This window comes from Zonotrichia leucophrys, chromosome 1A (assembly GCF_028769735.1).
Source record: "Zonotrichia leucophrys gambelii isolate GWCS_2022_RI chromosome 1A, RI_Zleu_2.0, whole genome shotgun sequence".
In the NCBI taxonomy this organism is placed as follows: Eukaryota; Metazoa; Chordata; class Aves; order Passeriformes; family Passerellidae; genus Zonotrichia; species Zonotrichia leucophrys.
Window position 1 is genome coordinate 27818457 of NC_088170.1, and position 115437 is coordinate 27933893.

At 37.0% G+C, this 115437-nt stretch overlaps 2 protein-coding genes across 2 annotated transcripts; both read left to right on the top strand.

Annotated features, from left to right (window-relative positions):
* The first annotated feature begins 6883 nt into the window (after window positions 1-6883).
* On the top strand, window positions 6884-10695 carry RPS16 (ribosomal protein S16). The gene is made up of 6 exons (XM_064731452.1): window positions 6884-6991; window positions 7072-7127; window positions 7833-7934; window positions 8650-8746; window positions 10323-10370; window positions 10499-10695. Exons 2-6 carry the CDS (start codon window positions 7080-7082, stop codon window positions 10642-10644), a joined length of 441 nt encoding a protein of 146 aa, XP_064587522.1. The 5' UTR covers window positions 6884-6991; window positions 7072-7079; the 3' UTR covers window positions 10645-10695.
* Window positions 10696-15922: 5227 nt separating this feature from the next.
* Window positions 15923-106640, top strand: OTOGL (otogelin like). The gene is made up of 57 exons (XM_064701999.1): window positions 15923-16025; window positions 16987-17026; window positions 18117-18165; window positions 20251-20308; window positions 22005-22103; window positions 22740-22894; window positions 25573-25694; window positions 26854-27059; window positions 29775-29905; window positions 30541-30647; window positions 32827-32933; window positions 33631-33756; window positions 34463-34571; window positions 34796-34842; window positions 36194-36339; window positions 37944-38067; window positions 39689-39866; window positions 40612-40736; window positions 42493-42702; window positions 43523-43688; window positions 44770-44844; window positions 45383-45435; window positions 46118-46280; window positions 49366-49473; window positions 50509-50647; window positions 64321-64455; window positions 64911-65054; window positions 66711-66830; window positions 69023-69139; window positions 71888-72044; window positions 72575-72601; window positions 74052-74219; window positions 75814-76092; window positions 76769-76886; window positions 78107-78186; window positions 79065-79334; window positions 81012-81877; window positions 82561-82738; window positions 83616-83758; window positions 84567-84659; window positions 85275-85464; window positions 87747-87961; window positions 89049-89190; window positions 89560-89745; window positions 90234-90446; window positions 91292-91396; window positions 91716-91823; window positions 92181-92282; window positions 93538-93642; window positions 93731-93771; window positions 94730-94793; window positions 95689-95867; window positions 96235-96339; window positions 97158-97277; window positions 98874-98919; window positions 103093-103172; window positions 105600-106640. Exons 1-57 carry the CDS (start codon window positions 15947-15949, stop codon window positions 105798-105800), a joined length of 8019 nt encoding a protein of 2672 aa, XP_064558069.1. The 5' UTR covers window positions 15923-15946; the 3' UTR covers window positions 105801-106640.
* The last annotated feature ends 8797 nt before the right edge of the window (window positions 106641-115437 follow it).

Consider the following 115437-nt stretch of genomic DNA (forward strand, 5'->3'; position numbering starts at 1 on the left):
CCATAAAATCACAGAATCATCTGTGTCAGAGAGGACTTTTAGGATCATCAAGTCCAACTATAAACCCAATACTGCCAAACCCAACACTAAAACATTTCTCAAGTACCACATCTACACCTCTTCTAAACACCTCCAGGGATAGCGACTCTGCCACTTCCCTGGGCAGCCTGTTCCAGTGTCCAACCACCCTCTGGGTGAAAAACCTTCTAATATCCAACCTAAACCTCCCCTGACACAACTTCAGGTCATTCCTTCAGGTACTGTAAGAACAATGGACTACTGGATGAGACTTTATTTGTATGAATGTTCCAGTCAATCATCATAGGACACAGATATAATTATTTTACTTTGTGTGTGAAACCTTCTGTAGAAGAACAAAGTACCTTACAACATGTGAACTTTGTCTTCATAAATAAAAGCATCTGGTTTGCTGTCTAACCATCTGGCTTGTCTAAAGTTTATAGTCTCCTGAGTGTTATTCACAGGCCCACATATGAGCAAGCCTCCACAGACATTTTTATTCAGTAAAAGCTTTCCCAAGCCCCTCATTTTTTCTATCTGTTTTTGATCTTGTAAAAAAATGTCACTTTAATACGTGTGTTGTAATACCGCATGTGTTTGTGTTTCTGTGAACTGTGCAGATCTCCTAGTGTGTAGATATTACGGGCTAGATTCTCTTGGGAACAGTGGAGGAATGAACTACAGAAGAATCATTTGGAGATATCAGACTCTACGACTTCTCTGTGGTCTCTGAACAAAAGCTAGGTGAGGATGGGTAGATTACTTTAAAACGTATCAACTATTAACATGTAACAAGGCATTGAGAATTGTTTCAGTTCAAGAGCTACAGCTGCTAATTGGTAACAACCACTTTGTCAATCCTACACCAGACAGGTATTCTGCTGTGTTTGACAATGCCATGATTCCTGACAGCAGGCAGCATCCAGATAAGCTAGCTGTGTTCGTTTCTGTGTGAATAAAATGTGTTATTATTTTCCCTTAATTCTACAAGCTGAACAGTCACTATGTTTCTGCCTGCTCTCTCTGTTTCATAAACACAAGATTTTCCATCCAGAGCCCTTAGAAAGCCTTGCCAAAAGGGTTCATTCTCCTTTAGAGTTCAACTGCTCCAGTTCTGAAGCAAATGTCTCAGTTCTCTGGTAGGTCAGTAAGTACACAACAGTTCACGAGCTCAGATACTTCTGCCTAATCTGCTCTCTTACCACAGGCAATGGAAAATGTTTCACTTGAAACAACAAACATCCAAAATCAGAAATAGAAATTACCTCAGTAGATATTAATATAACTTCACAGAAGCCTATCTCTTTCTGCTCTAAACTATGACTGATGTTTCAGCAAAGTAAATGTGTGCATATTTAAGGCTTTTTCTGTAGTCAATAACAACGATTGCACCTCTTTATCTATTAGAAGTCAGCAACTTTCTGCATATATTACGTCAAATGTGTGATTTAAAGAGAAGTACAGACCTATGGATGATGGAGTGCAGTACTGTATTTGCAATCTGAATATAATCAAGCCAACTGGAGCAAAAATCTTGTATTTTAAGTGTGAAATAGGAATCTATTTCTACAGTCACTCTTCCTCATATTTCTTTAATATAAGAAAGTAGAAAGGATCCAAATACCCTGCAGAAGTTAAGACCCAGGACTTCTCTTTCTGCAGAAGAGTTGAGAGAGGGCAGCTGGATCCCACTGGACCCTGCTGTGCTTAGTTTCTAAAAATGGGAACTAAACTGAGAAGCAGCCTCCAGGGGCAGCAAAATACAGCAGGAAGCTTGGAGATGCCGTTCTGTTCTAAAAAAATAAATTGTTTCATGTACGTGATTCTATTTACTTCTTTGCTTGTTAGTGTAGCTTGGGGGTACTGGGCTGTTGCCAGGGCAGCTTCTTGCAGCTTTGATTCCTGTTGACATCCAAAAGTGTGAGTGTGTGAGCTCACGCACACATACTTAAAAGCAGCTTCTGTGAGTGCAGAGGAGAAGAGTTTTAATTCTAATTTGCTGTCATAGATTTCACTGAAGCCTTGTATGCTGCAAGAGAGATCCACCGTATATTCCAAGTCTAAACTCTAGATCATTCAATTTAAGTCTCTATCATATAGACAAGATTCTAAAATGAGCCGTAGCTTTCCATCTGGAAAGTTAGTGTGTTAACTGATTATACAAAGTTCCAGCCACTGTAAATAGGATTCTGTTGCAAATTTAAGTCACAACTTTTTTCAGATTTCAGCAACCCCTCAGGTAACAGAACTAAAACAATGAGCCTTAATCTTTGTATGTTCAGATACAAGATGGGCTTTGTACTTCTATTGTTTATTGTACTGAAAGACCTAGCCTATTCATTCAAAATGAAAGTCAAGACAATCATGAATTGTGATTTTTCCCAAGCAGCAATGCTAAGCCTGGTCCTAAGTAAACTATTGTATAGCTAATTATTTACATACATTGAATTTCAGTGTGAATGAGCCTATCACCGTGTCAATTTCTACATTACAAATCATCTCATGTTCTCAATCTCAATGCAACATTAACATTTTTAACCTGCAAATGGGAGACAATATTCACACCAATCAGGATAACTCACATCCTTATGTTCCAGAGCTTATGCTACAGAGATTCATTTGAGGAGGATAATTAAACCAAAATTTTTGCTTTAGATTTTAAATATATTTTTAAGAAAAAAATATTTATTGCTATGAAAATCTTGTGTGATCTATATCTGTTTTCAGAACATATTTCCAAGAGCTGGGAAGATTTGTTTTCTGGCATGCATCAAACATTTTTCCATTGGCCACAGCATTCTTGCACTAATTGAGTTTAGAAAACTCTTCAGCTGCTGCCTGGATGAATACAATCCGTGAAAAGCAAGCCTCAGAAATAATGGGATCCATTAGCTAATTACACTTTATCATCAAACATGCATCAGTTGCAAACTGTAATATGAGAACTATATTGTGCTATCCCAGACCTTTCAGATTATAAAATCTGCCATCAAAAAGGGATGTCAATATTTCCTTCCCTGAAATACTTCATACTTCATAGTGACGGAATCCACTGATTCTCAAAAGATACAAAGCTGTACAAGACCAACACTGCCTTCTGAAGAGATGATTTTGCTGTCTGAAGTAAAAACTTCAGAGAATTTGCTTTGTTTATCATGCATGAAATCTGAACAAATCTGTTCCCTAGTTAAAATTATCCACTCTGCTAAAAAACCACACAAAATCCTACAAAGTACAATCAACTGCAAATTGGGACATTTTGGTAGAAGGCATGGATATTTTGAAATGTGATTATGGACTATGTAGAAGAGTGTTTCTTTGTATTTCCCCCAAATGTTTTTTTACTTTCACGATAATTTTATATCCCATGACAATATATATAGAAGTAACTGTATTTTGCCATAGCTCTTACCTTTCTATTAATGTTTTAGATAATACATGAGGAAGAGAATCTCACTATTTCTCCCATTATTTTTCCACTGAGAGCATTTTCTCTCCTTTTTAAACAGGAGGAAATTTAGAGGCACATTACAGCTGGCCTTGTTAACATATTGACCTTGACTCTTTGTTGCCTTGCACTCTTGGCAGCCACATAATTCCATGCTAAGCGGAAGCTAAAACGCCGCCGTCCTCTGAATGTTTACCTTCTGAACTTACATGTGAATTTCATTTCAAACAGCTCAAGATCTGAGCAGAGAACCATCATCACGATTTCACATGGAAGTCCAGTCACTTGCTGTTTTAAATTCCAAACTACATAAAATCCCAGAAAAAACAAACCCCACGCAAGCACCTAAGTCACAAAAATCTTCAATATATTTGACTCCTGTGTTGCCAAATAAAGTGTGAGCATTCAAGTAACAAATATGTTCAAATTTAAAATTCATGGGGTGCACTGCATCAGCCTGACAGTGTTGGTGGGCAGTGGACTGACACAGGTTTCGGACTGCAGTGTGGTATTATGCTCCACACTGGCAAATTTCCAAAGAAAGATTCATTGCTGCTCTTCTCAGCCCAGCTCACTGGCTCTGCTAGCTCACCTCTGTCCACCTCCTGCCATGCCCTTCCAGCCCTCCTCCCTGTGGAGCCATGTTATATACACAAGGTTTGTGCTCCTGTCACAAAGTGAATAAACAAGCGGAGATGCTGTCAGGGACATTCCTTACAGTGCTACATCCTGCTGCCCTACCCTCACTGTTCCCAGAAAACTGAGAAAGAGCTTCACTGCATGTGGCTGGTCTGTGGGAGATGAGCAGGCCACAGCATAGCCTGCAATGAGGTCAAAGCAGCCCCAGGAGAAGGTCAGCTAGTGAGACTCTCAGTCCCTTAAAGCCTCACTAAATGCCCACATAAAAGATTTAGTAGTTGTAAGAATCTTGTTGCTACAAAGATACACAACACATCATCTGTGTATAATTAGTTGAATGAATGTGAAATAAAGTACTTAGATTTCTGTAAAATCCAAATAGTTTTCTTTCTATTAGGAAACAATAAAATACCCTATATATAGATGAGTACAACACTGCCAGCTTTCTCTGAGATGCTCTTTCTGCTAAGAGCGGTTTACCAGCAAACATGCCTTAATTTCTCTGGGTCAGATTATTCCCTATAGGAGTCCTCACACTGGTGCAAAATTAGGTTAACAAAAGGAAAAAAAAAAAGGCCACCAAACAAATGCCTTACATTCCACAGGTGCAATTATTTCACAAATAAAAAAGGAAGTGAACACAACATTTTGTAGGTGGTGCTTGCAGATTCTTACCATGTATTCCTTTAAAAATCTGAGATACTTTAACATTTTAAAGTACTCTGCTCTCAGTAAAACTAAACAGGGATATTGTTGGTGCTGGGACATTTTGTAGAAATATAGTGTCTTACCTGAGGGGTTTATTTTCCATTATGGTGTCTTTTTTTTTTTTTCCCTTGTTTTGTGCTATTCATGTTCCAGTTGGCTCTTACAATGTTACACAGCCTACAACTTCTTAGCTCTTATTCCTTTTTTGTGCTAGAAAGCAAAGGGAGCAAGCAGCACAAAGCCTTTAACCTTATTTTCCAGGCCAACTTATCACTATATGTTGGTTATTGTCTTCTTTTGCTGATAGAAGGCAGAAAGATAAATGTATGTAGGCATATCCCCGGCTTTCACACAGGCTCCTCTAGGATGATTGTTTTCGGTTCCAGGAAGAGCATGCAGCAGATGAACATTCAAATGAGGATGAATTTTAAAGGACCTAAGAAAGCATGCTCCCAAAATGGAAGTTTTATACATGTTAAAATCACCTATTTAATGGTATACTTCATATTAAAACACAGGTTTTCAGTAGCAGACCTTAGATAATGCCCACACAGGAAATAGATTTAGAGTTGCTTTCTTTTTCTTTAGAAGTTCCCTGGACACCCAGCAAAACTGAATTACTAATGGCTCACCTTTGGGTTGATCATAAGTATTAGCTGAACCCTTTGGTCTAACTGGGTTAATTAGGTATTATGTTTTCTCTTTTTCACCTAAATAAAGGTTTTATAATGTCTTAATATTCCAGCTCCTGCAGCTGCTTTCATTGCGCAAGTTTTAAAGATCTCTGGTGCCCAGCCACCTGTTTTCAGCAAACAAGTAAAACCTGTCTTGGCTCTGAAATGTCCACTCATCCTTAAGAACTAACTGAAACTGGCCATTCCCCTTCCTCCCATGATAGGAAAAGGCCGGATGATAGACACGTGTGACTGCATAAACACTGTTCCTTAGGAAACAGCCTTGAAGAAATAAATCACTGTTTGGATCACATGTTAAAGCTTTGTACAATTGAGGGTTTGAGATGTGCTAAATCTTACACGTTCTGCACAGTCCTATTCACTTGAACAGAACTAATCACTCCAATTGCATAAAGCTAAGTGCTTGTTTAAATCCTCACATGACTGATGACTAATGTTCAGTATTTAAAATCCTGTCCAAAGACAAAGCAACTGATTGTTTTATTTGAGCAGTCAACTTTCTAATCATCATAGTAATTCAAATCTCTATCATTTAAAATGTCTAAGAAGCATGACCTCGCTTCATCAACAGATTCTCCTTTCGTCCTTCTAGACAATTTTGCATACTATATACCACTGCATTAGAAGTAAAATATTTTCAGTCTGAAAGTGACTTAAACTTCATGCTTTATGACAGGTATTAAAAAGAAATAGATGGAGACAGAAGATAAATTTGATGGGGCTCCCTGAGTGCACTAAATCTGAAGAAAACTCTGAGTTGATTTTAAATGTACCCATCACTGAGTATTTAAGCGGGCATGAGGCAGTTTCTGAATTTGTGTCAGTGTGCAGTGCTAGACGCGAATACAGGGCTTACTGCTTCATCCTCTCCAGCTTACCAGAGTTCAAAATTATAAAAGCCATGGAGTTTGTATTGTTGCATCTCTAGGAGGTTCAAAGAGCGACTGTGAGCCTTTCGGGCACGGCAGCATTTTGCTCCCCTTACATTAGAAGCCCACCTGGGTTCTGCTTTGTGACCGGGGCCCAGCACAGTGCCCCGCGGTGTCAGCAGCGGAGCGGGCCCCGGGCGGCTGCCCGGGCTCTCTGTGCCCCGGCTCTCCGTGCCAGGCTTTCTGTACCCGGGATCTCTCTCCGTGCCCGGGCTCCCTCTTCGTGCCCGGGCTCTCTGTACTCGGGCTCCCTCTCCGTGCCCGGCTCTCCATGCCCAGGCTTTCTGTACCCGGGCTCCCTCTCCGTGCCCGGCTCTCCGTGCCCGGGCTCCCTCTCCGTGCCCGGTTCCCGCTGCGCCTCCCGCGGCCGCGCCGAGCTCGGGCGGGGCCTGCCCGCCACGGGGCCGCAAAGCGCGCCAGCCGGGGCGGAGCCGGCCGCGCTCTCTGTCGCGCTGCCGGAAGCGATGGCGTTGCGCTTTGCGGCACGGCGCCCCTGAAGCGAGGCCCGGAAGCCCCGTACGGCCTTTCCGCGGAGCCGCCGCCGAGGACGGGTGAGTGCCGGCGCGCTCCGGCCGCGCCCCCGCCCGCGCCCCCGCCTGCCCGCGCTCACGCCGCTCCCTCTCTCTTGCAGGAACAGCCATGCCGGCCAAGGGTCCCCTGCAGAGCGTCCAGGTCTTCGGACGAAAGGTGAGGCTTGGGGCGGCGGCCTGCACCATCAGCTCCTCGCTGCCGGGCTGGCCCGCGCCTTTGGGCCGTTCGGGGGTCGGGGCCGCAGCTCGTCACCGGGGCCGTGCGGCGGGGCTCGGCCGCGGGAGGGCCGGCGGGCGGGCGGGGGGTGGGAGTCCCGCCGCGCAGCCCACGTGTCCGGCGCCGGGGCCGCCGCAGCGCGCCGTGTCCCTGTGGGGAGGGCTTTGCTCACCTCGCGGGTGCGGCTGCGCGGGCTCTCATCGGAGTGTAACGGGGTAGCCGCCCCTGTCGCCCCGATCCACAGCGGTCTGGCTCACCATTGCCGGTGTCCGAGGAGCACGTTGTGACGGGGTGGCGGGAAGGTAAAGTTCGCCCTGTTGGATGGAATGCAGCGTCTCGAATAATTCACGGTAACAATCTCTTGAGAAAACACGAGCCACAAAACTACGGTGTTGTCGAACGGAAGGGTTTTGCCTTCGTGTACCACTAAGTCTTGTAACTATAAATCTGAAACACTGAAACTTTCATTAAGATTCTGTTTTAACACTGTGACAATACCTGGAGGTGTAGGGAGAGATACTGTTTAGTGCATAATGTTAGTCTGGGGCATAAGACTAGGACTGCTCGATTGTTAAAATGAAATTGAAATTCCTGCTGCATGTGCAAAAATGAAACGCTGTGCTAATACACCTTTGGATTTTTTAGAAAACTGCAACGGCTGTTGCCCACTGCAAGAGAGGGAATGGCCTCATTAAAGTTAATGGAAGACCTCTGGAAATGATTGAGCCCAGAACTCTGCAGTATAAAGTAAGCATCCACCCAGCCTCTGCTCTGCATCCCTTTTTATACATGTAGTTGCTTCACAATGGAGACAAGTGCCTTGTCCTACTGAAAGTACCAAAATTTTTGGTTGCTTACCTAAAATACAAATGCTGTTAGGAAAATTCAGTAAACTGCACTTCTGTGATGGGGTGGGGGTGGGGGGTTGCTTAACAGGTTTCACTTAATATGAAGTACTTTTTGCACTTCCTATCTGCTTTCTGAACTAAAATGGGTGACTTAAAAGCTCTCATTTTAAAAAGGTTATTTAGAACTTTATACAGTAGCTGCTGAACAATGCTAACAGAATCTGGAACTATCTAGATAACAATAAAGTATAACAAATTGTGAAGAAAACTACCTGCAGGCTACTTCAGGTCTTCAGTTTTAATGAACTTGACTTACTTTTTGTATGTAGTTATGGCATTTTAGCTAGACTGTTCTCTTGTTCTTAATTCTCATGTACGTGTGCTTTGCTACTAAGATATTTGAAACTTAAATAAACCAAAGACTTCAGTGAATATGTCTTATGACAGCACTAGTAGATGCCAGAGAACTCTGTAGGAGGTGTACTTGACCTGGGTGTGTACTTTTAAAATCAAGGCTCCATTTTTCAGAAGATTCAATGATATCACATTTTGTAAAGCTACTACAAGCTCTGATCCTCATTACAAGTGAATTTTCTTTGTGCTTTGTTTCCCAGCTGCTGGAACCTGTCCTCCTCCTGGGGAAGGAACGGTTTGCTGGTGTTGACATCCGAGTCCGTGTGAAGGGTGGTGGCCACGTAGCACAGATATACGGTAAGGTTTTAGATGGGATTGCTGGGATGGGCTGGAGTGGGTAAAGCCACTGTGGTTTGTTGACACTGGCTGGATGCCTGGTGCCCACCGAGCTGCTCTGTCTCTCCTCTCCTTATCTTGATGAGGAGAGGGGAGAAGATAAAATTGAAAAACCTTTTGGGTCAACACGAATGAAGATTAATAAAGTAAAAGTAAAGGCTGTGCACTGAAGCAAGGGAAAACTAAAGGCTTCCATCAGCAGGCAATATTCAGCCACTTCCCGGGAAGTGGGGCATCAAAACCTGTAGCAGTTGCTCTTCCTTTGGTTTTACTGCTGAGCTGAGATCCTCTGGTATGGAATATCCCTTCTGGTCAGTTTGGGTGTCAGCTGTCCTGGCTATGTTACCTCAAGATCTTGCCCACTCCTAGCCCAGTGGAGATGGAGATATCTTGTAGGCACAGCCTTGATGCAGTGCAAGCACTGCTTGGCTGCAGCCAGAACACAAACCAGATTAGAGCTGTCACAGGAAAATCATCTCAGCCAGACCCAATGCGGCCATGTATTTAAGAAGAGGCTTAAGTTTGCAACAGTGACTTGCCAAACTGTTCTTTCTCCGCTGTGCAAATGTAGTTGTTTATATTTTTATGTGCAAAGCTGCAACAGAATAAGCTGAGTGAAGCAAAATGAAGTTTTGATGAAATGCATGGGAGCTACCTGTACATTGTGACAGGCTTATTTAAAGGCAGCTGAGCACAAGGATTTTAGGAGGGGTTTACCATTAGAAATTATATTCTTAGTTGTATATTTCCATGTTGCTCAGAAGCATCTTTCCAGTATGAGCAAAGCTAGGCAGTTTTCTCCTTGCAGGGAAGGCTGGGAATATATTTACATTAGCTGTTCTTAAGAGTTCATCTTTACAAAAGATAGATTTGTTCTGCTCTTAATTTGAATGTAGTTAGTGAAGTGGAGCTGAGGCTGCGTAAAAAACAGGCGAATTTCAGGCCTAAACTTGATACCATGTGTTTTTCAGAACATTCATATTTTCATCAAAATCCTGGTGTTAATATTTTCACAGATAAGTGTAACGACATCCTGACAGTTTCTCCCATTCTCCTGGTTTGAGTTCTGATTACTGTTACGGAGCTAGTTTGTTTGTATTGCCATGTTCTAGCACTCAAGACCATCCTCTTGTCCCTTTTGCATCCTTAGTCATCCAACACACAGTTTTGTCTTTGGTGAAAAATATAGACATGTCAGAGAACTGTATTCCTAAGATTTTGAAAGTTGACTGCTTGTAGACAGAAGATGAACTTACATTAGTACTCGAGAGAGAAGGTGATCTGACAGCCCTTGTGCAATATCTTGGCTAGCTGGCAGCTGTCAAATCGACAAATGAACTGTGGGTGGCCTCCTGGCACAGATTTCTTAAGATTTGCCAAAGTAAGGGTCACGTGGACTATGTGGGACGGGATATTAAGGAGAGAAAGGACAATTTGGCAGTGAACAAAATAGCACATTTCTCAGATAACTGGCACTTTGGGTTTGGATTTTAAATAGATTAGCAATTGTTACTGATCTTTTATTTTTGGTTTACAGCTATCCGTCAAGCTATTTCCAAAGCTTTGGTGGCTTACTATCAAAAATGTAAGTAACTTTGATTGTTTTATTAGCTTTAAGTGGAAGTGTATGGCTTTTGGTGGTTTTATTGCAAAAACAATTTGTTCCATGTGAAACTGCTTAAACTAAAGATTTTTTTTTTCTCTTTTGAACAGATGTTGATGAAGCTTCCAAGAAAGAGATCAAGGATATTCTAATCCAGTATGATAGGACTCTGCTTGTTGCAGATCCTCGCCGTTGTGAATCCAAGAAATTTGGAGGACCTGGTGCTCGTGCGCGCTACCAGAAGTCTTACCGTTAAAATTGGTCTCTAGTCATATGGCAGTCAATAAACAGAAAAAATTTGATAATTTTCATGTTTCTGAATTGCCTTTTCTTGGGTGGGTAAATAGATTTTTTCACTGTGTGTTAAGATTGATACACAAAGGGATTTGTGTTACAGTAGTATCAGAGGGTCGATGGCAGTTCTTTTTTTATCCTTTCATAGTAATTCTGATAGATAGGGTTTTAGGAGAAAAGAAAATCTTTCTTCTGTTGAGGAATGTGTGGTTATTCAAACATAAAGAAGGCTCACATCCTGGATTCTGCAGGCACATGGAACAACACAGTGGTTCATGGACCATTTCAGTCTTTACCCTTCTGGTAGTTAATGTCGAAACAAAAATAATTACGGGGGCAGGGGAGGGAGGTGTCTTGTGCTCTTGCATTACCAGATAATGCAGAGATTGAATAGTTCTGGACTAGTGCATCTAAATGTAGGAAACTTAGAATACTTGCAGTGTTTTGTAAATATAGATCAAGGATTTTGTGTTTTAAGATTAGGTCTCAGTGGTTAGTCCTTCAACCATATGTTCACACAGTACAAGCCGAGAGGGCTAACTCCTAATATTACGAGCTAGGTGAGGCAGTTTGAAAGCCTTGGAGGAAGAAAGGGTGAAAAAAGTGAGTTGGAAAGTAATTTGCAAAAATTTGGCTACAGGATGTGCCTATCAAGTGTAGAAGTTTCAGATCCTGTCCTTTTACCCAAGGACAAAAAGTAAACTCTGAGTAAATGTGGCAGGGGCCAACAGGAGTCTTACAAAGACTCATTCTGTCCTTTGGAAGAGATGCAAGTAATGGAATGAGGCTGTGGGTACAAACTGATCCAACCAGTGTGAGTACAGCCCTGAGCTGCTGTTTCATGTGTTTGTAAACCAGTTTGGAGTGGAGCTGGAAGAAATGCTGGAGATTAGGACACTTGAGAGCCCAGCTACTGCTGTATTGCTCTCCAAGCCTGCTATTTTAATGTCTGCTTGTGTGGCATTACTGGAATTTTCATAGGAGCACCTTGGCTTGAGATTTTTAAATGTTGGGCTTTTCTCTTAACATGTTATTCTAATTTGCTTAATGGGAAATGTTTTTTCAGTGTACTCAGTCAATATAAACCAGCTTCCCCTGTGTGTTGGAAAATTGGAATGAATAGTAAAATCCACCCTTTTGCTCTAGTTTAATATTAAGAGATGGTTACATCTTTCTATTAATGTTAAGCATTCTTCATGAGCTCTGTTTTTTTGGTAGAAGAGTATTAAAGGTATCCTCACAGTTACTGAAGAGTTAAATGTGTGGCAAAAAAAATTCCTTCTAAAAAAATTCTGCATCAATCTCCCGATTTTAGCTGTCAGTTTCTGCCACAAAGTAACTGCATTCCATGATAGAAATAGAAATGCAATGCTTGCATTCAAACCTCTCATGCTCCTGTTGAAGCGGAGGAGACTGTTGTATGTTCTATCACCAATTTACATACCAGAACTATTTGGTTTTACACAAACCAAATGGGACACTCCATCCCAGACTCCTGTCTGGCAAGATGCATGGTCTGCTTTCCTCAGGCTCCTTTTCTTGGGCTGCTGAAAACTGCCATGCTCAGCCTCCTGGCTTGGTTTTCCAAAGAAAAGATGCTATGCAGAGTGAACTTTGAGTTTGATATCTTGAATTCCTATGAGTTTTGTGAAAACTTGTGTCTTCATGTTAATTAGCTTCAGCTGAGGGAAAATAAAGGCTCTAGTTTGGCTGTGTGACTGAAAAGCAATGGCTTGCTCATTGCTTAGGAGATGCTTCCTGGCCTGCCAGTTGGCACATACATACCCTATGCTGTGGCTTGTCCAAAACTGATTCTTGTCTGGCTGTTAGAGCTGTGGGATGGAGGGGAAAAGAGATGAAGCGAAGTTGTGGTGGTGGGAAACCTAATGAGGCAGGGGGAGATGGCATACCTGATGACAGTAACCTTAGGGGTGGATTTCACAGTTATGAGGAAGCCTGATGAACATTTTCTGCTCACAGAACAGCTTGTAACAATTGGGGATTATTGTTTTGCTGGTCTTTTGTGGAAAGGCTGAAAATAAAACTTGCATTGCTACTAATATATTCAGAGATGATATCTGCATGCCGTTTCTTCAACCAGAAGACTCTTAACATAAGAAAAATGCTTTCTGAACGGAACTCTGATCCTATAAAAATTCCCCATTAATCCTGCAGAGTGATGTCATTCCCACACGCTTTCTAAATGAGAAATGTTTGTAGAGCTGGACAGTCTGCCTGGATGGCTGAAGATTTTTATTCTGAGAGGTTGCTTACTGACCACCCACTAGAGGGCTTAACTTCCTTGGGAAACTGTAACCACTGTTAAGTTTGAAGGTGTTTGTAAAAATGTCTCCTTTCCTCCTGTCCTGATTCTTCAGGGATGGTAATCAAGCACTTGTCATTGAGCATCCACTCTGGCCAGAGAAACACATCCCGGGAGAAATTGTAAGAGTTTGATCTTCAAACCATTAGGAAGGTCCTTGAGCAGCTGGGGAGGTGGTTCTCAGAAAAGAGGAAATGCCCCTCACCTCGTATCATCTGGCTTTTTCATTAGTTTCACCAATGCTAATCCTTAGGAAGATCATCTGTGCACAACAAAATTGAATTAACAACAAAATTGAATTCTTCATTGCAAATATCATATTTTGTTAACAATGACAGTGGACCTCCTTTCAAATCAGGGTAAGCTTGCCAGCCCATGGCACAGAAGGCAGTTATTTCCTTATCCATTGTTTATAATCCTGATGAACCTTGTGATCTGTATATGAATTTAAGCCCTCTTAAACCATTATGTTGGAAAATGTGGAGCAAATTTATTTTGACTTCAATGTACAAATATATTACCGCATAAATGTTTAAATTTTATTTTTGAAGAAAAAATCTGTAATTTAAAAATTTAACACTGGCATTTTTAAAGTGGGAGAAGTGTGTTCTGTATTGTGCTTTTTTTCTTACAAAAGCAATTATTTTCTAGTGCATTTTTTTCAAGTTTTGCAGAAGTGCCAGTCAGTTAGTATTCTAATATTTGTGTAGATATTAAGTGTTGTTGACTTGATATAATTTGGTTTGATTTTTTAATCTCTTTCTTAATATAGTCCTCTGAGTTACAGTTCAGAGTACTTGGTTGAATAATTCTTTTTCCTTAGCTGACATCCTTAATGTGCTTGGGACTTTGCTGTTTCCTGCCTTGCCTTGGGCTGAGATGTCTAAACTTTATGAAGCCTATTGCTTTAACTCTTACAAAGTTCCTTTGCAGATAATAAGGCTTGGCCTATCTTTAAATATTAAAAAAAGTTAAACAACTGTGAAATACTACATATACCAACTTTGCTATAGAAAAATCGTTAAAAGAAATCCCAAAACCAAACAAAACTCACATAAATGCTATTTTTGATAGCTTTTTTTTCCTATTAAACCAAAAGAGTTAATTTCTATTAATATTACAATAATTTAGTTGTGAAACTGCATATGAAGCATTGTGAGAAATACACTCTTGAGAAAGTGAGGAATCCCAGATGAGATTTCTCAAAGGAGCTTGAGTTTCCAAGAGTTTCTAAACCAGACTTAGCTTGACAGTAAGATAACTATCAGCAAGAGAGACTGGTAATGGAATTTGGAAGATGTAATGCTTGGTTTCATGTCATATTGACAGCAGTCTTGAGAATAGATTTATGAGATGGTGAAAGTCTATTTCCTATAAGTTCTCACATAAGAGTGAAAAGTCTGTGGGTGACTATATCAATGTTTCCATATGGCCTAGGAATTTACTTTTTTTGCTTCTGTTTGTGGTGTGGAGTGGTTTTGGATCACATACTGCAGGTGCAACTGAGCTGAGAGATGCAGTCCAGCTGCAGACAAACAGCCAATCCACAGGAACAGACCATAGCTACTCCCATAGAGGTACAAACAAAGCAAAAACTCTCTTGAAATGCAACTACGGGAATGTCAGCTTCTCAAATCCAACAGTTCTTAAAAACAAACTAGTTCTTAAATACTCCAGACAGGGCAAAGTGTTACGCATCAGTTTCCAATAAGTACCCTTGTGCCATCGGTGATCCCAAACCTTCACCAGTGCTGTTGGCTGCTGTGTGGACCCAGGGTTTTGTTTTTGTCCATGCTTGGAGAGGCTGAGTTTTCATTTGCTTTCATTTGCGTGTCCATCTGGGGAGCAGGAAAGAGAAAGGGCTAGAAGGAAGGATGGGAGAACTTTTTACTCCAAAGAAGTCATCAACTTCTAAAATTCTTTTGGGTCTAACCACCCCTTCTGTAGCATGCTCAGGAGGTCTCACAAAGCACCTCCTAGGAAAAAAGGAGGGTAGACAAAAGATAGGCTTTGCAAAATAAAAGTATGAGCAACAATTTCGAATAGCATTGTAAGTGTCTTTAAAGCTGTGCTTTCTGATGATTCGGTTTACATTATGGTAAAGCAGGTAAGATATTTTTATTTTAAAACATGGTACCTTTTAATTTTGGTAAAATTATGATTTTATTTTAATGAAAATTAGAAATTAAACCCTTTGGCCCTGTTGACTTCTTTCTCCTTTTTCCTAATGTGAAGTGTTCATAACATGATTTATTAAGACCAAAATATAATTATCCTCTGAGAAGCCTTCTTTTGTGCTATAAGCAAACAATACCCAGAAAGGCATCCAGAATATTCTTAAAAAGCTGGATGTATTATTTAATAGAAGTTCATCTCTCTCCTTTCAGGACAGAGAAAAAACATTACTATGTTAATATGTAAAGCCATGTAGTTATAATTATACGGTGGTATTATTTCAGGGTCTTGCAAAAAAATGTTGCTGTACTGAGGAGTAGAGAATAGCCCTCAGCTCAAGCCTCAATGCACACAAAGGTGTGTGACGACAGAAGGATCTCTCGAACCACCATGACATGGCAGCGTTTCTGTCATTGTCTGCTGTGTTATAAAGGGCCAATTCAACTCAACAGGGGAGTAATACTCGCAGGTCTGGTGGAAGTGTAACTAATACAGACTGTGCTGAGGAGCTACCATGCATTGCTAATGAGAGACATGCAGCCAGGAAGTTGTACGCAACACTCGCAAGGCTCCTGAAGCTGTATGCAGCTACCAAGCTTGATGTCTCCTGCTCTTTTCCTATTTTACATTGCATTATTTTAAGTAATGAGTCCAATTATCTAACCTCTAAAGGATTTAAACACACTGTAGAAATACACAGTTGTAAGATGCCCCGTAATCAAAGCCATTAATTTGGATAAATTCCCTTTTTCCATCTTATACTGAAATGAACATTGTAGGAAAGCTCAGTTTAATGATACCGTGGAGTATATTCTTGCTTCATTCACTGCTGTCCACTTTGCAAGGTAAGAATTTTATTCTATTATTTTGTGGTAATCCTAATTTCTACAAATATTTTTCTAAATATTTTAATATTACTGGTTATTTTTTCTATCTTCTTTTTTTGACCTTGCTGGAATTTGTAAATGCAATTTAAACAAGTATTTATCATCATTCTCTCTCACAGGTGCAGAAACCAAAATATAAATTCTTTTTAAGAGCCATTTTTTACATCTGAATTTGTTAGAAAACAATTATTTATGAACAAAGTCTAACTTTCTTGCCTTTCTTGCTGTTATTGTCAGACGAGTAGCATTTCATGGTTTTCAGTAAGGTAAGATTTTATTTGAACAGACTGCACCTGAAGTTTGTTTAAACGTTTTTAGACTGCTAGGGTAAATAATTGCTCTTCTAGTTATAGAAATTATCTTACTTTCTATATAATGCAACTGGATCTTATACATAGTTTCCTTGCTACAATTACAAATATTTCTAATATGATAAGAAAAAGTTTTTTGTGGTTTTGTTTGGTTTTGTTTATTTGCTGGCTTGTTTTAAGCACAGGCTGGTTAAAATTATTTACAATTCAGTCTTACAAGCAAGAGTTAGTGAAGTATTATAACCCTGGAGGTTTGATTCTGGAAAGCTCTGTGTACCTGTTCTATTTCACCTGTTTACCTCTTCTATATTTTTGTTCTGTGCCTCTAAAGAACTAGGAGCTCTTTTTACTTCTTCATGGTAGCAGGTACTGGAACGACAACCATGAAACCTGCAGGCAAAGACTGTGTGAGAGGATCAAATTCTTAGGAAGGAGTGAATATAGTCCTACATTCCTTGGATACAGAGTTTCTACAAAAGTGCCCTGGAAAACTCAGGATTCTTAAACCCCAAAATTCAATAATGTTGTTTTAAACTTGACATTGCTTGCCAAGGGGAGAGTAATGCTGTAAAAAAAAAAGTTTAACTTTGTGATTTTTTAATCTACAGGATCTTATTGCAAGCTTCCTCTTTTGAGAAGAACTTTGAGGTAAGTTTTTATTCCTTATTTGTCAAGTCCTACAAAAAGAACAAGAATGAGCAAACGCAATGCAGTGAAAGTTAGAAAGCAAAATATAGCCTTGAATTCAATGTGTAAAATGTCATCTACATGTAGATTGGATGTAGAACACGCTTTCAGAATGTTTACAACTCTTTCCCAAGTATTTATTCCCAAGTAATGGGCATGGGTGCTCTGCTTGAAAAATGGAGGTCCTTATGAAAAATGATACTTCTATGGTCTAGAGAAAGCTTAGAAGAATAATGGAATGAAAGCAGCATGAGATCATGATTTCATGACTGGAAAAATACATTAAATGAGTATCCATCTACAGTTTTAACTGCATGATAAAATCCTAGCTGCTATTTGAAGCACAGAAAAGTAAGTGCTATACAGCCTTAAAATAAACATTTTCAATACTAATTTTCACATAGAAGCTGAAATCCAAACAAAACCCAAACTAGGCAATGTTCCTGATCCCATTGAATTAAATGGGATCTATGCCATCATTTTCAATGGAGGCATCAAGTTGGACGTATCTTTGTGTATCTTATGACTTTCTAATACATCTAGTGGACACACAGGCATGTCAAATGATATGCCATCATGAAGTGTTGATAGAACTAAGTGTGTTTTATAGTTTGATGCTCTTGTTTCTAAACTTAATCACAAATTAAAGTCGGCTCCAGCTGGAGAGTCAACTCTTGCTATCAAAAGTACCATCAGAGTATATTCAAGCAACACTCCGGGGAACTTGTAGCCACTGACATGCAGCATGAAGTAAATATGAAGCTGGTTTACAATTTTGTATCCTGTTGTGTAAGTCTGCTTTGCCTATTTATGTCTCCCCAAAGCTCCAGGTATCTCCCTGTCCAAGCAGAGATTGGAGTGCCGCCCAATTCTGTAAAATGAGACACTGTCAAAACAAAAAAAAAGAATCACCTTTTTAAATGTTAACCCAAGAAAGACCTCTTTGATAAAGTGATGGTAATCAGAGAGAAACACTTCTCTCTGGGGACTTGCTTATTCAGGTTGCTCCAGGGACCTTTGATAATACAAGATCCTTTTTGTTTTCTTCTAGAACTGAGTCTAATGCAACTAGACAGAAAAGAGATCTTGTAACAGCCGAGGTAGGTTATACCTCCAAAAGAAGGAGGGTGGGGAAACCCTCCTCCCTTTTCTGCTCTGGGCCTTTGCCATCCTTACAAATGACCCTTTGTGGGGAGATGGGCTGTGGTAACAGGAGGACAGTGAGGAGGAGCAGCTACTCCCCACCTGCTCACCCCACCTGAGCTGTGACCTAATGCCTTCATTCTCCCTCAGCAAAGCACTCAGCAGGGACCTACCCTGCCAAGCTGACTGACATACAGCATGGGAAATAAACCCAGGCCGTTCTCTGTGTTTTGTGGGGGTGAACAGGACCTGGAAAGCTGTTTGTGTTTGTGAGAGGCACAATGGCCGTGCCACTGGCAAGGCTCCCTCCTGGACATGGTGCCCTCGGCGGCTCCGGCCTAGCCCTGGTTCCCATTGCCCTGGCCCCGTGCTGCCTCAGTGCTGCATCCTAGCAATGTTGTGCTGAAATTCAATCCTAAATGGAGGAATCTTGTTCCCCCACTTGTACACACTTGGGCTATGGAGCCCAGCCAGAGGTTACAACCCCTTTGAAGGGGATAGGCAGGAAGCCAGAGGCCGTCCCGCCTCAGGGTGTCCCGGGGAGCCTGCAGGCCGAACCAGGGTGATTTTCTCCAAGGCCCTTTGAGATGTGAGTGCTGCTAGGGAGTCAAAGGCTGCTGTGAAACACTGCCCTGAGGTAACCGAGCCCCTGGGAGAAGCAGGGCTGGAGGTGTCCTCGGAGGGCCCTCAGCAGGGAAGAGCTGTCACACCAAGGACGCTCTGCAAAATGGCGCAAAGGCCAAAAGCAGCTTTTGTGAGGTGGGCAGCTTGGAGTTGCTATCAGAAAAAATGGGAATGGGCCTTGTTGTGCAGGGAGGGAAGGGACACTACACCTAGCACTGGACCATGGGCACCAGGGATTTTCGTGCAGGGGGCCTTCCAGGTGGTGATTCAATGAAATCTATTTCAGTTTGATTTTAAACAGATTGTACTACTTGGAAGCATCCCACAACATATTTCCATTTGAAAAAGCGAGCTGTAAAAGGCCTTGGCAAGACCTAAAATGTTCCTTGCACATTGTTGTTAACTGGAGATCCATCAGTTCAAACTTGAGATGTGGAGAATGAGTGGAGTCAGGAGGGAAGAAAGAAATTAGTTTACAAGCAAAGACTAAAAACATTTCTTAGTTGCACAGCTGAAGGCTGGCACTTAAGTCTGTGGGAACTGCAGAAAGGTAACTGTTTTTTCACAGAACATCAGATAAGAAATAAATAACAAACAGAGGAAAGAAGAGCTATTTAAGCAAAAAGGACCAGATTTATAAAGAAAGATACTTAAACTGGCCATGGATAAACATAAGTGGGAAACATTAAAGCGCTCAGCACTTCAATCTTGGTAAACTGTCCAGTCAGTCTAGTGGGGGCAGAAGCCCTAGAGTACTTGCAGTCTGGAATGGGATCATTGGAAGGGAAAATGTGATGTGACAAGCTGCAATATCAGGGTGCTGGGCCAGATGCAGGGCTTCCTCTTAGTTTGAGGCTCCCTGCTTCTAAACAGGAGGCAGATCAGGTAGATCTGCTTTCTCTTTTGTTCGGGATGAACCAAAATGCAATTCTGAAGGATGTCAAGGAGAACATCCTTGCAACTGGACTGGCCATAATGGGATGATCTGGGTGCAGCATGGAGTATGAGTCAGGGGAGTGGAAGCAATAGAGGGAGCCCTTCAACAATGGGAATTTGAGTGACATGAAAAAGGGAGATTGCACTCTCTCCCCTTCTTTTCCTTCTAAACGTAAATGCAAAACTTCCCATGTGGAACCCTGCTGATTCACTGGAACTGGAGGCTATGGATGAGAAGCCAGTAGTGATCTCACGTAGCAGCTGTATCTTTCCCCAATCTCCTCAAAAGACACTGTGCTTCTTCTTCCCAGGCTGCTAATCCCTCCAGCAGCACCATTAACTGTGCCATGCACTGGCTGAGATGCAAATTACTCTTCTGTTTTTAAAGTTCCAACCCAGTGTTTGAGTGCAAGGCCTCAGGTTTTATCAATTAATTTTTAAACCACAAACACCCTGATTTGGCTTTTATGTTTCTCTGACAGGTTCAATCTGCCTCTCGGTTGCACCATCATGGGACTCTGATGCGGAGTCCACCAGGAGGTCAGTGCTGTGCCTCTCATCTGCAGGAGGAGAGAACCTTGAAAATGTTGCCTTCCTCCTCTGTGTTACCATGGGCTGTGGAAGCCCTCTTCTGCATGCCACTACAAAATTCTCTCCTGTCTCATTTTCTCATTTTATCCATGTTAAATATTAAAAGAAAAAAAATCTGTTAAAATGGTACTTTCAAAATAGGGCCTTATGACCAAATCTGGACAGCTAAGGAAGACAGTCTTTTGAGATTTTGTGGGGTTTTTTTAAAGTTTAGTTTTATTACAATTTTTAATTTCTGCCACTTTTTTTCTGGCCTTGTCAGGGGATGTAGGTGTATCAGAGAGTCTTATAACTGGTTGTGCAAAGGGAAATGAATACTCAGGAAATGAGCATGAAGCTGCTCCTGTATGGATTTAAGCATTGGACAAATTTGTAAAGCAGGTTTAAGTTACAGAAATTTTTACAGAAGAGTTCACTGTAGGCAACTTCAATTGGAATTTTGGTATCCTTCTTGGAAAATGCCCAGGCAGGTGCCTTCTTTTGCATTTTTCTATGTAAATGAATATATGCAATTTTACAACTAAAAATTCTAAAAACAGCAAAAGATTTCCCCATTAGGGCTGTTATAGAAACAATGGTTTTTGCTTTGTTGGTATTTTCAGAGTATCTATGTATATTTGGAAAGCAGTTCTTAACTGGAAAAAATTCAAAGCTAAGCATGGAAAGGAATTTTCACAATGACGGATGATATTCCTAACCACTGGTAGCTTCTTTGTCCCTTTACTGTAAAGGTCCCATTTTTTTTCCCCATTTAAAGTCACTAGCAGCTTTGCTGTGCCTCACTGGAAGGACCTGTTTATTTCGATTACTTCCTGCATTGTGCAACGCTTTTTTAATCCCCATCAGCAACATTGGAAGTTTTATATGTATGTAGAGTCTTAATCCTACTCCAAGAAGGCAAGCAACTCTCTGCAAAAAACTGGTGAAGTTTTGCTTTGGGACTAACTTTCTTCTCCAGTTTTGGCGAATGATGATTTAAACCCAACTCAATGAATGATTAGTAAATGACAAGGAGTTCATAGCTTTCAAAGAGACTATAAAACCATTTAATGCTTTTGGAAAAAATTACTAATTTTAACATAAAACAAGCCATTCCCATGGAATCTAAAGTCTCTAACTCCAGTCACCTCTGAAGCAGAAATAACCTTTTAGCTGACTATTTTTTTTTAAATGTGGGGAAGGTTGTTTAGGACTGATTTTGACTCTAAAATATATATTCTGGCCTGTTCATAAACTGAATGTACCCTTTGCAGTAAGGTTTAGGAGGGAGAAGCTGGATATATGTATAAATGATGCTGAATTTAGGGAATTAGAATGATCTGTGTCCTGTATATTTTGAGATCAGCAGGACTGGGATTTGATTTCTTTACATGGGAACTTGACCTTTTGTTTGCTTGGAGGAGGTTGACCTTTTGCTCCTTTGTTAGTTTATAAGTCTCAAACCAAATGAGAACCTTACTTCTCTTTTAACTAAGGAACACGAAGGATTAAATTAAGCATATGTTAAAAAATGGAGATAGTGGTTGGTTAATTTTTTCAGCTAATATGGCGGCTCATGATTTAACAATAAAAAAATTGGGCTAGGATCTCTCAACCTCTTTGAAAAATACTGTGTCTACTAAAAGGCTGGAATGCTTCCTTGCAGGTTCATGTCCTCAGGAGTGCCTTAATGGAGCAGCCTGCACAGAGGGAGGTGACTGTGACTGTCAGTTATTTCAGGCTCAAGGAAGCAGGTGCCAAATTGGTAAGTTTTTGGGCCAAAATAGTTTAGTATCAGCTTTCAAGAAGATTTAGGATGCAGATTTTGAAAAACTACTGTTACCAGCATATTTGTGATTATTCTGTAGCAGGACTCCAATTTGGCCAGTAGCTAGGAGGATTAAAATTATATGCATTATTAGGGACATATAGAAAACAACATCAGAAATGTCTGCATTTTGCACTTGGGCTGTAATGATATATAGATACCATAATAGATAGACCATTGTCTAGTATTGTCTGGTAGCCAGACAGCCTTTTTTTTTTTTTAAAGTTATCTGAATAACCAAAAACCACTGCATTTCTTTTAATAAGCAGTGGTTTATTGCAAATTAAATCACCTACTATTTAAATACACTACTTTCTGGAATCTGCTGTGTGTAGGGATCAACAAGAATTGTCTTCCAGGATGTGCAGAATATCTAACTCCCTTGCTTCTACTTGTAATTAAAATGTCTCCACTGAAGCAAATAAAGATTTAACTATGATTGCACATGGCTAAAACTGCAGACTTAGGACTAAAAAAGAGTACACACTTTAAAGTTGAAGGAGTAAGCTGATCTTTTGCATTTGCTAGTTTTTGATGACCATACTTCTTGTAAACTCAGTGTGTTCTCTCCAGTACCTAACACTGGCAAGGACCGAGATGGGATTTGCAAATCATGGGGACAGTATCATTTTGAAACATTTGATGGCATCTACTACTACTTCCCAGGGAATTGCTCCTATATATTTGCAAAAGACTGCAGTACTCTGGAGCCTCAATACACTGTTTGGGTAAGTATGTAAACATACATTAGAAGGAAGTATGTAAGTAAACATAAAAATAAATAAGTAAAAAAAGTAGACAGACAGTAAATGTACCAAATTGAGCATTAATTGCTTAAATATAAAACTGTGGAAATGTGAGAAACTTCTGGAAAAGCCTAAACTTACATGCAGTAACTCAAAATACTAATGTAATTATAATCAAAAGAGTCAGTATATTAAAAATAGTATTTTTTTCTCCTTCGATCCTTAATGGGATATCTGCTCTCTCCCTTCTGGGTGCTAAAGTGGGTCTTAAATAAGACCCCAGAAACTTTAATAAACTTCAGCTACCAGGCTGTAAAAAACTATGGAGTTGCTGAGTAAGTAAGATAGCAAACAGCTATCACTTGCCTTATAGCGAGGAACATGAACGTGCTAGGCCCTCATTTACAGCTATTGGCATGCTATGAGAATCTGTTTCCCTGGCCTATGGGATTTGCTCTCCATCTTGTCCCCTCTAGGGATTTGCATTCTAATTTTGGATTACCTCTACGTCATGCAGAGAAGATTAACTGCTCAAAAGCTTTCAACTTGACCTATGTATGGAAGGCACTCTTTTTAGTCATTTCTTCAAATTGCTGAGTATCCATGGTTAATGACTGTGGGTCAGGGAGAGTTCAAACCTATACCCTCTTTGAAGAGAGATGCCCTATTTGTCAGGCTGGTGGTTACTGTGGGGAGGGGATACAAGATCATTCTGTTACCTTATCACAGTGGTTGGGATTTGGTGCTGATGGGGCAGGGAAGAGACGACAAGAGGGGTCCTCATTTTGAGCCCGTGTGTTCAGTGGTCGTAGGCATGAGGGCAGATCTAGATGCTGATTTCTGCTCTGAGGACTGTTTTTCATTTATAAACAGATGACCTCTTCTTCCCTCAGATAACAGCACTTAGTGAAGATGAATCTACCATTAAAACTGCCATTTCTACCTACTCAAGTTACGGAGAGACACTGTTACACCTGCCTTTCACAATTTCATTTTAATTATTTGGATTCTATACGCAGCTGTGACCTGTTAAAGGTTTTCAGAAAGTGCTGTAGCAAAGTCCAAGACTATATTAAAATCTGGAATCAATATGTCAGTGGATTCCAGTGGCTCTGGAAAGAGAGAAGGTTCTATTTGACTGCTGGAAAAAATGTCATGTTTTACTAAAACTGAAAATGTTTACTCAGCAAAGTCATTAGTAATGTGAGACTGTAGACAGACTGGGCAATGGAGAGACAAAAACCTTGCCAAATCCTAACATTATGGTCCTTCTGGCTTTAATAATCAACCCCACAAGAGGAGAAGAAAACATAAGGATTATTTTGATTTTCCTTTATTGTGTTTCTGTCTTGGGATGGGTTTACATAGAAGCCATTTGCCAGGTCTAATAACTTTTATGTTGTCTTTAATTATGATTATCTTTATACATGTAAAAGCTCCGAATGCTTTTCCTGATCTAGCTTATTTCAGCCAGAGAAACAGTAACTGATTTTTACTTCCAGATTTAGTGTCAGTCAAGGAAGATTTATTCAAGTATTCATGAGCACTGTATGTGTTTACTCACAGATGTTTTCTTCAAAACAGTTACATTTACAGCCTCCATCACTATGTTGGTAAAATGTTCCCAATTACAAGTTTATTTAGCTTAACAGCACTGTCAAGTAAATGGGTAATGAAATTCCCATCCTTCTCAGAGAATGATGACACACAAAGTAACATAAGTCATATTTGAGCAATTTAATCTCTGTCTATATTTTAATCTGGGAAATGATAGGCATCTAAGATGTAAAACACATTTCTCTCTCCGTTCAGTGGTGTCTAAAATAAGCTCACGGGCTTTTGAAGCACGCTAGGACATCCTACAGGCTTGGGTGGCTCATTCCCCCTGAGATCAATGAAAACTGTGTAAGCTTTGCTCAAGCACAAACCCACAGTTTTCAAGTCCTGAGAGTACTGTATTTGATCAAGATAAATTGGTATATGACTAAGCCAATCCCCTGGCTCATATGTATAATGGAGAAAAGCACACTTCAGAAAAGTCTACCTTTCTTCATTAACAGGGCTCGAAAGGCAATGCAAAATGGATTTTAACAGGTCCATGTAACTTAGATGGCTGCTGTAATCTGTGGGAGCCCTTCAAAATCTCAAGAAATCCTGAGTGGTTTAGGAGGGCATGCTGTAGTTCAGCTTGTACCAGTCTCAGCTGGCAGGGAGAGTGCTGCTATTACACTGAGGTTCTGTATGGTTTGTATTCCTGTTTTATAGATCAGATCTCTAGACACAGAGAAGTAGGGGTGTTTCTTCAGTGCAAGTAGCAAGCTCCACCTTTGGCCTCTATAAGCTAGCTCACTACAGTGTCTCTGAAGTTTGTCAGTGTAAAATGCCTGACTCCTTTATCCAGTATTTAGACCACTGGCCTGTGATGATACGCACTATTAAACAGTTGCTGTATTTCTCAGCAGTACTCTGTAGTGTGAACTTTGAGTTTTGCATACCTGTGTAATTGTGACTTTGCAATATTCTAGGTATTTATTTTTAAAGCTCTTTCATTAATTGGAGCATAAAAATGTGAAATATCATACATGAATTTAATAAAAATGGTGCAAAATTATTGAAGACAAGCATTTACTCTTATTGTGTGTCTATTTTTTCCCTCAAAGGTTCATAACAGTCCTCACTGTTATGGTTCAGTATATACTTGTCATAGGTCTATCAGCTTATTTTTTTCAAACCAAGAAGAAATAACGATTTCAGGACATGAAGTAAGAAAAAATGGAATCAGGTAAGTGTTCTAATGGTGAGTTTTAATATTTTATTGGGAAAAAGATAAAGTGGAGTTTGGGAAACTGAGGATTCTTACACAATCCAGATAAAATAATTTGATCTGTACCTTTACTGATCCCTTGCTGCTCTGTATTGGGGCTGACAGTGCTCTAGTGTGAGCAGCTGTGACAGTACTGATGTCATACACGAGTGAGGATAGAATACACTGTATTGACTGTGTTCAGCTTCTCAGCTGTAACCTAACAATTATTCATTCCTTCTTTTTACAGACAAATTCTGTGTCAGGCAGTCCCAGCTAATCCCTGGTGCATCCAGATAGCATTTTGAACAAGTCAATCATTATTTATTCTTGGTAGCTATGGCTAACATACGACATGATCGTCTTCTAGATGAGTCTGAATTGGTTAAAAAAAAAAATCTTAAGCCCCTTTGGGGGAAAAAAACTCCACAAAATATATCTGAGGTACATCAAACCTCCAAATTTACCTTTCTTTTTGTAAGAGAAAGATGTGTCTAAGGCATCCTTTATGCAAAATAAGTATATTTTACTGATTGATAAAGTACAGAAATTTCAAGAAAGTTGTTGAGGTGCTTTTGCCATCCCCTTTGTAATGCCTTTAGTATCTGAGAATGGTACCTCTGGTGATATGTTTGACCCAACAGTAGCAACTTTGGAAGACTAGGATTAGACCTGTGCTTATTATTGTCCAGTGGTCTTTCCCCAAAGGAGGAAGAGGTGCAACTTTTTTGTCAGTGGTGTTTTCTGTACTGCAAGCTCCTCCTTTTGCAGATGTCTAACCCAGTGATGACCCAGTGCCCAGAAGGGCTGGTGGTGGTTTCTTGCCCAATGCAGCATGCTCATGAACTCAAGTATTCCTCAATGCGGTGTGCCAGGCTTTGAAAGCAAAGATGCATTATTCTTTTATACCTATAATTGGTACAACTGATAGGTGTATACAGCAGAAAGCACTCATTCTTGATGGTTGACATAGAGAAGTAAATATAAGATAGTAAAAACATGATGAAGAATTGAATGGAGTGACTGTGCACACCCAGGAAGAAGTGCTTGTTGAGTTAGAGGTGATGTTTTATGTGGTATTTTTCTAGCATGAACCTCATCTCATCTGAGATCTTTCATGTACACTATATTTTTCCAGATTAATATTGCCTCAGACAGTTGGAAATGCTTTCATTGAGAGACTGGCTGACTATATTCTTGTGAAGACTACCTTTGGTTTTTCTCTTGCTTGGGATGGCAACTCTGGTATTTATATTAAGCTGACAGAAGATCATAAGGGAAAACCTTGTGGCCTTTGTGGAAATTTTAATGGCAATAAATATGATGACCTGATACTTCAAAACAGTAAGTAAATAGCTTATCCTTACTTTGTGTGAACAGTTTCCATGTTCACTTTAAATACAATGCTGTATAAATAGAATGTTGTAAAAAGTCAGTCCTGTTTCAGTTATTTCAGTAAAATAGTATAGCTGCTCTATTTTTACTTCTCCTCATCATTAAAGATGCAAAGGGAAAAGGTCCTAGTTCAGGAAAGTACTTGTATGTGCATTTAAACCTCTTGCTCAGCAAAGCACTTTGGGTATCTTTATCCTATTGCCTTTAAACAATAAATACATAAACAAATACTTATGTTTTTTTCTGTGTTTAAAGATGGAGAGGAAGAGCACCATCTTGGGTCATTCTCTTAAAGCAACATCTTAAAAATCCTAGTTGAAATAAGAAAATTTCTAGGGTGTTTCCTGGGAGTTCTTGTATCCCCTTCTTGGTATGGTGGACTAAGGGCCTTGGACTACACTCTAGAATGAGGAGCTGCTTTGTGCTGTGCCTGAGGCAGAGATGACTTTTTAAACTTGTATTCTGTAGCCTAGATAGGGAATACTCCACAGGGACTTTTGTCTTACTTGCAACTAATGTGGAAAAAAATCTAACAAGAACGGGCTTGAAAATATGAGGATTTTTCTCACTCTCTTATACAAACAAAATAAGATTGTCTTACTGTTATCATTAACTGCGGAGAGAATCTAGTCCCATGACTCTGCGTGTGTTTAAGTCACAAAAGGTATCCCACAGTAACTTTTCCCCCTTTTTTTAATGGTTGGTAGTGGAGCTTTAAAACTTCCTTAAGGAAAGAATGCTCGCTCTACGTATCTTTGCAAATTCTTTAAAAATCTACCTGAGTATACATTTTTCATAGCTTTTCTGCCATGAGAGCAGTAAGTTTTGTGCAGTAACTTCTGTTCACCAAGTACAGTATGTTTAATAACTGATTTAGTCTGCTGATGTGTAATAATAAAGAAAAACAATATTTGGAGGAAATAATGAATTCATGTGATCTCTAAAATTTAATAATTTCAGTATCTTTAGATGTATTATCTGTTATAAAAGATTTCCAGCTCATACTTGACTTCATTTTTGGAACTGAATTTTTTCACCATGATCATTTAATCTAGCATTTTTCTTTATTGCACATGGTAGCATTATTACAGTGAACAACTGAGAGCCAAATGAATTTAATCTTGAATCACTTGTATAACATGGCGCCTTGACTCTGCAAATACAAAGCATGACGTTCTGAGATCTTCAAAAGAATAGACTGCTAATTCAGATCCCTTCCAAGCTGCAACATTTTTCTAAGAATTTCTAAATCTTATCAATCATTTGATATAATGATTTCTCTCTTCCAGCTAAACTACTTCCCTGAGTAGTGTAAAGGTAGCTCTTACATCTATCCTGAGTCTTCCAGAGTCCAAATGCTCATTATTTGTCATGTGTAAATAAATAAACTGCTGAGAGGCATATAATACTCCATTTCTAAATACAGTTTAAAAACAAACTCATTTTTTGTTTCCTTATCTTCACGTTTAATAGCATCTTTGTGTTGCTTTAATATGAAGGATTGTATCTGTGTATAGAACTGTTTCAAGGACAATGATTTTATTATGTGGTATTTTTTTAAGACTTAGAAGTTTTTTTCAAGCCATGTCAAAATGTACATAAAGTATTTTTAATGTTCTTGTAGAATCAGAGTTATAACAACAGGTTCTAGATTAAACTAGATTTTAAACTAAACTAGATTAAACCCCAGCCTTTTGTGTTTGGAAAGGTTTTCTGCATAAAGAACTCTGTCAGAGAGGAAGAAATATTTTAAGTCTCTCTCACTCATAAGCAAAACAGACTGATGGTTAGGATATTATAGTAATTTATTTGTGGAGATCCAAGTATATGTATCTCATTAGTGTGCTTTGTGGCTTTCCACATTTTAGTATCCAACTTTGTACCTCTTGTGCTAGATGTTAGATTAAGTTTTCCATAGTACAGCTCTGTGAAAAAAACCCCTCTAGCTGATTTCATTTCAATATCTTTCTCCTAGCCATGCGTGGATATAGATAACCATAGCACAGACAATTACTCTCAGGTTCTTCATAGTGGAGGCAATATACCATTTTTAACCTAATAAGAATGTAGAGAAAATGCAATATAGTTCTTGCTGCAAGTATATGGGAATTTTGTGTCTGTTTTTTTACTGCCAACTTTCTTGTATGTTCCTGTATCTAAGCCTGTTGCCATGACTTCCAGTTATGCATCTTGTTCATTAATTCTCCTGTGCTCGTGCTGTGAGGAGAGCCGGGCATCTTGTGCCTGTGTGCTGTAGGGCTTTTCTGCAATAAGGGAAAAGGAGGGACATAATAGCACTAACTGACCTTTGTGAAACGTGATGAAAGACTTAAATTGCTTCAAAGAAATGTATTTTTCTTAAGTATTCAATGCCTTCCACTTGTCAGTATTTGTATATTTGCTATGAAATTATCAGTGATTGTGCTTAAAATAATCCAAGCCGACACCTTGTCATGTATTTTTTCAATATTTTTAATTAAATGTAGTATAAAATGCAACCTGAAATAAAAAAAGAAATATATTACTTTTCTTTATGACTTGTACTCAGAAATCATCTGTAATTGAGGTAATGAACACATTGAAAAATTACTAAAATTTTCAAAGCTGTCTTATGTGTTTGTGTTGACAATTATTTATTGTTGTTCTCCCAATGTTTTTATTCAGTAGGTGAATATACAGAAGACATTGCTGAATTTGCAAATAGTTGGGCTGTGGAAGCCTCAGATGATATAGCTTGTGTCCCTACTGCCTCAGATTTTTCCAGTCCTTGCTCAGCCAATGCAGAATCCGCTGAGGTAAATTAATTATATTTTATGTATATACATCGATACATGCATATGTATACATGCATTTTCTTAATCTTCACTGCCTACTGATGGTACAAGAATCTAACAATATACACAATGTTGAAAAAGCCTTAAATGCATTGAGGCTTTGGGAAAGATTCAGATCAGGGCTGTTGCTAGGGAGTGCCTGAAATTCTTCATGCGTTTAGCTTAAAAGTACAAAGACTCAGACTGGATGTGCCAAGTGGCACCAGTCTGCTGGCAGAGCTCTTCATTACTGCATCAAACTTGGGTTCAGTTTCCAGTTCTGACATCTTGCACCTCATTATTTTAGAGATTGTGGAATACTGCAGAAATAGTTGCAGGTCAGCTACTGCCTTGACACAAAATACTTTTCTTTGTCATTTCACACTTTTTCATCCCAGGTGGTTTAGGACCAGCGTGCAGTCAAGAAGGCTTAGGCACAGAGGAAAAATTTTAGGAAGAATAATGAAAGAGATATAATAGTAAATTGAGACACCACCATGCTCAAATTTTAATGGGGACATAAAGGACCTTAGACTAGGGAAACAAAGCTAAAGAGAATGATGCCTATTCAGAAAGTATTGGCTAACTTCCATTTACTGATTCTCCTTAATGCACAGGACATATTCTTCAAGTGCCAAATATTCCTACAGTTTCCTTTTCTCAGCTGTCATGAAAGTATAGATCCGTATTCTTATATTTCAAGTTGTATGAATGATCTTTGCAGGTAAGTACTTGAATTCTTGTGTATTTAATCTTGACACATGAAATGAATGCTCAGTCTTTTGTATGGGACCAGAATGAAAGAACATTGTGGGAAGCTGGGAAGAACCAAGTTCAAAATGAGAGACAGGGTTTCTCAGAGGGTGATTTGTGTGGGGACAAAGGGCACAAAACCAGCCTGACAAGGGATATTTTGATTGCTAAGGGCTTACATAGATTCAGGGAAACACTAAACAAGTAAGTGCAAGGTGAATTCTTGGAGTATCACTCATGACAAAAATGGGTTCCTAATGACAAAAAACCCAAGAAACTTTTATCTGGAGTCCCAGAAACAGAACTATGTGGAGGTAATACTAGGAAGAAATATCAACAATACTGGAGGAGTTGGGCCATTTGTCAGACACAGCTGGACTGGTTTTTATGAGTAACCACTATCATTCAAATGAGTAGAATTTTTACAAAATGGTGCCATTTACTTAAATTCAGAGCTGTCAAAAGAAATTGAATTCGTTTGCTTTGATGGGAGTCACACCCCCTCAGCTGCTGGCATAGTAGGCAACCTGGTATCCTAATTAATTCTAGTCATTCAAGTTAAAATTGTACTCTGGTAATTGAAGAGATAGTTGGGCAATGTACCACTTTCTTTTTGGTAAGGTTTTCAAATGAAGAAGTAATTGTCAGAAATAGGAGGATTTTTTCCAGTGTATATAATACTCAGAGTTTCACCAGTTTAATCAAAAGCACGCAGAAAGGATCACAAGACTAAACATAAGGATTCCTCAGTATAATCCATTACAACTTATTAGTTCAATTTTTGATGAATGATTAGCTTTCTGATTTACCATAGAGTCAAGATAGAAGAATTTGTGTTTGTAGGAAAACACTGGTGTTGCTCAGAAAAGAGATGAGTTGCCTCTGTATGGTCTCTGTGTAACTCAGGAATTTACTGTGACTTTTGAAGAATAATGAAAGCCATTTTTTTTTCAAGTAGGATATTGAATCACTGCTGTGGTGTTAAGGAGGGTTGGATTTTTTGTGAACAATCTGATGCATGTTGCTGTGAATTTTGTGAATGTTAAAAACCTTGAAGTTTCTATGTCTCAGAAATTCATTAATTTAGGCTTATTTTGTATATAAAGAGACCTCTTTTCTTGTGGCTTAGTGTCAGTTTATGAAGGTTTTTTGTGTGGCCATAGTATAGTCCAAGTATTCTTTCTATTAAGACCCATTTAATTGGATTAGATGAAGAGAGTTGGAGAGACTCTGATCACTGCAACAAAGAGTGTAGTGGTGTTTGATTTGATAATAGATGTGTTGAAAGCAGAATACAAACACAATACAACATATTCTTAAGACGATTAATTTTGGAAGCATGATCTGGTGTGCTAAGGGACAAACTCAGCTGATCTGTCATAAACATGCTTATAATAGAAATGTCATGCTATGACTAGTTGATTTTGGCACCAGATCTTCCACAGCGAATGTTGTGAATTGTTCGACTTTCACAGTAACAAAAGTTTGGTGGTATTTCACCGTATGTGACTTACATCTGAATAAAATTTGAACTTGCCTACATATTAATGAATGCCTTTTTATTTGATTCTGGTAAAAATGCACTGTACAGCTTCTTCTATATAGACTAAGGCAGAAATCTTGTCTTTGCCCAAGGCTGTGCTGTCCTGAGCCTGTCCACAGTATTTAGTGGATAATAATTCTGCCTCTGAGAACTTCAGCACAAGGTCAGGAGTCCATAATAGGGTTCTTCTCATCTAAGTTCAAGCAATTGGAGACTTGAAGTTCTCTCTTGAACCAGAATGCCCTTTTTAAGTGTAGGTCAGAGTTTCTATGCCATGCAGGATGGAGAAGCCTGAGATGGGGATCTTGAGACTGTTGAGTTGTCCATTGTCTTCAAAGGTCCTGCTTCTCTTTCACTTCAAGTAGCTCTTTTTAAAAATAATACATTAGTGGTTTCATTCATTGTTGGAATATTAAAATGAAATAACTTTTAGTGAGATCAAATGATAAAACCACAATGTTAGTTCATTCCTTTTTATATTTTCCCTGTGTGCCTTTATGACTGAGTGGTGTCAGCTATGCGTGAAATATCCTGTACCATGTCACATGGCAGAAATTTTTAGATGGGATTCGTTTTCCTTGATTATTCTCTTATTTTATCATTTCAGAGTGGATGATGATGAAACATACTGCAGGGCAGTGACAGAGTACGCTAGAGCATGTTCTCACGCTGGGTCCCCAGTGCGGGACTGGAGGGATGACTTTCCTGCCTGTAGTAAGACTCTTCAATAAAGCATGAACCTTTGAGATATCCCATGTATTCAGTTCAAATATTTCATCTTGACAACATTTTTCCTTGTAGAACTCAAACCTGATACTCAAGTTGATCAGCCAGTTTCGCTCTTGCTGGCAAACAATGAAGTCAATGACTTGCTCGAGGAATATTTTAATTCCATTGTGCTATGATTTAGATCCATACAAAATTCATGTTTCTGTGGATTTCTTGAAAAATCATGTGTGCTGACCATATTCTAGGACAAAGAGCAAACATCTGTGGAGATTTGCTGTTGCTCTTTGTCCCAGAAGACCTCTCAGCCTCTCTTGGCCCTATAACAGAATTAACGTAGTTAATCCAGCTCCTTCTTGTTATCACTACCACCCATCAGTTGCAGCTCATCCTCATGCACAAGGCTTAGAACTACCTGAGATATGAAAACATTCACAGAATGTCACAGAAGCTATAACTTATTTTGGAGAGATGATAAAAGGATTTGCTAAAGAGAGACTTAAATATTGACAAGAGCTTCCCCATAGTTCCTCAGTTAAAACTCTTTCAAAACACCCATTTTACTTGATCTGATTACCTATCTATACCAGAAGAGCTGCACAATGTTTATTTGACAGAAATGGAGTTTCTAGAATGGAAAAAGAAATTGCACTGATGTTCAGTATACCATGGGTTTTTTTTGTAGCTGAGAAGTGTGAAGACACCTTTGTTCACCGTGACTGTATCAGTTGTTGTCCACCAACTTGCACATTTGAAAAGGATTGTCTTGGCAGCAATCTGCACTGTTTAGATGGCTGTTACTGTCCAGATGGTAAATATTGTCAATGTTATTTCAAAAAATATGTGTAAAGCTACTATACAACACCATAATGATGTCTAAATAGACTGTGGTTAAATTTAGTGCCTGGAAATTATGAATATTGTAAATTCTGCCCTAGATGTTGTTATTGTCACTCTGATTCTTCCCTTTGTTGTGTGATAAACATTTATCTAGATTACAAAGGTGTCTCAGCATGCAATATCAGTTAAAATCTGGAGATGTTACTAGTGCTTCCTACAACAGGATATTGCACAGATTTAGTCCACTTTATTTGAATTATTCAAAAATGTATAGAAATTTTCCTTAAACAGAATGTGTCATGCTCTGTACAAGAAACCAAAGTTTCTGAGACCTGTATGGGACAAAAATTATTGATGGGACTATGAACCATCCTAGTTCTAGACAGACTAAAGATAGTGAGATTTCAGAATCTTTTAATTTTTGAGTCTGTACAGTTTTACATGCTTAAGGCAGACATTTTTCATAAAGCAACAATACAGAGTGGCAACTTCTTATTAGGGAGCTGTGCTCTGAGCTCTCTGCACTCACTTGGCAAATGTTTTTGCTGGTCCTTGTTTAAGACTGATAACATCACCTCCTGGGAGATTGGAAAGTTTGAGTCAGATGGGGGAAGAGCAGTGATCTGGGGTTGGCTAATTTTTTTTTATATCTCATTAATTAACTTCTTTCCCAACAGGTCTCATTATGGAAAATGGAACTTGTATCTCTTTGTCGAATTGTCCTTGTATTTATCATGGAACTGCTTTCCCTGTAGGCTCAAAAATTGAACAAGAATGTAGCAACTGGTATGTGAAAGCCCGTGTGTTTCATCTCCCAAGGACTACTGTCTATAGTTAGTTTAACACAGTCACACAAATTTTAAACAATAGTTACTGTTTATGTTTTACAGTCTGAGGCCTGTGTATCACTAAAATATACAGGCTATTCTGTAGGCGTATTAATTAACTCAAAACTACTTATTTTGCTAAAAATCGGAACACTATTACTGTTGTGTGATTTTCCTTTTTAGTATTTGCGCTGGTGGCATTTGGAACTGCACTGATCATGATTGTCCAGGTATTTGTCTTTCATTACTCTTTTCTCATTTCATAACAAAAATGATAAACTTTTCTGAAGACATCAGAACCATATATGATCCCAGGCTTTTGGCCGCCAGTTTAGGAAGAAAGATTAAGCAGGTGGATATTGACAGTAGCTGTGGGCCAGCTGGAATGAAGCTGTTATTTGCCTGATCATACTCATTCTGCCTTTTCCCACATGCTTCCCTTACCTCTGTGCTATCCACCTCTTGTTTTCTATCTCTTGTTTATGCTCAGTGTTATTTGCCACAAATGGTGTGTTTTTATTGCCTGTGCAGTACCTAGGCCAGGTATAAGGATCTCTTCACTTTCAGGTGCAACTTTATTGTAAGTAATAGGAAAACCATCATTCTGATGCTGTAGACTGCATTTTGTCTCTTGTAATAGCAGTTCATGTTTGAATAATCATCCTTATCTTTAAAGATATCGTGTCTCTGTAATGAGTTACACAGAGGAGCGTGCAGCAGGCAGGTGGTGAAGCTCCCTTGATAGTTCTGTACCTCAGACAAGGTTATATTATGAAGTTTGTGAAAGTTTTTTTTTTTTACAAATTAGGGAGCCCTCTTTGAATGAGGTAATAAGGCTTAGCAGTTGCTAAGCAAGGCTTGACAGTGTGGATCTGTAATGTGAAACAATTGCCACTGAGAAGCACTCCCTATGTCTTGTGTGTGTTGTGTATACTCATGAGGGGTTTATTACAATTACTTTGGCCTGGTCCTAGGGACAGAGCTGCTGTGAGTAATGGGAGCAGGTTAGATGTGCTCCAACAGAGAACCTCCTGCAGGCAAAGTGGATCTAGTTTGTGAGCTCTGATGTTATCCCATGGTGTGAATGAAAGTGCGGTAAGTGCGGATGAACTGGAGATTTGAACTTCCTGATTTGAACTGGAAAAAACTCCCAAAATGTGTGCCCTGATGACACCTGCATCCCCTGCATACCTGTGGCAGTTCAATAATACCTAGAAGGATGGAGAAGAGGTCCTCTTTCATACTGAGTCATCGGAAAAAAAAAGACAAAAGATTCTAGGATACTTCCGAATTGTAGTAAAGAGAAAAGTCTTTTGTATTTTAGTCACAGGCATCTCACCTAGTTAGAACCAAAAGGTGCTGCCCATGGATGTGTTCTTTATGAGATGGCATCTGTTGGAAAAAGATGTCTCTAGTGTAATTTGTTTCTAAATGTCGTTATTATTGGATAAATTAAAGTCAGCCTGGGTTTTATACTTAGAAATGGTGAGAAAGTTTCTTATTTTCTCCTCTCTTACATGATTTGCAGAATAATGATACATTCTTATGTAAGAGAACATTCTTTATACTTTTTCTCTCAAGCGGAGTGCTCCATCACAGGCAGCTCTCATTTCACAACATTTGATGGACGCCATTTTACCTTTCTTGGGATTTGCCAGTACATTTTGGTAAAAGGCACTGGAAAAAACAAATTCACAATCACTTTACAAAAAGCACCTTGTGGACAGGTAAGATACATTTTTTTTTTTAAATGTTGAAACAATCAGGTCTGTCCATATTTCAGGCAATCTTCTATAAATTCTACTGTAAACTACTTGGTAATGTTACGTAGAAAATATAAACTGAAATCATCTTACAGCTTTTTTTTTGTTATTGTTTGTGCTGCTACATGTTATACTGCCCTTTGTAAAAGCTATAGCAACTTTAGAGGGATCAAGCCTAAAGACTTACTCATTTATGCATATCAAAGTTGTATAAACACCTTTAGTTATGGCGCCAACAGATGTCAGGCTTTGGAAACGTGACTGTTGGCAGAACTGTAGGTTTAATACATCACTGTTTAGGCAAGAATTTTTTTTTTTTGCTAGCTTTAGATTTTATTTGATATGTTATAACATATTTTATTTGTTCGAGCAATGTCTTTTAGAAAACCATCTATGAGACTAGGCACCACACATACTTGTTTGAAAATATTTTGGCAGACAGAAATAAAGGTGCTTATAAACAACAGACTAGGAATAAAGGTGCTTATAAAGAGTACTTACCTTTGAGAGTGGATTTAATGGTGCTGTTAGACTCTCAGGAGAAGGGGCCTTGAGACTGTGACTCACAGCTGACCATGTGCTGAGGACGGGGATGTCTGGACACCTCAGCAGGGGGCAGTGCCCTACTCTGGGACTGTCTCTCATGTCCTCCTTTCAAAAGCTTGATTATGATCTGGTGCCTCTCTACCTTTCTTGCAAGCACCTCCTTCTCCTGCACAGGTATTGTTTTTATTATTTTTTAGGGGCTACCTAACCAACCTTTTCATGCTTGAGGCATTTCAGGTAGCCTCAAGCATGAAAGGGTTGGTTAGGTATCCACTGAAAAATAAGGTTGCCACTGGTAATAACCTTTTGTAGAGCTCTAGGCACCTTGAAAAGTTTCTGGATGAAAACAGAGGGGACCCTGGGGAGCATAAGATGCTTGGTTTTGGCTAATTCAGTGTTGGCTTTTGTCCTGTATTGAGGTTCATAAATTCTGCCTGGATTGCACACTAAAATGATGCATATGACACGGTTTATAGGTCACAATTTTTCAATTGTCAGATATTTATAAATTATTGTAATGTAATACTGGAGAATTTATGTCCTTTTTATCTGCAATCAGAGATCATCACTACATTTTATGTGTGCCAAAGTTACTTTCTCCTGTGTTGCTGCATTTGTGCTCTGGTTGCAGCAGCTTGATTTAGATCGGGTCAGACCCTTGCTCTACCAGTGGTTAACCCATCAATGAGCAGTACCCAAAGTGGCCGTGCAAGAATGGAATTTTCAACCCAGTATCAGTACCTGGGGACCTCTGTCCACTTTCTATAATACTGACATAATACCTAAAATGCATTCTTCTAGCATATGAAGATTATGCATAAGCAATGTTATATGATGCTGTACATACAATTTTGAGTGCCTTGTTTAATGCTTTGAGTGATAGTTTACAACTGATTTACCTGATGACAGTTCTGATCTTTCCTTTCTATATGCTTTTTCCCCCCCTGTTTGTTTGCTTCTCTTTTCCATGGTAATATTAATGTCATTGTCTGTTTCTGATGGTGAAACTTGTTTCTCCTTAGAACTTTGACCATGCCTGCATCGAGTCTATAACACTGGTTCTTGAAGATGACGTGAGGAAACAAGTAACTCTCACAAGATATGGTCAGATCCAAGCTGTCCCTAACCAAGTTTTTAACCTCAATGGTAAGGAGTGCATGAAGAAGAATATTACCAGAGTTCACATTCTGTCTCTTAAATGCTCCAAAACTTTTTAATAATATCAGTCTTTGAAAAAGGAATTCCTTGAAACATAACTCATTAAAGCATACAATCACTTACTTCTTAGAACATTAGTAATAATTATAGAAATTTACTTGTATCATCTGTAAAACAATTCTTCATTATGCCCTCATTTCTTTGCATTTCTTATCTTATAGAGTACTTAGAAATTCCACTCATTTTGTTTATGTTTAGGGGGAGAGAGGTAAGAAAAAGAAAGGAAGTGAAGAGATCTTGATGCTAAGGTCTAGCTTGTTTAAAGCTTTTTAGACTAAATAGAATGGAAAAGAATCCATGTGCTCCATGGGATTTATATTGATTTCACCACTGACTTATGTTGTGATTTCAGACAGGTTACTTCATCGTTTTGGAAAGGATAGTAAAATAAACCAGCCTTAAAAGCATGTTATAAAATTAAGCACTGAAGGTAGAAATGATACTGCTAAATTTTGAAATTCACAGTGACCAGTTAGTGGAATTTTAGTCTCTTTCTAAAAGAGTTAAGTGAGAGTAAAGTTCTTACCCAGCCTTCTGCAAAACAGATTTTAGGGAGTCCTGTGGTGGTGATTGCAGTTATGTCTTTTCTTCATTGAATTTGTCCAGTCACAGTACTGCTTTTGGCATTCACAGTTTTCTACGGCAATGAGCTTCATAGCTCAGTTATGCTCTATGTTGACAGTTCTGCTTCATAATTTGATTGGTAACTTCATTTTATTCCTTTTGAATTAGTCCCTACTCACGTTCTTGTCTCTTTCCACAGTCTGCAACAAATATAATTTATGAAAAGTATTTTGGTGTCACATTCTTGATAATTGTGTGTATCTAGTAAGTCTGATTCCCTAAGGACATCCTTAAGGATTTTGTTTTCCTCTCTTCAATCTGTGTGTGTGTGCATGTGTAGAGGCTGCTTATGAAGGTAGATCTACTTTAGGCCTTCAGCTGCAAGTAGCCCAACAATGTGTAGCAAATGAATGCTGTGACTGTGAAATTTCCATTTCCTCACATAACGGATTTGCTGGGAAGGAAAGCTGGGAATTTGATAGGGGCTCAGTTCACATACAGTCCAAGGAAGGAGCTATACTGATGTCACATCAATAGTGGTAAGAGAGAACCTGCTATCTAAAGATTCAATATACTTTACAGAAATCTGTTACTTACTATTGTAATATCACTGGAGACTAAGAAAAAAGGGGTTTCTTGTCTTGCCTTCTCATTGCCAGGGGCTTGCAGTTGCTTTGATTTCTTCTGAAATAGAAAAAAAAAAAACAAAGAGAGGTGCAAGCATGGTTTCTAGATAACTCACAGGTGCAGAAAGCTGTGACATTTTAAAAATGTCAACAGTAGGTGGAATTCCTGATTTGTGTTGTTACTGGAAATAAGCTCAGATAGAGAATGGGAGAGGATATTTGGCCGATGGTGAGGCTGTGCATAGTTTTTCATTTTATGTCTGAATTTTCAAATTTTTTTTTGCTTAATGGGTAAACCAGTACAACCTGGAAGCTGGGTTTCAGTGACTTTGTTTTTCTTCTTCTTTTGCTATGTTCAGGGGCTATTGAAATTCAGAATATATCTTCTCTCTTTGTTCAACTGAAAACTAGTTTTGGTTTGAAGATACTGTTTGCTAAAGATGGAGAGAGGATCTATGTTCAAGTTGATGTCAGATGGAAGAGAAGAACATTAGGACTATGTGGAACTTACAATGGAAATTTAAGAGATGATTTTCTGTAAGTTTCATGTTGTGCATTTATATTGTGTTTAACAACAAGTGAAAAGTTTTGTTGAACATAATCATATGATAATTTAATTTCATTAACATGCTCAAACTTTATTAAAATAACCAATATAAAATGTCCTAATTAAAATGGTAGTCACTTTTATAAATATGAAAGTCAAAAACTTATGGATTTTAAGGTGTTTTTTTAAGTAGCTATAGAAAGCTACCGTATTATTTGTAGAAGTTTCTGGATGATGATATTATTTGAATGCACTTTCCCTTTTCTTGTTGCTCCCTTATCTTCAGAGCAAATATATGAGCACTGAGAAAAAGAGTGGGTGATAATACTTGTATCATCCTCACATGGCTGACATTTAATACTGTTTGATTTTCCTCCCCACATCAAGTTTTAATGTAAAAAAATGTAATTCTGCATCACAGGAATATTTTAATTAGAAGGGCATAATTTTCTTACTTTTTAACCTTATTTCCTCCAAATTTCCTCAAGCTATAATGTCACAAAATTTGTCTGCACAGCAGACTTAGAATGTAGGGACATTTTCACAGGAATAAAATATTGAGGAAAAAGTTTCACATGCCCTCTCTTCTTTTATACCTCAAAGATGGAAATTCTTCTGGCACATTGACTATTCAATGTAACTATAAACCTAAGCCTCTTTATTGAACTTGCATCCCCACCCATGTACACCCTGAGGTCAACAGGATGCTTGCAGTGTTGATATTTTCCTTTTCAGATCTCCAGCAGGGATGATAGAAGGGACCCCACAACTTCATGCCAATGCATGGAAGGTTTCCTCAGCTTGCTCCATGCCTATCAATATTCCTGTGGTTGATCCCTGCAATGTGAATCAGCAAAATGGTACATTTTCACAGGGGAGTCTGGACTTAGCAGTATCTTATTATTATGGGACAGTTTTTCTTTTCTCTGTGAAAAAGTTGCACATACATGTATTTCAGCTTCAGGTTTAGATGTGCACTTTTTTTTTTTTTGGCATCAGCAAAGATCATTTTCCCATACATTTTGTATGTAAAATGAAGTTAGTACTTGATAAATAAAAGCTAGTTGGTAATTTAGTGCTGGGTGTACCGACTATGAGCACTAAATTCTGCTGATTACTATACATGCAGCTTTTTAGCTGTTTATGATCCTGTAAATTATGCTAGTTGAGAGGAAAGATTGATGCATGATTCTTAAAGAAAGTACAGGAGACAGTGTTGAGATCAAAAGTCCTGTCTCTGGCTTCTCCATGATTATTGCACTAAAAATTTCTTTATCCTCCATCTCTGACAAAAACTGTTGCAGACAATCTGAGAGCCTTGAATTTGTTCAAATTCCTGGGCAAGGATTTAGTTTTGGCTGGTTGGCATGCCTATGGTTTGTGTTGAACTTTCACTGTCTCCTTTATGCATTGCTGCTCTTTTCAATTAATGAAGACAATGGGTAGACTGTAGTTGCCAATTCTGACAGAATGTAGTCTAATATTTTTAACATTTCAGACATCAGATCTCACTAGGGATGTGGGATTTATCCATATTTAAAGCCTGTAGAAGCAAGGCTAGAATAACAGTAAATCTCTAACAATGTGGGGAATCCTAGGAGTTTTTATACACTCCTTGCTGTCTGTCTTCTCAAGACAGCCAGATCAGCTCAGAGCCTTCATGCCTCACCCTCAGTTCTGTGCTAGCTCAGTGAAGGTGGAGTTTGACATAAATGTGTGTTGCTTAGAGCAGGAGAGTGGACTGCATGACTTTCTGAGGGTCCTTTCCAGCCTGAATTTCACCACGATCCTCTAAGAATCACTGTGAAAAAGTAGCAGAGAGTGAAGTGATCCACACCATGCTACAAGCACAGGCATCTTTTTCAGGTCAAAGATGATAGTGACCTGATCAACAAAGGAAAAAAAAAAAAGTTTGTTTGGTTACTTATTTTGTCAGGTTAATTTTCGACTGAGTTAAGTTGTTAAGTTCAGTCCTTGAATCTAGTTTACTGAGAGAGTCCAAAAAATGTGAAATTCTTCTGTCAATGTGTGTCTGTGGAAATGAACATGGAGTTTGAAGGAGAGGTGCATTCTTTTAGCAGCAAAAGTGGCTTAAATATAATCCACATCACAGAGCTCCTTAGCTATTCCACCACTTGTGGTGGCAGTCTGCTTCAGTGGCTGGAGGGCAGGAGAAGGGTTTGTTGCTGCTAGAAGGTGTATGGCCAGTTTGGGATTTGCATGCCCTCAAGCTCTGCTTTGTAATGCTTCCTGAGACCACATGCCAGGAAGTACATGGCCATTGTTAAAGCTAAATGAATGTCAAGTAGGAAAACCATACTCCAGGCTTTGGGGGACTCTTTAACTATTCTTTTGAAGTATATTATTTTGCCATTTAAATTTCCTGTGTTATAAGAGGAAGGCATAACAGTATTGAGTTTTAGTACAGTTATTTTTATCTTAAGTAGAGTTCTCTATTGAGGGAGTTGTTTGTAATATCAATTTTAAACTGTAGAATTGTATGCAAGTGTATATATTGCACACCTGGCTATGTTTAATTTTAATATTCCGTGCTATTGATTTGACTAACTGTTGTATTAAAATGGACCTGGCTAAAACAATGTCACCTTCTCTTAGCTGGGTATGCATCTCAGTGTGATATCATCAACCAAGAGGTGTTTGCTCCCTGCCATGCCTACATCAGTCCAGGGCTGTACTACCAGCTCTGCCGCTTTGACGCATGCAAATGTGGAAGCAGCTGCCTGTGCAACGCTTTGGCACACTATGCTTATGTCTGTGGCAAGCACGGCATCGTCATTGACTTCAGATCTCATGTTTCTTACTGTGGTGAGTAACATTTCCATGATGGAATGTCTTTTAGAAATGCATAAAACTATACAAATTTCAATCACGCCACAAAATATAAGGGTTGGCTTCTTTTTCCTGGAAACTAGAGTTGTGCCATGGTGTAATGATGTACGAGGGGAGAATGGTAACAGCCTTTACATTAGGTATCTGAGTCGGTACCCCTGCACTGCCTCATAGGAATGTCTGCCCTTTCTATTGCTCACAGAGGGAAATGGAATTCTTTCTTTGAAGCCCTAAGTCATATGGGAGCCCCTATTAGGATAAAGGAGTCAGGGAGTGGCAGGAGTGGAGCCATTCCCTAAGGGGGGGTTGGCAGGGTCTCCCTAGACTGGGCAGGATAGGATGTGTGATACAGTAATGATTTAAAACAAAGCATTTCACAGAATCTTAGAGTATTGTGAGTTGGAAGGGACCCACAAGGGTTATTGAAATCCAACAGCTGTATTTCTGTTTCTAAGCCATATAACAATGCCTCACCCTTAGCTAGACCTCTTGGAAGCCTGAATAACTAGATAGATGCCAAATCTGACATACAGAAAGGACAGAAAGCTACTGTTTACAAAACAGATGATTCCAGTCAAAAATTATTTTAACAAAAACCCACCTTCATCTTAATATATCTAACTTCAGAAATTGGTAACATGGCATATTTTTCTCATGCTTTTCAACTAAACCCAGTGCCACAAGAGACCACTTTGCTTCGATTTTCTTGAACTTCCACGATACAATACTTTGTTTTCCATTTTTCACATTTTAACAGTATGCTGTTCTCCCTTCATTCTCCCTCTCTTTCCTCCAGCTGTGATGTGTCATAGTGGTATGCTTTATCATCAGTGCTCTTCTTTTTGCAAACATTCCTGTGCTTCACTTTCCATGGCAAATATCTGTGCTGATGACTGTGCAGAAGGATGTAATTGTCCTGATGGGAAGTATTTTGAAGAGTCAGTCAACTTTTGTGTATCAATGTAAGTAATGAAAAAGTAGAATATATGTATGGACACAATTTCCTCTTTCCAGCAAGATTTAAAGTAGCTTTTCTGCTGTTTCCCTCAAGGTGCAGACTGCCTAGAGAAGATAACAAAAAATATTGACAATTGTGTAACAAACAATATGTAAAGATTTAATATTCTGTTTTACCAGTCAATACTCCTCTGTTACTGTGTGCACATGTATGTGCTTCACTTTAGAGCAGATTTGTCAAACTGCTTTAGAGAAGGATAGTGAAACTTTTAATTCATGAGATAGCATATTCACATGAAAACCTTGTTTGTAGCACTTGAAAAAAACGTGAGAAGCAATCTATAAAGCAACAATCCACAAAGAAAGGGATGGTAGGGGAAGAGTGGCTAGAAGTGTCTTTTTTCTGTGTCACAATGCAAAGCTCTTCAGTTAAATGGGAGGAAATAATCAGTGAGAGGAAAAAGTTTTTGTATATTGCGTACCCAAAATTTTAAAGCCTACCCCCATGGGTAGTTACAGAATTATTTCTGTTCATTGCAACATATATTTTGGGAAGATCAGTGAAGTTCATAATGTAGGGATAAAAACTGTTTTAAACTATTCAAGAGTGTGAATTGTCTTCTTATTCACACATTTTTTCATAGTTTCTAGATAATTTTATTGCTACTTCTAACCTGTCTGGCTCTTATCACACAGTTAATGGATTTTGCTATGATAATTGCTCTACCTCATGATATTAAGAATACTTTGAATGGGAAATGCATGTTTTCATTCTACTCCCATGACTGAAAAGGAAAAGTCCTTTCTATTAGAAAAATGCATGGAAACAGCAAAAAAAAACATGTACAGAAATAGAAGAAAATCCTGGCTTTGCTGAAGATGATATGAATTTTGCCACTGACTTCAATACAGCCTGAGTATCATTAAATTTTTGTCTTTCAAAGAATATTGTACATATAAGGATTGAGCTAATGAATTAAGTTAATGTTATGATGAGACCTGCATATCATAACAACTTGATAGAGGGCCCTTAAATCCCATTTCATTCTGCTTTTCTACCTAAATGCATGAATATCCTTTTAACAGATCTGGCTGTCATTGTCATTACAAAGGCAAAGCACTGCAGCCTGGAGAAATCCTTCCTACGCCAACAGGCTCCTGGTAGGTTGGACTGCAAGAGTTTTATCTTTCTTGTATCACAGTTTGGACACAAAGTAGTTTGAGAATTTTTCTCATGTAGATTGAAAGTTTATTGTAACAAGATTTTTTTTTTTTTTGCATACTTAGTAATAAGAGAGCCTAGTATAAATTGGGTTATGTATATTCCAGGTATTATTTTAACAAAATGCCTGGAAAATTCTTTAAGCTGTGGTGGATAAGGTTTTGTGTTATACTGCCTGCATCCTAAATCACCTGGCCCTCCATACTCACAGGGGTTGACATACTCAGCTTTTTTTTTCTTTCAGTGGAAGTTAGGAAATTATGTAGTACATAAACTATGAATTTAGGCCCTCTTTACAGATCAGGAATTAGAAACTACCAAGACAGTATTGGGCAGAGCTCAAGCTTTTGGATTTTAATCCTCTTTCTCCTCCTAATTTCTGCTGCTTAAATAAGATTGAATTGTATAATATTTTTTAACATGGTGACTACAAAGCATATTTCCTTGAATAAACATGGGTTTCCTTTTTTTTTCTAGTCAATGTTTGAATGGAACAGTGAAATGTATTGAAGCCACTACAGAAGACATAGGTAATTTATAATCTTATTCCGTATAAAAGTTGCACAAATAGAGAATTTGATATTGGATATTAATATGGTTTTCTCCTCATATGTGTTTAAATGATGAGATGCTTTATATCACAAAATATTTAAAATTGGAGGTTAGGAGCACAAATAGTCTTGGGGGAATTTCTCTCTTTTTCTGTAGCAAATTCTGCTACTCAGTCACTTGGAAAATTAAAAGAAATAAATAATTTAATGTGCCATCTAGGTCAATGTGTTCTCATGGGAATACCTATAATTAGGCTCACTGTCCCTGTTTAGGAAGCTTTAAGACTTTGATGTCTAACAAGTAAATTTTTAATGCTTTTCTAATGTATTTAGAAGTACTTTGAAAATTGTTGCACTTCTAAGGGTTTTTTCTGCCTAAGGTGTAATGATTCTGTCATTAAGAATGGACTATGTGTGAGATCCTGGACACATACATCCAGATGCATAATATTATTGTTTCTTTTACATTAGTACCCATATTAATTTTATGTGTCTGTAATATAGATGATGTCATCGACTGTTATTCCAATTGCGGTCTTATATGAACTGTAATGTAACCTCCCTTTGTATCCCAATAAATAGATTGTGAACAAATACAAATAGAAAACCTTCAGTGCAAAAGAGCAGTTGATCTTATTTCACCTTCATTTTGCATTTGAAGTTCACATATGCCCTGAAGGAAAAATCTACTATGACTGCAGATCTCCTGTGCCTGGGTTACCAGCAGCCGGTGTGAACTGTGGGATCTCTTGTGCGAACCTTGCCATGAACTTCTCCTGTGTCCCCTCACCACCCTGTGCAAGTGGCTGCATTTGCCCCCCTGGGTAAGCTTTGATGGACCAACCTGAAGCACGAGCCAAATGCATATTTTCCACAATTCAACTCTGCACATTTTTTTGCTTGTTAAATTCCAGTGGTATCACACTTCTAATTTTGAAGCTATTGTTCTATAAATTGTCACAGACACACAGTAACAGCTAAAAGGCCATCAGATATCCAGCTTGCTGCTATTCCAATTGGCTGGTATTTGGAACTATCTGTACAGGAGATGACTTCCACCATTTGCACAGTTAGTTTATTTGAATGTAAAAGCAAACATGACAAAATATTTTGATGGAAACCATTTGTGCTCCTGCTTACTGCTGCCTAAGTCTTTGTCTCACCTCAATTTCTACTCAGGCTTACATTGCTGGTGCCCAGTCAGGGGCAGGGAGGGCAGGTGTATGGACTGGTTTCTGCCCAATTTCCCTTCATTCCCTCTGTCCTTTTCTTGTTTTCTCAGCTTCTGTGTTTGGATTTGGTGCCCAGAAAGAGTCAGCTGAGCTTGGCAGGAGTCAAATCCAAGTATAAAATCTAAAAACTTCTATTTGTGTCAGGATCAATCACGACTTGTTCCATTCATTTCCATTTCCTCCTCCTGTGTTCATTTTCAGATTGAGGAGTCAAATATACTGTGCAAATTGCTGTAATTACTTCTCATCTCAGGTGGAATGCTCCCTTTTTTCTCTCTCAACTTTCCATTTTGTTTCACTGTGTGTGTAGCCAGGTGGTCTCCTGACATTGTATCAGTTGTGCACAGATCAGAGTATAAAAGAGACTGTCATGATTCCCCTTCCTGCAACTTGTGATGTTCACAGATGACTAAGCACTGGTGAAGGTAGATTTCAGACAGAGCTATTTAAGATTTCACTAGCTCTTACGTGGTGTTCTGCAGTCCTCTAAAACCTCTGCCTCAATGGAGAACTTAGCTTCCAGGACCATTAGTGTTATGGGAATAAACAATTATTTTAGCACAAAAAGTGTATGGATCTGTAAAAGTAGAAAACTAGTAACAAACTGAAGCATCACTGTGATATTTACATGAAATTAAACTAACAGTATTGACTTGAAAGTTCATTTGAAAATTTGAAGAAACTAAAATAGAAGTTTAAAAAACAGCTAAAGCCTTGTTTTCACAGTCATACCATTTCAAATTGAGTATTACTTGATTATTTTCTGAGATATAACAGGAGTACAGACAAGCAAAATCCTGGTTTTCTATCAAATAATAGAGTAAAACACATGAATTATTTTTATTACATAAGAGAATAAGCAGTCTTTTTGCTATGAGGTTGAAAAGTAAGTGTATAACACAGTGCATTTAGTAATGTCCTCATTGTTAAATGCACTTAATTAATGACTTTCAGCCTCATGGGTCCAAAAATGGCTTTTAACTTGGAAGGGGACAGCTGTATTATCTTAAAAATTATTTTCAAAAGGTCTCTTTTTTATATAGGAAAATGTTGAACATATATCTCATGCTATTAAATCTAAGTGGACAAGTCATTAAAAACTTGATGTGAGACATTGTACTGTAGTGCAGTCTTAAAATTTCTCTTAAGTTGCGTTTCTTCTCCTTGGTTCTCCTTTCCCACCTTATTTCTACTACTACCCATTGTTTGACTGAATGACCTAAGCTTTTGGGGTGGAATCCTGAATTCCCCTGGAGACTGGTACCTTATTCTAGCACTCTAGGTATTTATGGTGCTTGTGAAGTAAAGTGCTTGTGTGTGGTATTGAAACCCTTTCCCTTGGGAAACCATGATATGATGGGCTCTAGTATGCAAAAGAATGGTCTCCCTAAAGTAAAAATGGTTTACATTTTCTATTGTTAAAGCTCTTGCACAACAGTTTGTTGTTATTTTAGTTAGTAGCTGAAGAGGTGACAAACAATTAGAAACACTGGAAGTCTCTGATATACTTTAGAAGTTGAATAATATAACAGCCCAAATTTTCATGAGGAAATGAGGTGAGGATGACAGTAAATTCAAAGATACCAAATATAGACTGAAGGTCAGCCTCACACTGAGTTGGAGATATGGTGCTAAACTGAGTTGCAGATGCAAAGAGTAGTGTGGAAAGGAACTTCTAGGGCTACATTAATCTTCTGCCTTTGGGCAGCACCAGCAATACCGATGTCTTGGGAGACATTTAGATTCTATTGACAGAGACTAAGTACCTTCCCAAGCCATCTCTTCTGGTATTTTCCTATCCTTGAGAAATTTTCTGAACACTTGACTCTTTTACTTAGAGCTGATTACTGTTTAATGAACTAGTAATGGTGTGAAGAAAACAAAACTGTGTATTCCTTTCAACTTCCAGTGAAACAATCTCTAGGCTGTACTTTGAGCCATGTGTTGCGTGACAACTCCAGGAATTGCTCTCCTAAAGAACAGCACTAGGAATGTCAGTAACGTTTTTGTTAAGAAAGTTAAAATTGCTAAATAGGTGGAATTGAGATAGCAAGTGTGTCATAACCATATATCTGGGTGGCTTACTGATCTAATTAGATTTGACACTTTTTGGATTAAATGCCTGTTTTGTCTCAACCTGGTTAGTTGTTTCAGCTTCCCTTGTGTAGGCAGGCAGCCTCCACCATTGCTCTTCACAAACTGTGTAGCAGGTGCCATAGCCCAGCTCCCTGTTGTGTGCTCAGAACAGGACAGGTGCTGTCTGTGCAGAGGAGCAGGCACTCCAGTCCAGTTGCTTCCTGGCACAGCAGGACAAGAGAGCAGCAGAGAGGGAAGGGCAATCTGGCTGCAGCCTCAGCAGCTCACATGATACCCAGATGCTCCGGAGTTTTCAGAGAGGAATACCTGTACTACTGACACTCCTGCATGGGAGCTGCATCCCACACTAACATATCCCTTTCTAGATAGAGAGAGAGCAGCAGCTGTGGGCTCGGCCAGGTCCCCAGCTGTGCACAGTGGAGATCATTTGATTTGGACAACTTTTGCTGATGAAACAATTTTCCTTAGTTGGGTGGAAGACTGGTTGCTCTTGATGGGGTTTCAACAATACACTACACATTCAGTTACATTGATCTTTTGGATTTACTCTTTCATCTTAATAACTTTTTTTTTTTTGAAGGATGGCTGAGCACAGAGGGAAATGTTATATTCCTGACAGTTGTCCATGCACCTGGAAAGACAGAGAATTTCTGTCAGGAGAAGTGATAGCTACTCCATGTTACACCTGGTGAGTTCATTCTGCATACTTTCAAATCAAATGGATCTAAACCCAAAGTGAAGCTGATACAGAAAATGCATTGCGTACTTTGAAAATCAAAAATATATATTCTTGTTTATAGATAGTTAGAGGATATATCTTTTATTAGGCCTACTGATAGGCTTGGATAAGTAGGAAGACTTTGGTTGAGTGTCTTTTCAGATCTGAAAAGGAAGCTGAAGATATCCAAATTAAAAAGCAGTCAAGAACAAACGCTTAATTCCACACATATTTGTTAGTCTCTGAAATGAAGACATGGCATTTTGCAGAATAGAATATAATGAAAGACAACCAAGGAGAAAAAGAGAGATATGCTTATTTCCTAGCCAAAATATCTATAATCAGTTAAGTGTATATTTAATAATGGGAAAAAAATTGGCATGGCAACTTTTAATCAGTTTAATACCACACTGGCAAATCAACTGAGGATTTACACTTACACAAGCAAAAACAGAGTATGCCAGTACTACTTTCATATAAATTTGTGTAAGCCACTGAATGTAACTGACAGGAAAAGTAATCTTGCAAAATATCAGCATTAATTTCCTAAACTCATTCCTTATTTGTCTGATATCCTGAAATTTTACAGGTAGCAACTGGAGGTATTTTCCTTTGAAAATTTGCAGACCTTTATCAAAATTCAGAAAAAATAGACTAATGATGTCTTATGAATGAGCATGTTGTGGCATTGTGCCTTATCTATACTGGAGGCAGTGATGTAAATATTTGCATAAGCCCTGCAAACTTTGAGATTTTGCATTTATTTTTAATGCATTTTTATTGCACAGATGGGCTAATGGCAAAATGTTCAGTACTTGCCATGCATCCCCAGTATCTTCTGAAGCAATTCACAGTATAGCTCTCTGTTTCAAGGTCTGAGAATTTTATTCCATTCCTGAATTTCTGTATGATTTGAAATAAAGAACATAAGAAAGCATTTTCTTTAAAATATCCAGCAGAAGACTGCCTTTATGAGGAGACACTGACTGTTGGTTTTCCTTTCAGTGTTTGTCGGAGAGGCGTCTTTAACTGCACCAGTTACCCCTGCCCTGCTGTGTGCACCATTTATGGAGACCGACACTATTACACCTTCGATGGGCTGGAGTATGATTATGTCAGTGACTGCCAAACTTACCTGCTAAAGGTAAGAGGATTGGTCGTATGTTTTCTTGTGTCCTCGAGAAAACAAGTATTTTGAACATCAGGAGTTGATCTATAGAAACAAACATTAAGAAAACAATTGTAGAACAGATGTGAAAGAAGAACCTGTACGAGACATTTTGTGCCCATCTGTTTGAAAATGCTATGTGGGTGTGTTCTTGCATATCTCTATGGTTTAGAGAAAAAGAAATAATCAATGTTTTCTGTTCTACCTTAACCACGCTTTTGTCACAATGACCAAAGAATAACACTATAGAAACTGTAAAAACTAGGTATAATCCATAGATTTATTTAATTATTATCTATAAGCCCTTCTTGGCCTAGGGTTAGTGATGAGCTCAAGCTGCTTGGAATTCTTCTTGAACATGATCTGCTGCAGATCTGGATTGTATGTGTATAATAATATCAAACACAATGGTTTCATAATTCAACAGTGAAATCATTCATTGAGATTGTCTGGCAGCTATATGCTTATGTTCCTCATAGCATACATTTAGAGTACATTGCTAGCATTTTATTTAAAAATACCATTACTGACCTTTAAAAATATAGTCTATTACTAAAACCACTATTGTTTATTATAATTGTTGCTATTTTAAGATTGTCTGTGTTCTCAGTTACAGTGATATGTTTAGAAGAATACTCATTTTACTGACTGTCTAAGCTTAAGAATAAAGCATAATTTCTCAACAAAGACTACTGCAAATCGTTTATTTCAAGTATGTTTTAGTAGAGTATTCACAGCTGTGAAATAAAATACATTGGTTCCAGATTTTTTGTGTTTGTTTAAAAAGAAAAAAGAGATTTGAAAAGAATAATACCTCACAGCAAATTCCTGTCATGTATCATATATGATCAAAGAGCTCTTGCTCTTAGAGATATATGAACCTTTGTACAAGCCTTCCTCTTTTTGTACAAGCCTTCCTCCTTTAAGATCCAAAAAATAGGGGTTACCTTACCTATAAAATCATCTTGCCTGTATGATGATGTGGAAAGGTAGGTCATAATTTCTTAAGTCTTCTGCCATTCATTCAAAGATGTTTGTAAGACAAATCTATGCTCCTTTTTCAAACTTTAGTATGATACTGGAATGTTTGGCTTTTACAATCAAATATCACCTGTCCCTCTACTGTGTAAGAAAGAACCTGTCTGGAAAAAAACCATGGGGAGCATTTGGCATCCAAGAATAAAGTTGGCAGCCAGATCATTAAGGCACGTGGCAAACTGCCAATGGGCCATTCTTCAGGTGAACCTGACACAAATGATGAAAATGCTGCCTACACAGATCTGCTTTTCAGACTTCTCAGACTTTTTTTCAGCTTTTCAAACTTCTTTTTTTTCCCAAGCTCAGCTAAGGTGAGAAAGTATAATCTAATTTGTCCAAAATTTTTCTTTCTTTAGTATATGGAAAGCTTTCATGACCTATATTGAAGGATTCCTTAGTACATATTAGGCATTGCATAATTGTGACTGGAACAGAACATGTGTCTGTGGGCTGATTTTTGACTGGGAAATGTTTAGAGAATTTTTAAGGGGGAAAAAAAAAGAAAAAGAAACAAAGGATGTGATTTTATGGCAGATGCTCCAGAATTTTGAGGGAACTAAAACACACAACTGATGAACTGTGGGATATGCAACCATGGAATCAGAGGAATGGAAGATGACAGGATGACCAAATATTTTAAAAGGAATTAATGGCTGAATTTGACAGGAACAGAGCAGTAGAGTAATACATCTGATCTATATATGAAGGAACTTAATAGAAATTTTAATAAAGAGAAATTCCAATGGGGGAAGTGTTGAACTACCCTTTTTTTTAATAGAAAAAATTCATGCATGATGAGTCCTCTGAATTATTCTGTGAGGGTAATATATGGATAAGGGTAATCAAGTTAATATGTGTGTATTTTAGCTCAATCTTTTGGACAAAGATTTCAAGAAGTATTTTTTGAAACTACTCTCATATAAGATGAGAATTAATATTCTTTGAGACACAAATTCGCAAAATCACAGAATGGGTCAGGTTGCAAGAGATCTCAGAGGTTCATCTGGTCCAACCTCTCTGCTCAGGCAGGGTCATCCTAGAGCATGTGGCACAGGATTGTGTTCAGACACTTCATTATCTCCACACCCTCTCTGCACAATCTGTTCCAGTGCTCAGTCATATGCACAGTAAAGAAGTTCTTCCTTATATTAAGCAGAACTTGCTGTGCATCTCTCTCTTCCCATTGCCTCTTGTCTTGTTCCTTGGCTGAGAAGAGCCTAGTTCCATCCCTTGCCACCCTCACTTAGACTTTTATAAGGTTTGATGACAGACCCTTCTCAGTCATCTCTTCTGGAGGCTGAACATGCCAGCCTCCCCATCCTTTCCTTGTAAGAGATATGCTCCAGTCCTTTCATCATCTGTCTTACCTTCTGCTGAACTAATTACAAGTCAGAGGTTAAAACACAAGAGTAATTGGCCTTTAAAAAAAAAAAAAAATAAAAAGGGAGAAATCCCGGTGAAATCCCACAGGGATCCATGCTGAGACCTGCACTCAGCAGCAAAAACAATTTTGAAAAGATGATGTGAGGATTGAGGTAGAGTAGTCTGATGATAAAAATTCAGTCTGAACAGCTAAAACAAAAGCTTCAGGAGATCTTATGGCAGAAAACACTACATAATAAAATAAAAAAGGAAATTCAACAGCAAGCAAATGCAAACGATTAAACAGAAAAAAACCCTGTAACTACACTACCATGAAGTTAGGCACTAAATTAGCTACTATTATGTAGGAATGGAATTTTATGTGAGGAAAAGAAATGAAACACATGTAATGGACATCTTCATAGTGGCAGCCTGAAGCGGTAATCACCTTTGCTTTTGTTTGTAGATACACAGTTACACTACAATTGTACCACATCCTGATCTGGTTTAGCGGCATTATATATAAAGACATGATAGCATGATGAGGTTGCTCTTGTTTGAAGTACTCTTTTTTGTTCCTAGAGCAGGGGTTTCCATGTCTCTCTCTCTGTATAATCCTCTTCCCATATATTGTGACATTTGAAATAGTAGTATCCAAGTAATATGAGTCTACCTTGAGCTACTACATGTTGAGAAGGTATGTAAGAGAGCCTTGTCTCTTTTAGCCTGTTAACCAAATAGAGAAGCCAAATGAAAGGTGGAAAAATATATATACAACTGTAAAATTTTAATTCCTTGCCTAACATCTTGGCAGGCACAACTATCTAAGGAAGTAGCATCTAAACTGTTCTGCCTGTTCTACAAACCAATTTATTTGTTTTTAGCACAATCACAGAATGATTTGGGTTGGAAGGGGAGTTTAAAGGTCTTCCAGTCCAAACCCCCTGCCATCAGAGAGTGTACTGTGTGCTTCAAGTTTCCTGCCTGTAAGGTATGACAGATCATAGATTTCACAGCTACTAATACACATCCCATTGATTTAATGCTAGTTTGCAGAGCTGTTGGGAGGCTGATTTTTATGGGTAACATGAAATTCTCACCAGACTCCTGAAAGTGAAGCAGCTAAAGTGGTTGTAGTATTATATACACAAAATTGTAATAAATTTGTCCTTTTATCTTTTATCCTTTATCCTGTAAGCAGTGGACTGCTTTTTTTCTACTAACAGAAGTAACACCTAAAGGTGTTGTAGCAGGGCAATAAGGAAAGTTATAGCTACAATTAGTTTGTTGCCATAAGAGCGCTTCCCAGATATAGAACTGAGTGCAAGAATTATAATCTGAATCCATCATCCCCAGAGGCATGATAATGTGCTGTTCCCATCCATGTTACCAGCCCTCACTCTTTTATTTGGCTGTTGGCCTTCCTAAATCTGATCTGTTTGAACAACTCTTTAATTTGTCATCATATCCCACTGTACCAAACAAAGAGCTCATCTTTACCTTTATTATGTTTTTAATAAGGAGCCCTTGTGCTCCGGTGGGAGAAAAATCAAGTATAAGCTTTCAGCCAATTATGAAACTTGCTTGTTTTCAACATCATTGTCTCCTCTCAGGCCTTTTTGTTTAAGGTGGCTGTAAGTGTATGAAAAAAACCCTTTATACCTAGTTCAACAGATTTGTCCATTGGGCAGAAAATGTCAGAAAATATTTAGATCAGCAATTAAGAATATTAGGGCAGTAAGGTCTCATGAAAAGATAAATTCACTTTTATAAAGGAATTAGGAGTTACATTATACACTGAGATGTAAAGTCCCTGTATAGACATTCACAGACAAGACATCAATATTTTTTTAAACATTTTAAAATCTCGGTTATTTCAAAGGTTAAAAAAATCTTAGAAGACAAGCTCGTTTATCAGTGTTGGTCATGTGAACATTTCATTTTGTTAATCTAAATATGAATTATAAAATTAAAGTCAAACAGTTTCTTACTTGAAAATATTTAAATATCTTTTTTCATCCATTTTCTTGCTTATTGTCTTATTTTACTGTCTTTCATGATGCTACATTCCTTCCTCCAAAAAATGGGGTTATTTTTCTGGCAAAATTTTTACTAGCTGCTGTCTGTTTCTTCCATTTACCTGTTTCATAGACTTCTGTTCTTATGATAAAATTAGTGTCTTTCTATGTTCTATGACAAACATTGGCCTTTTTTATTTCTGTAGTGGTTTTCAGTCCTGCAGCTAAGCATTTTTATTAGGGCTTGTAGGGTCAGTGCACTTGGAGCCCCTCAGACATATTCTCTTCTGTGAAACAAGAAAATTTTTTCTCAGAAAAAATATTCCCCCCAAAATTATTTGCATTTCTCAGAAAAAAAATTATTTTCTCTGCTCTGGGACAGATTTCAAGCACTAGTTCAAAGGGATAAGCTACCCATCAGAATGTGCTCAAATGAGAGGTCACTCTGTTGCAATGCTCATCTGTCTTTTAAAAAACACCCTAAAATCCCCATTAAAATATATGCACTAACCTTTGGTTTCCACTAAACTTACATTGTCAGGAAGATCCTAAAGCACAGAAAGGGATGGACTGTTTTGTTCCTATATCCTGAAAGATGAAAGTCAGTTTAACTAAGGCCTCATCCTCAAGTATTCCTATTTAATAGATGAGTCTTAAATTCAAAGTATGCAGTAAAATATTTTCACTTTTCACCTGCCATTGGGGCTTTGAGCATTTTGAACTGACCTTTTTAAGCTTTTTTGATGCAATCATGAAAACTCTTTTGAAGCCAAAATTGGAGGATTATGAAAGCAACAACCATTTTGAGCCAGTGGATAAAATAATCAAACCACTATGCCAATTAGAAGTGCAGATGTAACTCTTATGGGTCAGCAGACATTAAAGAAGAGCTCACTTTTAAAGTTCATTTAACAAAACATACATCAACTCAGGAACCACCACTATCATTTCCCAAGTGATTCTCCTATGCTGAGCACTCCCCAGAACTAGATACCTGGACTGCTCTGGGGAATACAGCCAGGGAACTCTTCTCTTGCATTCCCCTTCTTTTGTAACTTGAAGCAAGTTCAAAGTTCTTACTAAATTATACTTTTATTAGAGTGCTTAATACAGAGGTTGTTTGACGTACTGATAATCTTTTATCCATTATTTGCTGATATATTTATCTTGAATGGTAAATTTTTCAGATGGTGACTGGGCATAAGCTGGAGCAATCACACAAAAAATAACAATTTTTCAATTACTCGTTTGATACATCTGAGGAGTCAGAAATAGGATTTATCCTATGATCCGTTATTGAATATCTGTAATTTTTTGTGCAGCTAGTTTTCAACATCATTTGTACGAGGTAGCCAGACTGTAGATCCATGAAATTGGCAAAGCTGTAGAATGAAATATTTGGCATGGTCTCTCTCATAGCCTATTTTCAAAATAAATACATTCTTCTTACTGTCAGTCACCTTAAAGAGAATTAAAGCTGCAGGTTCATGGTTAATCAACATTGTCAAACTGACTATTCAGAGTTAAGACAAATAGTTTCTTTTAATAGATTATGGAGATTTTAATGGGAAAGTAAATAATGTTGAATTTGAAATTACAAAAGTTTAAAATTCGACACCAGACTCTAAAAGTGATTTTCATTTTTTCAGGGAATAAAACTGTACATGGGGTTTCAATCAGAGTGCCTTTAATTAACATATCTAATCCTCAAGCCATATTCCTATGTGTAGTTTCATGAGTAAATGATGTACCAAAATATTTCCACCTAAAACACTTGTCAAATAATTTATAGCAGCACTAACTGTGTAGAAATAATGATGTGTTGTGTGAAAATGTGTGCCCAAGAAAGAAAGAGACTACATTTCAGTGAAAAAACTGTTTACTGTGAATACTTTGCCCTGCTTTTGTTGCAAAGAATACCAACAGTTTGCTTTTCATTAGCCCCATGATTTCAGAGGAAACCTTTCTGGATGCATTCTTTTTTTTTCTGGGTCTCTGGAAGTCCTGTAAGGGTCAATAGCAAGCTCCCTCTGGGAGACATCCCTTTCCATTTTGTCTTCAGCTGTACCTGTTTTTCTATTTGTTCCATTCCTTCTGTGAGCAAAAGATCTGATTTCAGTTGGCAATGGATTTATGCTCTGGTTCCGTTTTCTTCAGATCAATGATTTCAGACTCAATTACCTCTACATGCCTTTCTGCCTCCACCACCTGATTCTCCAGACCATTAAATTATGCAGTGAATGAATCACTTTTATTCTCCAACAAAGGAAAGATTTCTTTCAATTTGTGCAGATTAGCATGGAGGGCTTCCTGGAAAGGCTTGGGGAAAATTTTCTTACCATGAGAATGGCAATTTGGAGGTGGTGTGTGCATAGTGTGATTCAGAAGCTGGATTCCCTTACTGAGGACTTTGCTATTTAGTGACCTTTTGCCTTGAATTTCTGATTTTGGGTTAATGTTCATTATCCAAATGCTCTGTGGCTATACTGACTCCAGAATGTTTTACTCTTATGGTTGCCTGAAAAGGTAGTTCACAGAATGGCCGCCTGAGTTTGAGGGCCTCTGGTGGGTTCAGCTTTGTGGACTGTTGATGATGCAGCACAGTAAAAGATGAGCAAAGCCAGGAATGATGTGCTGCTGTTTCAGAGCTGTGTGTGCAGCAGTAGCACCCAGCTCTTCTCTGTGTTTGGAGGGGTGGGATGCTTGGGCCAGTCACCTGCAGCTGCTGCTTACTTTATGGCCTCTGACTCTACTCTGGGTGTTGGTGAAATATGAGAATTTTGAATTCAATTTATTCTGGTTAAGGTCAGGATATGAGGTTTGTTTTTTCTGAATATATAAAAACTAAACTTCAGCAGTGTAAATGAACACACTTAACTTTTTTTTTATACTGAAAAACACGAAATCTTTGTGCAAGTTTCATCTTTCTAGCTTCTGCAATCATTTGCTGGAGCTCTTGTCCTTTGTTTTCCTTTTGCACTTTATCATTACAACCAATGACAAAATATTAATATTTATCATGCACTTATTAATAAAACAACACTAAGAGGTCTCATGTAAATACATGTAAATACATGCTTAGATATTAGAACTAACACCATGAACTGTGCTGCTGATTTGTAGTCCAGAATAGTTCATATTACAGAATGTGTCACTTGGAAACAAATACTCAAATGTTTCCAAATCTTCAGTCTTCAGAAGGTCTCATTTTTAATTAGAAAGGGATTGCAGTAATATGACCTGTGCAAAAGCTAAATCTGGTACACAAGCAGGCAAAGTTAAGTAAATGAAACAAAAGGAAATCTGCTTTAAATGATTTTTTCTCAAACATTTTAATATAGTTCTTTTAAAATACAAAAAAAAGAAAATCAAAACTTTTTCAGCGATCTCGCTGTAGCGTTTTCAAAATTAAGAAACATGGAGTTAGAACAAGGCTCTGTTTTAAGTAGATAAAGTATGTACTGTAATGTATTGTCATTATTATTCAATTTTTTAAAAAAATTGGATTTTATTGTTGACAAACCTTCAGAACACCCAACAGCTCTATATTGCAGTAAAGTCTACTAGAAGAAAAATGATGTTTTCCTGTTGCTTGTATATGTACATACATACACATAAACATAGTCATAGATATTTTGCAGATTTTGAGAGTTTGTTCTGCATGAGATATATCCTTTTCAGAAGTCACTTTTAAAGAAATAGGCAAGAGTTATCATGGATACACTAGCAAATACCTGGAAATTGTTTGAGGATAAGTCAGTAGCTGAAATAATCTCACTCCTCTTGAACTTTCATCAGTGAATCTACTCAGTCATGTTTCTCTCCTTTTGTACTCGACTGTGCTGCAAAGCTAGAAATATCTCATATCTTACATGTGTACTGCAGGCTTCTTTGCCATAATTTGAGTGAAAATAATCTGCAGCCATGTAAAAGATGTAAAGGAAAATTAATGTGCATTTGCATAAGCAATTTGGCTCTCAGGTTATTAGTTCCTAAATGTTTTTTTTTTTAATTTTTAATAGTTGTACAAAAATTCATAACATTGGTTGGAAAAAAAAGTGCTATTACAATTCCTTTCCTCTCTGTTCTCTCTCATGTAAGAGGATCATCCACTATCTTTCCCATAATATTTTTTCCCAACTTTCATGTGGATTTCTTCCCAAAGTGAGACAGTGTGTTTCAGTGCCATCTGTTGACTCCAAGCAACATTGCTCCATTGTTTTAATAGCTGTGGGGAAGAATATTTGCTGATACAAATTAGTACAGTATGTAAAACCAGGGATCAAATAAATTTACATGGACTGTATATATAAATTCTGCCAAGATGCAGAAGAAATTAGGTGCAGCAGCAAAACAAGGAAAGCTTTTCAACAAGAGATGCTTCTTAGTGTAAATTAAAATGAGTTTTGTATAATTAACTCATTTTAACTGATTATCTGGAGCTCAAGTCCATAGAAAAAGGGCACAGGAAACTAATAGAGCAAGAACTAGTTAGACGCCAAGGCATTTGTCTGCTCCCCAAAATAACTTCTATATTTATGCCCAAATGCTCACTAAATCTGGGCTGTTTTATTTCTCCCAGATCAAGCTCCCTAGAAGTAATAGTTTCAAATGCTAAGTTCCTTCATAAGAAAGAAGCCAATAAACCATGACCAAGCTGATTCTGACTTTCCATAAAATCTCCTGAAATATTAAATCTGAACAGAGCTATGGAATCTCTCTGAAAATATGTAGGAAGGAGGAAGCAATTTCTACTTTTTAAACTACTTTATATTTTTTCAATATTTTAGAGCTTTTTGCAGTTCTTTTTATGGCTCTTTATGAAAACACCTAAAATATCATTAAAGCAAAAGGAATCCCACTCCCAGGGTGCCCTTGTATGCCTTTATGGCCACCCTAGTTTGCAGTTTTGTAGGGAATAAGCCAAAAGTAATGGGTAAATCAGGTAAATGTGTATTGAGAAAAAAATGAGTCTTTACATGGAAGAGTTAGAGAGATTTTAATGAAATTTTCAAAGATATGAATACAGCCAATTAAATTGTCATTTCCCAGGCTGCATTTTGACGATATAAGCACACTGCACAGAGCTGTTATTGGTTAAAAGGGACAGAAAATTTCTAACAGGATATTGAAATAGAAAGTTTCTAACAAAAATAAACTCTAGCATTCCCAAGCACTGCTAAAAAAAAAACCCAAAAACAACACCAAACCAGAAAAAGGAAAGCAGTGCTTTGCTTTTTTGACTAGGAAGAAATATGGAAAAAAAGTTCAGCGGAGTCTAGAAAAAGAATGTCCTGAGAAGTGGGACTGACAATGAGCTTTTGACTGACTGCCCAGAGCTGTGACTCTGTCTTTTCTGTTGCTTGGCAACTCCATGTTATCACAAAGAAACTGATATTAAGTTGGAACAGGCTGGATATGGTAATTTACGTGGGAAGATACTCTTGCAGTGGGAAAACCATTTTATTTCTAGTTTCTGTCAGCATAAGTAGGTTCCACATGATGAACTGGAGTACATCCCCTGCTGGGTGCATTTTACCTAAAAAGGTAAAGAGTGATTCTGCCTTGGAAAGAGGCTGTGCAGAAAAAAACAAAACCAAAAAATCCCCCACCTTGTTATTCATTAGACCTGCTCCTAGTGTCTACTCAGACATTTCTTCTAGTGCTAGTGACAAAAGCTTGTTTTCATATTTGTGTGGATTTAGTGCAGATTAGAGAGATGGAACTCATTATCATTTATACCATCACATTCCCTAAGAACTCTTGAGATTTGCTTAAGACCTCCCTGTCTTATATAAACATCAGAAGATGATCCTCACTTTAGCTGAATAGTCTTTTCTTTTGCACTGGTAATAGTTAGGTGCTAAGTTTCAACTGCACTTTATTTCTTCCTTATTGAAAGAAGACACTGCATGTGCAGCAGCTGCAGAATAATTTGAAGACTGTGATAGAAACTGTCATTCAAATTTGAATTTGTATAATATTGTATGGCTTGGAAAGGTGTCTATTGAGTTATATGGAGAGAACAGCAAGCAAATAATTTTGTAAACATATATAAAGCAAATTATTTTGTGAAAGCTTAGAGCCATAAGAAACATGTAATCCATAATGATATTTTTATGTATGGGTTTAGGTCTAAGATTTAATTAGAAAAAGAGAAAGCACAGAAGATTCAGGATTTAATACAAAGCCCTTTTTTGTTAAATGTCTGATTTACTCATAACTCTATTGAACTACTAGCACAGTCTCTTTGCATATCTGTCCTGCATAATTCCTAGTAGTTTAATACCATCATGCTGTCCTACAAGTAAGGAAGTACTTCACATTTCTTCAGGACTCCCTGTTCTGGCTTTGGTCAGCAAAACACTTCCTGGCTCCAGGCTTCTCTGTACTGCAAAGTTAACTTGAAATATAACTCAGTTTGTGCTCTTGGCTCGAATCCCAACCATATACAAAAACTTCTGACTTGAGTATGTTGATGCTGTTCAGCTGAAGGGATTGGTCTGGACTGTCAGAAGGCACAGGCAGCAGTTTCAGTTAGCATAGCTAATATAGCTACCCGCTGCTGCCTCAAGGACTTGTCTTCATTGCCAAAAAAGGTGTATTTTTACTATGGGGCAATTAGCCTGATTTGACTACCCTAATTTAAAATCAAGCTCCTAATTTCTTTTCTTACAGGGAAGACATTGCTTCCCTATTAACTCAAAGTGTCCCCTTTTGCTGAGACTAAGGTAACTGAAGAGGAGTGACCTGTGCAATAAAAGAGCCCACAATGTCCTAGGCATCAAATAGACCCAGAGACTGCAAGCAAAATCCTTCTTTGCACTGAGCCGTGGTGGGGAGTAACTCCTTTTCTCACTTTTCAGTTGCACAGGACAGAGTGTATCAGCTTGCATCCTATCTATCAAACTAATGAGATTGTCTCCTTTTTAATTTACCACATCGCATCCAATAAATCAAAAAATGCTCTGGGCTGTTATCTGACTTGGAGGGTAATAACTGGTACTCACTCCAGCAGCAGGCCTGGTTTAATTAAAACATAGTGGATTTCCCAATAAGGTAGTGACCAATTTTATTTTGAGTGCAACCTAACACAACTTTACAACAGAATGGAACAGATGAACTTTACCTTGAAGCTTCTGGTGGTTTTAAACTGTGTTCCCTTGCTAAATCACAGAGATCTGATTTCCTACACCCCCTTACCACTAAGCAGTTAATGAATAACTTTACCCACTGTAGCTGTTGCCTTCCAAGCCAACTGCTGGCAAGCACCATCTGTTTCCTAAGCCCTGGCATTAGGGTAGCATAGAGCTTGCAGGCAGTCTCCCACAACTCGTGCTCATCACATTCACAAGCACTCGCTTGCTGTAGAGTGTTTTCTATGCCAGGTAGCAGCATCCTCTGGCTTTTGGGCCGTGCTAGACTAGGGGTAGCAAAACTGTAGTACCTCCTCTGTGTGGCAAAAAATACCTCTATGCTTTCCATCATCTGGGGTTGGGTTTGTTTTTGATTTTAGAATGAAAGTGTTTTTTAAAGAGTTTGGTCGCTATGACTTTTATTAAGAAAAAATACACAAACTGCTTCCTACAGCGCACATGCAGTATTTCTCACTGATGAGGAAAAATTAATGATTTTTTTTTAAATTCTTGAATTCTGATCAGCACAGAATAAATAAGGGGACAAATGTGAGACAGTCAAGAAACAGGAGTAAGTAGCCAGCAACTCCTGGGGGTACACTGGGCAAGGTAGTGATACATTGACCACAGGAGGGAGCAAAGCCCTGGGGGAGATGCTGTGGGCAGACACCAAGGTGTGGCATGCCTCTTGTTGTGGCCAAGTAGGGCTCTTCAAGAGCATTGCTGGGAGCCATGAGTAATTCCCAGGACTGGGAGATGCTGAGAGCCACCATTCCATCTTGCACACCATGCCCATGAGCACCTCCAGTTAGTGATTTCACCTAATCACAGTCTCAGAGAATATGTTCAAAAGAGGGTGGGAGCCAGAAGAGTTTTAACAAGAAGAGAACCTTTTTTTTTCCCAGCACTACCCAAGTGTCCCATATAAGAATGGATTAGTCAGTGGGTGCTACTTGCCACTTCCAAGATTATTTCATGTCTGTCTCATGTATCTGATGACTGTAGGACTGATTTTACTCAAAAATTGAACTAGATTCAGAAACAGTGTCTCAATATTAACAGTGTCTCATATTAATGTTATGAAGTTAACTTTCTCAAGTAATTTCTATAGTTATGGCTGCTTGTTGATTTGTAAGGATTGCTACAGAAAAGAATAGGGAAGTAAATTAAAATAGGAAATAATAGGAATAGCTCAACTTCATTTTTTTGGTGGTAGTGTTAGCAACTGAAAAGACAGCTCATCTCCTTTGTTCAGGTAAAATCTTAGCATGGGGAATTACAAGGTGCACATGTGTTTCCCTCAGGATACAGAGGAACCACAGAAGCTGTAGGTGAATAAACTGATGTGGTGAGCCAAGGTGCAAAGGTGATTTTTTTTGTGCCTAATATGCAAAAGTAATGAATGGGCTGTAGAGCCAAAAGGTGTGGGACTGGGGAGGCAGTACATTTGAGTTCGAAGTACTAAAACACCAGTAAATCAGGACAACAAAATATTCAAATCTTCTAAATGTTAAAATAACCCCACCCTACAAACAAAAATATTGGCAGAAACCTTTACCCCCTCCAATAACATTAAGTATGACTCATGGTTTTGTGAATTTTGATGTGTGGTGGCACAGAAACTGTCCTCTCTATTACTGACAGATGGAAGGTTTCTTGGTTTTAAAAACATGAAAACAGCTTGATCTCATGTACCTTGGTTTAAAAATAAAGCTCTTTTTATAGCATGTCTCAATTTCGACAACCGCACTGTGCCGTAAATATTAGCTTCCAAGTAAAAGCATATTTGAAAAGCCTAAACCAGACTCTTATTTTAGGGGTAGCCTGATCCTCTGAGTTTGTGAAATCTTCAGCAAGAATAGTCACAGCTGAATATAATAGCTCCTGGTGCTTAACTCCAAAGTTTGTGTGTTCAGTTTTGAATTTAAAAAGGCATTTCCTGATTTGGTAACTTGCTTAAATTTAATTTCAAATGTGTGTAAATTCTTAAGTATATATATATTTTTTTCTTTTGTGATGATAAGCATAGAATAAATCTGCAGGAGTGAAATGCAATTGAATATATCAGTAAAATGATTTCTTCTTAATGTTGCAGAGCACAGATAACTCAAATATATCTATAATTGCTCAGAACAAAAAGTGCTTTGACAATGATATTGTTTGCTCAAAGAATGTTTTCATCACTGTTGGAGACACTGAGATTTATTTTAGCGAACCTTCTGAGAAGCAGGTTAGTTATTTTCTTTCCTTTTTTGGTTGCCCTTTAAGATAAGCACTGCAAATTTACAGCTCTGAAGAAGCATGTTTTTGGAAAGCATCTCTAGTCTGAGTTAATGTAGTACCAGTGTTTAGGCCTGGATAAAGCAGCAGGTCCCAGGACACACTTTTTTTCACCAATTGTTTTTTTTTCAAGTTCTATTTGTCATGCAAAGAATATTGCCAAAAGTCTCAAGGAGATGAAATATACTGGCATTTATGAGTTTCTTTACAGTGGGTTTAGAAAGAGAAACCAAAGTACGAAGCAAACTTGAACGACTGAAAAGATAAAATATCAAAGTATTAAACAACACTTCTACAAATATTACTGATTCAGCTAGATGCTAAAATATTCTTCAATATGTACTCTGCTGTTATCTGGTAGCATTACTTTAGTAGATCTTAATTAATATTCATTTGTGTCAGAAGACCCTAGGGGCGCAAGAAAACAAATCTAACTATCAGCTGTGGAAGGCTGGATATTATACTGTGATACACTTTCCAGAACAGGACATTACAATTCTGTGGGATAAGAAGACAATGATGCATGTAAAAGTTGGACCTCGATGGAAGGTGAGCCAAAATATAAACCTGAGATTTTGTGTAGATTCTCTATCTTCCTAATGTCATCTTTTATTGAATAACTGTGAGTCTTTTCTTCAAGACTAGCTTTCCCAGTGATACAGCTTGTTCAGCTGCTAGTATTTCCCAGGTAAGAAGAGATGGAGAAAGCAACTTCTGAAGAGGAGTGGTTTCTACACCTACGCTCACTCTGTTTGATTCACTGTAGCTTTGGAGATATGCAATGATTCAGCTCTGACTCAAAGATAACTTTGGGGGCTGGAAGTGAGGGGTAGTTTTTGAGTTATCCAGTTCGCTGCATGTTTTCATTGGCTAGCACCAATGTAAAAGAAGCTTCTGTGCCCAGTGACATGGAGGATGGCAAGTTTGTAGCACAGATTGCATTGGACTGACCTTGGAACTGCAACCTGGGATGTAGTAGAGGCTTCTGAGATGAACAGATGGAGTCACATGTTGGCTTTAATCAAAAAACACAAAATACAGAAAAAGATCTAGAAAAAACCTTACATTTAAACCTAATGGATATATCGTGACAGGATTCAGTCATGATGTGAAGAGGGATTCAAAGCTCCTTTTTTGCCCAGTTGCTCTTCTCTTTTCTATTCCTATATCATCTAACTTTGTGTCTATGCAACTCAGTCATTAGGTGCAGGCAGAGTAACCCTATCAGTGCAATTCAGAATTACATTATTCTTTGTTTCAAACATGAACACGTGTGTGAAGATGGAGCTTATTCAGCAAAAGAAAAAAAGCATGATAGGCTAGAAGGCAATATCAGATTTTTTTAAGTGTAAGTCAAAGCTATAATGACCATCTAATGCAGGTTTAGAGCAAAATTATTATAGGCTTCTGTCCAAATAGCCATAAAATACTTAATTCACCAACAAGTTGATTTGTCAGCCGTCAATACATATAGAGAAAAAAAAGGTCTTCAGTTTTTGAGTAAGCTAGCTGGGAGCTGAGTTCTACAGGTTGCATTTAGGAACACAAATTCTTCCAGTTCTTTCTGCTTCCAATGACTGTTTCTTCCAGAGGCTACAGTTCGGGAAGATGTCTGCAGCAGACCTTAAGAAAAAAAACTCATTAGTGTGAGCCACAACACCCTAAAAGTCCAGCTCTACTTTTTATTGTTGTGCAGGAATGTCTATTTTCCTATATATTTATATATGTATGTATGTATACATAGTTTATCCATCAGCAGCATATGCCCAAGAAAAGAAAGTTGCAGCTGTCTCTTTTATAATTGCTATTACAATGGTTCCAGCTATTGTGAACTAAAATTAGAGGCAGCAAGTTTTAATGACAACAACTAGTCAGGCTTCACAATCATGATGTAATTCACCTAAACTTTTGACTTTTGGACTGGAATCACTACTGAGCTTTCAGAAAAAAAATATTACTAGATTCCAGTCTGTTTTCACAGGCAGGCAGTTAGGAGAAGTTCTGGAAAAAGGGAAGAAAACCACTGATTTCTGTTAAAAGATATTTGCAATATGGAACTACAGGCATAGCAGAGTGTCAGATATTTTCAAAGGATAAGTCAGATTTACATTCACCCTTTTTATGTAAAAATTTATATATTCCATGTGTGTAATTTGTGCCAATTATTGACTGTAAGTTTATGAAAAAAATTCTTTTCTCTTTCAGGGAAAACTGGCAGGCTTGTGTGGAAATTTTGACAAATATACTTCAAATGATCTGACTACATCAAACAACATGGAGGTGAGAAATGCACAGGTGTTTGGAGACAGCTGGGTATTAGGACAGGTAAGTCCCATGTCCAACAAAAATGTAGAGGAAAAAAAAAATTTAATTTGTAAAAGAGCACATTATATGCACATGATGTATTTTCTAAAATTATGGTCACTGTATAAGAGGATATTTTAATTTTTGTGTCTGTAGATATGAAATGTGTTAAAAATACCGTATGTCATAGCAAACAGATGCAGAATTTAAATGATACCAAACGATCTCTTTAGGGAAGGATATACTTTCCTCTGTGAAAGACAATTATAGCTGTCTGCATTTCAGTGTTCTACAAAGTTGGGTACAATGCTTCTGGTATTTTTGATTCATCCCAATTTGAAAACAATTATAATTTCTCTGGGTTGGAAGGCATCAGGATACTGAAAGTAAACAGAATCTGAATGCTGGAAAAAAGAGGCCTGGAAGCGTTTATTTCTAAACACTGACAATAAAATGAAGATTTATTTTAGTGGCACTTTGTAAACAGAGTAAACTAACAAAGCAGAGGTGAATAAGGGATGGGCAGAAAAGGCTCAGAACAGCAACAGGCACAACCTAGTATGGAAACTTGGTTTCTGAGGGGAAGGTAGGAGGATGCTGTAGGGAATGAATAGTTTATAACACCATTTGGTGTTATAAATGGTTTATAACACACATTTATGGTCCAACTCTGGTTTATAACATAGGAGAATAGGTATTTCATGAATTTGTGCTGAGAAGATGTAAAGTTTTATAACCTTATGGAGCTCCTGAAAAATCATTATTTGTAACGCGCTCCTTTTGCATGACTGTCAGGGCCAGGTTTTAATCTATTCTCTCCTTGACACAGCAGGAAATGGACCAAATATCTCTCACCTCATGGAAGAATGCTTTGGAATAAAGATTTTGAGGCTTTTCTGCCTCAATATCTCCCTTTGGATATATTTTATTCTACATAAAATGTTTAAATTTCGTAAGCAGGCAAGGCAAATGTGTAGAGTCCTAGAAGGTCCTACATAAACAAATGTGTGAATACTTGATATTAAGTTCATTAACTTTTCTTTTTCAATGTATTGATTTGGTGGCTCCCTTAAAAAGATGTATAGTGTTAGCACAGCATATTAACTTGTAGGATGTTAAGACTTGCACCTTACTTTTTGGTGGAGATACATATCTGTAAAATCTCATGTAATCTCCTGATCTCTATGTCTGCCAGAGTGCTCAGGATCTAAGTTCAGCTTTGGTCTTGCTGGTTGGCTGTGCTCACACAGACTTGGCACTTCATCTGCCCCTGCAGTAGGCCTTCAGGATTTCTTCAGAAAGGGCCTTTAGCCTATGGTAAAGATGCATCCTGGTCACCATTTCTGAAAAATCAAAATACTTGAAAGGGATATTTGATAGCTGGAGGCCTAGAATCCATCTCTGCTATTGGGAAATGTGCTTTTATTAGCACTGTGAATGGCTCCTTCTTGCCGGGAGTGGCAGCACATATCCTCACAGCAGTGTCTGAGCACCTGCACAGGAGGGCAGCATATGTGGGTGACTGCACTGCAGCTGAGGCTGCTGTGGGACACCCCAACAATGCCTGTGCATTCATTGTCACACCCTCCTCGTGCATTACACCCACCTTGCCTGCTGCACCAGTGCAGCATGGTTTCAGATGAACTCATGTTCTCCAAGCTGAGTGTCCCTTTCCTATATTTTTCTGTTCTTTTTTTTTTCTTTTTGAAGAGATCCTAGAAGTGATGCAGTTGTATCTCACCCATTTTTTGAGTTATCATGATGATCTTTGACTCTATATTTTAATGAGTTGTTCCCTTCCTACCACTGCTTCTTTATTTGAACTTATAGAGCTAAAGCCATCTGTAGTATGACTCCATTTAAAGTCAGTGAAAACCACCCAGGATGGATTTGGACCACGTATTTGTTTGTGAAGTTACAGTTGGTTGCTCTGGTAATGATTATAATGTGTCACAAAGAAAACATTTTGTCTTTATGCACTGAGCAGACAGCAGGAACATTTTAGTGCTTAAGAAAAAAACAAAAAGTTTTTTTTAGAGCAAATGTTTTCAATTATAAAAACAAATCAAGGAAAGAAGACGAAGAAGATAGAATTGAAATTTTTTATTTTCTGATTATGAAAGTATTGAATTATATGTTACTATGATGTACCTGAGTCTGTGATAAACACACCTACCTATAAAATATTTGTGGGTTTTGTGCTTGTTTTTAAGTGTAAGAGCCCAAATGAAACACTGAGACCATGTGAAGTACATCAGAGCAAGTTCCCTTATGCAAAAAAGGAATGCTCAATTTTATACAGTGATCTTTTTGCACCTTGTCGCAATGTGGTAAGTTTATTAAATATCCAAGATTGCTCTCATGAAAATAATCAAATTCCAGTAATGAATTTCTTCTTGCCAATACCCTCAGTCTGAATGAGAGGATACAGAGTAAAGCCCTGCAAGTATCTCTGTGTGGGTGGGCTATATTTGTGCGGAGCTCCTTGTTCCTCTCAAGACTGGAATCTAAACATAAAAGTGGTAACAGAGTTGAGGTAGTCTACTGAATAATCAAGGTTCTAGCCTGTTTAGTTTTTATTTATACCTTTTATCTATATAGGAAGCTAAGTTTTACAAATTGTAAATTTGTATAAATTGAGGGATTCTAAAGTAAGTATATGTGTAATGCACCTACAGCTTACTTCAAATGGTTTTATTTTGTTGTTTCCTGCTTTATATAGAAAGAAATATGACAAAGCAAGATTTCTGCTTTCGAGCTTTTTAATTGTTTGGTGGCTTATCATTTGGTTTTATCAAAACTCTGAGGTTTGGTATCCTTGTTTTCCCAATATCTGGCTAAGTATGAGTTAAAAGTTACAAGAATGTCCTTCAGTTCAGTCTAGATGAGATGGGTACGACACTATTTTGTGTGGTAATCTTTTATTCCATTTTAATCCACCCATTATCAATGCAAGATGTGCTTTATACATTTTTCTCTATTTCTAATTTTAGCCTCCCAATGGTATTTAGGTGCTTCTTTACACCTGAACAAGCAAGAACCACTATGACATTTCATCTCATTCTTTAATTTCTTCATGATTATTAATACTAAGTGAGATCATTAGCTGTCTCAGCTGAACCTCCTGACTTTCAGGACTGAAGCTGAATATCAACATGGTTAGGAATTTGCCTGTGAAGGAGGTTGCAGTAGCTTAACCCAAGGGATTTATTAATGTTGACTTAAGTTACTATGTAAAGAATTTTTTGAGCATGTGCCTGAGAACATAGTGATGAGCATATTTTCAAAGTGGCAAATAATAAATAAAAATGGAACTTTTGAGAGTCTTTTTGAGAAACTGTATTATTATAACAACTTGGAAAGATTTTTTTCCCTTGAATGTTCATTTTCTATATCTTATCCATGTTATGATTAGAATTTGCAAATATTATGCCAGAAATTTTGCATAATTATCTAAAAAAAATCTATGCCAGGTGCAAAATGTGTGATATAATTAGTAGTCAAGTATTTCTGCATGTGTGCATCTATCTTGTACGGGAGAGTCTGTAAAACAAACATCTTTCATGTGTTTTTAGAACCCATTAATCAGCATGTGAAAGTACAGCTCCTGCAAATGTAATGTAGAATGACCTCCTATCAAGGGCATGTGCAGCTGACTGCTGGGTGGGGAACAGGGTGCCAAGAAAAAAGCCTGAGCAGAGACTGACACTGAGGGCAGGGAAAGAACAGAAAACAAAGATGGGGGTTTCCAACGTGCTTATTGTTGCTCCTGCTGTGTGGGTGGGAGATCCTGCAGTGCATGCAGGCAAGCTCCTGTCTGAGGGACCAGCGGCCTTGCAGCTCAACTCAGGCTGCAACACCACTTTGCAGGGAGACAAAATCTTGCATCTCTGCCCAGCAGCAACTGATGGATTGCAGTTGCCCAAATAAGCACTGAATTCAGCAGGATCTGAGGAGCCTGACCATGGAGAAAAAAAGGGTCTTCCTCTTCCTCCTAAATCCTGAAACAGCAGGATTTTGGCCCAAGGATCCCAGTTTGTCACAAGAGCAGGAAATTGGTGAGCCATGGAGAGATGCTGTTCTGCAGGCATGAGAGACAGATTGAGATATTTGGAGCCAGTCTGCCGTTAGGTGATTTCTACAAAGGTACTACTGTCACTTTCAGTGGAGCTAGTTCTCATGTGTGTCCCCCACATCCCCAGTGGTATCCCTGCTTTCAAAACAAGAAAAAGAATGAAAGCACAATAACATCTCTCTGCCCTTGATCCAGTCCCTGCCAGCTTCTAGCTACTGCCAGCTGAGAAGCTGTCTTCATGTTAGATAAGTAATGCTTTGTTACTGTGGTGGTATTTCTGTAATCTGACGTGTGCCATTTGAGTCTTTACAGCTGAGCTAGACCAGACACTAAACTGAAGAGAAGCATTGCTTTAAACAGTCCATGTGTTGAGTAAGAACACTGTTTTGGAAATGTTGCTGAACATTACAAAAAAAATGATTTAAACCCAAGAAACAGTGTATCATGTAAAATCATATTGTGATAGGATTTTAGAGAATGTGGATTTCTGATCTAATGAAGTTTTCTGGGCAAATTATATTAAGATCTTGATAAGTGCAGAAATATTATTTTTTTTGTGTGCAATGTCACCAGTGGTCCCAAGCTTTCTTCCCCTGGGAAATCTCCCCTCTATAAATTATTACTTTAATAACTTGGTAATCAGAGTCACAGCTCTGATTTTGTTGTTGTTCATGCAAAACTGGCAGGATGACTACAGATGGCAGTATTTGCCTTATAAAAGCGGAACTGCCAGCTTCAACAGTTCTTTAAAATTGATGAACAGCGAGTGTGTGGACAAGCATGTTTGTTAGTAATCGCTGTTTCAATTTTTCTTTTGACGTTTAACTTAGATATAAGCTGATCATTTGAAGTGTGCATTTTGTGTAGGAATATGCCCAAACTTTGGAAAATACCTTATTGTGTTTAGTGCTTTCAGTCAGTCCAGAAGTAGAACTCCTGCTGCAACTGAAATATGTACAGCTCATGCAATTAAGTCAGCTGTTTTTGTTTTTTCCCCTCCCAGATTGATGTGACTTCTTTTATCAAAAATTGTCACACAGACACATGCAACTGCAATCTTGGTGGGGACTGTGAGTGTCTGTGTACCAGTATTGCAGCTTATGCCCACAAGTGCTGCCAGCAAGGAGCAGCGATTCACTGGCGATCTCCTCTGCTCTGTGGTATGTACCTGGGCTGGCCACGCTCCAGAGCTCATCTCACAGGCATTTCTGACTTTTTCCTGCCCAGTTATACAAATATGACAGAGTAGGTGGATAGTAAACATAGCTCACATCTCTCAAGCTGTCTCTGTGTTAGCTGTGTCATCCTTACACACCCAAATTCACTGTCTTGCTGAAAAGGGCTGGCTGTGCTTAGGGTGTGTTAGTGCAGAGACTGTGGGAAAGTCTGGATGTCCATTTTCCTGTGTAGGGCTCCAAAGAGACCCAGTCTGTTCTTTTCTTTGACAGCAAGAAGGGTTCTTAGCTGTAAAATAATTCCTGCTTCAGGTCTGCTGTCACTGGATGAAAGTCTAAGAAAATAAAATCACTGACTGAAATGTCTTATGGGACATGAAACTTCCTCTCTGGAAAGTAAGCTTTACATTTTAGGGATGCAGAAATACATGGATTCTCTTGTTACTACTAATAATAATTGTAACAGTAATAATAATAACAAGAACAATAATATGCTTGTTTTCTTTTTCTTTTAGCTTATGACTGTGAATATTACAACCAAGGTATGTACTATTTGATATTCTTGTTTAAAAACCTCAATAAATTTACAGGCTTTTTCTTTGACTTGGTGCATGCAGTTTTAACATTACTTTTATTTTGAATGAGTGAATTTGGTGGCCCAGCTGTGTTGAATGATCCTAGCAATCCCTAATGCCTCCATTAATAAGTTCATAATGTTCAGCGGGGAGGTGGATTGATCCATGATCCTTCAATATATGGTAGCAGTCAGGAAGAGCTCTAGAAGGACATTTCCTTGTGTTTGTACTGTACATTTCAGAGCTGGGACCTACAATATTTGGACATTGATGGGCTATGGGATTTTGTGCACGTCTCAGAATACTGTACTGTAAAAAGAACAGTGCCTTAGGATGATAGTGGTATTAATTTCACAGAAGTAATTCCTGTGTCATTCCCTCTAATATTTGAATACTGTGCACATACTTTATAGGTAGCAATAGGTATTGAAAAGGGAAAGTTGACTAATTGCAATGAATGAATGAACCTGAATTTTAATGTGTCTGTTTGATGACTAGGATGACTTGCGTCTCATAATGAGGATCATTATACAGATTATATTTTTATCCTCCAGTCTGGCCTACTACAGTAGTAGCATGAACATCTTGCTAGGTATAGCTTACTTCCCAATTACTTTTTAATAGGGAATTTTATCTTACTCAGAAAGGTTTGAGGACATGGCTCTAATGGCGAACATTATGGCAGTGCTCTTAAAGGTCTTTTCTGGCCTTAATTATTCTATGACTCTCTGAAAAAAGTAGAAAGGAGTACTGGTTTTGGCTAATTTTCTTCATATAGTTAACATGAATTTAATAATATATTTTGTACTTGTGATGACAGTGGTGTTGTAGCTACTGCTTACATAGATCAAGGTTTTCCCAGTTCTCACCAGTAGGCAAGCTGGGGCTGCACAGGAGGTTAGAGGGGGCAGAGTTGGGAGAACTGACCCCAGCTGACAAGAGAGATGTTGCAGAACACATGATGTTGAGTTCAGCAACAGAAATTGGAAGGGAAGTTTTCTGGGACTGCTTATGCTTATGGTTATGCTTATGAACCATTGCTAATGGTTCATCTAGATGTTGGTCAGCTGATGGTGAAGAATTTTGGCTTTTTCATCCCTTTGCTTTGTAGTCTTTGTTTTCTTTTTGCAATTATTTTCTTTGGTTTCCTTTTCTTTTTCATTGTTTCTCTGTAAACAAAACTCAAACCAAACCATGATTCAAATGTCTTTATCTTCACCCATTATTTTTTTTCAGTTCTTCCCCTCTGACTCTTTCGTGATGTGTGTGGTGAGTGACCAGGTGTGTGGTGCTTAGCTGCCTGTCAGGGTTAAAGTCAAGGACAGAGTTATGCATGTTTCCACTACAAAGTGGAACCAAGTGGAAAATTAAGACTTAAGTTTTGTATATTATGTGATGAAAATTTTTCTTCCCATAGGTCTTGGTGAAGGACCCTATATTTTGGCAAGTTTTGGAGTGAATGACACAATTATAGGGGCTAATGTATCCAGCAGAAGGATATTTCCCTTGCCTAGAACTGGAGCACACGGAAATGTAATTTTCAGTTTCATGATAACTCCAGGTCTTTTCAAAGATAAAGATTTATGTAAGTGTTCTCAGCAGTTTTGCTAATGGTGAGATATGTATGTCAAACTATATGAATTATTTTTGCTGCATCTTCTAAATGTCCTAAAGTAGTCTAGATATTTTTAGTTTTTGGAATAAGTGGCCAATTTCAAAATGAAGGAGGGATTTAAATTTTAATTTTTTTAGTATTAGAAAACCTCACTTCCAGCTTTAAAGTTGAATTTTCAAAAATTATTTTAGAAGTATTTCAAAATACAAGTGAATACAGTAACTTTGTGAAAAAATCCAATTAGTTTGTATAACTGGAAACTGGTGAATTTTTCACAAGTGTATAGCAAATATCAACACTGAAGGTCAATGCAGGATATTTTTGTCTCCAGTAAAATTGGTTCTACCTTGTGTTTCCACCTTATTTGTTACTTTTCCTGACCTAGAAAATGTGCAACTCAGAATGATCTATCTATTTCTGCATTGTTAACAAGCAACATCTCTGTGCAACATAGAAGGTAGTTTCTTAGGTGAACAGGTAATCCTAAGCTCTATGTTTTACTTATCAGACTTACCCAAACTATACAACAAAAATAAACTTGTTTAAATATTTTTCCTTCTATACATATTTTTCTTTCTTCACATATGTGAAGATTGTGCCAATTAAATCAATAAAGATTTTGTCATTGCTTTCTCAAATAATTTAATGTGTTGACAAAATCACAAACCCTCAAAAATCAACATAAAGAAGGGCTCTCTCCACAGAAAAATTTCAAATTAAGTTTACAAACATTTGAATGCTTATTGCTGTGGGAAAATCAGGTTGTTAGATGTGATTTTGAAATGAAAAATACATAAAACAGAAGAATTGATTCCTTCTTGTAAAATCCCTATGTAAAGTGAAAGTAAATAATTCATTATATCTGTGCAGTACACAGATGACTTTCATATGGAAATGAGGGATGAGATAATATTCCTCTAGATGAAAGAACTTCAAGACTGTATTCAAGTTGAAAATCAAGTATGAAGTCAGTCTTCTTATAAAGCTTGAAATTTTCAGAGAATTTTTTCAGAGAAATTTTCAGAGATTTTTTTTGATTTGTGGCATGGGTAGAGCAAATAGAGGTCAGGTCTCTTATTTGGCCATAGATTTTCTTACAGCATTTCTGGATGTGACTGCATATAAAAAAAAGCGTCACCTCAATGTTCTTACAATGTGATATTATTTGCTAATGAAATTTTGGTCCTGCTAAACTGTCAGACTTTTGTCCAAACTTGAGAAAAACTCTCAAGATATGAAAGTTCCACTCTGAGACTGCTTAGGCATCGGCATCAGTTTTGAAGGTTAGTAGCAGTTGGCTGAATGCAATTTTGGTCTAACTGATAAATTCCCTGGTGGTTCTGGATTATATGATCCTTTGGAGTCTCTTTTAGACCCTGCATTGTGTTTCTAACTCTCTTTTGTGCAACACAAAGCTGATTTTTTTTTTTTTTTTTTTTTTTTGTGAAAAGACAGTTTTAAAAAGGAGCCACTTAGCAGCCAATATATAGGATTTAATCTCAATTACAAGTTGTTTTCTGTGAAAATCTTAAAATTTTTATTATTTTTTTTTCTTCTGTGGAAGCTCTCTCTCTTGTTTCCCTTGAATCTGCTGAAAGACCAAACTACTTTCTGTATGTACATGACAATGAAACCATCGGGTTGGAGCAGTGGCAGGCAAATGCCTCTTTTCAGAGACGCGCCACCTTCTTCCACCACCAGGGTCTCTGGAGTCCAGGGCTCAGTGCCTTCGAGCTGCACAGTAAAAAAGGCTTTTTCATCATTCTCACCTCATCCAGTGTTAAAGTGAAAAAGTATGATGGTTCGGAAGAATTCAAACATTTCAGTAGTTTTAGTATTGAAGGTAAATTTTGCAAAATCTGCAGGGATAAACATTCTTTTTCTGCTTGCCCTCAGAGCATTTTCTTTCTTGTATTTCTATTTGTTACTATCAGCAAAAGTAACAAATATTTTATCCTATTTTTAATTTTTCTCTGTTTTCCATTCCATCTCAAAATGCTATTATTTTCTAACTTTTGCAGATACGATAGTCACTTTATTGTTGAACTATGTTTTCATTGGCTTGCTCTTTCAAAATGAAAGTGGCATATCACAAAACAATGTATGTTAATACCTCATTAGTAATCTATAAATGTCTATTATTTTAAATGAATTCAGTAATTGTGCTGCATCTGCAACCAACAGTATCTTCAATATGTTTAACTCATGTTAAACGTATTGACATAGATTTAACATTAACTCATGTTAAACCTATGTTTTAGGTTTTGAAACAGAGTATATTGTAAAAATTAATAGCTGCTTTTATTGTCAAAGCTTGAAGTGTCTTTTGGCTTGAACAAATTTAAAATATTCCAAACGAAATAAAATCTCACCCAGTGGAAAGTTCTGAAAATTTTGTCTATTTGGTTTTCATTTTCTCATTTATCTGAAGATCCCAGTGTATGTTACAGAAAAGGGTGTAAATTTAAATTGTTTATTGACTATTGAATCAATAAAAAACACCTTTCTTTCCTTCTCAGAACTCAGTGCTTCTGTGCCTTACAGAAGGATGTGTGAATGGCGATATGAATCTTGTGCTAATCCTTGTTTTAAGACATGTAGTGATCCTGAAGGAACAGCATGTAAATTTCTTCCTCTGTAAGTAAAATTAATCTCATATTACTACTGGATTGTTTTTTGTAATAAGCATACCATATGCTTTCTGAAAATCACTGCTGCAATATCCATCTAGTTTCACTATCCAAATTTCAATATGATTCTTATGAGAAGCTCTCACAAGTCATATGAAATCATTTGTACCAAGCCTCTCATTTCCCACAGTGTGTATTCCCATTTAGATGCACTTTCCAACACAAAAATAAGAAGGTTTGTATTTAGCCCAGAGGATTAGCTTCTGGTAGTGTTTAAGTAGAAAGCTGTTAAATTAAATGAAGGCTGTGGATTTATAGCTGCATCCTAAACCAGCACACCATGATGTTAAAACGACTAGATCTTTCTGGTGTTTATATGACTGAGATCAGAAGTTGTAGGAATAGTAAGGGAGGAATACGCCCTCTCCTGTAAAAAGAGGGAACTTTTATTCGGGGAGATGCCCACTGGCATGAAGGGAGGGATTTCAGAGGGGTGATGGTAGCTTGGGATTTAGTAAATAGATTTCCTGTCTCAGTGGTTCTCCCCTGGCCTCTATGAAACCACTGCAAACTAACAGGAAAAATGCCTAAAAGCTCAAGGCACAATGTGGTGGAAAAGAAAGGATATTTTAGATTCCAGACTCCCTAGGTATATGCAATTTATAATTAGTAATACTACAAACATGATTAATTTTCTCTGTTGGTATTCTTAGCTTTTTCCATATGGGAACACTGGTTGTTAATGTTATGATTTTCCCAATGAAAACTCCCCCAGAATGAAAAAGACATAGGAATATTGTGATTTGTCTGCATTCTCCTATGTTGAAAGGACACAAGAGAAAGGCTTTATGGAGTCAATCTAAATATTTTAATATCTCAAATGAACATATTTGGATAAAATAAAAGTCTTGTAGACAAGTTCATCATTCTGTGAAATACCTTTCTGTTTAAGGATCTAAACTTACACCTGGTTGGGGAAGAAAAATGGTCCAAACATCATATTAATCAGCCTATGCAAATAATTATTAACAGTTTAGAAATAGAATTATGCTGCCAAATAACTTTGTGAACTTGAAATGCCTCAAAATTCTATGTTCATAATTTCATAGGAAAGTCCTCAGAACTCTGATAAGACATTCTAATAGTTTGTTTAGACAAAGTAAAATAATTTAAAATTAACTTATAATTCTACTGTGGCTCTAGAATTGACTATACAATATTTTGAAGGGTTGAAGGATGCATGCCATACTGTCCCAAAAACATGATCCTTGATGAGATCACACTTAGATGTGTTTATCCAGAAGACTGTGAGTATACTTTATGATGTTGATCTACTGTTATAAATTACTCCAAGATCCTAGGAAAGGATTAATCAAATGTAATTTTTTAAAAGTTAAATGCTTTCTCAGAACATATTGGTGTTGAAGATTGTTTTTCTTGGACATAGACTCCATTCCCACTCATCCAAACTACAGCTTCTTCATTCAAAAAGTTATGTTTTACATTGAATTCTCATATTTCTCAAATAGTGGGTTATATATAACCTTTTGTGATTATGTTATACTCAGAGAAACTATATTTGACTATATAATGCTAGTATATTGCACATATATAAGGGAGAGATAATGAAAGACATACAGCTGTAGCAAAAGTTCAGTCTTTTCAAAGGATGACACACAACAAATTCAGCTCACCTATTTCATAATTTCTGGTGTGTAAAGATACCATATTATTTCCTTATTCGGTGCGATAAAGTATTATTTTAACATTAAAATTTAGTTTTAATACTGTATCTGATTGTACAATTTTGAATTAAATGTACAAAGTTGTCTCGTATAATACCTTCTAAGGATGTAATGTACTTATTTCAAATATTTTACTACTTTGGATTTACTGATTTTCTCTGAAACTGCCTTGTTGCTTCAAAATTGCTCTGCAAAATAAAGATTTACAATTTTTAATTTTTAATTTTTAATTTAAAAAAAATTAGCTACTTCATTTGCAGAGAAAATTAGAAAACATTTAGAAAACATCAGCTGAGTTCCTCAAAGTCATCAGATGACCTGGAACCATTGGCAAGATCTGATTTGCTAATATTTAAATGGGACTTGAGTAGAGATAGATTTGCTCTTTTTCTTTACTAATAATCCATAAAGGACATTTAAACGCACATTTTTCCTTTTAGGCATACCTGTGACACCTACAGAATCAGACATTGGACTGAAGCCTTCACTGATAATCTCTCACATGGGTCCTACCACAGAGAGATTTCCTCAGACACTCCCTGTATTTGTTACTTCAAGGAATAAATCAACTCTCATCGGTGTGACAGACAAAATAACCATAAATGCAAATACAGCTTCAAGGGGAATGAATATGTCGGCACAGTCCATTACAGACTTTTATTCATTGGAAGCTTCTAATGCAGCCACCTATTCAACATTTTCATTACCAAGTACAGTGGAGCCTTCTGATGTACTTCACAGCACAGCCAGCCCTACTGTCCTTTCCAAACCCATCCCTTCAACAGATTTTCCAATTCTTTTCCAAGCCTCAGCAGTCACATCAAGTAGTGACTGCTCTAATGCATCTATAACTTTACCCATTACAATAACAACTCAAACAACCCTGCTCAGTGCAAGTCCTATTCCAGCACATTCTGCATTATTAACACCCACTTCCCTAGTGGTAGTTCCATTTTCACTCGAAACATCAACCACTCAGCTAGGAACAGTTCGACTTTCCTCAGCACTAACAACTCTAGCCTCCAAGATATCTTTGGTCACTTCTGAGCTGCCTGCAGGGATTGGGAAGAGTAGGAGTCCTTCAGTAAGTCATTCTAAGGGAGCAGAAACACACTCTGAAGTGTCTTTGTCTGCCTTGGGGGCTGACAGAGAAACTTTCACAAGACCTGTATTTCTTCTAGATCCACGACTGACACTAAGAACGTCTACTTCTCCTATACCTACTCTACCTGTTAGAACTAGGTCTGGCATTAGTCAAACTGCAGTGTACCCAACACCCAGTTCTGCACTGACTTCAGCTGCTCCTCAGATTCCTATGACTACTAGATTTTCTAGCTCTGAGACAAGTGTTCCTCAATTAATCACAGTTTCATATTTCAAAACAGCAAAACCTTTGTCTAAAACTTCTCTGATATCATTAAATGTTAGCTCTTCAACCAGTTTTCCTCCAAAGCCACTTTCATCTTCAGTGCAAACTTCAACAACTGTTTCAGAGCAGACATCTCCATTAAAAAAGGGCAGTATTTCTGCTGCTCTGCCAATAATGACTGTATCTTCACCTCAAGTTGTTTCTCAAATCCCTAAAAACACTTCAAGTGCTGCAACACACACAGTATCTACACCAGTCCATTTTATGTATACCTCCCTGAAGCCCAAAGCTATGCCAGGTGCCACTCTTGCCTCCAAAAGTTTTTATACAGTACCTTCTAGTGCCTCCACTCCTCTAATCAATTCAACAATCTTTGATAGGTCTGTAGTGAGTAAAGCCTCAACAGAAAATAAGCAAATAATGCACACTGATCTCTTTTCATTATCATTTATTTCTAAAAAGCCAAAGAAATCTGCTACATCTTCAGCCTTCCCTCTCAGGACATTGGTGTTACCTCTAAATTCTACACCCACTTCAGAACTTACAGAGTATCCAAAAAGTTCAGTTACAGAATTGAAAACAGACCCTGTGGCTCAAAGTTCAGGTACTTCCATTTCCAAAAATCCTTCTTTTACAAGGTCATTATCTTTACTTACAACCTTGTTATCAACATCAGAACCATCTGATGTGACATCTCAGACTACAAGTTCTTCATTGATTCCCGCAGTCAGTAGCATATCCCCACTAACGCAAAATATAAGTGCTACCCAAGCACCAGTTCCATCTCTAGATACACAAGGAACTTCAAATATTCCAATTATAGACCTTGCAACTTCTGTGGATTTTTCTAAATTCACTTTAAAAATAAGTCTCTCTACCAACTTTTCAGCAGCACTAAAAACATCCATTGTAATGCCCTCTTTACTAACACCTAACACCTCTGAAATCAGTTTAGAAAGCCACCCCTCTATGCCTTCACCTCCTCCTAAGACCACTCATATCTCTAATGTTTCTCTAGGAAAGCAGAGTTCTTCGGTAAGTTCTTCAGGAGAAGAAGGAACAATATCAGCCATACCAGCTGGAATCATCACTCAATCCACTACACCAATGATCAGGAACACAACAGTGAATGCTACATCCTCAAAAGCACCTTATATTTATGCAAAAATGCTACCTAGCTCTTCAGCCAGTTTATTAGTTACTTCAGGGACCACCACCTTGGCCTCAAGGATTACTACAAAAACTGCTGATTCTTTTGTTGTCAATTTGGATTTTTATATGGCTTCAGCTTCCGTTCCTACCACCATAGAAACACACAAATCTTTATTTACAACTGCAGTAACTCAAGCTTCACAGGGCACTAGAGAAACTCCAAAGATTAATATAATGAAAACAGCTGGTACTACAAATCCACTATCACAGATGAAGAGTACCTCATACATAGCATCAAAAATTAAATATACAACTTCATTTGAAAACACTGTGGATATTTCAGAAGATGGTCAGATGTCACATGAGCAAAAAAATGCTACCAAGACAAATGCTACAACCACAACTGACAAATCCTCCCCACCTTATTTGCCAGTAACCGCACTTCAGAGTCTGCTTTATTCAAGAAATACAACCTCAGTCAAAAATATCTCTATTTCTGGAGTCCTGGATGTAGTGACATCAGATAGGTCCAAAATCCCAACACAGAAGCCCATTACGCCTTATTTTAGTGTAACAGAGGCCACAGAGCTGCAAACCAGAGCTATACTAGATTTGTCTCTTTCTAGTGGTGGAATGGCTCTGCCTTCCTCATCAGAGACGACAGCTGTAGATGACAAGGCTTACTTTGGCACGATGATGCACACACTGATATCTACATCTTCTGAGTGTGTGGTATGATCACTCTTACTTTCCCCTGTATGTTAACATATATATTTCTTTTCAGTCCATTCTGTTATTCTACATATGTAATACCCAAGATTTAAATCAGTTAATATTTTCTATTTAATTTACTTGTATAAAAATTCTCAGTTATTCTTAGAGGATAGTTTTGTTGCTGCTCTTACACTGCCTTGGTACATTCTGTAAGTTGGATATATTGCTCTGAAAAAAATTCTTTGAAGATATATGAGTTTTCTAGATAGCTAAATATATTTCTGAGGTGCTGAAAAAGCCACAATCCTTGGAATTTTGATGTTTCTGAGTAATCTTACCCTGTTTTTCCTTCTTCCATTTGTTTCTTTGTCATAGGGTTTAAAATGATGGGAATGCATGATTTTATGTTTCTTAAAATGCTTCAGATTATAACTGATTATAACATGTACCCTCAATGCATAATGTTTTACATAGAGTATTCCACTAAAACTGGATGGAACAATGTGGGTGTGGGTGAATGGACATGCACCATTGTCACTGTCTACAACCACACAAATGCAAGTCATTCCAAAAGAGCGGATGAGGGGCAGGTGGATGTGCTTATTTTCTCCGAGACCTGGGGGGTGGACAAGTCATGGCTTGGACTTCATAAGGCCAATGAAGTTAAAATTGACTCTAGTTGTTTTTTCCTTATATGACAGCCAAGATACCTTGAACCTGTTGACAAATGTAGTCAATATGTATGTGTGAATACGGCTTGGATGTTATACAATCTTTCAAGGAACTGCCCTAAGGATGTGCAGAAGCCAGATTGTGGTTTTCGAGGAATGCCTGTTCAAGTTAACACTGACAGCTGTTGTCCAGAATGGCAATGTCCCTGTAAGTCTCTCTTTTATTTTTAAATATAATATGGAGCCTTCATCTGTAAATGTCAAGTAATAAGTTGAAGGGTTATTCCAATGGGAATATGAGGTTAAATATTGGAATTAATTAAAAAGAGCTATTCATCAGCAAGGCAGAATGAAATATACTGAAAATTTTGCTACCTTTGAATTATGTCCTGAAGAATGAAAATATTTTTCTTTTTAAATGGAAACAGTGAAATGACATCTCCAGCATGAACACCAGTATTTTTCAGCTGAGACTTTTCAGAATTATCAGTAGAAACATTAAGATTTCAACATTTTATGAAGAAAAATAAATTAAATACAAGATTTTTTGAAAGACAGAACCCCATATTTCATTTAGCTCTAATTACAGTTTTTATTCATGCTTAGACACTGCAGAAACTGGCGGATGAGCCTGCCAAGGGAACAAAAAGGCTAAAGAGAAGTCATATTTAAAACCTTGCAGAATCAATGAAACCAATACTGCACTTTATAATTTTTTTCAAGATAAGACAGATAAGTTCCTTGTCAGTATCTCAAAAATATATATATTTTTATGCATACATTTTATCTCACATTGTGCAGATTCATTAACCTTGCTTGTAAAGCATTGACTTAAGTAAAACTTGTCACCAATTTAAAAATTTTTCCATACCCTGGGCACACAGAAACAGCTCAAGGTATTTCCACTGAGTAACCTAAACACTTAATTAGGCTTATGGCTCAGTATGTTGTCTGCAGAACAATTTCATCTGTTTATCTATCTATGAATGTACGTGCAAAAGCAAATAATGCTAGAACTGAAAGGTTTTAGAAATACTCTGTATTCAGTTTTGTGGTAACCTCATTAAATGACAGTTCTTTTTTAGGTCAGTGTTCTGTACTGTCAGAACTGAGTGTTATTACATTTGATGGAAACAACATAGCCCTCTGTAATATGGCTTCCTATGTTTTAGTCAAGTTACCAGGAGAAATTATTGTTGCTCATATTGAAAAATGTCCTGCTAATCAGGTAAGGTTCTTGCATTCATGCAGTAATTATAATTGTTCCTTGAATTTCTTTGTGTTACAGGTTTGAAATTATGCAAAAATACGTCAATTAAAACTTATAAATAAAATCCACACTCAGTTAAAAATACCAAGTTATTTAATTTTCAAGAAGCATGCTTAATAATTCTGTCTAGATAAAAGAATTTTATATTGAGTTAAATAATAATTGTTGTATTATAAGGAAATTTAAATGTAGATTCCTTTTAAATTATCAGAGGTGATGTAACTTCTCAATGCATGCCTCCTTTCAGGAGGTAACAGTTAAAGGCAACAGTCTTGCCTTGTTTTAGATGTTTTCTATTAAATTGCTCTCATTTCCTGGTTGCAGTCTAGAGGTGGGAATGCAGAACACATGCAGATGAGCTTTAGCAGTCTGTAGTTTTAGTTCTAACTTAAGTTCTTTAAGAAATGTAATTGAAAGGACCTTTCAGCATATGCACTAAATTAGCTGGAAAGTTTGTATTTTTTATTATTTATAATAAAATATATCAGTTTAATTATTTAGCTGATTGTAGAGGAACATTAAAGACAAAGAAAAAGGTAATTCATTTTTGTTTATAAAAATGCTGCTGATTGTTATTGAACTTCTAATTTATTTTTAATATTTTCCAGAGTGCAAATTCAATAAGAAAACTAGTAAGTACTTATTTAGATGATTTTAAAATGTATTAGTATAAAATATATTTAATTAATATAAAAAATTCCAATAGCACTGGTACAGAATTCAACAAATAATAGTAACTAAATTTCCTTGTCACTTTTCTTTCAAGGTGCCACCTGCAAACACTTCAGGGCTCTGTTTTAAGAAATTAAATGTCACAACACACACTTGTCAAATACTTATCAATCGTTTAGCAAGAAAAGTAAGTATCTATCAACAGCGTGTGTATGCTCAAAAAATAGCTGGGAAGCTGTTCTGTTGTAGAATGTGATAAATCAGATTTAAAATAAAACACTACAGGATTAGGATTACTTTTGTAGACTAGGTTTCCAATAATTCATGGTGTACCAGAGGCAAAACAAGCAATTCACATTTCTGGTACCATGCTTCACTTAAATGTAATTTTTCCATGTCACCTTAAAGTTCTTTTGAGATTTTAATGAGGCTACAAAAGCAGTTATGCCTGAGACTATATTTCCAGAAACCCTAGAAATGATAAATACTTAAGCTACTTTCCTTGCTAGTAAGTAACAAGTCACAACAGATGACTTTCAATAATTGGAATGAGGTTTTCTTTCATCATATGATATGTGATAAATAAGATTTATTCTTTCACTAATTACAAAAGATTTTTTTTCCTCATGCCTACTTCATTTGCAGTTTTTGGAAGTGGCACGAGTGTTAAGCTCTCTAAGCACTGTGACTGTTATATGTGGCAGAGGCTGTGAAAATAGTCTTTTGTTATAAAATGGAAATACATATAAAATACATCATTGCAGTCTGGCTTTATCTCTAAAACGTGTTTGGTTTCTTTTAGGTAGTTGTAGATTCTGAAATTCAACCGTTACCATTTTCAAGAGAAGGACTGAATGTTCAGGATACTGGTGCAATGTATGTGGTTAATACCCCAGGTGGGATTAGCATCAAGTGGGCTCACGTTACAGGCATCATAGATATACAGTACGGACTGCACCCTAACACAACGAGGAGGACAGAAGGACTTTGTGGTGAGGCCATGGTGGCAATTTTTTCTTATTCAATAACTTCCCAATTGAAATTTGCAACTCCCTTTTGTGTCTGTGACCAGGTGTCCCTATAGCTCTTGATGTGACCCTCATTAACTATGCTGACAATCCTATGTGAGAGCCTGTGAAATACTATTAATTAATTAATAATAAATTAATCATTCTGTTTGAAAGCACTGCGTGCTAATAAAGTACTTTCCAGAACAAGTCATGATCAGCACATTGTATCCAAATAACCTTAAAAAAATTACTGGTTTCTTTTACTTATTTTTGCCTGTTTTAAGAGTTTTGCTGAAGCCAAATAAATAAAAAGACAACTTTTAGTGAAGAAGTGGATGCTAAAGAAATTCAGGCAGTGACAGTATATTTCAGTGAATACGGAAACAAGTCTGATGTCAGCAGTGGCAGCTTATTGCTATGGAAATACTGACAGAAGTTGTATCTTGGGAAGGGTCCAAGTCTTGTGAGGACAGTAAATTAGGAATCTGATTTTGGACCTCTTGAGGCTGAGTCTGAGGTCCAACACTGTGCTGCGGTGTCTCAGTCTTGAATTACAATCATAGCAAATGTAGTATGTTTCAAGCTTCCCTGAAGCCTTTTTATCACTTTGCCAGGAGGAATAATATGGAAAAGTACAAAGAAATATATAAAAGAAGGAATAATATGAAAAAGTACAAGTAAATATATAAAAGTATAAGGTGATTAAAAATTAATTTTATAATAAATTTTCATTTTCTAGTGGTTTGTAATTTTACAAACCCTTCATATTAAAAAGGGAAATTAACTTCTTATAATCTTTTAAACTGCTTTTAGTTTTAAAAGCAAGCAAAGCAATTCAGATATGCTTTAAGCGTAAGCATAAACAAATCAAGACTTTAAAATCAATTGCTGTCTTCTGCTTGAACAAAAGGCAACTTCTCCTAAATCTACAGAGAGAAGGGGAAGGCTGGCCCTGCATCTTTTCCCAGTACCATGCCATCTTCTCTACGCGTGTTGAACGAAAGGGACAAGATGAGGGCAAATGTAGAAAGAATTATAGTATAATTCCTCTTTTTGTCATGAGAAGACAAAAAGAGGAAGGCTATGCAGACAAATCCAAACTTAGCTTAAAATGTTGTACTACCTGATATTTTGCAGTAAAATTGGAAGTTTTCTTTAGTGCTTCTTTCCTGTCCTCTGCTGTTTGTTCCTGTCTGGGATTCTGCAATCCTCTTCCTCTCATACCAGAAAAAGCTGTTGGACTGTGTGGTAAATTAGCTTTATTTTTAAAGCCATATTGATTCTGCAGTTCTGCAGCATGGCCTTGCAAATTCTACTGCCAGCAGTTTGTGAATTTGCAGCAAGAAACAGAAGAGCTAAGAGTACAGGAAAGTGGTACTACTGTAAAACACTTGTTATTTAAATGCCATATTCTGTATTTCTCCATGCTGTCTGAAAGAATAATAGTCTGCCACACCAAGCTAGTCCAGTTCTAACAAAGGTCCCTGGAGAGCATCAGACTGCAGGGCTGAAAACAGGAGGGCAAGGTCTTAGGGTATGTTTAACAGTGCAGAAGGAAAGTGGAAACAAGAGAGGAACTTTGCCTGATCATTTCCTGAGATGTAAAACTAGTATGAAGATTAAAGTTCTGGCATTACTCACTTGTAATATGCTTAAAGAGATCATGTATTTTAATTTATGTATCAATAGAGTAATCAATTCAGGTAGACAATGAATGCCAGGGGTCTGAGAAGGTAGGTTTTTACAGTGGCTTTGTATTAATAACTTCAGTAAGAACAATATTTTCCCTAGATAAAGCAATTTCTTCATCAAAAGATTCTTTTAATAATTTATTGCACTTAGAATGTTCAATTAAATCTCAATACAATGTGAAATCATTGGTGATGAGCAATTTATCTCAAAACCATCTACTATTACTCCCAGAGATCAGAATGCCATTCAGTAGAATGAGATCACAATCCAGCAACATGTCAGTGAATTTGATACACTCAACAGCACATTTTGAAAGCAGTTTTTCTCAAAAGTTAATTGTTGTGAAAGGTAAAATGAGTTCTACTTGTTTTAGCAAGCCATTGAGCTGAGAACTAAAATCACAAGCAGGAGGTTGGAACTACAGTGGACATACAGCTACTTTAATTTATTTACTCAGGTGACTGAGTTTCACAGGTCACCTGATGCAGTGTTGATCATAATTGATCAGGTAGTTTTAATTTCCTAAATGAAGAAATGTTTGTGCGTTTTTGAATACGACGCTCTGTCCCCAGGGGTGTGTAATGGAGATCCTAGTGATGACCTGAAAATGAAAAATATGACCATAATTACAAATATGGAAGAAATTGAAATGTTCATTAAGAGCTGGGAAATTGAGAAATCACTTGATGTAACAACCAGGAGGCCCGTAAGAAACTGTACTGAAGATAACTGCACTTACTGTATGGAACTGTTAAACAGAAGCATTTTCATCCCTTGTCATAAGAAAGTGAGTATGAGGATCAGAAAAATTGCAGGACCAACTCATGTAATAGCTGTATAATTAAGAAAAGAGTGACTGGTACATGCACATTTTTAATGTTTTGCTTATTTTTGTAATTTTGCAGTGGAATGGGTCCATTGAAATGCCGTGTTGTCCATTGAAAACACACATCTATTTTGATCCCTGTGCTATTATGCTGTTTTTTGAAATTACTTAATGGGCATTTCTCAAAGGGGACACACTGGATTATCATGTCAAGATAAACATGTTCCAGAGATGTTATTTTTATTAAATGCTTGATGAGGATCACTAAAACAGAAAGCCTCATGCTTCTGCTTCGCACAACAGTGATTCATGCAGTTGCAGACTTATTGGACTAAAGAAATTTCCAGTTAAAATATTTTGACATAGCCAATATTATGTTGAAAATTTTGTAGCATTTCTTACAGAAATAATTAGAATTTGCTTCTACAAATTGTACTTTCTAATGGGGATCTAGCTGTAACATGCAGCTATAGAGATGAGTAGACCTCTATAGGTCACTAGAGGTTGGTAGTGCAGCACATCTGCTTTCCAGAACAGCAAATGAGGAAGCCCCAAATCTCTGAGGTATAACTGACTTTTCCAACTTAATTAAAAATAAAAATGATTAATTACTCAAGGAGCACTTTCTTTCTGAGAGATAGATGTGTAAAATAGGTTATCAGGTCCTACAGGCACAGAAACAGAGTAAGAGGTAATTCATTCACAGCAGGATTGTATTGAAGGTATAGCAGCAATGTTTAGCTGAGATTGTTCAATTTTAGTTGACAGGGCTATGCTGAAAAGCTCTTCAAAGTAATGATCAGTACTTTTTTATGCTGATCAGTAGACAGAGAATGCAGTCCTAATGAGATTGTCACATGAAAATCTCACTACATCTGGCAGTTTAAGTTTTGCAGAACGAGTGTTCTGAGAAAAAAGATCTTTTTAAATTTAGACACTGTTAGCGATTTTTTCCCCTCGGGGCTGTATTACTTTTCTTAATTGCTGATTTATTTTAGTTACAGGAAGTCCTTATACTTGTTAATTCCCAGTTTCAATATGTTCCTAGGTGTCACCACAGGAATTTTGTGAGAAGATGTGGATCAACAGTACTAATTTTTGGAACTATGAGTGTGATGCACTTTCTGCATATGTGACTTTATGCAACAAGCACAACATCTGCATTAAATGGAGGACACCCAATTACTGTTGTAAGCAGATAGCCATATTCTGTACCCTTATGTGGCTTCAGTGATGAGGTCTTTTTAGTGATAAGTTAAAGTTATATTTCTTTCTATTATTTTAGTGATAAGTTAAAATTAGATTTCTTTCTATTATTCTTGTAAGTAACATCTCATTTTATCACAGTGTTGGTATATCAGGGTACAATTTCTTAAGATGAGAATACATCATTTAGTCATGAATGAATTTTAATCTCTATTGAATTAGTTGCTTGCCTAAAGTACTGTTCAAAGTATAAATGTGTGCTTTCTGTGCTCACTTGTTATTACTACTTGTTTAACCAATGAAATGCTGAAAGGATACAGAAACACTCAACATCCTTTTTTAATTCCTTGCAGCACTGAGCTGCCCTGAGGGCAAGGAATACCAGCCTTGTGTGCGACCCTGTGAAGCCAAGACATGCTTGAATAAATGGTTCTATGAAGATTCTCCCTGTTCCTATTTAAGGGAAGACTGTGTGTGTAAAAACGGCACCATTCTGCATAGAACAGACTCAGACCTCTGTATACCAGAGGAAAAATGTAGTAAGTACAGTAGGGCAGAGTAGTTTTGCACTTGTGATCATATCAACCACTGTTATATTAACAGTTCATGGTAAGAGAGAAGCTTAAGTTCTGTGTCACTCCTCAGTAAATGTGAATCTGGTAAAGGACCCTTCAACAGAGCCTAACATTTCTCAAGCTACAGCAGTTTGTGCTTTCAGATAACTTGGCTTTAAGAGCCAGTGCTGATGTACCTTTGCTGGGGGAAAAGTGATGGGCATTCTTCTAAGAATAACATGGGCAGGTTCTGTCCCTTGCCCTCACCCATTTTCGACCATAGAAAAGCATTTTTTCCTTTGGGGCTTTTACAGTCATCAGCCTTTCTTGGATTCTTTTACCATAATGCTCCACAGCCATAGTTTTTTATGCAAGAATTTTATGCAAGAATTTTATGCAAGTCACAGCTGCTCGCAGGAAATGGGAGCTGTCTGCTTGTTGACGGGATAGAAAGGATTAATTTTCTCTTCCAGCATGTACAGATAATAAAGGACAACCCCGCTCTGCTGGGGAGATCTGGAATGGGTCCATGAGAGGGTGCTGCATGTACAGCTGTTTAGAAAATGGAAGCATTATTGCTGTAGAACCTGAGTGCAGTGAGGATCCACCACCAGTCTGTGAAAGAGAAGGGGAAGTTCTACTCCATGTCATTGAAGAGAGAGCTTGCTGTCCCAAGAAAGTTTGTGGTATGTACCAAACTTGTTCTCTGTAACAGAAGTATAAAATAAGTGCTTCACATTCACAGGCAGATGAGAAACTTTAGATTCAAGGTAACATTTTTTAGAATTAATTTTCAAGTACTTGTGGCTGGTTGGGCCAGGAATTGAGGCTTCTATTCATTATAAGAATTATTCACTGAAATATTTTTTTTCTTAGAAGTCCACCAGTTCAACAAAACTACTGTTAAAATATTTTTAAAGCTCTTGCATAGAATTTAATAAGAAATTGATTTATATTCAGTGATAGAAGTATCTTGTTGTTTGGGGACATTGTCAGAGATTGCATGCTTTTCTTTCTAGTACTTTGGTGTGATGAGCAATGTCCTCTGATCTATTGCTGTTTCCCAGAAGAATTTTTCTGGGAGTTGATCACTGAATACTAATATTCTGCCTAGCCATTGTTAAGAGAAAGAATAAGCTTATTGCTCCTAAAACACTAAGCAAAATATACCAAGTTCTTCATTACATATTCAAGGAAAATGAGAACATATGGTCCAGTTGATGTGGTGCTTTTGCTTATTAGATGCTTGTAACCAATGCTGTATTGTCAATTTGCTCAAGGAATATCAGTGGGACATTATAGCTGGCTTCATGCACAGGGAGCAGAGCAAGTAAATATCAGTTTGAAGAGGGATATTACTGCTTGGTTGGGTTGAACACAAAAGGCCACATGATGGTATGGAGTGAACTTTAAGCTTACTTGGGCTGATCTTGTTTTGTGGATCTCTGTATTAGATGGTATAAATAGCCTGAACTACAGGACTTGCACTAGTATCTGTCTAAAGACATCAAAATTGTTTTTTATCCCACAGAATGTAACATGTCATTGTGCGATGCCATTATTCCAACATGCAAACCCAATGAAAAATTAGTGGTAGGCTACCAGCCCCTGTCCTGCTGCCCACAGTACCGATGTGGTAAGGGAAATACAAAACCACAGTTAGTGGAAAGTTTTCCATACTTGTATTATATGTTGGAAGAAAATTTGCATTACAAAATGCAAATCAAGTTGTCTTGATTGTTAACAGAATGGGACACTGTAAATAGCACCAGGCAATGATGTATGTTTTTTTAAACATTCTCTAGTATTTTTTTTTGTCTTTGTGTTTTGTGTTGCTTCTGATTTACAGTAAATTTGGGGTATTTTATTTTACTTAGCATATGAAGAATATATTTTTTTATCTTTTTCATATTGTTTCAGTGACTTCTTTTAAAACAATGTTTCACATCCTACAGAATGTGATCCTTCAGTTTGTTTCAATGCCTCCCAGCCTGACTGCAGAGAAGATCAGTTTATTGTCGAGGCAAAACAGGAAGACCCCTGTTGTTTCTCTCATCTCTGTGGTAAGACGCCTCTAATATTTTTCTGGAGAGCTAAGGAATAGTCAAATATTTACAAAACCAGACTATAATTCTAGAATAACCCAGGCAGGAATTCTTGGAGTGAGACTTCATACAGATCTGGTGGACTGGAGGATCATTATTCTTGGGTTTGGGGATCTTTTTTTTCCAACACAATTTTGGACACCATATTTGAACTTTGTTTAGCTATAATATCCATAAAATGCTTAAAAGTTTTATTATCTTGGTAACAAATGCAGTATTACTTTCCATATAGTCAATTAGATGGAATTCATATGTGCTAACTTTTTACTATTTTAAACTTTGTACATGTCTGGTTTTTGTTTTGTTTTTATTTAGTGTGTGAATCCTGTATTGAACCTGTTCCCTTGTGTAGTGAAGGGGAAATTCTCACTGTAGACCTTAATACCATACACTACTGCTGTCCTCATTACTACTGCGGTGAGTGTAACTGCTGAGAGTTTGAATTGTCACCAAATTCAGTAAAAGTGACAGTGCACAGCTGTGCAGGGATTTGTTTAGGTTTGGCAATTAGAGTGGGCTTCAGGTACAGACTGAGAGGTCGAAATGAGGGTGTAGAGGTACCAAATTTGACACAAAGTTCTTGGTATGCCCAGTGGTGGTCTAACAAACCTCATCAGTGGAGTCTGGAGAGATTATTCAGTTCACTAGACAGAAATATGGTTATCTTCACAGGGATTTAAATACCAATATATTAATGTGGCCCTGAATCCCATCCTTGGAGTACAAATATACAATTTTTCATTTATTATAACACATTTAATAAAACAGCTTCCACACTGGTTTTCCTCAGTTGTAGAAGTCACTAATGTTTAGGCAGTTTCTTTTAGCTCCTAGAGGAAGGAGTAGACCAAGGATTTCAAATACTGCTGGGTTGACTACTCTTCAAACAATGAGCAGGCACAAGAAAAATATTTGCAGTGTAACAGTCCTTTTCCTAGTCTCATAAAACACATAAATTGTGCTATACATTTTTAAGTAACATCTAAAAGTACAGCTGCTTAATTTAGATTATCTTTCATCCTATTGCAGTTTTCAGGCTAATATCACATAATTAAATTGACTTCACTAACTTTGCAGTTTAGCAATTTTTTCTTTGGTTGTTTCTGTATTTTGGTCCTTTCCTTTCCCTAGCAGTTTTACCCAGGTGAAATTTTCTGCAAAGACCTTTTGGCATTTTTTTTTCCCCACTTCTGGCAGGGAGAAAATTAGATCTTAGTGCTTGATCTTCTTTCACAGCCCCAGTAAGCTGCTTCTGATAAGGGAGGCAATATTTTCTTATTAGCATCATGCCTGGAGGGCAGTTGCTCCCTGTTATCTTACAGAAGTGCACTTTACAGTACATATCAAGTCTATGTTTCCCAAAGATTATGATTTTAGATGTCTATGGTAGTGGTTATTTTCTTGGGTAACTCTGAAGTAGGAAGAATATTAAATGATTCCTGTTTGATGATCTCTGAAAATTTAAACATGTTCTGGGACAACTAAAATCACTTTTGAAAATTTTTGTTTCATTTTTCATTCCAAGTATAGTCTATACTATAGATACTTAAGAAACACAATAACATTTATATAAAATAAAATTATTTTAAAAATAATTTATCAAAAGTAATGTAAGCTGGAAAATATGAAGGGAAGTTGAATAAGTTCTTATATGTCTTTCCCCCTCATTTAGTTTGTGATGAAAATCTTTGTTCTGAGCCTCCTATGATTTGCACAGATGACATGACACCTGTGAAGGAAAAAATACTCGGGCAATGTTGTCCTGAATGGCACTGTGGTAATTATTGCTTTATTCTTTAGTCACAAATCTTAACCAAAACTAACAGTTAGCTAATTGATTAACACAGATTTCTTTGTCTCCTCAGAATGTAGTTGTGAAAATGCTACCACGCTGACCTGTAAATTAGTAAGTGATGTCTTTTAAATACTATTAGTAATGTTGTTGAGCTGTCTTACTCCTCTCTTTTACACTCCTTGTTTCAGTTGTAAAGAGTAACAGGGACAGGGTGGGACTGCCCTGCAGTCCCAGCTCAAGCATGTAATTCCAAGTGTCTGCACAGCGTTGTCAACCATCCCTTGGAGAAATTTCACTTTGTGTGTTGTAAGGTGGAAAAAGAAAAAAAGCAACTGTAATTTTATCCTGTTCAGTGTTGACATGAAACAATATGCTAATAAGGCTTTCCACATAAATAATTCATATTTAAAATAATTAATGAGGCATGAGCTATATGATTATATGTATCATCTGAAGAAATGTGTCATTTTGTTAATAATTTATGCTTTTGATTAAAATGATTTAATATTGTTGAATTTTGCTGATATGAGCAGTCATGAATATTTTGCTCATCATGTAGCTTTTCATATTAGGGATGTGATCTGGAAAAAGAATATGACTGTATGTTCAAACTCCCGTTAATGCTATAGTGACCATATTTTCCTTATCCAATGCCTGAAGTTTTATTCCTCATGTGAAGACAGCATAACATAAAGTGTATTAAGGAATTTTAGATTTAAATAGCTTTCACCCGTCTTTTGAAAGAAAATCCTTAGGAGGCAATCTTTTCTAATATATTTATTATAGAAATAATTTTGTGTCTCAGGAAAAAAAATGCTGTTTATTGACTCTGCTATTCTATGTACCCCTACAGAAAATGAAATATTGTTTTCTGCTTTAAGAGATAAATACACTGATAAATAACTCTCAATATGCTACTGTTTCTTGGATACATGGCAATTTTCCTCTTTTATGAAACCAGGGGTGGAAGTGATGAAAGTAATATTTTACAATTTTAGAGAAAAATTGTCTGAGTAGCACTCTATTTAATTGTGCATGACTTTGCAAACTTTTATCTTTCTGTACACAGGGAGAAGTTAAAAAAATAGATAGCAGTGTTTCCAGTGCTTGCGGATGCACTCACTATATTTGTGGTAACTTTTTATATTCCTCATCATTGTGTTTTATTTTTTAGCTAAAAGGGTGTGCAAAGAAAGCAGAACTAAGGTCATTGTCACCTTCTCAAATGTAAACGCTCTTTTATCTTAATTTGATGTGTGTCTCTGTAGTTATGCAACGATACTTTATTTGCTCTGGCAGAGTGTGGGAGTGTTGTAGAACTGCCCATGCTTTCAGAGTTAGGTACAGTCTCTCTGGTGAGAGACAAGAAGGAAACAGGCTGTGAACAGCAGCTGAGTGTGAGCAGGGCAGCTGCTCCTAGTCTGCTTTCAACACAAATGAGACAAAATCTTGCCCAGAGCAACAGACCTGTTCAGCCAGCACAAGAGGAGGTAGCCAGATCAAGATCAGAGCTCTGATCCCTTCCCTCACTCAGCTACCCATATACAGCAGATTTCAGCTGCACTGTGCATGGGGGTGCAGAGGCAAGCTGCAGTCCTGGCAGCAGCCCAGGCTGAACTGCCTCCAAGAGCCAAGCATATATTTACAGTACAGCTTGAACAGATTACTGGACCACAGGTATTTGTGGAGTGGTTTAATTGGCAGAAAGGCTACATTGTGTGATGTGCAGAATAGCTGAATGATAAATATTAGAATACTTTTAAACTAAGAACAACTGACTTTTTTACTACTGTAGTAGGAACACTATTATTTTTAGGCAGTTTTTCATTTTGCAGCGTTTTCTAAAACTGAATTATCATTCCTCCCCATCTTGTTTGGTAACTAAAACCACAAACCAATCAAGTCTAAAAGATAGAATACTTTTGTAGTGAATAGGAATTTGCCCTACTTCTGTCTTACCAGTGCTTCTGTTAATTTGTTTAAAGATTATTTTTCCCCCCCGATAACATCTATTTCTTTTGGTTTTAGAGAAGGATGATGTGTGCATCTTCCAAGAGGTCACAGTACTGAATCCTGGGCAGTCAGTGATTCAGTACTTGGATGGAGACCTTTGTTACACTGTACAGTGTTTACAAGAAAAAGATCAGAACACAGGCTACAATGCCATGCATTTCACAATGATGAACTGCTCCCAGCAATGTGAAGCCGTGAGTATTCTTAAAATACAGGAATTATGCAATTTGTGAACACAACTGCACAACTAGGATAAAAATTTTAGTGAAGACTTTTGCTAGTCCTGTTTACTCAGCAAGAATTGAGAATTTAGCAGTGATGATGTGTATCATGTGTCTGCACAATTATTTTGAGAGGCAGTTTCTAGCAGCCTATGTAAACAAATCTGTCCTAACTGTCCGTCCATCCATCCATCCATCCATCCATCCATCCATCCATCCATCCATCCATCCATCCATCCATTGTTTTCCTTGGTGTTTTTAATTTCAGAAATCAAAGAATTTTCATATAATGTATGTTTAAAAAGTACTAGCTTGTCTATTTCCTTTCCCTTCTTTCCAGCATCAAGTATATATTCCTTCCTTCAGTCACGATACTTGTTGTGGTACGTGCCAAAATGTGTCCTGCTCTTTCCATACAGAGAATGGAACACTGATTTTGTATGAGGTAAGTGCCTCTGAACAGAGATAAGAAGTAACTGTAATGATACAATAGACAGGAGTCTGACAGGCATTTCTAAGTTAACTCATGCAGTCATTCTTGCTTCATCTTCTCCTTACTACAAGTTACACGCTTAGACTATTTATGGTCTATGATTGGAACCTGCCATTTCACACATGTAAATATCTCATAGCTTATAATATTTCCTGCAAAGATCTGCAAATGTCATCATTTACTTAAGGCTGGATATGCTCTAACTGCAGAATTGTGACTCTCTATTAGGTATTGCTATTTAGAGGTGTTGAGAGCTTCTAAGTCTACATCAGGGCTTCTAGGTCCCCCTCTTCTGAGGGCCACTCTTCTCTTCCTGCTGGTTACTACAAAAAGGAAAAGGGCAAATTCAGGTTCTGGGGTTCAGAGTCTTGGTGGTGTGCTCCAGCATCCACATGCACAGAAATTTAGATGTGGCCATGACACATGAACCACATAATGTCATGACACATGACATTATGTGGTTCATAATTCCAATTGATTCAGAGCAAAAGAAATGACTGAACTGGCACAAAGTCCTTTCATTCTGCAGTAGGGCACCCATGCTCAGCAGCATGCTCAGCATGGAGAGTAGAGCCATGGCTCCAGGGAGGAGTAGCCTCTGGTAATTAGAGGACGGTCTTTCCTTTTGCCACCTACTCGTGGTCTGCAGCAGACTTTCCACTCCAATAGATGCTACAGCATGAGGGCACTGTTTTTATGGACATTTCGGGTTGGAAATAAAGCTGAAGTGTTTTGGTTTTCCTAACAACAGCTTTGTTTTATATATTCAGGAAGGAAGCACCTGGACCTCCAACTGCACCAACTACAAATGTGTTAAGACTGCTGCAGGGGCTATTGCACTGGGATCAAGTGTTGTCTGCCCCCCATTTAATGACACTGAGTGTACAAAGGTTTGTACTTTGAGTAAGGTAAGTGACAATATTTGCTCTGGAGTTTGGCTTACACTCCAAAATTCAGGCAAACTTCATGCACTTTCTTTAAATTAAAAAAGTGGTAAGTAAAAACATGTAAATGAGCAATTTGCAGTCATTTCCTATACTCCTGTTTTCTTTCCAACTGACAAATTATCTGTGAGGAGTGTAAAATTTTGGCCTGAGTATTGTTGATGACTGCTTTTAGAACTGGAATCATGCTTGACATACCACTATAAAAAGTGGTAATCACTATGTCTTGCCTTAGTTTGGAATAATACTTTGCCAAGTTCATAGAACACACACAATAAATAAATCAGATCTATAAATAAAAAAAATGCTCTATATAAATGTCAGCTATATTAAAAAACCCTTAAGTTGTGCAATGATTAGGGAGATGACAGAGTATATATAAAATTTATTAGCTCCTAAACTAAAATTTGTGTAACCAAACAAAAAATATCCAGGGTATCTACCTACATCATATATTTAAAAATATTAAGGTGGCCTATCCATATAAACTGCTTTGAAGAACATGTATTTTTCACAATGGTTGTATATTTGTTTATGGTTTAATTTCTAATTTAATAATTCTCTAAATTTATAATGCCTGCCAAATTTTTCACTTGCAGTACATTTTATATTTAATATGAGCTACAAACAATAGTAAATATATATGTAGAAAGGGTAAGTACCATGGTTGCCTTGGCTACAGATTATGCATTTAGTACTAGTCCTAATTATCCCTTCCATTTATTTAAAAAAGTTCCTATTTCTTCCAGTCCTGAAGAGAGTATTCTGTTTAAAAATAATGCCTGTACTACTTTGAGTTAATGCTTGAATTTCTTCCTTGGAACCATTCTGACACCATTCAGATCTATTAGGTTAAGATTTTAAAGAACAGAGCCCTAAAATTAACTTTCTGAATCAGTCTGACCTGTTTATGAGAGACGCTGAGCATAGGCTTGAGCCATTAGCTGAGAAGAAAATTTTTCTCACAGGCAATTCAGGATAATTCAGGAATATCTGAGTTTAAGTGGTCTTTTAAGAAGTTCTTGAACAACTTATTCAATGTAAGGAGGTAAAAAATATATGCTTGCATGAAAAGATAGAAGCTGAAAAATATCTGTATTTTGTCTGTTGTTATCCTAAGATAACATCAGCAATAGATAGCATCTATTAATCTTGTGTAGTCTGCTTGATGTACAGGTCTGGGCTACTCACACGTATTTTTGAAACTATTCTTATAAATCTCCATGGTGGGGAAATGGATGATAGTAGATTATATAAAAACATGCTTATAGAAACGAAATGATTTCTTCAAAGGAAACTAAATCAGATGTCAACTGAACACAATTGAAATTGTCATCATGATGAGCTCATTTTCAGTGTCAAAGGCACTAAATAATTCATGAAACAGCCCTTCAGCTGATACATATCTGTGTAATTCTGTTGATTTCAGTGGTACTATTTTGTATTAGTTTGATGTCTTTAAAATGTGGAGTATCTTGAGATACAATTTCCCTTTGCATTAGGTCCAGACTTTTTTGCTATATTCTTCTTTTATTTTCCTAGAATGGAGGAATTGTGCAGACGTATAATGATGGCTGCTGCAAGACCTGTAAGTGATAAAGGCTGCAATATGTGCTAGTTTAGCTTTGGTTTTGGAGGGCTTACTTTTTAACCTCTGTTGCTGGGACATAAAGAGGGAAAAAGCATGCAGTTCTGCCTGCAAATCTCGTAAAATTGTTGTAGTTACCTAACAACTCTTAAGAGATCTTGCTTAATTTGGCTGCTGACTTGGCGATTTTTAACATTATTGTTCTGGAGTATAATCAAATCTCTTCAAATATAACCCATGGAAGATTAAAATTTTCTCAATTAAAACAATTAAAACATTCTCTTAAGCTGGCTCTCAAATAGTGCCTATGTGATCTTCACCTTAAAAGCCAAGAATTTTCCTCTTAAAAGTGATTCTTGATTCAATGATATTTTGCAATGCATCTTCAAACTTAGCAATTTATTCTGTATGCCCAATACATATTTTCTAGGTCCAAAATACTGGAACATTTTTTCTTAAATCCAAAATGAGGAAAAATTAGAGAAATATTGATGATAGCAATGCTTATATAAAATCAGCCTTTTGGTAATACAGCCTATCTGGTAATACATTCACATTTTCTGTGTGTAACTTTAAAATATGATTAAATGTGACTCAAAATGACATAAAGCTTTCACAATTTATGCAATTTTAAAAATAGATGGAGAACACACTGGTTTTCTCTGCAGTTTTGACTAGAATTAATTTTTATTGTCTACTTATATAATTATGCATGTGCGTGTGTGTATATATATGTTTATGTTTTTTAAAACTAATTCTGTAGAACAGGGACATGTTCAGCATTACAGAAAATCTTAACCGTCTGTTTTGACCTTTTTTGTGTTCAACATTAGAGTAAAAGCAAATTAGTCTTTGAAATTTTTGTATACAAACCTTTTCTTAATATTATTGAATAGCAAGTTGCAGACTTATAACCATATATTGCACTGTTATTATGTAAAACTGAAGTGCAATATATTGAATATAATTTGGAGAAATAGGGGAAGTAGAGATATTTATAAAATACAGAACAATGCCAAACTTCCAAGCTATGTGGTTCTTAGAAAAGAAACTGCAAATATTGTTGTTCCATTGTAACCAAAACATGGAAAATTAAAGCTATTTTAATGCAACAGAATATGTTTTATTATCGAGAATCACCATAGAGAAGTAACACACCAGAATTTTACTAAAATCTTACTAATCAATAATCTTTCTCTCATGAGATAAACTGTGTGAAAAAAAAAATCTGCCCCCCTTACCCCCCAAAAAATTTCATTGTCATTATTTAGAAAATTAGTCTTAAAAATTATTAAAATTGTTGACTGCTGGTTCTCTGCTGACCAAGAAGATTTATAATTTTGGCCATATTCTGTGGCCTCAGGAAAGGCATTGTTATACTTCAGAAATACTTGCTGAGGTGGCTGCTAAAACTGCCAGATATCATTCATACAATTATATGCTATTTTATTTTTATTTATTTTTATTTTTAACTAAAAGCATGTGCCCTGTGGGGAAGCAGTTAAGATAAGAGTATTTATGAATAGAGCTTGCAACACATTGGGATTTTAATGGGAGCAAATAACTTTTCTGAAAGAGCTTGATTTAATGCATGCAAAGTGAGTGCATATATTTAATTCTTACCTTGCCATAGACAGACTAATTCCAAAAGTCTGATTTAAAAGTAAGCATTCCAGTTTTGTGTTAACCAGGAGAATAATAAAGTCCAGGCCATCTTTAGTGAGTCTTGAAGCAGCTGCAGAGTTTATAAATTATAGAAGACTAAGAGGAAAGCTCATCATCTTTTGCTAAAACAAAAATTGCAGTTGGCAGTGTAAGAATTAATGAAGTACCATTTATACAGAAATGTTTTTATTTCATGAGAATCTTCTATTCCTAATGATTCTGCCAGGTTCTGGATTGGGTCTATTACCCTTTGCCATTAGTCCAGTAGTGCCTACTGATAGTATTAATTGTGAACCAGGTATTATTTTTAATAATGTATTTTCTTTTTTCTTTTTTTTTTCTTTTTTTTTAAATAATATAAGAACTGCTTGATATATGTGTCATAGCTGTCAGCATTACTGGATATTACCATGCAGTTAATGGTTCTGGGCCTTATACTGAGAGATGCTGATCCTCTGCTGCCTTCCCAAATCAGTGATTTTCTAAAACCTGGTTAAGATTCACTGCTCAGCACCTGTCAGAATTAGGTTCATCCATTTCTGGTATATGCTGTTGATGGTTATTTCTGCTGCTCATTGCTGAAACTGGTTTTATCACATGAACTTACTGTACAGGATAGTTTTAATAAGAAATGTTACTTTAAAAAAATCATAATTCTGAATTCTTTTACCAAGAGATTCTAAATCTGATCCTAGATCTCTAAATTTAATGATGGAAATCGTTTTGCCTTAAAATAGAGCAACAATGTGTGTTATTGTCTGGTCTCACCTTTGCAGATATGGATTCATGCTGTGTTTCTTCTTTGTCACAAATAGTATATTTTACAGAGTTACAAAAATATTGAGGGCAGGGGTGGGGAGGGGGACACAACGCATGCAATTGCAACCCCATGGCAATACGCAGTTTTTATACCAGATCTTACAGAATATTACAGAACTGTTGCAGTACACTCATAATTCTGTGCTTTTTAGGATAGATGAGTCACAAAAACTCCTTCCTCAAATAAGGAGTGAGTAAACAAAGCACATCTGATACTGAAATGCAGATCTTTACAGTTCAAGGCTGGAGAGAGCAAAGTATAGCAGCAGAGCTTTTGTAAGACATCAGCACTTTGTATGCTGAAATGTTAGATATACATCTCTATATGACTTGTAGCAGTACAAGGATTGCACTGTCTACACATAAGCTGGCAAACACTTTCAGATTGAAACATCACAGGAAATTGTTTAAGTGTTTCTGAGGAAGGAAAAGTGAGAAGTTATAGTCTAACAACTTTTCTCCTGTAGTGATCTGCTAGTTCAGTAAGAGCATTTAGTTTGATTCTTTAAGGCACCTGTTAAAATCTAGCTGTACTCTGCAGCCAACTTAATTTTCAGTACTTAATGGAGCTGTCGTTGCAGAATATTTTCGTTACTCAGAGATCATTTAGCTTATAAAAGTGCTCTCAAGCTTCTGGAGAACAGAAGAGTTGCTTTTCTGTACACCCAGCCTTGAAGGAAGGTCAAGAAAGTGCTGAATAGTGCTTATTATTTTATATACTGTTTGTCCAGAATGGTTACACAGCAAAACTACCAGATCATTTTGATGGGTAGCGGATAAGGAGATCTAAATAACTGCTGTTATACAGATAGTAATAATGGTCTGATACAGAGTGAAGCATGAAAAATTATATGTTTAATTGTTTCAGTATTGCATTATGATTTCGAATATGTTAAAAAAAATGCCTTTTCACTGTACAGTTTTATTTTTCAAAATAAAAAAACCCCAAAACCCTCCTATCAATATCTCCAGGACTGAATATAAAAATTCAGTATTTCCCTCATCCTAGACCTGTATGCTGACCTCATATGCTACATGTTTCAGCTCTGGTGATAAAAAGTGCACCATATTTAGCAAATAAATGCATGTCTTTCTTTCAAAGCTTCATAAAAGGACATATTTCTCAAAATGTATTGAAATAATATAATTACATTTAATTTTTAGTAATGAAAAATAGCATGAAGATTGTAATCAGGTTCACACTTTCGCCTTCTTGGATGTTGTTTTGATAATTTTTTAAAAGGCGGGACCAAAATCCTATTTGCATTCAACTTTCCCAATAAAACAGAATTAATTATAATACTATTAAAAATGACTCAATACATTTTTTCTAATTGCATATATTTATCTTATCATATGTTCAATCTAAAAACATATTCATAGTTTAATTGTTTATGGCTTATAGTTTTATAAACTATGAAGCATATTCATACTTTAAAAAATTTGTATAGCTTATTTGGGGCATTTGATGCTCACATGTGCCATTGAAAAATAGGTTATGCTGCACAGCACCTGTGTATTATTATATTATATTTAAAAAGAAAATTATGGAAGTAACAATTTCTGTGTGTACATTATTGAAAACAACGTGCAACTATTTAAATTATGTTAATGTATTTAATTTTTTAAAGAAGCAAATACATTACAGAAGATATATTGATTCAGTATGCATTTTTTGTATTTTATCAGGCAAAAAGGAAGAAAGGATTTGCCAGAAAATGACAATCAGGACAACCATAAGAAAAAATGACTGTATAAGTCAAAGCCCGGTAAGCACAAAATTTCAATGCTGGGCCTACGGCATGAAAAGCCAAGCATCAGAAAGTTGGTTATGGCTAACAACAAGCAACAAAATGTGTTGGTTTCTCCTCTAAAGCAAACTTGATTCTAGGAATGTTATCCTAGCATAAATGGAGTAAAACTAGCTGTTTCTATTAATGAGCCCTCCCACCTGGAGGAGCACCTGGCTTCAGATGAAAAATACCGACTATAATTACTTTAACTAATGGAGGCACCGAACTCCTTAGTGTGAAATAATATCCTGCTCTAAAAGAGGAGCAGAAATGTTCCAACTTAAAATGTGATGAAACTGCTGTATTCCTCTTTGAAGACCTTTATGCTCTCTGTCTTCCCTCACATTGCATAGGTTTCCACATCATAAATTCATAATGCCTTTTATTTATGGGTCTGCTTAAGACACCTTATTTCTCAGCTTTGGTGTCGCCCTATCTACAGACCCCAGGAAATTTCTGAGCAGCAAATGTGCTTCTCATGTAGCACTTGGAAGGGAAGCAATTGACAAAGTATCTCAAGACTTTCAAAAATCTTCTGGCAAGATTCTGTTGGAGAATCTAAGCAGTCATTAGGGAAGAGGCAAATGTTAAAAGCCATCCTGATAGAAGGTCAGTGGTGATGTGTTCAGATTTTAATTGTAGGAATGCATTGTAGGTGTATTTATTTAGTTTTAGAAGGATTGATAATGAGGAAGTATAAATGAAATTAGAGTAATTTGCCATAGTTAAGAAATGAGTCTGGAGAGTTTCAGTGTTACTTCAACAACCTAGGGTAAGAGACAGTAATACAACAAAATAAAGACATGGTATTGACTAAATAAAGAATATTAAAATGAAACATTTAGTCAAGCCTCATAGGTTTTTTTAAGCTAGGTGAAAAGGTCCTTGCCCTTTCACCCAGTTCTATGACAAGCTCTGCCTTCCTGTTGACAAAAAGGCTAAAATCTATGGCATTTAGGCAAGGATAGGCAGTGGAAACAAGCTCATTCTAGTGTCTTTTATGAATAAGTTCTGCAGTATGAGAGAGGGCTCTGTTCAGCTGCAGTGCCTCTACATTGCTGCAGAACTAAAGTGTTCAGAGAGGAGCAACAGGAATGTTGGCCAGGTCATATCTTGAATGGTACATCAAATAAGGCCTTCCTTTTCATCTTTCTGTTGTAAACTTTTCATCTTTTCCTCTCTCTCTACCTTCCAAAAACACCTGCCACCATCCCACCTTTATTAGAGCCCCCTTTTCCCAGTATCTCGTGTTCCAAATTTCCTTGGTGGCTGCATATCCTTCATACAGTCCAGGTTCCCTTACCCTTCCCACAGAAGTACCTCCAGATTTTCATGTCCTCATGCCCTAAACTCCCTCTCCTCTCCAGCTCCCCCACTGGCACTCTTTTTCCATCATGTGATTTTGCCCTATCAAATGTTGATATCTGCTGTGACTGGCTGGAAACTGCATACGTGTTCTTGGCCAGACTACTGCTGTCAAACTTTGGATAGGGCTGAGCATGATTATGTTTTATAATTAATAACTGGGATTGCTAGTGCTTAGGAAAAAGTCTTTTTTTACTCCTGCCAAATCTCAGGTAATTTCAAACTTATAAAAGTAATCTTTTAGTCTAATTTGTATAGGTATGGGGGGTTTCATCACAGGCATAGGAGTAGATCAAAGCATCTTTCATATGCATTACCTGCAGAAGAAATGAGATTTAAGTCTGTCACAAAGAGAACTAGACCTTGTATAGCCATCCTCAATTTCCCAGCATTTGAACTCTGCTTAAGTTTAATTAAAAAGTATTTTTTTCCGTGTCAACATATCAGCTAAGAAAATTCCTCACATAATGTAACAGTAAGAGAAAGCTTTGTGCTGCTGAAATCTAGAAATCAAATAATTTTCTAGATAGCTTGTGCCCAAGCTGGTTTGTTACTGCATGTACTTTTTGGATATATTTCTTTGAGTGATAACACAGCCCTCAGTCACAAACAGAACAAATAAGAAAGGGAAAAGCTTTTGCACTGATTTGCTTTTTCTCTTTCAAGGAGAAAGATAAACTTCCCTTCATTTTACTTAGAATAATTTAACTTTTTACCTGTGAACATGAAAAGAACATGGATTCAGCTGTGCTGTTCCAAAGTTATCAACGGGGATTCAATTTTGATATCCATAGCACAAGATTGAAACAAAACACATGATTAAACAATAAAGAAAAGTTCAATTAAAAATATTTTAAATGTGGCTAAACTTAGAATGAATGAATTTTAGAAGATAAAATAATTTTTAAGACCAGAGTCCTTTTCAAATGTAAAAATGGGTTTTAATCACAATGAAGTTTGAAATGTAATATTTTTGTAATAAAATTTCAGATTTCTAGTTTTAATTCTCATTCTTATTTTCTTCTATTTTACTCATAGGTAAATGTGGCTTCATGTGATGGCAAATGCCCATCTGCAACAATTTACAATGTCAATATTGATAGCCATCTAAGGTTCTGTAAATGTTGTCGAGAAATTGGAACACGAGTCGTGACTGTGCCTTTGCGCTGCTCAGGAAACGGCACCGAAATTATGTACGTCATTCAAGAGCCCATAGACTGCTCGTGCCAGTGGAACTGAACCTTGCTGTGGACATGATTTGGCTTTCACCAGACACAGTTTTTTGGGCATGGAAGGGTATAGTACTCTGCAGGGAAATAGAAAAGGCATCAGTTATGCTTTATAATGTAACTTTTCCCAAATTTAGCAAAGATGGTTGTTCTTCAAATTGTTCTTGAAAATATTGGCAAGAATAGAAAGAAAAACATAAATCCTGTTGAACAAGGTGTAGTTTATCCATCATTTATTTCTACTCAGTGGCTTTCTGCTGAGGTGGTGTAAAAAGCTGGTTAGTATTTCCAGTATTTTAAAATGTTGGATCATGGATACCTATCAAAGTAGAGAATTTCTCAAACAATTTCTCAGTAGTTCATTTACTTGGAGGCCTCCAACTGAAAACCATCACCAGTCCTATGTTTAAATTGGAAAGAAGCATATTAGGATTTTGAAAATGACTGAATTATTTCATTTTAAAAATAATGGGCTCAACTGTAACATTTTCACCTTGCTCAAAAATCTATCCTTTGTCCAGTAAGCTGTTGTCAATGATTAGATTCTGCTTACACTGTAAGCCACTGAGATACAACTCAACTGTGTTCTGTAAGTACTTGATGGAAACCTCCAGAGTATATAGCAGAATCACAATATCTTGAAACTTAGATATGTTTAAATTTTATGTATATTATAAATATTACTTATGAATAGGCAAAGGCCGAATAATGATAGCTTTTGTGCGTTAAAAATATCTGAAAGCCATTTCTGCTCTGAAGGTTTCCATTTTATATCCATTTTTTCACTTTTCACAGAAAAGAAATTGGCTGTTTGCTAGTATAGAATAAGATTATATGTATATATATTTATTAAAAAAACCCCACAATACTGCACATTTTAAATATTCATTATGTGTTTTGTCTTTGTTTTCCAGTCTGAAGATTTGTGTTCAATGTATTTTTAATTTTTTTTAATACAGATATTTAGACTACTGCCTGCATTCAGGATTCATAATTTTTGAGTCCAGGAAAAAAATTCAGATAAAATAAATGTTTTAAAGGACTTAGGTTAGTTATTCATGCTCAATCAAGCTGTAAATATTGATGATTCAGCATCTTAAGGTGAATGTCATCTCCCTTTTACTGAACATACTACATAACCTGCTTTTAAAAATAAAGGATACAAGTTTAAACTTGTTTTCAGAAGATTACATTGCTTTATAAACTCATTGAATGAAAATCGTATTAATTATGTCAGTATTTTCCTTATCAATTTTCCTTTTAATTGTGTCAAAATTTAAATTCTTGTTTATAAATTTGAAAATCTTCTGACAGTTTTGATTTCAAGCTGTCATAATTTGATGCTGAAAAAGTTGGATTATCACATGGGTTATTACAGTGAAGTATAAGCAATTATACTGTCTTAAAAACTTAAAACTGTCTTAAAGTCCAAGGCTATTTTTCTACTTTGTGTGACAAATTTTAATTGTTTGGTCCATTCAGTCTGATGGCTAATAAAGACAAATAGCTTGTACAGAGAAATCTGTTGTTATTAACTAGATGTCTACTCATCCCTATAATTAAAAATATGGACTTGGTTTGAGAATTAAATAGCAATCCATTGTAAAATATCAGCAAAATATTTAACCATTATAAAGAAATAATGATTAAATAATGATCAACTAGTGATCTTAAATTGACGCTTGGAGGAAGCCTATGCTTCATCTGCATGTTTTTATATTTGTAAGGCAGATATTTCAAGTTCTATTACTTACCAGAGCCTAGAACCAAAATATTCTCTGATACTGCTGTCAGAATTTGTGCATAGAAACTTTTCATGCAGGCAAGAAATAAAAGGTAAATCATAGTCATAGCTGTGATGTTGGTGTACTTGTACAACAAATTAAAGACAACTTTAAAAAAAACCATACTTTTGATTTTTTGGGATAGAAGTAGCTATCCTATCCTATACTATGCCCTTACTTATACTTGGGCTTTAAAACATTTTGGCCCAAATCTACTTAATGAATTTAGTATTTAAGAAAAAGAAAGTTCTCAAAATATAGTTTTTGATGTTATCATCAAACACTTTAATTGAACAGCTCTGGTATTTTATAAGCCATGCAGACCATTTGCTTTTCTAAGATTTAGAACTGTGTTTGTGATTGAAAATAATTTAATAAACATTATTTTGCAGAGTAATAATAAATCAATGTTGATGCAATTAATTAAGCTTTGCCACTAAGATGAATGCTAATGCAAAACCTTAGGAAAGCCTGGAAATTGTAGAGGAAGTTATGCTTAAAATTAACTTCATGAAAACCTGAAATACGATAAATGCTATTAAACATTTTTTGTTCCCACTAAGATAATTTGTTTTTTAGATAAAACAATCAGTAGGGACTGTGTCAGGATTGCCCCCGGAGCCTACAGCAAAATCTCACATCTTCAGTGGAGCTGGATGGGGGGGGGCTCTAAGATTGTCTTTCATTTTCCAGTTAAACTTCAAACGTAGGCTGCTTTGTCTTTGTCAGAAAATGAACATCTGTTAAAACCTAGAAACCATTTCCTGGAGGGCCACCCAGCCCTTTTGCCTTCAGGAAGGTGACACTGGCAGAATGTGATGTGTTTTGTATAATGTGAATGAGCTCTTGCAGGCCTTGCACCAGAGACAAGGCTTGAATGAGCCTGCAGTGTGGCAGGACTCTTCTGCTCCACATTTCTTCTGTCTGCAACCTACATGTAACCACATATGCAGTTTGGTTCTGTCTTGGCTTTCTTGTGTCTCTTCAACTCTGCCTTATCCTCAAATTCTGTTAACTCTGTCTGCACAGGTGTCTTGCGAGCTGCTTTGGAAAGCAGCTTTTTTTTTTGAGTTGGATCCAACTCAAATCTTATTTAGTCAAATACCAAAATTAATTAGTTGTTTATTATTGACCAAAAGAGCTTTAACAGCCACAGAGTTCCCTCCCTTCTACCTGCTCTGAAATTAAAGCTAGCATAATTTCTACTGCCCTAAAAGGAACGCAGGGAGGGCATGCTCCTGAACTCCCACACTGCCATTGAGAAATGCAAGGAGCTGTGCACCATGCAGCGGAGGCCTTGTGCTGCAGTCCCACCATGCCTTGTCATTTGTCCCATTTGCAACTGCTTCCAGGGGCCCTTTGTTCCTACAGTTGTTCTACCTGTGCTTGAAAACAAATCATGCAGTATAAAGGCCTAGCCATAAAACTATACAGATATTTTAGGGATTAACATAAATGTATCTCTACAGTTAGAATCAGATTGTAACTGAATATTCTTCTGTAAAATGGTAAGTCTCTGCCATGTTATTTATTTTAGACTTTTATAATTCCATTGCCTTTTTTACCACGTAATTTGTTAAGACCAACTACAGCCCCAATATACAATTAGAATTTGAAGCACAGATTTTAATATTAGGTATAAGGGACTTGCTGTGTGGTTTAATTAATAAAATCTGAGAGTACAGCTACACAGGCAGCTAATATTCCCATTTTTAGCTAGCCAAATCTGTATACTAAAAATTAGCAGTAAAACATAATTCATTTGCATGCTTTATTTCCACATTGCAGACAGAGCTCTTCCCAAGTATATTGCACCTGATACTGGTGAAATTTTAGGGCAGGATCAGGCCTGAGGTTTGGTGTTTGAACACAGTTAAAAGCACAGTAACAAGCCACACAATGTACTGAGAGGCAGAGGCATTTGCAGCAAGTCCCTCTGGGATTACAAATGGCCATTGTGTTGTTCAGCAGTGACAAAATTCTGTTTCAGATGTGGCTCCTTTCCTCCTTCTTTCACAATCCATTTTTCCTGACACTATTTTTTTGTCTTGAACTTCTGCCCTGCCGATAAACTTAGCTTACAGAAACTTAGCTTATAGCAACTGTAATTTTTTTTTTATAATTATTTTATTATTATGCATTAGTTATGTATAATTCTTCCCATCTCTTTTTCTTCCATCTTGCCTTTAGCAAGAATTTAAAGGACAACTGCAATTTCCATAAATTACAGAGATTCATCTTTGTGTAAAAACTTACTGCCAAATAAACACATAGACGCCGCTCAGGAACACTGTGGCAATGGAAAACAGTGACTTGAATAAATTTTTTCAAGTTCTGTCTCTTCAAAACTTTTTTTAGATGTTACCTTGAGATGCTGCTGCTGCTGTAATCATGTATGGGTGTATGTCCAAAGGAAAAATCCCACATAAATGTGTTCTAGGGAACAAAACATAAATGAGTTGTCACATGTGACCACAGAAATGCAACCATCATGGAGGACAAAGCATGAAGGCCAGAACATTAGCAGAAAATTTGTACAGTCCCAAGTATTCTCTGGAATATATTTTAAAAAAAATCACAAAATGTAGTTAAAAAATCTTTTGAAGGGTAGACTTCAGCACATTAATAATGCAAGAGACAAAAAGGTTTTTTTTGAGAAAAGGTTATGGTTGTAGATGGTTTCTGCACAACAGTGTGTACTAAATTTTGTCTAAACTTTCTTTAAATGCCAAGCTGAATGTGCAACCAGTCTGTAGAATAAGAAAAGTTTAAAAATTATCTCTCCATTAACAGGTCACCAGATTTTAGAGAGGAAAGACATATTCAGAGCTGAAGGACAATGGACTGTAACAAATAAGATACATTGATTAGATCTTGGCAGCAATGTACTGATCATTTAGGAACTGCCATTTTTGTCTATTTGGAAAAAAAAAATTCTACATATAGACCAATTAGGTGGTCCTATATTAGCTGGAATCAGTGGTAAATGATTCCCAATTCAGAGGTTTGAGAGTCTTGCTTCAAGGAGATAGTCTGAAAAAAATGTCTTCTATGTGTAGTTCCTAATTTTATGAGTACTATTTTTGTGGGGGAGCTTGAAGAGCTGCTTCTATACTGGTGTACTCACACTGAAGAAAAGCAGTAGTGAATGGTGTCATGACTTACCACTAGAAATGCTGAATAAAAGGAATGTATTTATGTTTTGGGGAGTGTTCTTTTGATTAAGGTGGAATGTGCCATGCACACTTAATTTATTTGGGTTAACACAGAGAGGGCTCCTGCTGGTGTTTTGAAAATCACTTTATTAATAAAGTCTCCCTGTGTGCCTGATGATTATAAATTGCTCTGGAAAAAAATAAAGAGCATGTCTGCTTCGCAAAACAGCTGAATAGGCAGTAGTTTACTTTTGTCATTGATAGCTAAAATAGCATTCAGTTGATTAGACCCATGTGCTCTGCTGCTCTGACAGGGGATTGACTCGGTGTTTTGAGATCAGGGGTTTCATTGCAGCAGCTTTTGTTTTACTATGTGTGTCTTTGAGTCTGGATAACATAAAAGCTCCAAAATGGTATTTTTTTGGTGAGAGTAAGCCTGCCTTGTTTACTACAATTTCTAAATAAAGCTTTAGTTGAAAATTTTATTTCTTATTTCACAATTCACAGTTCAGTGGGATACAGGTTTTAGTAAAAATTAGGAACAGCCCACTGAAAAACAAGATAGTATCTCAAGAAAGAATTATAATGTTATGAGAGCATCTAAGAAAATACAAAGTATATAATATGATTGTTGCTCTTTTTTATGGTACATGTGTACCATGACATTGATTTTTAATTTATTTTATAATCAGTAAACAATTTTTATCAGCTTAGTAACCAGATTTAATTTCAAAGATCACAGTGGAAAATATTTTTTTATTAAAAATGTTATTTAAGGGAATATTAAGGCACTGGGAATTATATTGAGGTAAGTTCAACTCTGAAATTGTTGCTTGAGATCTAGCCGAAGATGAATGTCACCCAGTACATTTTTTCTGCGCCAAGTTCTGGTTCAGCAGCCTTTGGGAAATAGTTCAGTGGTCTTTCTGCTATGAATTCTTGTCTATTCTTATTTATAGTTGCTTATACTGGTGACTTTGTGTGGGACCTCTCTAAGGTCATAAGGCACACTAATGGTTCTGCAGCTGTGCTTAGTGTTTCTGCAGAAAAGTGTTTTCAGGCTTATTTTGTACACTTAGCACAGGACATCTGGATAGAAAGGTGTAGTGTAGAAAACAACCAGAGTCTAAAGGGAAATAAGGGAGGGGTAGCACTGATTGTAATGAACTTTGATCTGGTAATTGCACAGAAACTAAAAATAATTTTTTATACTAAGGGATTTTTAAATGATGAGTGAACAACAGGCACATCCACAGGTCACTGAAATGAGAGGATCTCAGGAAACTTGAGATGAGCCTTGGGAAGAGGCAGGGCCAAAGCAAAGACACACAGCTGCACCATTGGCTGCCTCTGTATTCACGTGAAGTATAAATGTGTGTATTAGTTTTTCCCTTAGGATATTCTGACATGATTTTGCTTTGAAGCTGTGGTGATACAAGCACTTAAGAGATACTGGGACTATAACACTTCTTTCTCTATGGATCAACCAATTCTTCTTCTGCTTTTATTAAAATATTTATTTAAGGTAAGGAAAATACTCTGTTTTTTGGGGGTGGATAACTAGTCAAAGTTGATGGTTTGTGACTTGGACTGTTCTTTTCCCCAGTGTTCTAGCTTTCTGTTCACAGGGAGCTCTCATTTAGTGCTACTGAACATTCCCAGTCTGTTTCTACTTAAGTGGTTGGAAGCTCTTTTGAGATCTTTAATCTGCTTTGTTGCCTGCTGCTTTGGGTTTAATGTTGTTACTCAGAAGAAGTAAGAGATCCTAGCATCTTTAAGTCACCTCTTAGACAGGTATGGTGTGAATTAATGAGTTAATTATCATACCTCTGACAGTGAAAAAAGCAGACCATTGGGGAGGACTGTAAGAATAGAATAAGAAAATTACCTATACTGTGTCTGTTTTCCAGCATTTGCAGCTTAAGGGATTCTTGAGATGGTACATTTGTAGTGCCATTTGTGAGCTTCATTGTGTTTTTTTCTATGAACTTGAACTTCTGCAAACATGAATGGGCCTCCTCTGACACCCCTTAAAACTTCTAGTACTCATTTTAGTACTCCTGTCAGATAAACTACTTATTTTGTGAAAACCTGTCTTTTTCCCCCCTTTTCTTTAAATCTGGAGCATACCAGCTGTGTTTCATCCATCACAGTGCTTGTACTTGAAGAGAAAATGAAAATCAATCTCTGCACACTTTTGGCTACTTAAGATTTTATTGATCACTGCTGTATTTCCCCTCAAGTGCTTCTTTTTCAGACTGAGAAGCCTCCTTGAGTCTTATGTTGAGACACAGCTGGCAGCAGAAGTCAATAAGTTGTTGTTTGTTGTTTAGGTTTCCTGGTTCCTGTGTAGCTGGCCTGAGGATAGATTTGAACCTTAGGTATTTTTGGACAATCTAATAATTTTGTTTTTATTAAAATTGTTTCAGTCCTTAGATAATGGCCTAAAATGTGATGACAAGGTGCTGGCAACAAAAAGGAACATTCTAAATCCCTCTCATTTGGTATAAGTATGGAAGAATTTTTGTGCACACTTGAAAATGCATTTCTTGATTTTCAGATCTAAGTAGGATGTATTTATGTATAGTAAAATGGCATACAATTGCTGCTGGTGGAAAATTATCAGAAATGGTCGATTCAATTATTGCCAAATATATATATTTTTATCTTCAAAATCAGATTTTCCTACCCTTTGAATTGTCTGGGATAGACAGATTGTGTTTTCAGGGAATGCAATCCAGCTATACACCCAATACACTGAATTAAAAATCTTAAATTTTCCTGGAAAAATATTCCTTAAACACTTTTGTGTATGCCATCAGTACTATAAGTCCATTGTGTCAGTTTATTCCAGAGGTGGGGTATACACCCTCTTGTAAAGGATTTATAGACTTTAAAGGCTTTATAAGCTTTACAAAGTTTATACTTCACAATGTATAATCGAAACTCTGAACACTGAGATAATGATATAGTTATGTTAGTTATTCATTAGTTAAAGGAAGTTATGTTAAGGCAAACTGAATTCCAGAGTAAGACATACTTTAAAAATATAAATAATGGAGTTTTTTGGTTGTTATGGTTTGGATTTGGTTGGTTTTTTTGGTTTTTATGTTTTTTTTTTTTTTTTTTTTGTTTTTTTTTTTTTTGTTTTTTTGGGTTTTTTTTGTGTGTGTGTGGTTTTTTGTTTTTTGTTTTTTTGGTTTTTTTGTTTTGCATAGTAGATTGCTTTAAAGAACTTCTGCTTTACAGAAAGTAATATAATAATAAAATAAAACTCCTAACTTTTATTTTAGCATCCTAGGGGTTCGTATTTGATTTTTTATTTTTGTTTAGTTTTTAAACTAGATTTTAAGTTCATTACCAAGATATTTGTTTGTCATCTCAATTCATTAAGAAATCAAAAATGGACCACAAAAGACAGAACTGCAGCATTTTATAAATATTTTCTGATAGGGATGGACATCACACACACCGATTCCCTTGAATGTTACATGTGATTCTGGTTTATCTTAAATTAGATCAAAGCAGCCCATAAGTTTCTGGTTCAAAATGAAATTTAGAGAAAGAAGCTGCTTCTCTGAAGTGTTGAGCCAAAGTCCTTCGAAGGCAGGCACAATTGTCAAAAAAATAGTGTGAAAAAAGCAGAAGTCTTGTGTCTAGAATGAGGTCCCTTCTGCAAGAAGCTGAAGCACTGAATGAAATTTGCATTGCCATGGCTAAATTAGTTTGCTAGGGAGATGTTTAATAAATTATTTCTTTACCTCTTGAAAGTGGTTGTTTATTATTCTGAAATAGTTGAAAATTTTGAAAGTGATGCCACTAAAGTTTTTGACATGTTATGTAAGAGCAGGACTGAGATCTCTAACTCCTGTCTGCCTGTAACTGTGGTTGCAGTATGAACATTGCAAGTGAAATCTCTGACATTGTTTCTAGTGTAAAATGATGACAGGTTTCTGTCATATTTGGGTCAGCTGACATGATTTTTCCACCTCTGGAGAGAGAAAGAAAACTAGAACCTGTATCTGCAGAACAGGTAAAATATTAGGAGGTCTCTGTGTATCACACAGTAGAGCTGGTGATACTGATCCATGTAAAAACTGCTGCTAGCTGACATGTTCGATATAAAATTAATTAAAATTACCAGAGTTTAATTATTTAGTTGGAGGTATGTTTGCTGCATTTTCTACTAAGTTGCATTCATCTATGTTTGTGTTACAGGGTGCACAGTGTGTAGACTGTGACCAAGTGAAAAAGCCTCCTAGAATAGTTTTGATGGAGTGGACTGAACTGCCCAGAGGAGAGGATCCAGACTATTATATTCTGACATACCAGCGTGCAGATGCTTTCAGTAAAAAAGTATATTTTATCAATCTAAGCAATGAGTTGTTCCATGTTATTTAAGTTGGAGGTATCAGTAATTAATAGTGGGTTTGTTTGGTTTGTTGGTTTTTTCTAATTAAAAAAAAAAGTAAAATATCAAATAGAGTGAAATTTTGGAAAAAATGTACTGAATTTTTTAATTCATGTCATTTATGTGTACTCTTAGAGAGTCCTGTCAGAGCCAGAGGGACTCAAATGACCCCTGAGTATCCTGTTGGATAGTTATTTGCTCAAAGTTAAGGATATGCAAATTCTTTAAGGTAGTGTGGTTTGAAGGAGGAGTTTAACTTCTCCAGGAGATGCACAGATGCTATCCCTAGATCTCAGC

Bases quoted from the DNA above. Each gene is read 5' to 3' on its own strand.
- RPS16 (XM_064731452.1), top strand. From the start codon at position 7,080: ATGCCGGCCAAGGGTCCCCTGCAGAGCGTCCAGGTCTTCGGACGAAAG. The intron at 7,128-7,832 runs GTGAGGCTTGGG...TGGATTTTTTAG, and splicing joins TCCAGGTCTTCGGACGAAAG to AAAACTGCAACGGCTGTTGC. The intron at 7,935-8,649 runs GTAAGCATCCAC...TTTGTTTCCCAG, and splicing joins CCAGAACTCTGCAGTATAAA to CTGCTGGAACCTGTCCTCCT.
- OTOGL (XM_064701999.1), top strand. From the start codon at position 15,947: ATGAACATTGTAGGAAAGCTCAGTTTAATGATACCGTGGAGTATATTC. The intron at 72,045-72,574 runs GTATGTACCTGG...TTTTTCTTTTAG, and splicing joins GCGATCTCCTCTGCTCTGTG to CTTATGACTGTGAATATTAC. The intron at 79,335-81,011 runs GTACAGTGGAGC...ATGTTTCTCTAG, and splicing joins TTCAACATTTTCATTACCAA to GAAAGCAGAGTTCTTCGGTA.